The 133765-nt window shown below is 55.5% G+C and overlaps 9 protein-coding genes and 1 long non-coding RNA gene across 24 annotated transcripts; 6 read left to right on the forward strand and 4 right to left on the reverse strand.

The window, feature by feature from the left end:
* Positions 1-306: 306 nt before the first annotated feature.
* Positions 307-18661, reverse strand: NTRK1 (neurotrophic receptor tyrosine kinase 1). Its single transcript, XM_038542978.1, has 17 exons — positions 18450-18661; positions 15461-15535; positions 14958-15029; positions 13366-13434; positions 12485-12630; positions 12073-12215; positions 9698-9830; positions 7992-8318; positions 7600-7617; positions 7365-7420; positions 6989-7091; positions 6417-6563; positions 5999-6129; positions 5654-5826; positions 2454-2694; positions 1936-2094; positions 307-695 (listed from the first exon to the last, which is right to left on the reverse strand). Exons 1-17 carry the CDS (start codon positions 18659-18661, stop codon positions 510-512), a joined length of 2391 nt encoding a protein of 796 aa, XP_038398906.1. The 3' UTR covers positions 307-509.
* A 1732-nt stretch (positions 18662-20393) lies between these two features.
* On the forward strand, positions 20394-36078 carry INSRR (insulin receptor related receptor). 3 transcript variants are annotated; one of them, XM_038542977.1, is made up of 23 exons: positions 20394-20509; positions 20769-20909; positions 23899-24450; positions 25915-26218; positions 26311-26453; positions 26674-26818; positions 27646-27860; positions 28102-28228; positions 29590-29828; positions 30205-30372; positions 30466-30661; positions 30770-30811; positions 30887-31107; positions 31323-31459; positions 31545-31707; positions 31916-32021; positions 32623-32675; positions 32834-33063; positions 33562-33672; positions 33808-33967; positions 34460-34589; positions 34712-34846; positions 35441-36078. In XM_038542977.1, the coding sequence occupies exons 2-23, from the start codon at positions 20825-20827 to the stop codon at positions 35787-35789; spliced, it is 4011 nt and encodes a 1336-aa protein (XP_038398905.1). In that variant the 5' UTR covers positions 20394-20509; positions 20769-20824; the 3' UTR covers positions 35790-36078. The 3 variants fall into 3 exon arrangements, with proteins under 3 accessions (XP_038398905.1, XP_038398902.1, XP_038398904.1); XM_038542974.1 differs by lacking the exon at positions 20394-20509 and having other exon boundaries at positions 20546-20909; XM_038542976.1 differs by lacking the exon at positions 20394-20509 and having other exon boundaries at positions 20548-20909; positions 35066-35584.
* Positions 36079-38790: 2712 nt separating this feature from the next.
* On the reverse strand, positions 38791-46119 carry LOC111096728. The gene is made up of 3 exons (XR_005362349.1): positions 45989-46119; positions 40396-40500; positions 38791-39173 (listed from the first exon to the last, which is right to left on the reverse strand). It is a non-coding gene; the product is annotated as an uncharacterized LOC111096728 (long non-coding RNA).
* On the forward strand, positions 46078-55417 carry SH2D2A (SH2 domain containing 2A). 3 transcript variants are annotated; one of them, XM_038542979.1, is made up of 9 exons: positions 46078-46227; positions 46763-46977; positions 47844-48028; positions 48645-48734; positions 48895-49063; positions 52133-52282; positions 52444-52749; positions 54325-54496; positions 54943-55417. In XM_038542979.1, the coding sequence occupies exons 1-8, from the start codon at positions 46194-46196 to the stop codon at positions 54490-54492; spliced, it is 1317 nt and encodes a 438-aa protein (XP_038398907.1). In that variant the 5' UTR covers positions 46078-46193; the 3' UTR covers positions 54493-54496; positions 54943-55417. The 3 variants fall into 3 exon arrangements, with proteins under 3 accessions (XP_038398907.1, XP_038398908.1, XP_038398909.1); XM_038542980.1 differs by having other exon boundaries at positions 46763-46923; XM_038542981.1 differs by lacking the exon at positions 52444-52749.
* A 4384-nt stretch (positions 55418-59801) lies between these two features.
* On the reverse strand, positions 59802-85032 carry PRCC (proline rich mitotic checkpoint control factor). The gene is made up of 7 exons (XM_038542982.1): positions 84198-85032; positions 74138-74185; positions 70987-71553; positions 67128-67223; positions 64855-64998; positions 62867-62932; positions 59802-60268 (listed from the first exon to the last, which is right to left on the reverse strand). Exons 1-7 carry the CDS (start codon positions 84657-84659, stop codon positions 60182-60184), a joined length of 1470 nt encoding a protein of 489 aa, XP_038398910.1. The 5' UTR covers positions 84660-85032; the 3' UTR covers positions 59802-60181.
* LOC102154372 (ATP synthase F(0) complex subunit C2, mitochondrial-like) lies at positions 68367-68831 on the forward strand. The gene has a single exon (XM_038542983.1). The coding sequence runs from the start codon at positions 68404-68406 to the stop codon at positions 68827-68829; it is 426 nt and encodes a 141-aa protein (XP_038398911.1). The 5' UTR covers positions 68367-68403; the 3' UTR covers positions 68830-68831.
* Positions 85033-98537: 13505 nt separating the features above from the next.
* HDGF (heparin binding growth factor) lies at positions 98538-107534 on the forward strand. Of its 2 annotated transcripts, none has more exons than XM_038542993.1 (6): positions 98538-98870; positions 104351-104427; positions 104559-104697; positions 105300-105485; positions 105776-106005; positions 106223-107534. In XM_038542993.1, the coding sequence occupies exons 1-6, from the start codon at positions 98784-98786 to the stop codon at positions 106227-106229; spliced, it is 726 nt and encodes a 241-aa protein (XP_038398921.1). In that variant the 5' UTR covers positions 98538-98783; the 3' UTR covers positions 106230-107534. The 2 variants fall into 2 exon arrangements, with proteins under 2 accessions (XP_038398921.1, XP_038398922.1); XM_038542994.1 differs by lacking the exon at positions 98538-98870 and adding an exon at positions 99177-99252.
* An 804-nt stretch (positions 107535-108338) lies between these two features.
* MRPL24 (mitochondrial ribosomal protein L24) lies at positions 108339-112208 on the forward strand. Of its 3 annotated transcripts, none has more exons than XM_038542995.1 (6): positions 108339-108485; positions 110311-110657; positions 110738-110833; positions 111036-111139; positions 111412-111542; positions 111641-112208. In XM_038542995.1, the coding sequence occupies exons 2-6, from the start codon at positions 110475-110477 to the stop codon at positions 111775-111777; spliced, it is 651 nt and encodes a 216-aa protein (XP_038398923.1). In that variant the 5' UTR covers positions 108339-108485; positions 110311-110474; the 3' UTR covers positions 111778-112208. The 3 variants fall into 3 exon arrangements, with proteins under 3 accessions (XP_038398923.1, XP_038398925.1, XP_038398924.1); XM_038542997.1 differs by having other exon boundaries at positions 108354-108485; positions 110308-110657; XM_038542996.1 differs by having other exon boundaries at positions 108446-108594.
* Positions 112153-118576, reverse strand: RRNAD1 (ribosomal RNA adenine dimethylase domain containing 1). Of its 8 annotated transcripts, none has more exons than XM_038542988.1 (8): positions 118419-118576; positions 115576-115700; positions 115260-115367; positions 114771-114833; positions 114438-114581; positions 113290-113771; positions 112690-112874; positions 112153-112414 (listed from the first exon to the last, which is right to left on the reverse strand). In XM_038542988.1, exons 1-8 carry the CDS (start codon positions 118540-118542, stop codon positions 112293-112295), a joined length of 1353 nt encoding a protein of 450 aa, XP_038398916.1. In that variant the 5' UTR covers positions 118543-118576; the 3' UTR covers positions 112153-112292. The 8 variants fall into 8 exon arrangements, with proteins under 8 accessions (XP_038398916.1, XP_038398917.1, XP_038398912.1 ...); XM_038542989.1 differs by having other exon boundaries at positions 115260-115452; positions 118419-118492; XM_038542984.1 differs by lacking the exon at positions 118419-118576 and adding an exon at positions 117902-118259.
* Positions 118431-123935, forward strand: ISG20L2 (interferon stimulated exonuclease gene 20 like 2). Its single transcript, XM_038542992.1, has 4 exons — positions 118431-118584; positions 119057-119905; positions 121769-121969; positions 123018-123935. The coding sequence occupies exons 2-4, from the start codon at positions 119174-119176 to the stop codon at positions 123129-123131; spliced, it is 1047 nt and encodes a 348-aa protein (XP_038398920.1). The 5' UTR covers positions 118431-118584; positions 119057-119173; the 3' UTR covers positions 123132-123935.
* Positions 123936-133765: the final 9830 nt, after the last annotated feature.

Raw genomic sequence — 133765 nt, forward strand, 5'->3', positions numbered from 1 at the left:
CTACCACGTGTCTGCTCGGCTCTGTGGCCAGGAACACAAGGGACGCTCCCCACCAATGCTTCCATCCTGTCCACTGTGACAGCTGACTTCTGTTCCTCCCACTACAGCAACAGCCTTCCTGAGCATGAGGTGTAGAGACAGCCAATTGGGGTCTGAAATTCTGGGAAGCCTGCCAGAGGCCGCCCCTCCCCCAGGTGAACAGGGGCCACCAGCCCCGGAGACAGGGGAGGGTCATCCCCCTACCTGAGTCTCAACGCCCCTCTCCCACAGTGACATCATCCCAAAAATTGGCAAGAAACACACGGCCAAGGGATAATAAATATAATTGCTATGACAGGACCCCATCTAGCGAGGCAGGAACATCCTCCACTCCCAGACCCCACTTGTCCCCTCCGGCATGCTGAGGGTGAGTTAGATGCTTTGAGATCACCCTGGGGCTGCTGGGAGTTCCCGGGGTTATGCAGGGCAGGCCCCAGTGTTTGGGCGGCACAGCCCCCAGGGCTGGCCCCCTAGCCCAGGACATCCAAGTAGACCGGAGGTGCCTGGGCCAGGGCTTGCAGCCGGGCGTGCACATCCTTGATGCTGTGGCGTTGTTGGGGCTCCCGCTGCCAGCAGCCCCGCATAATGGCGTAGACCTCCGGTGGGCAGGCCCGGGGCCGCTCCAGCTCTCGGCCCTGCGTGATGCACTCAATCGCCTGGGGCCACCCGAGGGAGAGAGAAGAGGGCACATTGCGCTGGAGCAGGGGGGTGAGGCAGGCAGCAGCACCCCAGCCTCCCTGAGGCTCTCCAGGCAGGCCCCATGGATGTCTGGGGCTCTTAGTTACTAATAGTCTAAAAGGAAGCCGCAAACCCCAAGATTCCTTCCCACCTCAACATGGAGCAGTGGGAAACATCAGGGCCAGGTAGACTCTGGGAAGGCTGGGTTGGGGGGGATAGGATTGCTTCCAGAAAGGCTGGAATCAGACCCTCAGAAGACTTGCTAGGTGGTTTGAGGGAGGGGAAGGGCCCTGGCATTTGCCAAATCCATCAGCCAGTGCTGAGGGCTGAATGGGGGAAGGGAGGGGTCCTCCACCTCCTTGTTCCAGAGGGCAAAAGGAAGGTAGGATTGCAGCAAGGCCTTGAAAACCACTAGCTTGCCATCGTCTAAGGTAGAGGGCAACCCCCCTTCCCTTTGTCTTCTGCAGGTACCATTCTGTGGAGACCTAGCTCCTCTGAAAAGAAACTGCAGCAGGAAAGATCCAAGTTAGACTCCAGGAAGGGCTGTTAGAGCAGCCAAGGGATCCAAGGAAGGAGAGATGTGGCGGGGAGCTGGGTGAGGGGGCCTGGAGCCTCTCCCCCCTTCTTCCCTCCCTCCCCATTAGAGGACTTGGGTTATGGGTAGCACTAATTCCATTCCTTCTCTCAGTGCTTGAGAAAATTAAAATCTATAACCCTCTCCCCCACCCCAGCCGCCTCCAGGGAGCAAACTGCATTAGGAGGAGAAATGGAAACTGACAGCTGGGAGCCAAGGAGGGGGTGGGGGAGCTGCTGGGGAGCCAGAACACCTGGGGCCTGCTGTGGCGGCCAGCGCCATGCGGAGGGAGGGGCGGGCCTGTCCTTCCTGCAGTCTGACCTCCAACCTTCCTGCTGCAGTGTCAGGCCCTCCGGAGCAGCCCCTGTCCCCATGCCTGTCCCTCCACCCTGACGGTGCCTACTGCGCCTATACAATGCAGCTAAGGACGGAGTCTGGGCTCCATCCGGAAAGTGCTTTCTTTGAGTCTCCCCCAGGAGCCAGCTGGGCCTGGGCTGGGCGGGTGAGTGGAGGCGAGAATCCAAGAGGGAAGAGGGGAAGAGTGCAAGGAGCCGGGGTGGGGGGTGCGGAGGCAGGCCCCGCGGTCGGTCGCGGCACCGGCTGAGGCAGGGCCGGGGCAGGGCCGGGGCGGCGGGCGGGCTGACCTCGGTGTTGGACAGCTGGTACCAGGGCTGCTTGCCGTAGGTGAAGATCTCCCAGAGCACCACCCCGAAGCTCCACACGTCACTCTCCGTGGTGAACTTGCGGTAGAGGATGCTCTCGGGCGGCATCCAGCGGATGGGCAGCATCGTGCGGCCCCCCACCTGCGGGCGGGCGGGGCGCGTCACTGCGGGGGCGGGGGGTGGGGGAAAGGGGGACCGCGCACCTGGTCCCGCGCCCCCGCCCCGTCATTAAAGATGAATGGAAGGGGCTCTGGGGCCGGCGCTAAGAGGGAAAAACCGACGGTGCAGTCCCTGTGCGCCCCGAGAGCGGAGAAGGCGGGCCGGGAGGTAAGGGGCGGGGAGCCCAGAGCCAGACAGCCCGCGCCCCCACGCCGCCCAGGAAGAGGAGGGCGCGCAGGGGGTGGGGTCGGCAGTGCAGGGGGAGGGGCTGCGAGGCTGGGCGGGGGTGGGGGGCCTGCAGTGCCGGGAGGGGCCTCCGGGCTGGGCGCAAGGACCCTTACGCGGTAATAGTCCGTGCTGTAGATGTCCCTGCTCATGCCGAAGTCCCCGATCTTGACCACCAGTCCCTGGCCCACCAGACAGTTGCGCGTGGCCAGGTCCCGATGCACGAAGTGCAGACCTGCCAGGTACACCATCCCCGCAGCGACCTGGCTAGCAACGGCCAGCAGCTGCCCCAGGCCCAAGGGGCCTGGAGCCACGTCCTCCCCGCCAGCCAGCAACTTGGCGTCGGGCCCGTGGGACCTGCCAAAGAGTGAGGGAGAGAGGGTGGGCTGGGGAGGGAGCCCTCAAGAGGCTGAAGACCCAGATCCTGGGGAGCTGGGGTGGAAGGCAGTGGGGGACTCCAGAGAAGGGAGGAGGGAAGGAACAGAAAGACGAGTCTGCAGGGCCTGGGAGGGGGGCCGCCAGGTGGGCCACCTCAGGAGCCTCCCCCACTGCCCCCACTGCCCCCACTTCCCCCACTTCCCACATCCCCCCAGCCCCCCAGGTCACCTCCTTGAACTCTGAGCCCAGCATCAGGGTTCCCACTGGCCCCTGCCTCTCTTGCCCATGGATACCTCCCACTCTGTCCTCCAGATGCTTAGCTTCCCCTAAGTCTGCCCCTGCCTCCATGAAGGAAAGCTTCCCACCCAGGCTCCGAACCTGAAGCCTGGGGGTCCTCCTGTCTCTCTCCCCTTCACCCTCAATGTTCAGCCTCCCATGGGATCCTTCTTCTTTTCAAGTTTCCAGGATGCCTGCCACCTCCCACTGCCACCACTTCAGATCATTCCTTGATCACCCAGCTCCATTCCCCAGATATTCCGTCTTCTGACTCTAGCCCGAGCCAGTGGCTTTGTGGGTACTGCCCCTTCCCACAGGCCAACTTTCTCATCTCTTTATTTCTTCCTTTATGGCAGAGGCTTCCTAAACACCTCCGGTGTGCCAAGCACCGGAGCTACAGTAGAGAATGGGATACAGATAAACAGGGGCACCTGATGGGCACTCAGGCTAGGGATGAAAGAAGTCAGAGGAGACTTCCTGGAGGAAGAGACATTTAAACTGAGATTCAAGGGACGCCTGGGTGCCTCAGTGGTTGACTATCTGCCTTTGGCTCAGGGCCTGATCCCAGAGTTCCAGGATCCAGTGCTACATCGGGCTTCCTGCAGGGAGCCTGCTTCTCCTGCATATGTCTCTGCCTCTCTCTCTGTGTGTCTCTCATGAATAAATAAATAAAATATTAAAAAAGAAAAAGAAAAGAAAAAAAGGGGGCGCCTGGGTGGCTCAGTCTGTTAAGCATCTGTTTGCCTTCAGCTCAGGTCATCCTGAGGATCCAGGGTCCTGGGATCAAGCTCCACATCAGGCTCCCTGCTCCGTGGAGAGCCTGTTTCTCCCTCTCCCTCTGCTGCTCCCCCAACTTGTGCTCTCTCTCTCCCAAATAAATAAACAAAATCTTAAAAAAATAAACTGAGACTCAAACCCTGAAGAAAAGGGGTGAATAAGCCATTTAAAAGCATCAGAGATGGGCAGCCTGGGTGGCTCAGTGGTTTGGCGCCGCCTCCAGCCCAGGGCATGATCCTGGAGACCCGGGATTGAGTCCCACGTCAGGCTCCCTGCATGGAGCCTGCTTCTCGCCCCGCACCCCCATGAATAAATAAATAAAATCTTAAAAAAAAAATAAAAGCATCAGAGACAGAGAGGTAGGTGAAGTGGCTGGGAGAGAGACCTGATGTACCAGGCAGAGGGAACTGTAAGTGCAAAGGCCCTGGGGTGAGAAGGAACAGATAGGCTTCCTAGGGAATACCTTCCAGACTCATCCAGGAGCCTTCATGATTCCCTCCTTTGGGTCCCTGTATTCTATCCAGTATTGAGAGCCACTTCTCCCACATCCTGGGCCCCAGATGGTGGCATGTCCCTGGCCTGCATCCCAGGCACTCAGCACTGAGCCGATGCAGTGTCTGGTGAGCAAGGGAAGGGCCTCCTGTCTGGCTTCCTGTTGACTCCAGTCTACTGAGCCCAATGGCTCCACGCTCATCGTGGCGTCTCCCATCACCTGCCTCCTGCTCCCCACTGCCACTGGCTTCTCCTCCCCCTCCACAGACCTCTTAAGGTCTCCCCCAACTGAATTCTGCAGCCTGTGTGAGTGACCCTTCACTCCCAAAGGGGTGTTTGGAGACCACATCTGGACATGAACTGGACAGTCACACAGCACTTTCTCATCCAGAACCACAGTCCCCCGCTGAACCTCTTCTGGCAGGAAAACTGAGGCCAGAGAGATAGGCTACTTGGCTCAGCTAGGAGCTCACAGCTAAGTGTAAGCCTGGCCCTCCCCCTGCCTGCCTCACATCTCATACTGTCCCATCCTGGGGAAGGCGGGGATTCTCACCCAAGAAGGACTCAACAAAGGGAACCTGTGACGATTGCAGTCAGGGGTTGAGAGGAGACCATACTCCACCCTGGGCCATTTATTACCTGTGTGCCCCTGGGCAAGCCACTTAAGTCTCTTCTGTGAAACGGGCACATTTCTTGACACTATTAAAATTATCTGAACAGGGCCACCTGGGTGGCTCAGTGGTTGAGCATCTGTGTTTGGCTCAGGTCATGAGCCCAGGGTCCTGGGATTGAGTCCTGCATCGGGTTCCCCACAGGGAGCCTGCTTCTCCCTCTGCCTATGTCTCTGCATCTCTCATGAATAAATAAATACATAAAATATTTTAAAAATAAAATAAAATAATTGGCACAAACTAGTAAACACATCAGCATTGTTCTGTCCAAAGCAAAAGAAATGAATTTTTAGTGACTTTCTTCAAGTAAAAATTGCCAGACATGCTTGAAACTATGAAGAATACATATCTATTTACACTATTATACAGATAAATGTGTCCAAGCACAGGCTGACACAGGTAGAAGTGAGGGCATGAGAAGAGTGCCTGGAACACGTGTTACTGTTGCCACACCTCTCTAAGCTGTCAACCCCCACAGGCCTGGCTTCTGCGTGCCACCCGCAAACGCAAAGACACTCCCTGCAAAGCCACTGTCCCAGAGCACAGTTCCTGATTTCTGCTAGTGCCATCCCCTGACCACCGCCACTCTGTCCTTTGCACATTCACACCTCGGGGACAGGATGAAACCCCCTCTTGGTTTGACGGATGATCAGGGATATGCTTGCAGGGAAGAGGCAAGGGAGCTCAGAGCCAGAGGCCAATGCGGGGCCAGGCAGTCATACCGAAGGAAGCGGTTGAGGTCACCGTGTCGCATGTACTCAAAGACCATGAGCAGTGGGCGGCCCTCGGTGCAGACCCCAAAGAAGCGCACGATGTGCTGGTGCTGCAGCATGGTGAGCAGCTGGGCCTCCCGCTGGAAGTCCTGCCTGGCGCTCTCAGACACCTCCTTCAGCGCCTGGATGGCAGGGGGTGGGCAGGACAGACTGAGTTCGGCCCACCCCCTCCTCCCCACACCCAAGATGGCCAGACCCCACATTCCACCCCCAAGCCTGAGCACACAGTCCTGGAATGATGGCGCTCCGGGAGGTGGGACCCTGGCCAGCAGTACTTCATGGACCAGGTCTTACCTTGACAGCCACTAGCATCTTGTCCTGCTCGGGCAGCAGGTTGTGGCATTCAGCAAGGAAGACCTTCCCAAAGGCGCCTTCGCCCAGCTCCCATTTGAGCACAATGTCCTGGCGCTTGATGTGATGAACACCTGCCGAGAGGCATGCAGGATCGGACCAGAGCCCCCATCCTGGCTTGGGAAGGAGGGGGTGGGGCCAAGCCAGGACTAGCTAGTAGGCTTGGGTGCCAGCCAAGGGGGTGCCTGGGGACTGAAACTGAGCCTTCGTGCATCCCCAAGCCCCATGCTGTGGTGTAGACGGGTAAGGAGTGGGGAAGGGAGGGAAGGCTTTCTCAGGCCTGGGGTGGACAGAGATGATACAGGGGCTTCTACACACCCCCGGGGCTCACCCCCACCCTTGACCCAGGACAGCTCCTCACAGGCATCACTGAAGTATTGTGGGTTCTCGATGATGTGACCTTGGAGCCCAGAGCCTTTGCCCTCAGTGGGGGACAAGGAACTGCCACCTAATGTCATGAAATGCAGAGACATGGCCAGTCCGTCCTCTGGAGCCAGCACCACTGCGCCTGGGGGAGAGACACAGCCATTCAGAGTGATCACAACGCAGGGTCCCAGGGGAGGGGAGGAACAGAGGAGGCAGGCAGCCAGCAGGGGAAGGCAGGGCACTATGGCCCCTATGGCTCCTGTGCAGCCCCAGGCCCTGGGGGCCACCATGGACCCCCCCACCCCTGGAGAGCTCAGACCTCCCAGATCCACTTAGTGTTTGCCATCTAGCCACCAATGAGCAGCTGCTGCCTGACCCTCCCCCAGCCCGGGCCCCAACATACACGCTCATACCCACAAGCCGGGGGCCCGGCCCTCATAACCCAGCCGGGTGTAGGCACCCCCATGTGGAAGACAGAGCCGGGGAGAACCCACAGGAAACACAGGCAGCAGGACAGACTGATGGACAGACTGGCAGACAACCCGATGCAGCAGCACTCCTACTCACGGTTGCCCCCAAATTTGTTCCTCCGTCCACACTTATTGAGTGCAAGGAAGAGTGTAGAAAGGAAGAGGCAGGCAAAGACAGCCAGGCCCACAGCCACGGAGACCTGGCAGGGGTTGGGGGGTGGGGGGCAGACCTGGAGCTTCTCCTGCACCCTCCGAGCACCCCCACAGCAGCAACGACTCTCCATCTTGCATGCTCCCCACCCAAGACCTGCCTCCTCCTGCCCTGGCACCCCAGACCCTGGCTGTGGGGGTGGCTCAGGCCACATGGTCCGAATCGTCACGCTCTCACCAGAAACCACATGTGGGCAAGCCGCTAGCCCAGCCTCCCAATCCCAAGTCCAAGTCTGAGACCAGCTTCCCCTTCTCATGCTCACCCCAAAAGGGGTTTCGTCCTTCTTCTCCACTGGGTCTCCAGACGTGCTGTTAGTGTCTGTGGAGACACAGGGCATGGAGAGTGGGTCTTGGCACATGGGGTGTCTCCTGCGGCAGCTCCCCCCAACCCACCCCAGCTGAGCCCTCAAGGGTCAGGTCAGCTGGGCCCTCTGCCCAGCCTTGGCTTCAGGAACCACACAGACCCTGCCCCCCCCCCACCCCAGCCTGGGTACTCACCCACTGGCGAGAAGGAGACTGCAGGGGGAGGAGGGGAGAAAGCAGTCAGATGGGGGGGCAGATGGAAGTGAGTCCCCCCCACCCCACTCATCCCTTCCTGGGGCAGGAGGGCGGCTGGGCCTCATCAAGGAGAAGGCCTTGGACAACCTCGTGCCCAGCTGTCTCCTCAGCACCCCCAGTTGGTGGCCGAGCCCAGGGCTTCAGGGCTCCCAGGGCTTGGGGAAGGCAGGGCGGGGTCACAGCCCGACACAGGAACTCAGGGCCCCTCTCTGCCCAGGACTGGGCACTGAAGCCTGTAGGGTGAGGACCGCAGCAAGTGGACCAGGCCTCCCCCGACACCTGTGGCTGTGCCCAGGGGCCACCAGGCATGGGGGTCGGGGTGGCCCTCGCACCGGGGATGGGGTCCTCGGGGTTGAACTCGAAAGGGTTGTCCATGAAGGCGGCCATGACAAAGGCGGCAGCCCGGCCCGAGGGGTTGGCGGCCAACAGCGTGTAGTTGCCGTTGTTGACATGGGTGGGCTGGTTGAGGCGCAGGCAGCCGTGCCGCACCGTCTCGTTGGCCACCGGCTCCAGGAACTCAGTGAAGATGAAGCTGGTCTCGTTGAGCACAGAGCCGTTGAAGAGCCAGCGCAGAGAGGGCGCCGGCTGCCCATCCACCGAGAAGGGGATGCACCAGTGATGCAGCTCCACCGCCTCATGCAGCTGCACGCTGGCCGGGACTGCGGACCAGAGAGGGTGACAGCCAGGCGTCAGGGAGCAGCTGGCGGGGACCCAGAACGGACCTGACAAGTCTCGGGGTGGGGTGGGTAGAGCCAGAAATCAGGCGGTGGGCCTAAGAGGAACTGGCCAGCGGGCCTGAAGAAATGCACAAGGAGGGATCTTTTGAAGAAAGTTGACGGTAAATCTTAAATAAACCAGGCAGCAGGTGTATACAATTCAGAGGCTTCGAGAGCCCCCGGGGGAAGTGGAGTGCCGCCTTTTGGATAAGGGATCCAGAAAAATGAAGTGCAATTGAGCTTAAGAAGCTCAGGAGAAGGCCTAAACATCAAACAAGCAAACAGTATGTAGTTTAAAAGCTTCTGGAAAAAGAATACGGGTTTGAAATAGACCCAACCTGACTCAGCCAGGAAGGGAAGGAAGGGCAACTGCCCCCATCAACAGAGGTGAATCTCACAAATATAATGTTGCTCAAAAGAAACTAGACCCAAAGGGCAGCCCGGTGGCTCAGCGGTTTAGCGCCGCCTTCAGCCCAGGGTGTGATCCTGGAGACTCGGGATCAAGTCCCACGTCAGGCTCTTTGCATGGAGCCTGCTTCTCCCTCTGCCTGTGTCTCTGCCTCTCTCTCTCTTGTGTCTCTCATGAATAAATAAATAAAATCTTTAAAACACACACACACAAAGAACTAGACCCATAATAATACTTGCAGTAGGATTCCCTCTCTATGATGTACAAGAACCAGCGAAGCCATACTGATAGGGGAAGCTCACGTGTGTAAAATTCTTTTTAAAAGCAAGGAAACGATTATCACAAAGTCAGGATGGTGCGGAGAAGAGGGATGGGGAGAGGAAGGGAAGGTGTTCTGAAGAACCAGAGAACAATTACTGTTTGAAGTGTCTATGTCTTATGCACATATCTACATTATATTTCACAATTAAAGAAGAAAAATTGTGTGACGTATAGGATTCAAGGTAATTTTTTGGCAGACCTAGGGAAATTAAGCAGCGAGACTAAGGAAGAGCTCAGAAGAGGCATTTCTTCTTTCAAAATTTGGACCGACAACAAAAGTGCTCCAAAGGGGCAGGCATGCGCGTAACTCAGCAGAGAGCAGCGGGAGCAGCCAGGCAGCTGGTGCCGAGGGCCTCAGGTAGCAAGACTTGGGCAGGGGGCCAGAAAGAAATCCATCCCCGTCCCTCTGGCCTTGACGAGCCCCCAGGACTTCCCCACAGGATCAGGTTTTCATGGGAATCTGGAAACAGCTGGGTGGGAGCAGCTGTGCAGACACATATCCCAGCCCTTTCCTCCAGACCCCGACCCTCAGAGCCTCTTTCCAGGGAAGAAGGAAGGGGGTACAGGGTGGGGGGAGGTCACTGGGACTCACAGGAGACGTTGACCTGCACAGAGACTTCGGCCCGGCCCACATCATTCTCCGCCCAGCACGTCACATTCTTCCTATTGAGGTCACTGGTGACATTGGCCAGGGTCAGCCCCAGGGATGGCAGGTCCCCAGATTGCTGGGTCAGGAAAGAGAAGGGAAAATGAGGAAGAGTGACCGCAGGCTTGGGTATGGAGGCAAGGGGGTGGAGCTGATATGTTTGGGGTACTCCTATGGCTTCAGATGGAAAAGAGAGGAGGAGTGAGGGGAACGGGGTGGGGAGGGAGAGGGAAGGGGTAGAGGAGAGAATATAGCAGGGATTGCACCCCTATCCTTTAGGGCTCATTCACAGACTATCTCCCAGAACACGTATTTAATGATCTGAAAAATCTAGAACATGACCAGTAACCTCAAAACAAGCACAGAATACCCTGAACCAGAACCACTTCTGAGAAGCTAAGTAGATGTCAATAATCCCAGGTATCAAATAGACACAACTTGTTGGACAAATCAGCTAGGATCTCACCACCAGCTCATGCTTGTTTTACACGCAGTTCTATCAGTCTCAGCCCAAAGGATACCAGAAATATGGAGCTGCCCTGATAGCAGATGAGGCAGCAGCATCCTGACCCCCTTTGGCAGATAAACACGGAGGGTAAAGCTACAGGCAAACTGACTTGATTTTGAATCATCATTGGAAGACTGAATCAAGTTCAGATTCTCTTCTAAGAAACTGGCGGTGTGCCAGTTACGTGACCTTAGGACAATTCCCAATCTTGCTGAACCACAGTTTTCTTGTTTTGTAAGCTAAAGAGGTAGACAAATGATCCTTTGACACTTTAGGAAGCTATTTCCATAAAATGATGGAAGTCAATGGAGCACTGCACAAATATCATTTATCTGGAAATTTCAGAAATGTGGAAACCTTTGAACCAGGGCCAGAGGAGGTGAATCTTCCCTGGGCTTCCACTGGAAGTCGGAAGTTCCTCTCTCTAGGCTCTTGTGCAAACTCCAGCTTCCAGCCTCCTCCAGGGGAAGCCCTGCCCTGCCTCAAGCTTCTCTCTGCTGTTCTGTCCCCACCAAATCACTCTGGGTGCAGGGCAGCTCATCAACTCTAGGCTTTGAGCTGCTCCACCACCTTCCACTCTCCTGAGGGTGACCAGCCTCCCCTGCCCTCCACTGAACCCAGCTGAGCGTGACTTTTCTATAGGAAGTTTCTAGAAAACAGAAGTGGTAGCAAACACGGAAATCTCTCAAAGAGAAAAGCAAAACCCTGGAATTTCCCAAACCAGCTGAGCAGAGGTCTCTCCACAGACGGTCACTGCTGGCCTCTCGCCTCTGCATTGTTCCCTTTCCATCACTCACTCTCGGTGGCTTTGCGCTGTGGTAGGGAAGGAACCACTCAGTGGCTCATGGTCCTCCCACCGTGTCTCGGTCCCCTGCTCCAATGGTTCCTCCTCCTATGATATTGTTCCAGGGGCTTCCGGCAATTCTGGGGGTGGGCTCCTGCCCCAAGAGAGGGCCTCCAAACTGAGCACACTGGCCCTGCATGTCAACCCATGTGGGGCCAGCTTTTTGGGTGAGCACGGCCTCTTGTCTGCCTCTGCTAACCTTGTCGACAAGGCCTCAGCTGTGGCTACCCACGGCTGCCCATTGTCAGCCTGAGCACAAAGAGCAAGGCACAAGAAGATGCCCAAAGACACATCTGTGTGGCAGAGATAGCAGCCAGAGAGTGTTCAGGGGCAGCGGGACTTCAGAGGGCATCCTGTCCACCTCCTCAGTTGATAGGCAGGCGGGATATCAAAAGGTCATCACATCCACCTCCTCAGTTGACAGATAAGAAAACCAAAGTGCAGGCAGATTAAAGGATTTTTTCCAAAAGTCAGTCCAAAAATTAATTACTGAGAAAGCTGGACCCAGACCTGGACATTCTTTACTAATAAGCTCATTATACACCCAAGAGGATGCTGCTTCCAGAATCTCCAGAGAGAGATGGGAAGGACCCTGAGAAGGCAGCTGGATGCAGGACCACAAACACTGTGTGCTCTCCCTCTGGTCCTGTTCCCTTGTCTAGAAAGCTGGTGGGTGGGAGGGATGGCCTGTGGGTTCAGGGACTTTCTGTCTGGCAGCCAGCCCTGTGTTCCCAGGCAGGCTCCGGGGTCCCCGCTGGGCCGGCGCCCACCCTGAGGGCCTGTGTGTGCCTGCGGGACACAATGGGCCTGAGCCCATGGGTGGAAACTATATCTGCCCCTCCCCCCGAGCTCTCCGTGCTTCTTACACGCTGTGTCTCTTTTCCTATCTCTGCCCCCTGTGCCCTGTCCAAGCCTCTTCAGGGAGAGGTGAAGAGGGGGAACAGGGACAGGCGGTGAGGGGCTTCTTACCGTCACTGTGGCCAACTCCTCGACCTCTGGGAGGATCCAGCCGGCCCGCTCCAGGCCCCGCCCCTCCACCTGGCACTGCAGCAACACATCATCCCCCACCTCCACCGACGCATTGGGCATCTGGACCTTCAGCACAGGGACGCCTGGCCGCCCAGGGTGGCAGAGGGGTGTGAAAGCAGGAAGTGGTCTCAGAGCCCGAGCCCAGGGCAGGGCTTCCTCTCCAGCACCCCAGGGCCCTGGTGCCCCTACTGGCCACACCAAACGCCCTTCAGCCTTCAGGCCCCAGCTCTTGCCAATGCCTGTTTCCCAGTCCCTGGGCGGCTGGCTCCCCAGAGCCCTGCTCGGTGCTCTCTCAGAAAGCAGGCAGCTGCCCCCACCCCTCATGCCCACCTCCCTCCTCCCTGGCACCTACCGCAGCTGGCATTGGACAAGAGGGCCAGGGGCCCCTGCCCGGGACACTGCAGCCTCTGTCCACGCACTCCACCCAGTCCTTCCTCCTCCCAGCGCAGCAGCCAGTGGAGGGCACAAGAACAGTGTAGTGGGTTCCCCGACAGGACCCTGTGAGTGTGGGGGACACAAGAGAGTCAGAGACAGGGCAGGTGCTGGGCCTGAGAAGCCGCAGAGAGTGAAGCACCATGGAAGAGGGGCATGCAGCCAGGCTGCAGGGTGGAACATCTAGAAGTGAAGGGAGGGGGCCCAGGAACAAGGCGTTATGACAAGAATTAGAATCCAGGAAGTCTGGGAGCCAGCTGTGGGCTACTTGGATTCCCTTGCCCCAGTGTTCTCCTCAGGAAGCCAGGCCAGGTGAGGACTCTGAGCAGGATGGCAAAGACAGAAGGGCACATCTTTGGAGTGACCCAGAGGCCTTAGGGGCCAACTGCGCACACACAGACCACCACTGTCCCCATCGGCCCCATATGCAGGGGTGCTGGCAATGTGGGCAGATGTGCCCACATGGACAGGTGGGCCTGGGTCTGCTCCTGGCCCCCAGCTTTCTGAGCACATGAGGCATCAGCCACCAGCCAGCTGTCCTCCAACAGCCTGGCTGCCCCTAGGGCAGCCGTCCCCTCCAGCGGGCCTGCAGCCTCTTCGATGGGGGTCACGGGCATGTGCAGCGTCCCCATCTCAGCTCACAGCCAAACACACAGTCCCCAAAGAGCACCCCCACACACATAGCTCCACATGGACACAGTGACACACTTCCCCCAGAGGTACAAGTGCGTTCACACACGCGCACGCGTACACACACACACACACACACACACCACTGGCCCCTGGAAGCCCCTCACTTACAGCTCCTGCAGGGGGAGGCCCTGGACGGTTTTCCAGGACAGAGACTCCAAAGCATTGAAGGAGAGATTCCTGTGGTAGTTGAGATAGAGACAGCAGCCTTGAGCCACAGACATCGCTCTGACCCAGGGGAAGGGAGGGAGGAGGAGCTACAGCCCACTGACATCTGGCTTCCCCACCCCTACCCTGGCAACTAGAACCAGCCAAGGAGGCACCTGCTCTGGGACAGGTTAGGCTCCTGGGGTCCCCCTCTCCTCCCTGGGACAGCAAGGGTTAACCCCATGAGCCCCCTCCCCAGAGCCCAGGGAGGGGGTCTCAGGGAACAGCCTGCTCCCCTCTCCCCCACCCCTGGCCCCAGCTGGCAAAGTGCTGAGGCCCCAGCTGGGGGAAGGGGCTCCATCTGTGCTCCGCTAACAGAGCCCAGGATGGGCCAGAGGAAAGGGGGTGGTCACCAGGATCTCCAAGCACTTCCTCAGCTCACCCACCTGCTTCCTTCTCCCACTCCAGTTCCCCCAGCCCCTAGCTGCAGACAAGGAAAGAGCACCAGCTTCAGACCACACAGCGAGCCGGTTAGGCGCCCTGTGCTCCTCGCCCCACACCAGGCTGCCACTCCTGGGGGCTCTCCTTCAGGCGCCTGCCCTGGGCCTCTCTGTGCCCAGCTATCCTACAGTGTGGGGGGCTGAGCTGGAGCGGCATGACCACACAGGTATCAGAGAGTGCCCAGTCTCGCACCAGACAGAGCAGGACATGTCTTGCCACGTACATGTGTGACCTCAGTCCAGAAATGTCATTTCTGCGATTCTAGAATCCTCTATAAACAGGGCTGACACTCTCTCTCCCCATGTTGATTGTGAAGATGCATGGACATAAGTATTGTGAGTATGCATTTTTAAGTGAAGTCTCAGCGTGTAGTCAGTAACATAACTAACATCACCTTTCTTGTTGTTGCTAAGTCACTGGACACAGCAGAGACTTCAGAGCACCCCGCACAACAGCATGGATGGCAGGCCCCCACCACCCTTCTGTCTGTCTGCCTGCCGGGGTAAGAAGGAGGAGCTGACCTGGCCTTGGAAGGCCAGAAAAGGGAGCTGCCAGGGACCCCAAAAGTGTCTCCTTTGGAGGTCTCTCCTGTACACCATCTGTGGAGGGGCCGTGTGACTCCCAGGAGCGGGGAGGGTAGCTGGTGGCACATCTGATGCCCCAGCTCCCAGGCTATCCCGGGGGCCAGGGAGGGGGTGGGAGATGGAGTCCCAGCCAGAACCTGGAGCACACTCCTGCCCCTTGCTCCTTATGGTCTGGTGTATGTGTGGACTCCAGGAAGAACAACTGGGACAGGTGCCCATGAGACGTGTCCCTGTAGCATGAAGCATGGAGGCGAGGCAGCAAGGACCCTATCGCTGATGGGGGTGGGAGCCGAGAGCACCAGTGTCCCTGAAGGAGATGAGGGGAAGCCCCAGGAGAATGGGAGAGGCCATGTCCCTGACCAGGCTGGGGTCTTAAGACCCTACCCCTTCAGTTGGGGGTAGGGCCCAAGCCCAGCAGCCACCCATGTCTGGGTGTCCTCCCACTCCCTCTGCCCAGTCCCAGCCACTCACAGGCGACGGAGCCGAGGAGTGAAATGGAAGGCGTCAGGTGCCACAGAGCGGAGCCCACTCTTAACGATGGTGCTGGGGAGGGTGCAGCAGCAGGTCAGCCCACAGGGCTCCCCTTTCTGGACCCCACCTCTCTGCCCATCCAGACCCCGGCCCCCAGTGCTGAGCCCTGGACCCCCTCCATCCCCCACAACCCTGGACTCCCCATTCCCCCACAACCCTGGACCCCTCCTCTCTGCCCACACCAGACCCTGGCCCCCAGGCCTGAGCTCTGGACCCCCTACTCCCCTACAACCCCAGACCATGCCTCTATGCCCACACCAGACCCAAGCCCCCAGCCCTGAGCCCTGGACCCCCTCCATCCCCCACAGCCTCCCCAGCTACCTTGGGCCCCCAAAACCCCTGAGCTTTCTGCTTTCCTGCAGCCCCTCCATTCTCAACCTCCCTGAGTCGCTGATCCCCCAGGCCCTGTGCTGTCCCCACACACTGACAGTCAGCCCCCTCACAGGTCTCTCAGCATCCCCAGGCCCTTTAGGTGAACGGCATCCAGATGCTGCAGATGCTCTTGGTTGTCGATGTAGCTGCGGGGAAAGAGGGTGGGAGTCAGGGGCCCAGGCCCACATCCGCCCACCTGCCTCACGATACACATGCAGGTGCATGCACACATATGCACCCAGTCACACACACCCTGGTGCATACACATATACACAGTGACACACGTGCATGCAGGCATGCATCCTCACACCGTTAAATGGCCACACTCACACGTCTCATGTGTGCACACAGTCATGCACATGCACACACAGGCATAAACACACACGCAGAGATACACCTCTTCTTGCATGTTCACACATGCACTTGTGTGTGCACGGACCAAGGTGTGCACATCAGCATGCTTACACGTCACACATGGACATGGTGTACATATATCTCTCATGTGCACACACGGATTCACATTCATAAACACACAGAAGCCCATTCTCAGCTTGGGGTTCTGCTTTTCTACACAGGGCCTCCCCTATACATGCTCAGAGATGGGTGTCACACTGGAACGCTCACTGCCACAGAGAACCAAGGCTCACCAGAGCCACTGCCCCCCAGCACAGAGGGGACTCTGTGGTCATGCAAGGATGTGTGTACCCAAACACAGGGTCACTATCTGGGTTGCCCCCCACTGCGGCACATACACACACACACACACACACACACACACGCTCACTCACACACAACCTCAGAAAGACAGGCCCCTCCCTACTCTCAGGCAGCCATCCTTACCACCACCTTCCACCCTACAGCAGTACAGCGAGAGGCTCAGAGGCTGCCCCAGGAGGGACCCAAGAAGGGGAAGAGGGGCACTGGGAGGGGCACCCAGGGAAGGGGTTGGGGGTGAAGGGGCCCAGACAGGCTAGCTTACATGGCAAGGCAGTGATGGGAAGGCTCAGGGGAGGGGGGAGGCAGGGCAGGAAAACACAGACAAAGTGAAACAGAGACTCCGAGAAAGAGACGATGAGCAAGAAGAGACTGGCAGAGAGAGAGACTGGTGAGGGAACAGACAGATAAGGATAAGGACAGAGACACAGAGATAAGGATAGAGCTCCGGAGAAAGCCAGATAGGGAGCCGGACAGGAGGATGCACACGTGGGGATGGAGGCTGCTGACGCCCTGGGCCCTGCCCAGCTTCTGGATCTGGCACGCCATGGAGTTCCTGGGAACTCGGGTGTCCTGCAATGGCATGTCAGTGTACCCCTACACACGCACACACGCACACATCACACTCGCCAGGGGCCCCTGACTCACTGCCTGTTCTCAGAACTCTCCTCTCACTCTCCTTAGCTGGAACCAGGAACAGTCCCAGTGACCTCTCCCCCTCCCCCTTCCCAGCCTGGGCCCCAGCAGCAGAGCCAGGTAGGGGGTCCTCCACTGGGAGGCCTAGAGAGCAATCTCCAGTGACTGGGGCCGAGAGCAGGTCCCTGCTCACAGGGTTTAGAGCTATAGGGACCCAGGGAGGGGTGGCGGCTGTGTGCAAGCTGTCAGGCAGCACACTCAAAGCTGCCTCATTCGTTTGGATTCATCATCAATCTGTCTTTTGAGTCCATTATCTCCTCGTTAGCTCTGCGGGTGAGGGAGGAGGAGGGGATGGGCAGGCAGAGGCAGGGGGTCAGGCTGCTGCCCCACCCAGAGGAACCTCTCGGCTCCCCACCCTGCATGCCTCCTGGTCCCCAGCCCAGCAAGTCCACTCCCCCACCCCGCCCCCTCCCCCGCTGGGGTTGGACCCACTTGGGGAAGGGAATGGGAAAAGAGCTCTGATGAAGAACATTCAGGATTGGGGCCCTGGTATGAAGGCACAGGGAGGACTGGGCTGGGGGTAGCAGCCCCTCCCATCATGCAGAGTCCTAGGCCCAGACCCAGACAAGGCCATCTCCTCTCTTCCTGGTCTCCCTAGGGCCATTAAAGAGAGAGATTGAGGACCTTCCCGTTAATTACCACGAGATACCGGAGTAACTCACTGCCAATTATCTCAGGCTGCTCAAGTAACTTCCAGACAGTGATGGTTCCCACCTCGGATGCCTTCCAACCTGTCACCGTCACCGCATGAGGCCAGGGTTCCTTGCCCACCCTCTAAGTCCCAGGCGGCAGGAGGGGGATTTTTCTCCCCTCTTCTCAAAGTCTTGCTGGCCCCATCAGCTACATAGAATACTCAAGTATTTTCCAGGCATCACCATGTGATGCTCAAGTACCTCTAGGCCAATTATTACAGAACACTCCCATAGGTTTCACCAGCTGCTAAGAAGTACTCCAGTATTTTGTAACCAATTACTGCAGGATGTCAGAGTACTACAGAATGCTGGAGTTTTCTCTTAGTTTGGAGCCCTGAAAAGAGGAGAGTCTGTCAACAAGAGCCCTGGCTCTCTGCCTCAAATAGGGGGACAAGGTGGAAAAGGAGATGGGGTGAGGAAAGCTAGAAGTCTCATTTTCTACATCCAAATCAAAGCATAGTGGGGATGAGAAATGGTGGAAATGCAGAGGAGAGCGCAGGCACCAAGCTATGCCTCCTCACCACCTCCCACCTATTCCAATTAAATTCCCAGTTCCAGAGGCAAGAGTTGGTGTTGCCAGGTCATGGCATGGAACGGGGTAGGGACCAGCTTCCCCCTTAAGGGGCTAAGGCGGTAAGGGTGCCAAACAGTGGGGTTCTCGGCAGCTAACCAACCCCCCCTCCAGGAGGCAGAGCTTGGACTCCAGTCTGATCTCCCGAAGGCTGCTTCCAGATGGCTGGGCTGTCTCAGATCTGGTCCACGGACAGCCCCTTGCCCCAGCTGCACCGAGCACTAGGCACGGTCCAGAGGGTCATTGCGGTGGTGGCCGAGAGCCACGGCGGGCGGAGGTGGCCCAGGTGCAGCCTCTGGACCCCGCCAGCCTGACTAGAGTCCGCGCCCTCGGGGCAGGGCTCCGCCCGCCCGCGCCCGTCCGCCCACCCGCCCGCGGGACACTCACAGCTCCGTCAGGTTCTCAACGCCTGGCAGGCGGTGGAGGCTCTGCAGGGCCCCGGCCCGGGTGCAGCGCAGCCCCGAGGGGCCGTGGGGGCAGCAGACATCGGGGCAGGGCGCGGCGCCCGCGGACGCCAGCACCAGCCAGGCCAGCAGGCTGCCAGGCCCCGCCGCCCGGCCGTGCCCGCCCCGCTGCCCAAGCCGTCCGCCTCGCAGCATCGCGCCGGCGGGCAGCCGTCCGTGCGCTCCCAGCCGCGGCCGCCGGGCCTCCCCAGACACGTGCGCCCGCCGCGTTAAAGACCCGGCCGCCGGGAAAGGGCGGGGCCCGCGACCCGCCCCGCCCCGCCCTGCCCCCTCCAGCTCCACCTCCGCCACTCGGGTCCTGGCCCCCAGGCCGCCCCTACCCCTTTCTGGGGACCCCGAGCCCCTCCTCCCCCAAAACCCTCTGTCGCAGAAGGAACGCCTTGGAGGTCCTTGCTGGGGCGGGGGACTGCGGCTGAGAAGTTGATCCGTTATTTCTCCCAGCCTATGCTGCCCTTAGGGGGCGGGGAGATGACAGGGCAGGGGCAAGGTTACCGTCGGGGTCGTCCCAGCCAGCCCGGTCCCCCACCATCGTCCACCGCCCCCCATCCCCCACCCCCGCCCTCAGATCTCCCTCCTCACGGTGCGCGCCCCGGGGGCAGTGTACGATGTCACTTGGGGTAAATGAGGTGCAACACTCTCTAACCGTAGGAAGAAAGGGCAAGGGATCCCAAAAGGACCGAACGCAGGATCTGGGGAAAGAAGGCACAGCCGAGGTAATGTGTCGCCCCGAAACAGCCCGGGAAGGGAGCCTAGGGAGCCGGACGCCCGCTTTCGGGAGAGACCACAGGGTGGCGCTGGAGGCCCGCGCGCAGAGGTGCGAGCTCCAGGGCGGGGGGGCGCGGTCTGCAACCCCACCGAGAGGCGTCCCCGGCCCCAGCGACCCGCCCTGACCCCAGCCGGCCAGCGCCGGGCCCGGGCCGGGTGGGGTCCCGCCGGGCTGGGCTGGCATCGATCGCCGCCCTGACAAGAGCATCGATTTCTGCACGGAGAAATTAATAGATCTTCTCTTAGCTCCTCGGACCCGGGAGCCGCCCGCGGGTGGAGCTGGGGACCCGTCGGCCCTCGAGGGCCGCGCACCCGGAAAGCCCCGGGATCCCCAGCGCCTCCCGCCTCGCGGGCCTCGGTGGCCGAAGGAGCCCGCCGGTCTCAAGCGGGGAGGGCCGGTAAGGGCGAGCAAGAGGGTCCGGGAGGAGGGACTCGGGCAGGGAGAGCAGGGCCGCAGGGAGAGCGCGAAGCAAGCCCTCGGAGGGCGAGAGGCGCGGCTGGCCCTTCGCCAGGCTCCCAGCGCAGGCCGTCCTCCAGCTCCGAGACAGGGACGGACAGACCGACGGCAGCGGGCTTGGGAAGGCGACCGGACAGAAGCGGGCCCACAGGATCTCGGTTGTGGCGAGGGACTTGGCTGGGATGGAGCCTCGCGCGAAAGCGGAGTGGCAGCCTCGGGGGCTGCGAGGGGCTCCGGCAGGAGAACGGCTTGCATGCTCAGGACGCGGCTCGCGCTCCCGCCGGGTTTCCGCAGGCTCGCTCCGCCGGGTCCCGGCTGCCAGAGCCACCCAGCAGGTGTCAAGGCTCCGGGACTGCAGAACTCCCCCTCCACCCCGCCCCCCCCCTCCGCTGGCAGCGCGGCCCCACGTGAGTGAGTCCGCAGGGGCAATGGGAGAGCTCGGTCCCGGCCAACCATCCCCCTGTATTTTGGCCTTATTTCCCCAACAGACCTGTCCCCCCTCAGTTGTCAGGCTAAATATTTTGGCTTGGCGGGAAGGGCAGAGAGAGCCGGAGGTTCCAGCAAGCCAATCCGCTTGGCCCTGGGGCAGGGAGGGCGGGAGCTGGGCGCGGCTCCCATGCCCCGGAGATAGCCGGAGGAGGCCCCCCTGCCCCTCCCGACTCTGGGCCCCCGGCGGCTGCGGGTGTGGGTCGGGGACGCTCTCTCTCCCCGCCAGTCCTCGCAGCTCTCCAGGGCAGGCTTCTGTGCTGCGCTTGCTCCAGGTTGGTAGGCCTCCTGGACTGCCTTTTGCTGCGCACCCCTGCTGCCTTCCTCCCTCTGGAGGCCTCTCTGCGCCTCCTCTGCTGCCCTCAGCATCTCCATCTCCGTGCTAATCCCTCTGTCTCTGAGCTCAGACTGAGTCTCTATCTGCACCGCCTGTCACTGTCTTTGTGTCTCCTGCTGTATCTCTGTGTGGGATGCCCCCTCGGTGGGCCCCTACCCTTCCCTCCCTGCTGAAGCCCACATCTCTGTGGCCCTCAGGGCCTGCCAGACCCTGCTCCTCCCTGGAGCCATCTGCAGAAGTCAGAACCGGGACAATGGCAGTGCCCAGTCTGTGCCCATGGGTCGCATGCCTGCTGGTGATCCTCCTCTCCTTGGGATTTGGCCTGGACACACTAGAGGGTGAGTCCCCCCAACACTGTCTCCGGGAGCCCCATCTTCACCCTCCCACATCCCCCAGCCAGCTGCGAAGCCAAACAACTGAGTGTCTAGACAGAACACATGTGTTTACCTCCTTGTAACATAAAGACTGGGGTTAGCTCTTGGAAGGACTTCCCACCAGCAAGGTCAGTCAGCTCCCCAGATAAACATGGTTTCCTCTCAGTTCCCTGCAATGTGAGAGGGGCCTTTACACAGAGGGATGAACAGATGTCCTCCATTCCTGCTTGTGGAACCGTGATCCCAGTAAGCCTCAATGAGAATGGCACAAGGGGGAGCATCTTGGGAGTCATTTCTAGAGCGACTGAATTCAACGGGCACAGGGATGGGATGGGTAGCTGATAACTGGACATCATGAGGTAACTGAACCCATTATGCAGACAAGGAACTGAGGTCCAAAAGGTTGGGAGGGAAAGCTGGCCTGGGGTCCCTGGCGCTGGCCCCAGGGCCTTATCCCCTAGCCCTCATACATACCTAGGGCCCATCCACTGGGAATGGGGGCTGCTTTTCATTAGTGCTGTGGGCCAACACTTCCCAAGAGCAGAGTCTGGAAGGGGAGGACCATAAAGACCAAGTGGCCCTTGTAGGTGTTCGGAGAGCCTGGGTGGGGGCAGAAGCTGAGCATGTAGGTTTCAAAAGGAGAAGGATTAAAAGCATGCCTTTCCCCAATGCCACCATTCCCTGCCAGACTGAGGCCGCTCAGGGTTCCAGTGCTCTGTGCCCACCTGAGGGGTCCTGGGACCCCTCAGACTCAGGGCTTCCTGGAGCAAGTCTAAGTCTCCCCTTCCTACAGAGACAGAGGGAAGATGCAAATGGGTTGGGGTGGGGGTGGTGGGTCCCCTGAAGAGTCCCAGTCAGGACGGCATTGCATGCAAGGACCAGCCCCTCCTGTTCTCCCCTGCTCTTTTCCACTGCTGTGCCAAGGCAGATGCCAGCCAGGAGCACCGTTGTCAGGAGGGAAGCACATCCCTGGGATGGGGTAGGGGCTGGCGTGTGGTTGTTTGCTCAGGGAACCCAGATGTTCCGTTCCCAGTGCTATGCACAGGGCCATGTCCTGAGGGGAGGCAAGCAAGGGTTAATCTGTGAAGGTCGTGGATTTGTTTTTCCAAATGACTCCCATCAGGGGAGCCCTAGAGAGGCAGGGGCATGATGGGAAGTGGCATGTGGGCGCCTTGTAGAGCCTGATTGGCCTTTGCCTGGAGGGCTACAAGTGTTTTCTCATCCTGTCTTGCACTTTTTGTGTGTGTGCTTGCTCAGACACACACACACACACACACACACACACACTAACAGGGCAGAGCCAAGCACAGGGACCATTCACAACAGGGAGAAGATATGATGTAAGGCCCAGGGACTGGGCCTTGGTCTGTGGGAGATGCCGAGGGCCAGGCAGGAAGCAGGAGCTAGAGAGCCTAGAGGGCTTGAGTGGCCAGCTGAAGAATTCAGACTTGAGTCTTCTGCCATGGAAGGAAGGTATCGACGGGAGCAAAGTGAGAGTACATGGACCAGGTACCTAGCCCACTTAGGGGACTGGTCCTAGGGGCCTCAGGAAGAGAAGCCAGACACACCCTGGTCCCCAGGAGAGACGTGGACTTGGAAACCAAATGTCCATCAATTCAAACCACAGTCCCTAAAAAAAAAAAAAAACAAAACAAAACAAAAAAAACACACAAAACACAGTCCCTGAGTGCCTGGTGGGTCCAGCTCTGAACTGTGAGCACCACGCAGGGACAGTGCTGACCAGCAAAGGCCTAGCCCTCCAGAGATCCACTCCCTAGAGGATGACAAAAATGTAGATGGCGGTTGTGGGTGCTAGAGCAAATGCTGCCTACTCCAAAGGGGAAGTGATTAATTCAGGTCAGAGGATCAGGGAAGGTGGGCTTGACCTGCGGTTTTGGGACAAGAGCTGAGCCTTTGACCAGGCATCTAGCTCCCTCAGGCCGAGGAGGGAAGTGGGGTGTATGAAGCTCTGCTTTTCAGCTTCAGAACTCATTCATTTGTTCATGAAGTATGGACAGAGCACCAATTTTGTGCCAGGCACTATACCAGGCACCAAAGATATAGCAATGAGTTATACAAAGATACCTGCCCTTCTGGAGCTTCCAGTAAACAAAATAAGTCAATTATAAATTAGCCAGTGTTAAGATTTAAGCAGAAAAATTAAGTAGGGAGGGGGGTTGGAAGTGTTTAAAAGGAGGGGTCAGAGATGACCTCATTGAGGAGGGGACATCTGCGGAGACTTAAAGGAGGTGAGGGACCTTTAGAGGGAACAGTGTTCTGGCCAGAAGAAACAGAAGGTGCAAAGACCCCAGAGCAGAAGCTTGGCTGGCTTGTTTGAGGAACAGCAAAAAAGTCAGTGTGGCTGAAGAGAGGGAGGGGGCATGGGGTCAGAGAAGCTGTAGAGGCCTTGCCAGCTGAGGTAAGGACTTGAGCTTTCAGTTAGTCAGTCAGTGAGATGGGGGCCACCATGGGGTGGAGGACAAAGATCCATCCTGTTTTGAGAAGATCCCCTTGGCTCTACAGTGCAGAGCAGACGGGGGCGGGGGGACAAGGGTGGAAGTGGGGGGACCATCAAGGAAGCCACTGCTGTTTACCCAGGAGAAAGGGATGGTGCCAGCTGCAAAGGTAGTAACAAGTGGTTGGATATGCTGTCATTTAAAGGTTGAGCCCACAGGGTGGGGAGCAGAGGACGGGAGTCGAAGGAGACTCTGGATTCAGAGGAATGAAGTGGCAATGCCCTGAGGAGTGAGGCAGGCTGGGGAGGGAAGGGGAGCTCACGTTTGCCCACGTCCAACCTTCAAGCTGTCACAAGCCTCAAGCCTCGGAGACCCAGGGAGGAGGCCACAATAGAGCTCTGCTCCCAAGCAGGGTCCCCCTCCTCCAAAGCTGCCAGGGCAGGACCGGGTGCTCAGCCCACGGCGTGCTGATGGCTGCCTCTGACCTGTGCCCCCAGTGTGCCCCAGCCTGGACATCCGCTCAGAGGTGGCGGAGCTGCGCCGGCTGGAGAACTGCAGCGTGGTGGAGGGCCATCTGCAGATCCTGCTCATGTTCACGGCCACGGGCGAGGACTTCCGCGGCCTCAGCTTCCCGCGCCTCACTCAGGTCACTGACTACCTGCTGCTCTTCCGCGTGTATGGCCTGGAGAGCCTGCGGGACCTCTTCCCCAACCTCGCGGTCGTGCGTGGCGCCCGCCTCTTCCTGGGTTATGCGCTGGTGGTCTACGAGATGCCGCACCTGCGGGACGTGGGGCTGCCGGCGCTGGGGGCCGTGCTGCGTGGGGCCGTGCGGGTGGAGAAGAACCAGGAGCTCTGTCATCTCTCCACCATCGACTGGGGGCTGCTGCAGCCCTCGCCCAGCGCCAACCACATCGTGGGCAACAAGCTGCGTGAGGAGTGTGCCGACGTGTGCCCTGGTGTGCTGGGTGCCACCGGCCAGCCCTGCGCCAGGACCACCTTCAGTGGGCACACCGACTACAGATGCTGGACCTCCAGCCACTGCCAGAGAGGTAGGCACCAACCCAGAACACACGCGGGTGGCACCAGGAGCAGGGGGTGGGAGGGAGGGCTGGGCGGCCATAGGATGGCATGGGTCCCCACCACCCTGCAGCCCTTAATCCTCACTGGTCCTGTGAGACAGGTCCTCTCTCTGTTCCCATCTTGCACTTGAGGGAACAGAAGGTCAGAAAAGTTCAATAACTGAGTTAGCAGAAGGCTGTCAAGGGACTGGGCAGGACAGCATTTGGGAGTCAGGGAAAGGGGAAAGGACAGGTGCAGGGTGGGCAGGGCTGGCCCCAGGGCCAAGGCACAGGAACCCAATGGGGCAGCAGTTAAGTACAAAGCCAGACAGCCTGGGCCCCAGTGTCAGCTCTACTACTCTACTGGCTTTGTTCATGTAGTGTATCTGTGTCTGTTCCCTCAACCCAATCACAGGGTTGTTATGAGCAATGAGCTGTCCTGTAATCACCAGAGCAGTGCCTGGGCCCTGGTGGGGGTTCTAGGTTCCAGGTGACCCCAGGCAGGCTAGCAGTATTGTCATGGGGCAGGGGTGGGGCGGGGGGGACAGGAGCTGGGTAGGAAAGGAGAGGAGGAGTGACCCAGGAAGGACAGAACAGGTGGGATCTTCTTTAGGAAGCCAGGCACATGGAGAGAAAACAGAAGGAAGGAAGCAGAGCAAAGGAGGGAAGCAATGTAAGGAAGGAATAGCAAGAGGAGGAAGCAGAAGTTACGGAGAGAAAAGGAAGATCTTCCAGAGGCTAGGAGCAGATCTGGGGTCCCCAATCCAGGGCTCCTTTGCCCCAAAGCCTGGGCAGCAGGGCAAAGGGTAACCAGATCCCTGCTGTATCTGCTAGGCCCCATCTCCCCATGCCTACCTGTTGGCTGTAAACACAGTGGCTGCGCGTCCTTTCTCATGTACAGTGTCAACACGCCCTGGCTGACCTCTACCATATGCCCTACTCCCACAGATGTTGGGCTGCCACCGGCCCCAAACCCACGCACTGCTGCTTGGGGCCACCTCCTGCCCAGGGCACAGAGCTGAAGAGGGTAGAGGCATGGGCAGGGCATGGGTGAAATGACCAGTGGCGCCCCCTCACTGCACACACTCCCAGGCCCACTGGCCGCAGGCCTCACTGCCCAGGAGAAGCTGGCAGGTTCCCCCTGGCACCATGCCCAGGGAGGATCTGTGCACCAGGCCTAGACGAGACAGTAGGCTGGGTAGAGGCAGCCCTGCTGGACAAGGTCACTTCTCTGTCCTGAGCTCTGACAACCCTGACCAGGCGCTGTGGGAGAGGGGAAGCCACAGAGCGGAGCCATGGTCCTTGTCCTCAAGAGCTTCATCTGAGGAAAAGGGGGCCAGTAACCATTGTCATTTGAGTTGGAGGAATTTGGATGCAGACTAATAATGCTATCCCAGGGGGAGGGGGTGGCGCCAGAACCAGTGGGGGAGGCCTAACCAAGCACTCTGTCCACAGTGTGTCCCTGCCCCCATGGGCTGGCCTGCACAGCTGGGGGTGAGTGCTGCCACACTGAATGCCTGGGGGGCTGCAGCCGGCCGGAAGACCCCCGCGCCTGCGTCGCCTGTCGCCACCTCTACTTCCAGGGTGCCTGCCACCGGGCCTGCCCTCCAGGCACCTACCAGCACGAGTCCTGGCGCTGTGTCACGGCAGAGCGCTGTGCCAGCCTGCGCTCTGTGCCCGGCCGCACCTCCATCTTTGGCATCCACGAGGGCAGCTGCCTGGCCCAGTGCCCTCCGGGCTTCACCCGCAACGGCAGCAGGTGAGTGTCAGGGGATGGGGGCATTCTTGGATCAGTGAGGAGGTCCACACTGGTCCAGGGCTCATTCCACATCCTCCACTTGCCCCTGCTAGCATGTTCTGCCACAAGTGTGAGGGGCTGTGCCCCAAAGAGTGCAAGGTGGGTACCAAGACCATCGACTCCACGCAGGCGGCACAGGACCTGGCGGGCTGCACCCACGTGGAGGGGAGCCTCATCATCAACCTCCGCCAGGGCTGTCAGTACCTTCCTCGGGCCCACACCTCTCCTCCTGGTCATGCCCCCTACAGTGACCCAGCTAAAGCACTGCTTTCCATCACCCCGGGTCCCAGTCCTGAGGGTCCCCCTCCTGGCACCCCTAGTCAGCACCTTCCCCCTACCCCCTCACCCCTGGCGGCCATACATACAGTTCCATCACTTTCCCCACCCTGCTCCAGCCCTGTCTTCCCCATTTCCAGACAACCTAGAGCTGGAGCTGCAACAGAGCCTGGGGCTGATAGAGACCATCACTGGCTTCCTCAAGATCAAGCACTCCTTTGCCCTCGTGTCCCTGGGCTTTTTCAAGAACCTCAAACTCATCCGAGGGGACGCCATGGTGGATGGGTAAGGGGCAGAAACAGCCTCTGACCAGCTCCCTCTATCACATTTCCTTCCTAACACTCCCACAACAGGGGGAAAGAGCATGGGCTCTGGAATCAGCTCTGCTGTGTGCTATTTGTGTGACACTGGGTAGGTTAACTTAACTTCTCTTGTCCTCAATTTTCTCATCTGTGAAATGGGATTCACATAACAGTACTTATTTCTTAAGACTGTCGTGAATATTACTTACATTGTTATGTGTAAAGCACTTAAAACAGTGCCGGAACACAGTGTACACTATACAAGTTATGGTGACATCAAACTGCGCATGGGTTGGCTATGTTCTGTGATACTCTCAGCTGCAGAGCAAGATGGCCTGGGTCTGAAACCTATCCCTGCCACCTACCAGTCAAGACCTATCTGTACCAGCTAGGATTTTCAAAATACAGAGTTATTTATTTATTTGTTTATTTGAGTGTGGGGGAGGGAACAGAGGGAGAAAATCTTTAGCAGGCTTCACACTTGGAGCCTGAGGTGGGGCTTGATCTCAGGACCCGGAGATCATGACCTGAGCCAAAATCAAGAGGGTGCTCAATGGACTGAGCCACCCAGGTGCCCCCAGAGAATTTTCTTAATGACCAACCAGCCAAGTGGTTTCTCATGTCTCCCCCAAACTAACATGGACCCCTAGGGGTGCCCACACTCCAGCTGGAGAAGCACAGCCCCAGGCTGAGTGCCCTCCTCCTCTGTGCTCCCAGCACAGCCTCTCTAGGAGGGACCCATGGGGCACCCCTGTTCCCCACCCCTCGCCCCCACCTCCCTGCAGCACACGGCGCCTCGACCTTCCCCAGGAACTACACCCTGTATGTGCTGGACAACCAGAACCTACAGCAGCTGGGGGCCTGGGTGGCTGCGGGGCTCACCATTCCCGTGGGCAAGATATACTTCGCTTTCAACCCTCGCCTCTGCTTGGAGCACATCTACCGCCTGGAAGAGGTGACCGGCACGCGGGGACGGCAAAACAAGGCTGAGATCAACCCCCGCACCAACGGAGACCGCGCCGCCTGTAAGGCCCAATGCCCCAACCCCGGAGACGGGACGCCCAGAATCCCCAGGCGCGCACACTGAAAGACCTCCGACACGCACCAGGGCGGGAGGGGACATTTGACGGGGACAACGTGATAGGTTCTCTAACGAGGCCGCGTGGGGAGTGGCACCCGCGGGGTCAGAGTGGAGACGCGGGAGTAGGCGACTCAGGTGGAGACGAAGGCGGCTGACAGTAGGTGTTGGCCCCCCGCCCCGCCCAGGCCAAACTCGCACCCTGCGCTTCGTGTCCAACGTGACGCAAGCTGACAGCATCTTGCTGCGCTGGGAGCGCTACGAGCCGCTGGAGGCTCGGGACCTGCTCAGCTTCATCGTGTACTACAAGGAGTCGTGAGTGCCGGGGCGGGGCCAGGGCGGGCGGGGCGGGGCCAGAACCACGTGGGGCGAGGGCGGGGCCAGAGCCCCCTCGGAGCCGGGCCAGGACATGCTGGGGCGGGGTCGGAACCAACCAGGCCAGTCTGTTCCCAAAAGCGTTCGGGTGAGAGCAGGGTGCAGCGAGGCTGTAGAGAAGCAAGAAGCGGGGACCCCGAAGTCTCACTCCCTTGTAGGGCCCATGTCTGGCTCTCCCCTCACTTTATTCACCTCTCCGTGCCTCAGTTTCACCTCACCAGTGAAATGGAAGGTCAGAACTTCTGAGAGATCAAGAGAGGCGCCCTCCTGGGAAGGCTTGGATAATTAAACTTCAATTCACTATGCTAATGTTCCGTACTGACCACACGCTCCTGCCCCAGCAGCGGTTTGGGGAGTACCCACTAATTTGGCCGGTTTTATCCGTAGCTCTGCCAGCATTTCATTAAAGTCTGAGGAGGGGAGTCAGCAGCAACAGCCAAGGACAAAGGGCTGCTCTTTTCTTTGGAGAAAGCGTACTGACCATAGCAGGAGGGATAGTGGTTAGACCACAGGAAAGATTTCTCCAAAAGGATGGCTAGGAATCAAAACTAAAATTCTCAGAGGAGAGGTGGGCTTGGGATGGCAAGCTGGGAGTGCAGCAGTAAGGAGTACTCCCGTCCTGGTAGACAGAAGATGGGAGCCACCTGGCTTGGAAGCATTCCTGTGAACTAAAACTGAGAGGTATTAGTTTCCCACTAGCACAGGGGCCTGGCATGGGAGGAAAGGGAGAAGTCAATGGTGGGAGGCCGGCTCAATGGCCAAGGCTCTCCTGAGCTTCAATGGTAGGTGCAGGTCTCCAGCATGGGAAGCTAGAGGGTTTGCTAACTACAAATTCTTGGGTCCCACCCTCATAGATTCTGATTCAGTTAGTCCTGGAGAGCCTGTGAATCTGCATTTCTAACAAGCTCACAGGTAATCCTGAATCTTCTGGTCGATGGACCACACTTTGAGGAGCACTAACATGGGCTGGCAGTGTGCATCCCCTGCCTGGCTTGTGCAACTCACAATCCACACAACTATATCCACCTGCCTCTGGGCTCAAAAGATAGAGAATCTTAGGGGTCCTTCAGGAAGTTCCCCTAGCATCACTGCCTTGCAGCCTGGCTGTAGCTATGCTCACTCAGACATGCTGTGGGTCCTGTCTCAATCCCAGCTCTGAGCATACTCAGTGAGTGAGTGCTCCCCAAAAGCAGGATGCCTTCATGCATACTGGAAAAAGAATGATAATGACAGTCTCAGAGAGGAGGGGTTGCTAGAAACCGGGGTGGGGCTCCCCTCAGCTCCAGGGATATGGTTTGCAGCCCATTCCAGAATGCCACAGAGCACACAGGTCCAGATGCCTGTGGAACCCAGAGCTGGAACCTGCTGGATGTGGAGCTGCCCTTAAGCCGCACCCAAGAACCCGGGGTAACTCTAGCACCCCTCAAGCCCTGGACACAATATGCAGTGTTTGTACGGGCCATCACACTGACCACTGCTGAGGACAGCCCCCACCAAGGAGCCCAGAGCCCCATCGTCTACCTCCGAACCCTGCCTGCGGGTAGGCTGAAGACTCTGAAGGGGGTGGGAGCTAGATGCCCAAGTCCTAATGAGAATGAGGGAACCCAGCACCCAAAATAGAGAAGCTGGGTTGCTGAACACCTGGCCCCTGGAGATTGGGAAGCCAGATGCTTGAGTCCTAGAAAGAACAGGGGGCATTCGCCTAGGTCCTAGGGAAGCTGTGGCTGGGTTGTGCAGGGGGACTTGAGCCAATTCAAGGGCCTTGGAGGAACATGATAGGAGGGCCAGGATTCTGAGTTCCAGGAAGGGGAGGTTGAGGGTCAGGGATGCTTGGACCTCAAAGAGGAGCCCATTACTGGACAGGACTTGAAAGGGGGATCCACCTCCCCTCAGCCACACCCTACTTACTTCCCCAGCGCCCACTGTGCCCCAGGACGTCATCTCCACGTCCAATTCCTCGTCCCACCTGCTCGTGCGCTGGAAGCCACCGATTCAGCGCAACGGGAACATCACCTACTACCTGGTGCTGTGGCAGCGTCTGGCGGAGGACGGCGACCTCTATCTCAACGACTACTGCCACCGCGGTGCGCGGGGAGCAGCCCGGGCCTGAGGGTCGGGGGCGCTGGCCCGGGGCGCTGTACCAGCGTCTGACCGGGTCTCTCCCCGCGCCGCGCCAGGCCTGCGGCTGCCCACCAGCAACAACGACCCGCGCTTCGACCGCGAGGACGGTGAACTCGAAGCCGAGATGGAGCCGGGCTGCTGCCCTTGCCAGCACCCACCGCCTGGGCAGGTCCTGCCGCCGCTGGAGGCGCAAGAGGCCTCGTTCCAGAAGAAGTTCGAAAACTTCCTGCACAACGCCATCACCATCCCCAAGTGCGGCGGGATCCGGGGGCAGGGCGGGCTCGGGGGGAGGGGAGGGGCGGGTCTCGCTGGGCAGGGGGATGGGGCGGGGCCTGAGCCGGCCCTCCTCGGTCTCCCCAGGTCCCCCTGGAAGGTGACGTCCGTCAATAAGAGCCCTCAAAGGTGAGCCGGGCGGGACTGAGGGCGGGGGGAGGGGGGCCGGGGCGCGGCCGTGCGTCTGACTCGCGCACTCCCCAGACATGCGGGGAGGCACCGCCGGGCGGCCGGGGCGCTCCGGCTTGGGGGCAACAGCTCGGATTTCGAGATCCAGGAGGACAAAGTGCCCCGGGAGCGAGCAGTGTTGAGTGGTCTGCGCCACTTTACGGAATATCGTATCGACATCCACGCCTGCAACCACGCGGCTCACACCGTGGGCTGCAGCGCGGCCACGTTCGTCTTCGCGCGCACCATGCCGCACAGTAGGTGTCCCCGCTCGTGCCACCGGCTCAAGAACTCTACCCACTTAATGCTCCAACTAGCAAGTGGGACCTCTGGATCAGTCCACAGCCTGGCTCTCCTCCCAGTTCCCATAAGTCCCGAGCTTCCTGGACACCCCCTCCCCCGTTTAGCCCCCTTGCGTTTGATCCTGACTCTGAAACAGTGGGGTTGGGCTGGCTGATGCCCTCTCCCACAGGAGAAGCTGATGGCATCCCAGGGAAGGTGGCCTGGGAGGCAGCCAGCAAAAGCAGTGTCCTCCTGCGCTGGCTGGAGCCACCTGACCCCAACGGACTCATCCTCAAGTATGAAATCAAGTACCGCCGCTTGGGAGAGGTAGGTACCCCAGGAGGACCCCCAAACCTGGACCCAAGTAGTGCCTCCATCCTCTTCCCAGCCAGCTCTTCTGTATTGCCCCCAGGAGGCCACAGTGCTATGTGTGTCCCGCCTACGATATGCCAAATTTGGGGGTGTCCAGCTGGCCCTGCTGCCCCCTGGAAACTACTCCGCCAGAGTTCGGGCAACCTCGCTGGCTGGCAACGGCTCCTGGACAGAAAGTATCGCTTTCTACGTCCCAGGCCCAGGTAGACATGGCCTCTGTCCCAGACCTGCGCTCCCATAGTCCCAGCTGGGGCCCCAGCCACATTGCCTGTGGTGGAAACCACAGGAACCGGGTGGCCACTCCACCCCCATTCCTCCCCTGTTCTCACTTCCCCGGTGAAAACAGAATTGTCTTCTACCCTCTGACTTCTCCATCTTTGACTCTACCATCTGCTGCCCTCTGACCACCAGAGGAGGAAGACTCCGGGGGGCTGCACGTCCTTCTCACTGTCACCCCCGTGGGGCTCATGCTGTTCATCATTCTTGCCGCCCTCGGTTTCTTCTACGGCAGGAAGAGGTGACGATGCACAGGTTCCCACCCCCTTCTCCCCCAGCCCTCTCACAAGGTCAGTGCCACCTGCGGGTGGTATATGAGACAGCACAGAGGATGTTCCTTAGAAGCAATAACTCATCCCCTGGGGCAGCTTGGAGGAGACACACCTCTCAGTCTAGGTGACCGACTCCACCCATTTGCCGGGACTTTTCCCCTACCTTACCAGTGGAGGTCCCACCTCCTGAGACTCCCCAGTCTAGGCACACTGGGACTATTAGTCCTCATGTTCTCAGTCAATAAAGTGGGAGAAGAGACAGGAGACTCACTGTGTGCCCTGGGATAGTTGGTGCCAGATGCCCCTGCGGCTGAACACAAGAGGGAAAAGGAGGCAGGCTTCTAAGGACTACCTGAGGAGGCAGGAACTGCCCTCTTCCTGTGCTCCCTATTACCAGCCTGTCCAATCCCAGATCCCAGGACAAGGACCAAGACCAGCTTGGAAAGTCATCCTGATCAGGGATGGGAGGGAGTATGGTCAGTAACTTCCCTCCTCCTTGCAGTACCCTCTTTCTTGTCTTCTGACATTGCTCCTTCCTTCCTGAGGACAATTCCTCACCTCCCCTTGCAGAAACAGCACCCTCTATGCCTCAGTGAATCCGGAGTACTTCAGCGCCTCTGATAGTAGGTCTGGGAGTGGGTGGACAGGTGTGTGGACAGAAGGGGAGGAGATATTCTTAGAGAAGACAGCCTTGGGACCCAAGCCCTTCTGAAGAGGAGAGAGGTGGGTTGGGGCGTGGCAGAGAGCAGTGTTCTCTCCTGGTGACCCCACCTCCTCTTAGTGTACATCCCTGATGAGTGGGAGGTGCCTCGGGAGCAGATCTCCATAATCCGAGAGCTGGGCCAGGGCTCCTTTGGGATGGTATATGAAGGCCTGGCACAAGGACTAGAGGCTGGAGAGGAGTCCACACCCGTGGCCCTGAAGACAGTGAATGAGTTGGCCAGCCCACGAGAACGCATTGAGTTCCTCAAGGAAGCTTCTGTCATGAAGGCATTCAAGTGTCACCATGTGGTAAGGGATGCTAGGGGACATTGCCAAGGTAGGGTCATAACTAGGATGAAAGTCATATGATAAGAAGGAAAGGGCCAAGGATGAGATCAGGGTACCATCAAGGTCAGGGTTAGGAATATGGTTAAGGTCCTAATTGAGGTAAAATTCATGGTTAGGATTAGAGTCAAAACCAGGTCATGCTGGGGCCATGGTAGAATTATGGCTAGGGCTGAGATCAGTCATGGGTGGGGGTCAATATTGAGTGTTCAGATCATTATTAGGATCATGATAAGGCTCAAGGTCAGAATTGGAATCGTGAAGATTGGAATGATAGTTATGATCAAGGTCATGGGTTAGAGTTAGGGTCATTGTTAGATCAGGATTAGGGTTATGGCCATGGTTGGGTTTAGGGTCCGGGTTGGTGTCTGGCTCAGGTTGTGGTCACAGCAGGTCAACATTTTGGCCAGCTGGTCAAGGGGACCTGGGTAGACCTGCAACCAGACTCTTTGTCCATCCCAGGTACGTCTCCTGGGTGTTGTGTCTCAAGGCCAGCCAACTCTGGTCATCATGGAGTTAATGACTCGTGGGGACCTCAAGAGCCATCTTCGATCTCTGCGGCCTGAGGCAGAGGTAGAGACCAGGAGTACCCTGAGCAAAGGGGCTGAGGGAGTTGGAGAAGACTTGGGCACAGTTGGAAGGGGGGATCCCTGGGCAGGAGTCCAAGCTCTAGGTACCCTTGTCACCAGCCCCCTCTCTTGGCTCTAGAACAACCCTGGGCTCCCACGGCCAGCACTGGGAGATATGATCCAGATGGCTGGTGAGATTGCAGATGGCATGGCTTACCTCGCTGCCAACAAGTTTGTGCATCGAGACCTGGCAGCCAGAAACTGCATGGTGTCCCAGGACTTCACCGTCAAGATTGGGGGTACAGGGGGATCCCTGGGTGGCTCAGCGGTTTGGCGCCTGCCTTTGGCCCAGGGCGCGATCCTGGAGACCCAGAATCGAGTCCCACATCGGGCTCCCAGCATGGAGCCTGCTTCTCTCTCTGCCTCTCTCTCTCTCTCTCTCTGTCTATCATAAATAAATAAATTTTAAAAAAGGATTTAAAAAAAAAGATTGGGGGTACAAGGGTGCCAGGCGGGTGGGGGGCAGCCTGGGGAGTAGAGCAACTCTTCTTAAGCTAAGCTAGGAGACCCAGGCCTGGCCCACAGCTCTGTCCCTGACAGCCCCCACCCTGGATCTCAGCCTTCTTCCAAGGCCAGAGGGGTTGTAGTGGGGTGATCTCTGAGGTTCTTTGAGCCCTTACCTCTGGGATTCTTGGAGGCCAGGAAGGAGGAGAGGGCTGGGAGAAGTATCCCGGGGGCAGGGGCTGGTGTGTGGTCCTGCCGCCCCATACCTGCCCACCTTTGCTTTCCAGACTTCGGGATGACTCGAGACGTGTACGAGACAGACTATTACCGCAAGGGCGGGAAAGGGCTGCTGCCCGTGCGCTGGATGGCCCCCGAGTCCCTCAAAGATGGAATCTTCACCACACATTCGGATGTTTGGTGGGGCCTGGCTGGAGCGGAGGGCTCAGGGGATGTGGAGGCGGGGTCCGGGGAGAGGCCTGGGTGCACTGAGCAGCATGCAAGGTGCTGGCTGGGCTTAGGCCCTTCTGCGTGTCCTCCAGGTCCTTCGGGGTGGTGCTCTGGGAGATCGTGACCCTAGCTGAACAGCCCTACCAGGGTTTATCCAACGAGCAGGTGCTCAAGTTTGTCATGGATGGTGGGGTCCTGGAGGAGCTGGAGAGCTGTCCCCTTCAGCTGTAAGTCACTCTTGCCCCACCCCTCCCTCATCGCTGCTCTGTCTACCCTGCCCTGCCACCATGATTCTGGCCTGCCTCCTCTGTCCACTGGTCCCCAGCTCTGAGGCTTCCTCCTCTAAATCCCCACTATAACTATTTACCCCCTTTGGCCCTCCCAACGGAGTCCCCCATGGTCCCCCTTGTGCCAGCTGGCCTCTCATGCTGCCCCCACCCCACCAGGCAAGAACTGATGAGCCGCTGCTGGCAGCAGAACCCACGCCTGCGGCCCACCTTCACCCACATCCTGGACAGCATTCGGGGGGAACTGCGGCCCTCTTTCCGCCTCTTTTCCTTCTATTACAGCCCAGAGTGCCAGGGGAGCCAGGGGGCCCTGCTGCCTAATGCCAAACCCAACTCCCTACCAACCCCAGAAGGGGCTCCCTCAGACTGCATGCCCCAAAATGGGGGTCCAGGGCACTGAGGGGACCCTTTCCCAGGATGTCTGGCCTCCCCGGGGGGTGAACCAGATTGGGCCAGAGAGCAGGAGAGGAAAGATGGGGTGGGTGTGTGTGTGTGTGGGGGGTCAGAGCAGACTCACTGTAAGGATTTTCTCAGGAGTCTGAATTCTCTTCGAGAGAGTGAGCAAGGTCACAGCAGGAGGAGTGGACCAGAGGTCCAGGCCCTGAGTAGGAGCCCCTACTCAGACTGGAAAGAGGGGCTCACCTATCCAGAAGGCAGGGTCCAGAGAACCACATCCTCAGCTTTGGGTCTCCTGTGGACGTCTGAGGCCATCAACACACTTGAAACCAGAAGAGCAACCTGCATCAGGCCTAGAAGCCTCCCTGTCCATGTTTGGGATGCTGGGGATGAGGTGTCCACACCACTACCCTCGTCTTGGTGTCTCCCCTCCTCCCCCCTGCCTCATGCATCAGTTGGTGTGGGGAGAATCCAGAGGCCTGGGTGAGCACCGTCCCAAACTGGCCCCGAGGCCTGCCTCACTACTTCCTCTCCTTTGCTATACCCAGGGACCCCCCATGTTTGGTGCTCCTCCTCCCTTGTCCCCAGGGGCATCCCCTGGTGCAGATTCACCCCTTCTCCCAGGCCCTTCCTCTGGACCTCCCTCCTACCCTCGGATGATTGAGGCTTTAAGAGCCTTGTTTCCTCCCTGCCCTCTGCCCTGCCCCCCACCCCTGCCTCTCACGGGAGGGCTGGAGAAGACACAATAAATGCTGAGGTCTGTTTGTGCCCTGGTCCAGGGCAGCCCATTATCTCTCCATCTATATGGTGTTAACACTGGCTGAACTTCCTCCCTCCCTCTTTGGGGACTTGACACGGTGACCCTGAGACAGGGACAAGGATAAATACACTGCTGTCAAGCCCCACCTCTGTGAGGACCCAAACAGCCAGGGTCGCCATGACAGGGAAGCAGGACCGCCCCCCTTTTATCTGCAGCTGGGCTAGGGTGGTCAGAGGTGGTGGGGCCCAGCAGGGAAGCTTTGCATCTGGCCCCCAGCCTCACCCCAACCCGTTCCCCATGCGTCATCTTTGGGTACCCCGTTTCATTTCCTGGGGTCTCATAGGACAGATGAGGTGGGCAGAACAGGGGGTGGGGAGGGACCCAATGACCAGTTGGCGCTGGATGCCCCTGGCCAAGGCAGGAACACACATCAGAGCAGAGTCTGTGCGTCTGGCTCCCTTCGATTACCAGGAACAGAGATGCCCCAGAGGCATGCAGCAGAGCCCAGGGGAGTTCATTTCCAGGCTCTTATGCCCTCGCCATCAGGGCATTTCAGGAGAACTGTAGATAAAGGACATAAAATCCTGGTGAGGAGGATGGCAGCAGAAGGGGCTGGGCAGGGCTCAGCATTCTGTACCAGTGTCTCCTGTGTCCAGCCTTGGGGCCAAGCTCTCGTGCTCCACACACTCCACACGCTCCACACACCAGAGGCTGGGGAGATTTGCACTTCTGAACGTGCTTGCTCACTCCTGCCCTGCAAACCACGGTCCTGAAGGCGGGGCCTGAGCAGAGTGGGCTCGAGCCTGTGTGAGACTATCTCTGCGACAGTGATTACATCCCATGTACTACCGCCCTGGCAGGGTCAGGGTGGGCAGCAAGGGTCCCCGGCCCACCGACCACAGTCCTGCCCCTGCCTGCCATCAGTGGCTGAAGCAACAGTGACCCCTAATGGTTGCTGATGGAACCACAGCTTAGGGAAAAGGAATGGGGGAGGTTCTCTCCTTGACTGGCTAGTCCCTGAGGCCTCCAGCAGAGGAGAAGGAGGGATGATCCACAGAGGAGCCCCAGAGGGAGACCCACACCCAGCACAGCGCACGCAGGCACATCTGCACTCGCGTGGTGGGGTCAAGCCCTCTCCCGCCACCCACACCCCTACCTGCACAGTACTGGATATTGTGCCCCCAGAGGTGCTGGTCATCTAGATGTGAGATGCTGAAGGAAGGGATCAAAAGTTGAAGAAAAGAGGGCTTCAAAATGCTGTCTCTGCTCAATCTCTAAAGATGAGCAGGGGGAGCATCTTGTTGAGTACGGGGAGCACGGCCAGGGGGAGGCTCTCGGTGAAGCTCTGGGAGCATAGTCAGGAGCTTGAGAACAAATCTTCAGCTACCCCTGATGCCTGACAGAAGTAGGGTCTCAAAGGGGCTGCGTGGCAAAGAGTTCCACCATCTTTGCTGTGGCCAAGGGACAGGAGTTCAGAGTGGGTGTGGTGAGGAGCAAGGGGAGCACCCTGCCCTAACTCAGGGGTATCCACCCTTCTCCAAAGCCAGGAGATTAACCCCTGCTTGGAACCTTGGCCAGAGGCAGACACTGCAGCCCCAATATTGGATACTGAGCGTTTCCCATTCGGGTCCTGGGAAGGTAGGACATCTGGCCAGTTCGGCTTCTTGGGCGAGGCCCCCACCACATTCCTCACTCCCACCACAGCAGGGAAGAGAAGACAGGGGGCCAGGGGAGAAGAAAGTGCTGGGGGAGGGGCAGCAGGGAGGCGTTCCCAGCACAAAGGTGCTGACTGAGATCCTAGGAGAGAAGGGATGGGTGGTGGCTCTCAGGGCCACAAGATTTCCCTTCCGGCCTCCCTCCCCACCAACACCCTCCAGGAGGCTCAGACTCTGAGTCACTAGGGCCTTGTCAGATGTCAGGATGGGAAAGGAGGAGTGTGAGGAGGTGGTGAGGGGAGAGACTCAGGGGAGCCCAGACCGGGTCTGTGCATGCCAGAAAAGCTCAGGGCCTGCCCCACGAGCTCTTCCCTCCTCTGCCCACTTGTGAACAACAACAGGGAGACTTTCTGCTTGGTCCCTACCAGAGATGGAGAAATAGAGGGCCACCTGGGTCCCCCTGGGTCCCCACCTGTCCAGGTTGTGTCAAGCTGGTCCTTGTGCAGAACTGCCAGAGGGAAGGCAGAGGTGCAGGGAGAGAGGGCGGATGGAGGATCCACGGAAGACTTGGTGGCGGCGGGGAAGAAATCCTGAGACTATAAAGAAGGACTCTCAAGAAAACGAGACAGGCCTCTTCCCTCTGGGAGTCAGAGGAAGGAGAGACTTGGCACAAAATGTCGCACATCTTGGTGAGGCAAGAAGATAGAGGGGGGCAGGAGGGGGCAGCCGGCATCAACCCCCACACAGGAGGATGGAAGGTGATGTTGTGAAAGTCGGTGGGAGGGGCAGAGGAGGCAGGAGGCCTCTCTTGAAAACTGCCTTACCTAAGGGAGAGCCCCCCCCACCCCCCATGAAGGAAGGTCAAGAGCTGAAATAAAATCTTGAAGGCCAAGCACTCTGTGAGCCGCAGAGCACTACACAAATGCTCCTTGTTAAGCCGTTGTGGTATCATGTGAAAGATGCTGCAGGAGTGGGTTTAGTGCTGTGGAGCAGGGCGGGCACGGTGAGCTGCAGAGCGACAAGAACAGGCTACAAATGATACAAATCCTATTTTTTGCATTTACACGTACAAACTCAGAAAACTATATGGAAGTGTAACTCTACAGCCAAGGGGTGGGAACTTGGACGGCATGTCTCCTGTTTGCTTATCTTCTCAGTATGTTTGTTAAAGAACGTACCTTATTTATATGGTGAAAAACAAGCAGTCTCCTTTTAAGAGAAGCCTCCCGGTGTGGGTGGCTGAGGTCCAAGGCTTCGGATGGGCGAGGTCAGACCTGCAGGGCCCCGGTTCACCCTCTCTCTGCTTGTTTGGGTACCACAAAGTCTGATCCATGCATATTCTCCTCAAACATTGTTTCTTCCATGTTCTGGGCAGGGCCGAGGTCAGTTTTCATGAATGTAGGAACACAGCATGCTTCTGTAACCCCGTGATGTCTTCTACCTGGAAAGATGTGAACTGGGAGGGAGATGGAGAAAAGCAGATAGTTCTCGGAGATCCTGGGCAACTCCAGGCCTAGCCCAAGGGAAGCCAACAGCTCTCCACTTGTGGTGTCTTTGGGACCACATAAAGTGAGGGCGCCTCCCTCCCCAACCAAGACAGGATACTCTCCACCTGCTCTCCCATGCCCCTTTCCGGACAGGTGCACAGACCTTCCCTCTCCTTGGCTTCCCACACCCGTCTAACCCGTCCTCCCAGGCTGAGTGTGGGCCACCATATCCCCTGGGGCCAGCCGCACCTTCTTTCCCACCTTCCTTTCTTTCCCAGCCTGGAAATACCCATGGTGGGGGGGGAATACCCAAAGCTGCTCTTCCCCACTTACTCAGAACAGTATCTAATACCAATAAATCCTCATGCTGGCAAAGAACTTTCTATTTCCAAAGAGAAAGAGAGAGAGAGAGAGAGAGAGTGTGTGTGTGTGTGTGTGTGTGTGTGTGTGTGTGTGTGTGTGTGTTTAAAAATCTGCTTCAGGGGCACCTGGGTGGCTCAGCAGTTGAGCATCTGCCTTCAGCTTAGGTCGGGAACCTAGGGTCCTGGGATCAAGTCCTGCATCGGGCTCCCTGCAGGGAGCCTGCTTCTCCCTCTGCCTGTGTCTCTGCCTCTCTTACTGTGTCTCTCATGAATAAGCAAATAAATAAATAAAATGTTTTTTTAAAAAAATACTAAAAATATGCTTCAGAGGGGATGATATCCATGATCTGAGAGGCCAAATTACCTGCCCAACATCACACAGCCAGGTCCAGCCTCTCCCACCCCCACCCTGCCAAGGACAGAGAGCAATCATCCTCTCTGTCCCCATCTTTTTTTTTTTTTTAAGATTTTATGTATTTATTCATGAGAGACACAGAGAGAGAGGCAGAGACATAGGCAGAGGGAGAAGCAGGCTCCTCACCAGAAGCCCGATGTGGGGCTTGATCCTCAGACCAGGATCATGCCCTGAGCCAAAGGCAGATGCTCAGACACTGAGCCACCCAGGTGTCCCTCTCGGTCCCCATCTTTATCTCTAAACCTCATCTTCCCTGGCATGGCAGCCTTCCACTTCTGGCTGCAACCTGCCTTTCCAGCATCCTGATGTGCCCAGCCCAGTACAAGCTCCACCTTTCTGCCAGCATGCCGCCTGTCACCTGGCCCATGCTCCCCTGGGACCTGCATCCAACTGTGGCCCATCCCCTGTCCCAACCTGTGGGCTGAGGCTCCTCTTCATGCCCTACGTGGTCTTGGCACCGTCCACAGTGCACTCTGCACCTGCTGCTATACAACCGCAGTGCTGGTGTCAGGAGTCACCCTGGGAAAACAGAAAGCAGGCTGTGTACTTCCACAAACACCGCTGAAGATAAGGGGTTGACCTCCCAGGGATGGGGGGCCGGAAGCAAAAAGGGAACACACCAAGTAACCCTGATAACACAGGAAGAAGTTCCCACCTCTAGACTGAGAGAATGAGCAGGTGAGGTTAGGGTTGTCAGAGTCTAGAAGGGGGAGGGGGAACAGCGCTGCTCAGCTAGGGTGGGAGTGACATGGACAGGAAGCAGACCAGAAGTGCAAGGACTCACCGTCTGTCCCCCCCAACCCCCACCCCTGCCTGTCCCCCCCAGCAGACCTCCCTGCCAGCAGAACCTCCTAGAGACCTGCTAGCATCCGAGTCTGTGAAATGCTGTGAAATGCGGTTTGCAGTTGAAGGCCTGACAGCAGAGGCAGCAGTAAACAGGGAGAGGGTGGGGGCTGGGAGACAAGGCGTGAGGGGCTCCCGCCCCACCCCACCCCCGCCGTGGTCATTAGGTGATTATTTACTGATTATCGGTCCTAGAGTGCACGGGACACAACATGCGCTCTAACACAGGGGATGAGCTGCTGAGCTTCAATCTACTGCTGATGTTTGGCAGGTCGGGGAACTGAGGCCCAAGGGAGTGAAATTATTTGCCCAAAGTCCACAGCTAATAAATGGCAGAGCTGAGATCCAAAGTCAGAGCCTCCTCGAAGTTCGCCCAACACCCTGGGGGGTCCGGGGAGGGCTTCAAGGGAGGAGTCCATACAGGCAGGAGGGCGACTGGTACAATCACCCGGCCCTGGCACCAAACCACCCAACAGAAGGACACTGACCTCCTGAGGAGAGCTGGTCCCAATATGGGTAAAGGAGTCACAGCGACCAGTAAAAGCTGCCCCTACCCTTGGGGAGTGCACTGCACAAAAAATCACAGTGGCCCCAGGACAGGAGTCATGGGCGAACAAGGACCTGGTGCCATGTGAGCGCTAGCCCTGGGCCTCCCACCTCACCTCTTCCCTGCTGAAAGCTGCCGGTGGCTCCCCAGTGCCCAGGAGAGGACAAAGCTCCGCAGCTGGCACCCCTGGGCTTTGTCTCTTGGGCTCTCTGCCCTTCACACTCACTGGTGCCCAAAGGACCCGGCAGCTTTGAGCCCCACATCCTCAGCCACTTGTCTGCTCCTCTACCCTCCTCCACTTATCCCTGCTCATTTATCCTGACCATCAGCTTCTCAGCCCTTAAACTACCACCCCCTCTCTGAAGGCTTTCTTGGCCTCATGCCACCTGGCTCCAGGCCGAATGGCCCACTCCTCACCCTGGGCTCCTAGCTAATTCCTAGCATTCCCAATTACCTGGGTTGGTTCACCTGTATAGCTCCCCTACCCTTGGGTCTTACTTATCTCTGTAGCCCTTTAAACTCTCAGGCGCTCTAGCACTAACAGGTTTTCAATAGGTGCTGGGAGATTTCAGGACAGAGCAGCAAAGGGTGAGAGAGGACACCGTTTCAGGAGCCAGACCCGAACTGAATGTTAACTAAACACACTAGTCTGCTCCAGCAAGTTACTGATAACTTACTTGAGCCTCAGTAACTTGTCTGTCAAGTGGGAAGTCCACTGCCCAAGCATACCTGGAAGTGCTCCCCCTGATGCCTGGTGCAGGGTATAGAGCCACCCGCCCCCTCCTTGCCTGCTGAGAGTAGTTTTGATTTGCATTCCCTGAAGCTTAGTGAGGGGGAGCCCCCTGTCCTGTGCCCTTTGGCCAACTGTTTTCTTTGGGGAAATCTCTATCCAGATCCTCTGCCCATTTTTAAATCAGATTGGCGTTTTGCTATTAAGTTTTAGGAGTTCTTTATATATTGTGGATAGTAATCCCTTACCAGAGATACGGATTTTCAAATACGTTCTCACATTCGATAGGTTACCTTTTCATTTTGTTGGTGATTTCCTGCTGTACAGAAGCTTGTGAGTTTGATGGAATCCCACTTTTTCATTTTTGCTGTTGTTGCTGCTATTTTTGGTGTGAAATCCATTAAGTCGTCACCAAGACTGATGTCAAGGGGCTTATCACTTCTGTTTCTTCTAGGAGGTTTATGTTCTCAGGTCCTATGCTTTTCATCTTAAGTCTTAACCTCCTGAGCCACCCAGGGGGCCCCTCTTTAATCCATTTTGAGTTAATTTTTGTTTATGGCATGAGATCATGGTCTGATCTCATTCTTCTGCATGTGGCTGTCCAATTTTCCCAACACCATTTTTTTTTTTTATGATAGACATAGAGAGAGAGAGAGAGAGAGGCAGAGACACAGGCAGAGGGAGAAGCAGGCTCCATGCAGGGAGCCCAACGTGGGACTCGATCCTGGGACTCCAGGATCACTCCCTGGGCCAAAGGCAGGCTCCAAACCACTGAGCCACCCAGGGATCCCCTCCCAACACCATTTATTAAAGGGACTGCCCTTTCCCCATGTATATTCTTGACTCCTTTGTCATAAATTAATTGACCATAAGTGCTTGGGCTTATTTCTGGGTTCTCTCTTCTATTTCACTGATCTTTGTGTCTGTTTCATACCAATGCCATACTGTTTTGATTACTATAGTTTTGTGATGTAGTTTGAAATCAGGAAGCCTGATGCCCACAGCTTTATTCTTTCTCAAGATCATTTTGGCTATTCTGAGTCTTTGCGATTCCATACAAATTTTAAAATTGTTTGTTCTATTTCTGTGAAAAATGCAACTGGAATTTTGATAGAGATTGTATTGAATCTACAGATTGCTTTGGGTAGTACAGACATTCACCCATAACTTCTTATCATGGCCCAATCCAATGCCTCCTAAAACTAAAACTGCACTCCCTTCTTAGCCTCCACCCCCCACCCCCCATCACCCCAGTCAGAAGACGGCTCTCTCCCCTGAGATCCTCAAGGATGCACATGGCTCTGGGCAGGACTGCTTTGAATTGCCAAGTCTCTTCTGTGGTCCTACCTACCTTAGGATGTGAGCTCCTTGAGTGGAGAGGACGGCCTTTGACATCTAGTGTGTGGAACTTTCATATGTTGAAGCCCTAACCCCCAATGTTACTATATTGAGAGATAGGGCCTTTAAAGAAGTAATTAAGGTTACATGGGGTCATAAAGGTGGGGTCCTTGTTTGATAGGACGGGTGTCCTTGTAAGAAGAGGAAGAGACACCTGAGGTACTTGCCCAGCCCTGCCCAGCGCCAGCACAGAAAAAAGGCCATGTGAGGGCACAGCGAGAAAGCAGCCATCTGCAAGCCAGGAAGAGAGTTCTCACCAGAAACCAACCCTGCTGGCACCTTGACCTTGGAATTCCAGACTCCAGAACAGTGAGAAAATAAATTTCTGTTGTTTATGCCCTCCAGTCTGTGGTGTTTCATTATGACAGCTCAGACTAATAGATGTGGGGGCTCAGGGAAAGGGTGCTGGGGGGGCATGGGGGGCACCACACAAACCATCCAGCATGTGTGTTCTTAAGCCCCTCCTGACCCCTGCCCAGCTGTGTGCAGGGCAGAGGGGCTCCCAGACCCCGGCCTCCACGAGCCCAGCCAGAACAGGAGCCTGCGGTCTGGACTTTTGCCCTAGCCGTGAGGAGACAGTGGTTAACAGTGACCATCATGGTGCCAGGAACTGGGAGCAAAGAACCAGTACCTGAGCCACTCCTCTAAGTTGTACTCTCTGCTGGCTCAGCGCCCACTTACTGGTGGAATCCCACAGCCGCCCCTCCAGAGAGGAGCATCTGAAGCTGGGAGAGATGGAGGGACTGCTATTTTGACCCCACCACCGGGGTAGAGGGGGACAAGACACAGGCAAAGGGGAGAGACAGTCAGAGCCTCAGAGAAACTAATCCTCTCCCAACAACCTCCGTCCCAGGAGATGTTGAGGCCCATACAAGAGCCAAGAGCTGGGGTGCATTTGGACAGAGCTGCGGTGAATGGTCAGCTGTACCTGTGTCTGACATCCCTGCACCTGCTCAGGCTGCAGGCCTGCGCCCAGGCCTCCAGACAAAGAGCGTGGGAGTGATTCCATTTGGAAGGTGAAAAATGCTTCTGTTGCAATCATCACAAAGTGCACCAAAGTGGCGGGCAGGGTTTCCAGAATTGGGCTGTGCTGAGTGGACTCCCAGCCGCACAGCTGAGCACAGAGCAGAACCCTGGCGTCTGATGGGGCCATGGAGGGCACAGTCCCACCCCCGGCTCATTACAATACAGTGAAGGGCTTGGGGAACATGTTGAGAGCACCAGACTCATCACCAACCCCGGGGGGCTGGACCAGGGAAAGGCCACATGTTTCAGGAAGAGACAGCAGGCAGCTGGGGGGAGGTAAGGTCCTGCGGTGTGGGCAGCCGTGTAGGGCATTGACGGTGGGGAAAGCGCTCCCCTGCCTGGAGCTGATGGGGAAGTAACTTCGGGCTGTAAGCTGGGTGTCCAGACTCCTTCCTGGGCAGAGAGCAGCAGATAATCCAGCTGCAGACCCTAAGCCAGCCCCTGCCCCAGCCACTCAGTCCCCTAAGGCTGCCCACACGCACGTATGCATGCTCATTCCTTCTTATGGGTGTTTGTAATGCTGGTCCCTCTTCTAGAAACACCTTTGCCCACCTTCTTCCACTCACACCACTGTGTCCTCATGGGAAGTGTCTGTTGGCAGGCCTGGCTCCCCCACCTAACATCTTGAAGCAAGATCCTTTTTCTCTCTGTGTTCTTGGACCAACAACAGTGCCTGGCACCTAGTCCTGGACTGTTGGCTTAAATCATGGTGAAGTTAGTAAAGGAAGGTCTAGTTTCTAATCCCAACTTCTGAGACACTGAAACAACTGGCCATAGCACTTAACTTTCCTGAGCTTCAGTTTATTCCTCTGGAAATGGGGGTAATGTTCCCTGCCCATATATTTGTGAGGATCAAATGAGCGAGCAATGGGATTGGTCTCTGGTGTGGCAGCAAATATAGGCACAGGGAGAGTTTAAGATGTCAGCATTGATGTTATAATAACTGCTCACAATGTTGCTTCGGATCATGACCTCCATCCTCTGGATTCCCCTCCTTCCTCCAGATTGTCCCTCCACCCCCCAGGATTGCCGGATTTTGCCCTAACCCAGTCCTATTATCTGCTGGAAGGTGAAGCCAGCCCCCCTTCCTTCCCACCCACTTCATCTCAAAGATTTCGTATGACCTCAGAAAGTCCTTCCAGAAGTCTTCCCCACATTCTTCCTGTTGCAGCCCTGCCCGCGTCACTCCTCATATGTCCTAAAAGCACAATCCTGAGTAGGAATCTCCCAGGACCCCAAATATCCTTTTGAAGTTGACATCCCCATTGCTGCTGCTCAGAACAAGCTGAGGGGGAGACAGAGAGGGAGGCAGGGAGAGGAAAGGTGGTCCCAGATTGGAGCGAGGGAGTAGAGGGAGAAACAGGAGGGATGGAGGTCAGACAGCAGGAAGGACCTCCCAATACCCAACAGCCAAGGGCAGAATGACACAACTACCCACCACCACAGCATCACACCATCATCACCTTCAGGGGCCTGGCTTCCGGAGGAGGGACGAGTGTCTTACGGCTTTCCATGACGTGGGTCCTCTGCCAGGGTTAGGGCTGTGGGTAAGGCGACATTTCCTGCCCTCGGGGGCTGGGGTGAGAGAGATGAGTTGCTGAGTGTGCACATCTTTTGAGAGCACATACACACACCCTGCTCCAGGGGCTCAGTTCCTAGCCTGGCTCCATGGAGCTCCCCCTGGCCCAGATCTGTCCCCAAGGTAAGTGCGAAGCCTGGATGGCGGGTGGAAGGACATCCAGACCCTCAGATCCCCTGCTGTCTCCAGGCCTGAGTTCCCACTTCAGGGGTGAAGGGCCCACCCCAAGCCAGAACTGGCTGGGCAGATGGGCAGGGAGCCTACAACTACTTCTCCTGGCGCCAGTCGGCTCAGCCCTGGGGACATAGGTGGCAGGGTCTGCTGAGCGCTCCTTAGCAGAGGGAGGGCGATGAGCAGAGGATCTGGAACATAAAGAGCAGAGGTCTGCCCTGAAGAGACACACCACCCTACCCCCTCGCTGTGCCCCGCACCCCACACCTGCGCTGTGGGGCTCTCTGCTTCCCCATGCCCATCTCCCTGCCAGCTCGTGCCTCCTGGACTCCTTACTCCTCCCCCTTGAGAGACCCCCAGTTGGCACTGTCCCTGTCCTCTCATCAGAGGCACACAGAGCTCCTGGGAGCCCGGGGGAGAGGTAGCCTCTCACCCAGACATCCCCCCTCTTCCCCATCCCCCTACCCGGACCTCTTTGTGCTAACAGGAAGTGGCAAAGCCCCTGCCCCTACCTTCAGCACCTTCCAGCCCCTGGAGCTGCCCCGCAGGAGCTGCCAGGACCTGGGCTTGCTCCAGGGGCCCAGGATCCAGGCCCTGAAGGCTGAGGAGGCCCAGCCCAGCCCCAGGGTCCCAGCTGTCCACACTGCGGTAAGGGGGAACCCGGCTGGCACCACTTCCTCCTTGGCTCCCCTCCTCCCATCGGTGAGGACTTGAGGGTAGATAAAGGCCAATAGGGGAAAAGCAGGAATGATCTGGGGCTGCCTATAGGGCTAGGGCATGGAAGGAAGGAGGGAGGGAAGGGAGATGGGGAGGGAGGGAAGAAGGGAGGAAGGGAAGGAGAGAGGGAGGGAGGGAGGGAGGGAGAGAGAAGATGGGGAGGAGGGAGGGAGATAGGGAGGAGAGATGAGGAGGAGGGAGAGGAGATGGAGAGAAGGGAGAGGGAGGGGAGATGGGGGGGTAGGAGGGGAGATGGGGAGTACCTCCTTCATTCATTGCATTGTCCCCTTACCATCCCTGGGATGCACAGGCTGAGTCTGAGGGTAACCAGGGTACAGGGTACCAAGTCCCAGAAGCAGACCTCTGCATCTCTGTCCCTGACTTTCACCTGCCCAGTGCGTCTGGGCCTCCGTCCCTCTCACCCATGGGGCCATTAGAAAGTCCTCCCTATGATCCAGCTCAGCCCCTCCCACAGGAGGCTGAGTCCTCCCTCGTTCTGTCCTCTGGGGTGAGAGGTTGTAGCATCATCTCCCTGATCCTGCAGGCCAGGGAATGACTGCCTGTCCTTCCAGAAGCCTCACACTCAGGTTAAGAGCTAACTGCTACTGGGTAAAAGGCCTGCAGGCCCAGAGGGAAGTGGGCAGAAATTCCCTGGAAAAAAAAGCAAGTGCAGCTGAAGAAGGGGTTTTAAGCTGGACCCTGAAAGGCACCTCCTGGGTAGTTATAGCCTAGAATGGGCAACTGGGATGGGGAGCAGCGGTGAGGCTGCAGAGGCACAGCTGGCTGACGGTCAGGAGGAAGCCCATACATCATGGCTAACCCCCCCTCCTTGAACCTTCCCCCTGTTTCAGGCATCTCCTCAACCCCAAGAGGCTGCCTCTAGCCCAGAGGATGCCGAGAAGGCTGATGAGGTGTTTGGGGAAGGAGGCCAGTCCCTGCAGGCCGAGACCCGGGCTTGGTTCCAGAAGACCCAGGCCCACTGGCTCCTGCAGCACGGGGCAGCCCCAGCCTGGTTCCACGGCTTCATCACCCGGAGGTGAGTCACAGAGGTGGCGGAAACAGGCCCAGAGAGGGGCAGGGCAAGTCCTGGGGCCCAGGCCCAGCAGAGTGTGGAGGCTGCGAGTCCAACCATGAGTCCTGGAGGCTCCCAGGCCAGTGTCTGAGGCATCTGTCCTGGAGGAGGTCACCAGGGAGGCTACAGGCACCCCCTCCCCCCGCTCTGGATTTCAGCTTCGGCTCCTGTCTCTGGCCCTCCAGACCTCATGGTCCCCCCCAGCCCCGCCCCGACCCCCAGATCTCCTGACCTTTCTGCCTCACCAGCCTCTGCTCTTCCTTGTCTCTCTGGTAGGCCCTTCCTCCTGCATCCCTCAGCTTTGCCTCCTCTGCTCCAGTTCAGCCCATGACCTTGGAAATCTACAAGCCTCTTGTCACCCCAGGGTGTCCTCCAGGATGAGGCAGGGATGAAACCTCTCCTGGGTGGGACCTCTGGCCCCTGTGTTCTCCAGGCCCTGCACCTGGGAGCAGACCCCACTTCTCTCTGCTATCTTCTTCACCCTTCTACGTCACCTGAGTCTGCTTGGCTGGGGGTTGGGGTCTGCCTTGAGAGTCCAGGACAGGCAGGAGGCTGGAGAAGTCTTCTCCACCACCCACAGGGAGGCTGAGAGGCTGCTGGAGACCAAGCCTGAGGGATGCTACTTGGTACGGTTCAGTGAGAGCGCTGTGACCTTTGTGCTGACCTACAGGTGAGGGGGCAAGAGCAGGGGCAGTGCCCTGGCCACCCCAGCGGGGTGGGCTGGGTGCTCCTGATGCAGAAAGGGCAGGGGCCAGCTGGGAAGGAGAGAGACCCTGGCCTGGGTGGCTAGCCAGGCCTGAGGTGGCTCTGATCCCATGGGTGCCCTCCAGGAGCCGGACTCGCTGCCGCCACTTCCTGCTGGCCCAGCTTGGGGATGGGCGCCACGTGGTGCTAGGCGAGGACAGCGCTCACGTGAGGCTGCAGGACCTGCTGCAACACTACACAGCGTGCCCGCTCAGCCCCTATGGGGAGAAACTCACCGAGCCCCTGGCCCGCCAGGTACCCCCAGCCCCTGGCCCCAGGGACCCTGGCCACCACCTCATCCCCCCCTGCGATGCAGCCATAGGTCTCTTGTCCACCCTGTGCCCCTAGGATCCCCTCGAGTGCTGGGGAGGGGTCCTTCACGGATGAGCTCAGCCACACAAAGACAGCAGGCACGTGGGGTCATTTGTGTTTTCAAGTAAGGACTATTTACTGAGTAGGGGCTACAGGGCTACAGCACAATGCTCCTGCTGGCAGGCCCTGGAAATAGAACCATGAACAAGACAGGCCTCAGGCCCACAAAGCTCACTTACCAGCAGCAAAGACAGATGAATAGGAGCAATCAAGTATGAGAAGAGAGGAAATGCAGAGTGAGTGCCACCAGGGCCTGTGTGGCAGGGAGCACACCAGGGAGTGCCTCCCCCCAGAGTGGTCAGGCAGTCCGAGGACACAGGTGCCAGCCAGCGATCAGGGTCTGGCAATACAGCAGGAACAACTGATCAGAACAGCCCTGCCTTCTGGACCTTATATTCTAGTGTGGAGACGGTGCTCACATAAGACAGAGAAACAGATAATCTGTAGTATGTCCAGTAATGATAAATGCATGCTAATAAGACAGGGAGTGACAGGGTTGGGGTTGTTTTACACAGGGACACCAAGGAAAGCTACTCTGGTAAGGAGACATTTGAAGGGAGGCCTGGATGAAGTAAGGGAAGGAGCCATGCAGGCAACTAGAGGAAAAACCTTCTAGGCAGGAGGAACAGCAGGTACAAAGGTCCTGCGGTAGGAAGCTGCCCGAGGTGTTTGAGGAAGACTGACAGCAGTCAGGAAACTAGCATAGGTGGATGAATTGGACATGAGAGCAGCGATGAAAGAAGGGAACCCTGTATGTAGACTCTCACATGGATTTCGGATTTTATTCTAAGTGAGGGGGGATGGCACCACACCCCCTGATCATGATCAGGACTGACATGATCTGGCAAGTTTGGGGGTGGGGCAAGGAGGACAGATGGAGAAACTACAATACTTCAGGTGAGCTGGTGGTCGCCTGGGCTAGGGTGGCTGAGGTGGAGGCAGAATGCAGGATGTGGGGTTTTTGGTTTTGATTTTTTTTAAGTTTTTATTAAATAAAAGCTTTTAAGCTTTTATTTACTTATTTTATTTTTTTAAGCTTTTATTTAAGAGACACAGGCAAAGGGAGAAGCAGGCTCCACGCAGGGACCCCATGTTTATTGGGGGAATCGATCCCAGGACTCTAGGATCATGCCCTGGGCCAAAGGCAGGCACTAAACCACTGAGCCACCCAGGTATCCCCCTTTTTAATGGGATGTTCAGTAGGCAGTTAAATATGTGGGTCTGGAGCTTGGGACAGAGGTCTGGGCTGGAGATAAACACCTGGGAGTCATCAGCATATAGAAGGATTGATTGTCAAGCTTTCAGGAGGGCTGAAATCGAACTCGGGAGGGAGTGTCAATGGACAAGAAGGGAATACTAAGTCTCCAGCATTTAGAGTTTGCAGAAGGGAGAGCAAACCTATAAAGAAAATTGAGGGCAGCCCGGGTGGCTCAGCGGTTTAGCGCTGCCTTCAGCCCAGGGCCTGATCCTGGAGATCCAGGATCGAGTCCCACGTCGGGCTCCCTGCTTGGAGCCTGCTTCTCCCTCTGCCTGTGTCTCTGCGCCCCCCTTCTCTCTGTGTCTCTCATTAATAAATAAATAAAATATTTTAAAAAAAGAAAAAGAAAATTGAGAAGGATCAGCCAGGGAGAGAAGAGAAAAACCAGGAGCATGTGATGCTCTAGAAGCCAAGCAAAGAAAATGCCCCAAGGAAGGGCATGCCAGTGGGTCCCGAACTGACCACTGGCCTTGGCCAGGAGGAGCTCACTGATGGTACTGGCAGGAACGGTTTCTCAGGCTTGACTGAAGTCAGTTCAAGGAAGTGTGCCTGTGGGCAAGTCTTATGTGGACCTTCACCAGGAATGGTGGACATGAAGATCCCCAGCAGTGGGCACAGGGTGCAGGGAAGTCTGGAGGTGAGGGGAGCCGATGCACTGGAGAGCTGAAGGCAGAGCTGTCAGGTGCCTGCTCTACAACCAGGTCTCAAAGGGTCTTGTCCCAACACTCCTCTGGAGTTTGGACTTTCCCCTGGAGGACCGGCAGCTGCTGAAGACTGCCAGGGGAATTTGTTCAGCTCACCCTGGCCGCCAGTGAACAATGGGTTGCAGACCAAGATGAGGCAGGGGAGGACTTAAGAGGCCTGAGCTGGGGTAATGGTTATGGCACAAAGAGAGGGGAGCAGGTGTCAAGTTGTTGAGGCAGCGGAAGGAGCAGGGCTGGTGCCCCATAAGATGAGTTGGGGGGTGGCTCCCGAGAAGCTGTCTCAGCAGCAGGGTGAGGGTGCTGCTTTTTTAGTCACAAAAGGAATGCAGAGAGAGGAGGTGGTAAGGGCAGGGAAAGAGAATTCTGACGTGGATCCAGAAAGCCCGCAGTACTCGCACATCTCCAGATGCGGACACGCACTTGGTGGACACGAGAAGCATGAGGAAAGCCTTGTGGCCTGAGTCTACCAGAAGCCCTGGGCATGTGCACAGCTAGGCTGCTGAGCTAAAGCCCAGCTATCATGGAAAGGGACCTTCCCACCGTCAGGGTCATCTTCCTGGAGGCTGTCTCTCTGCCCCTCAAATGTCTAGCTTAAACCTCCAAGGAGTACTCCCCCGCTCCTGCAGAAATAAACAGATGGGACAGTCTTGGAGATCTGTCCCCATGCTGAAAATATTTAGGCTCAAGACTTCTGAAGTCTTGTTGCATTTTTACAACCACAGGCACAAATGCAGACTGGCTGTGTTCCCGGTGGAACTGAGGTCAATGCTAGATACAGCCTGTGAGCTGAGGGGCTTTCCACGCTGCCGTGGGGCCCCCTTACTATCTCCAACCCTGCTCCTCACCCAGGGAACCCAAGGGGTCCGAATCTCTGTGCCCCTCCCCCCACACACCCTGCACCAGCACCAGCTGATTGTCTCCCAGATGACCTGGCCACCTCCACCCACCATCCCTCCTGCACCAAATCCCTGAGGCTTCCTTTCCCTGCAGACTCCCGAGCCCGTCGGACTTTCCCTGAGCACTGAAATGCCGGACTCTGGAAACAAAAGCCAGGACTCACACCCTCAGTATGGCTTGATCCTCAAAAAGTTGCAGAACGTAACCCCCACGCAGAAGGAGGGGGCCGGGGAGCCCAAGGAGGTATTGGGCTCGGAGGGGCTGAGGGAGGGCAGAGGGCGGGCCCAGCGCGGGGCGGGGCCTCGAGGACCCGGGGGCGGGGCCTCCAGGACACCGGCTGCAGCCTCAGCCCCGCCCGGGTCGCTCTGACGCCCCCTCCCCTCCGGCCTGGCCTTCTCTCCCAGGCTCCCCAGCAGCCCAGGCCCAAGCCTCCCTTGCCTGCGAAGCCCCAGCTGCCCCCCGAAGTCTACACAAGCCCGGCTCCGAAGCCCCGCCCGGCCCCCCCCCCCAAGCCCTCCCATCCCATCTACCAGGAGCCCGACGAGCCCATCGCCTTCTACGCCATGGGGCGGGGCAGCCCCGGGGAAGCCCCGTGCAACGTCTATGCGGAGGTGGAGGTGGAGGTCCCGCCTGGGGCCGGGGGGCCCCCCTGCGTCCTCGGGCACCGGGCCCTGCGGAAATGCCGGTCCAGGCCTGTCCCGGGAAGCCAGGTAAAGCAGTGCCCAGAGAAGGAGGACCGCGGGGAGGACGTCCTGAAAGCCAGACTGGGGAGGATAGCGAAGGAGTTCGAGTGGATGCCGGGGCCAGGGTGAAGGTCCGAGATCGCCGGGCAAAGAGAGCCTCCGGGCTGCCAGGAGCCCAGAAGCGGCTCCCTGTCTTCGCCCTGGGGTCACTGGAACAAGCCTCCCCTCTGTCATCCCTCTCCACTTCTCAGAAGAAATAGTGGTCCGCCCCTCTCGCCCAGGCCCCCCCCCCCCCCCCCAATACCAGGAATCTTGGCTCCAGCCATCGTTGGAACTTGGGCCTCTCCCACTCTGGCTCCCTCCCCTCCCCCTTCACAGCCTGAGAGCTGGGAGCACTGGGAGTCCCTCCTGTTGTCTCTGATGAGCTCAGGGGAGGAGGCACCTGCTCTCCTGCTCCTCCACACACTCCCTTTGCCAACCCTCACCCCCACCCCGCACCTCTTCAGTCCTCTGATGAGTGCAAGCCAGTGTCCCAGTCCAGGGCAGCGGCGTGACACCTCCTGGCCACTTCCACCCTTTCCCTAGGCCTCTGCCCCCTCTACAGGCCGTTCCCCACCCTCCCTGCGATGCCCCAGACCTGCCTCAGCCCCTAAGCCTGTCTCCCCACCCTCACCCCCAGCTTGGGCACTAGAGATGAACCAGCAGCCCACGTCTCCCACTCAGCCCCCAGTACCCCACAGCCTCCTGAAATTGGCACAGCAGCCCACTCTCACGCTCTCACCTTTCTGCCCAGACTGCCCCTCCTCTGTTTCCCAGCCAGAAGAATGACTCTCCAGCCACCTGACTATCCCAGCCAGAACCCCAGGGCTCCCTAGACATTCCCTCTACCCTGACTCCTCATAGGCCTCAGATTCCTGCTGGGTCCCTCCCCCGCCCCGAAGCTGCAGCCTCAGCATCCATCATCAGGATTTTCCAAGCTTCCTAACTGGTCTAACCACCAATCTTGCCATTTCTGATTTACTCTGCCCCAAGGAAGTCAGAATGGTCTTTCTAAAACAGCTAGCTCAGGGCGCCTGGACGGCTCAGTTGATTAAAACAGCTAGCTGGCCCATGCGGCCATGCATACTGGTGCAGGCAGAGGACCTCCTCGTCAGCCCCCCACCAGCTGCTGCCATCTTCACTAAGCTCTTTACGTCTCTCTAAGCACACCTCCCACTGCCCTAGCCATCCTTCAAGACAGTGTGTCCTTCTGTTCCCTGCAGATTTCCCAAACACAACCACAGTGGCCATCCCCCTGTGCTACATACACACCTGCCACACATACCACTGATCACCTGGGACACCCAACTCCACTCGTTCCCAGGAGAGTGCAAGCCCCCTGAGCAGGGGCTGGGACTTAGTCATCTGTTTCCAGAGCACCCAGCACAGTGCCTGCCACAGAGCTGGTCCTCAGGAAATGGTTGCTGAATGAATGAGAGCAGTTTAGGCCTCCTCTATGCAAGCCGACATGCATTAAGACCAGAGGACAGCCCTTGAGGCTGCAGGTAGGCCTGAGAGGTGAAGGATAGAGGGCGTGACCTAGGATCATCCTTCTCTCCGCAGAATCCAGGAGCCTGGCGACCACAGTCTGAGAACTCTGTGACTGGACAAGGCCCTTCTGTGCCCCACCAGCCTCTGCCCTGCTGGGGGCACACCCTCCCTCACAATCTTTCTAGACAGAGGACAGAAGACAAAGGACAGGTGTGGCTTCCCTTGGGGCCTCCCCAGTAGCACGGTGAGTCTGAGCTGGGGGAGGATAACCTAGAGCCCCAGGTGCCCTTCTCAGGAAATGTGCATGGAACAAACCGTAGGCAATCAGACTAGAAAGGACCTCAGCCATCATCTATTGCAAAGATGCACAGAGGTGTCATCTCACATGCCAACTGCCATCCATTGGTCGCGGCTGCCTAGAGCACTGCGCTGTGAAGGATGTTCAGGTCATCTCCACACTCAGCAGAACAGAGCACTGTTATTGATTAGTGATGTCTGCTGTGGGCAGAGAGGGAGGCAATATAGCAGCGTCTCTTTTGCCATCACTGATCCAGGCCAAGTCCCTGGAGGTGCAGATGTGGAGACAAGCCAGAGAGGGATAGTGACTGGGCCAGGGCCAAGGACTAGAACCCAGGCTTCCTAGGTCCCTTGCCTGGCACCCTTTCTTACCCCATGTCCTCCTCTCCACAGGAAATGTCAGAGATTTCCTGACAGGAAATCTGGCTGCTCTCCAGAGTTCCACAGCATGGAGGCCTGGGTGCTGGTGGAACTCCAGATCCCAGTTTAGCCCTGTTCCCTGGACAGATCAGGGCCCCCACAAGGAAGCCTGGAGTTCAGAGGAGCGGATGCAGACTCAGCTCCCTTTCAGGGACCCAGGCACGGGCTCCCTCCCCAAAGTCCCAGAGAACCGGGTGGGTGGTGGTGGTGGTGGCTCGGTGATGCGCAGTCCTCCAAGGAAGAGTGCAAGGGTGCCCCTGCTGCCTCCCACTGCCCTAGCTTCTCCTCCTGGAGTCTGATTTCCTTGGCCCTCTGAGCCTTAGAGTCTGGGCCCTGGTCCAATGCTGCTGTTGTCTGAGGAATGGTTTGGCGAGAACAGATGTTAGAACTTGTTTGTTGATTCTTGCCTGGCTAATAAATCATCGCCAACAACCTCTTCCCACAGGGATCCAAGTACTCCGGGCTCCTTCTGTCTCAGACTCTCTCTCTCTCATTCTCTCTCTCTCATCATGGAGGGTAAGGGCTTGAATCGCCACTGCAGTGGGGGGAGCGGGTCTGGGGGTTCAGAGACACCGGGCAGGGGTCACAGATCTGGGCATTGTGGGGTAAGGGTAATTACACCTGGGCTGCAGGGTAAGGGGCCGCAGATTCTTCCCTGGCAGGGCTAGGCAGGCAGCTGGAGGCAGAGGAGTGGCTGTATCACCTGGGGGTCAGGCAGGAGCGGTTGGGGCCTGCACCTCATTCTCCACAGTCCTGGGGGCCCCCAGCGGTGGTCCAGGGTCCCTCTGTGTCACCCCAGCCTCTTGGGCATTGGCCTTGCCTCTGTCAGGACCTTACTTCCTCCCCTGACTCACCCCTGACCCTCTCGTGAGGCTTCTTCACTCTCTGCTCAGACCCACCTCAGCACCTGCCTGTGGTCCTGTGCAAAGCTCCCCACTCTGGGCTCCCACCCCCTGGAGGAGTCAGCCTGGGGTCTTCTTTTCCCTCAGACCGTGAGCTGCTGGAGGCAAGGCGGCATCTGCACCCCCCCCCCAACCTGAGGCGCAAGGCTCTGGGTGCTCCTAGAGTCCCATGTGTGCAGCCGTCCTTATGCTGTTTCCTAGGAGAGCTTGGGCAGGACAGTCTGTGCCTGTTGGGATCCCCTCCTCCTGCCAAGGAGGCCCCCGCACCTGCCTGAGTCTGTCCGCAGACCCCTCCCTGAAGCGGTGCCGGCCACGGACACACACACCCCCCACCCCACCCCCTGCGCTGGGGCACCACCACCAGTCGGCCCAGCGCGGGCACCAGCCCCAGTGACTAGTGATTCCCCTCCTTTCCAGCTGTGGAATCAGCCTGAGCACTTGCTGCTGAGTCAACAGTTGGGTTCCATTCCCTTCTGTCTGCAGGTCTCCTAAGCAAGAGGAGAGATGGGGGGAGGGGAGGGGAGCAGATGGCTTTGCTAAGATCAGGGAGGCTGAAAGGACAAGAAACGTCTCATAGTAGACTGGGGCGGGGGTCCTGGCTGATTCTTGGCAGAGGGGGGTGCACAGAACAAGGAGAGGCTTTCTGCAGAGCAAGAGCTAGAAATCAGTCAGAACAGCATTTCCTTACACTTGGGAGTATAACGGGATGGCAGGTGCAGGGAGGGGGCAGAAATGCCTAGTGACCCCCCTGGTGTTTCTGGAGGAGCAAAGCCTGTGAGGGGGGAGGGGGGGCAGGGGTCCTCCTCCCTCTGCAGCTCAGGCTAGAGGTCAACTCACCCAAGGGGGCATTAGCAAGAAGCCTGGGTGGTGGTGTGGAGCTGTGCTAGCTGGTGGCATGGCAGTGGCCCCTGCACCACAGGTCCACGGGTCCCCATAGGATGCCTCCATGTTTGCACACGGGGTGCCATACAGGTCAGAGGGGACATAGTGGCCAAGGGCTCAGGGAGGGAGGGCTGCTGGGGCTCCAGGGGACACTAAATCCTTTGTGGCTGCTCCTCCCCGCCCCTTCAACCAAACAGGAGACTGAAGTCTAGAGAGGGGAGGGGACGGGGAGCTGGAGGCAGGCCCTGCTGCAAGCCCCACCCCAAAGCCCCAGGTGGGGGTTTCTCCTGCTCACCACAACCACCAGCGCCCATGCACTAACTACCCTCCCACTCCACTCCTAAGCTGTGAGCTGCAGGGGGTGCCGCGTCCCCTGGATGAGAAGCTGAGGAACTGGTACAGACAAGGAGGGAGCAGTTTGTGCAGCAGGTGCTCCTCCTAGCCAGAGAGCAGGGCGCCACAGAGGAAGGGCATTTCCCCACCGCCTCCAAGGCCCATGGTCCTTCCAGCCTGCCCCCCCCCCCCCCCCCCCCCCCCCCCCCCCGCGCTCCACACAGGGGCTTCTGGAGCCAGAACAGCCTCTCACCCCAGCTGGGGCCTCCCTCCAGCACTGGGCAGCCCTGGCGGCTCTCTGCACTTTCCCCGGGCTCCTCTCCCCCCTGAACTGTCCCTTCATCCTGCATGCTCCCTCAGCCAACGCAGCACATGCTCCATGACATGCCCTGTAAGTCTGGCTCCAGGGCAGGGGGTGAGTGGCAGTTAACACATGACCACATGACCTCATTTGTCCTGGTGCACAGGGCGTTGGCCCCCCACCCCCACCCCTGACCCGCTCCTGGAGGACCAGGAGCCAATCACTGCTGAGGCCCCACCCTCCACCACTCTACCAGCTGGAAGACATCTGTCCCTACCCAAAACACAGCTGGGCGAGAGGAGGCCAACAAGGCTAGGTGCAGGCCCTGTGGCGCACTCCAGCGTCCTCGCAGCTTCCCCAGGTCCCACAGACCTTGAGCCATCCCCCCAAGGGCCTGCGGCTTCTTGCACAGCAAACAGCATACAGCCACAGTGAAGACCTTGAGGAGGCCCCTCTCCAGGGACCAGGGCCTTGAGGGTGGCGGCTTATGAGACTTGCATCTCTGTGCAATTCCAAAGTCTGATTTTTAGGGACCTCAACCTCTGGGCTCTGCTCCTAGACCGTGCCACCCTGCACGCTCGGGCCCAGGCTAGGCCTCTGGGGCCCCCGGGCTATCTGGATCCACTGACCACAGCCTCTGCCGTTCCTCCGTCTGCACCTTGGCTGGTGCTGCCACTCCAGTTTAGCCAAGTATCACTCCTTGTTCCTTTTCTCTCCACCATCCTTTGTCTTCCCTTTGCTGTTTATCAGAACGTGAGGCTACCATCTCCAGGAAGCCTTCCAAAGAACTGTTCATTTCTAATTTGTATTTCTCTTGGTGACCAGGAAATTCCAACCACCAAATAAAATGTCCCTTTTGGTAGAACTAAAAAGTGGCTTTTCAAAAAATGGCAAAGGCTGTTTGCAGAGCACAGATGTGGGGGGCCAGAGCCTCAGACAACTGGCCTGAGTCGTCCATGTCCACAAGACGCTGGGTCCCTCCATGCCCACCATGTCCTGGCTCCCAGCCCAGAGCCCTGCTGGCTCCATCAGGATGCAGGCCCTCAAGTGACACTGGGGGCACAGCATGCCAAGAGGGCAGGGCTGCATCTGCAGCATCTGGGGCAGGAAACAAAGCTTGTGACTCCTCTGGATCTGACCTGGGGCTCTATTGAGCCTACCCCCCCACACACACACCACCCCAGGGGAGGTGACCTCAGCCCCTGCTCCCAGTGCCTCTGTGGACAGGGAAGCAGTGGTGGGTTGCTGCTCCTTCCTGAACACTAGCTGGATGCACGGATTTGGACAGCCCCAGTGTCCCTGTGGGATGCAGAAGCCCTGTCTGGCTCGAACCCGAAGTAGGTCAGATTTCAGATAAGTGGGTGGTTTTCCTGTAAGTGACAAAAGCCTCCCGTGTACTTAATAAGAAACAGACTCCTCAACTTACCTGGCACACAAGACTGGGGGCACAGTGAGACCCTCTCTCCTGCCGCCTCCCCCTCAGCCCCAGGTCCCCACACCACACCTTCCGATGGCCCCAGGGCCAGAACCTCCAGTCTTTCCCCCCAGTGCTACACCCGAGAGAAGCCTGCAGTGACTGGAGGCGAGCTACTGTGTCTAGTCAGGGCTTCTCTCTCAACACCAAGCTTCTCTCTGCAGGGCTCCACCAGCACCCTTGTCCCAGAAGCAGTAAGCCACTGCGGCCGAGCTGTCCAGGAGCCCCAGTGTCCTCGGCAACACACTGCAGTGGTGGTGTGCACAAGCACTGGCTGGTCTAGAACCGCAGGGGTGGCTCTCCCACCCCTACTGGAACCTCGGGCAAAGAGGGAGGGGCCCTGCCACCTGCCGCACTGCTGGTGGGCATCCCAGTGCTAAGCTGAGAACCGAAGCCCATGACTCTGCCACCTGCCTCCCCTGGCCACCTGCTCAACCCTCCCCTCCCTCTCTAGCATAAAGCTGCAGGCCCAGAAGTCTCCGATGAGACTGGTCTAGCCCCCCAAGCCCTACGCAAAAGTTTCCAGACAGTGAAGACCAATGGCAATCAGTGTGAACACGCATCCTCTTCAGGGGCAGATTCGCCACTCCTCCTGCTGGACTGAATTTGCTAAGGACTCTTGTGTCACAGAAAGCACCTCCTTGACTTCCTCTCGTCTTCAAACATACCTGAGATCAGCAATATTCCAGATTTGGGACCCCTGCCCCACACAAAGTTGTACATGGAATTCTTAGGGTCTTCAATGATAAGTGGGTGGTTATCACTTCAATGGCTGTGAGCCCAGTTTAGAAGGTAGGCACAGAGGATAAGGCAAAGCTATCACTGAGGCAGCTCATGACGTTTTGGAGGGTGCTCTGCACAAGGTTAACATCAGATCCATGAACAGGAAAACAAGTGAGAAAGCTCCACAATGGAAAAATGAGACCATGCTAAGACGGAGGAAGGGGTTAGGGCAAGCAGTGTCTGTCAGACTGAATGTTTTATTTCAACAGACATCCCTGGTTTAAAAAAAAAAAAAAAAAAAAAAAAAAAAGGTGGAGGGAAGGGCTCCCCATTTCATCACACCCACCAGGGAGCAACAGTCCTGTTCAGGAACTCAGAGCCCCGTCCGAAGCATCACTCGAGTCTTTGCTAGCTCCCAGACAGAGGAGCTGAATTTTCTAATTTCTGTTAAGAAAAATCTATCAAATGTGTTCATTCTCGCAGAGGCGAGGGCTGGCTCCTCAGGGACGGAGACCCTGGGCCTGGAGCAGCTGGGGTCCCAGAGGCAAAGCCAGGTGCCAGGCCACAGGAGGTGCCGGAGCGGTGGGGCCCAGAGCCCTAGAATCCATATTTGGCTTGGGTCTGCCGACGGCTGAGCCTATTCTCCGACCAGGTGTTCTTCAGTTCCAGCTCTCGCTCCTTAGCCTGTGGCAGGGGGACAGGCAGGGATGAGCCGACTGGGGTGCCGAGGGGCCCCTCTCTCTGGCCCCTGCGAGCTTCCCAGTCTAACCTCTTTATTCCCCGGAGCAGTTAAGGGGGAATACCAAATCCCTTCAAAGACTTCATTTTCTCTTATTCAAGTAGAAGGGGAAGACCCTGGGAAAGCAGAGAAGAAACATCTCTTTGGGGAACTAACAGCATCTCTCTGAGGCTAACAGGGTTTAAGCAGAAACAAAAACTGAAGAATCCTGGTCCTGAGGCGCCTGGCTGTCTCAGTCAGAGGAACATGCCACTCTTGATCTCAGGCTCCTAAGTTTGAGCCCCATGTGGGGTGCAGAGATTACTTAAAATTAAAAACAAAACAAAACAAAAGGTTCCTGGTCCCTTACCTGTTGGGTTTAAAACTGAATCGCTCAAGTGGAAGAAGGACAAAGAAGAGCTAGAGTGTGTGCATCTGAAAGGAAGGCAAATCAGATGCTTGAACCACAGAATGGGAAAGGACATGAGAAAGGACGGAGGAGGGAGATGACAGGGGAGGATGGAAGAGGATAGAAGGGGATGGGGAGGATGAGGGAGGAAAAGGGGGACTGGAGAGGAAAAGTGGACAGAGGAGATCCCTGGGTGGCTCAGCGGTTTAGCGCCTGCCTTCAGCTCAGGGCGTGATCCTGGAGTTCCAGGATCAAGTCCCACATCGGGCTCCCTGCATGGAGCCTGCTTCTCCCTCTGCGTGTGTCTCTGCCTCTCTCTCTCTCTCTCTCTCTCTGTGTGTGTGTCTCTCATGAATAAATAAAAAAATCTTAAAAAAAAAAAGTGGACAGAGCCACACAGGACCCCACCCCACAAAAGCTACACCTAAAGATGCAGTTTTGTGTTGTGCTGAATATGTGGTGGACGTGGTACCTGAGAAATTGACACCACTTTCTGGCACAAATGGAAGCCATGGCAAAAGGACTGGAAGGTACCAGAACTGAGACTCCTCTGCTGACCATGATGTAGCACTCGGGGAGTAGAGGAACACCCCCACGAGAGTTAGAGGATGCCTGCTCATCTCCCCTGGATGAGGGGTTAGGGTGAAGAGTTTGGGTTTAGAAGTCCCTACCCTCAAATCCTTTCCCTACAAAAAACAAGATAGGGTAAGGACACAAGGGGATCCCTGAAAAGGAAGGCAAGACTATGACCAGAACAATGGAAGCAGATTTCCCACTTAAGTCACCACATAGCATATACGCCCCCAGGGAAAGGGCCTAGACAGCGCTCAGTACAGTGGGTCTCAGAAAGATTTCTGTTTTGGGCACCTGGGTGGCTCAGCAGTTGAGCGTCTGCCTTCAGTTCAGGTCATGATTCCAGGGTCCTGGGATCGAGTCCTGCATCGGCTCCCCATGGGGAGCCTATTTCTCCCTCTGCTGGTGTCTCTGCCTCTGTCTCTCTCATGAATAAATAAAATCTTTTAAAAAAAGTCTGTTTTATGATTAAATGAGTATTTAAAAGTTGTCGGGTCCTAGCATATAAATAACATTCTAATTCCAAAAGACATTTTTGGATTATGTGATTTTTAATTATTTGTGTTGATATCTCCTGCCACAGAAGTGGAGAATATAAAACCAACCTCCTGGGGTGCCTGGGTGGCATAATCAGTTGAGTGACTATTGGTTTCAGCTCAGGTCATAATCTCAGGGTGTGGGATCGAGCCCCATGTCAGGCTCTGTGCTCAGCAGGAAGTCTGGGATTCTCTCCCTCTGCCCCTGCCCCCTGCTTCTCCTCACTGAGTGCTCGCTCACACACACTCACTCTCAAGTAAATAAATAAAATATTTTTTTAAGATTATTTATTTATCCATGTGAGAGAGAGGCAGAGAAGAGACATAGGCAGAGGGAGAGGGAGAGAAGCAGGCTCCACGCAGGGAGTGTGATGCAGGACTTGATCCCAGGACCCCAGGATCACATCCTGAGCCAAAGGCAGACACTCAACCACTGAGCCATCCAGGCTTCCTAATAAATAAATCTTAAAGAAGAAAAAAAAACCTTCCTTATCAGGTAGATGTTTTGCTAAAAGCTGGTGGACCATTTTTCTTTAGAATAGTTTCTTAGGGGATCCCTGGGTGGCTCAGCGGTTTAGCGCCTGCCTTCGGCCCACGGCGTGATCCTGGAGTCCTGGGATCAAGCCCCACATCGGGCTCCCTGCATGGAGCCTGCTTCTCCCTCTGCCTGTGTCTCTGCCTCTCTTTCTCTATGTCTCTCATGAATAAATGAATAAAATCTTAAAAAAAAAAAAAGAAAAAGAATAGTTTCTTAAATCCCTAAACAATAAACTTGCTGTTTATCTATTTTTGGTAAATGGGCTCTTTAAAAGAACCATATGAGAAACCACTTCACTGCCCTCTGTGTTTGTTTCAATGTCTAAATGTCTCTGCAGTGGGTGATTCAGAAGGACACATCCCCCTCTAGTGGCCACGTGGAGGAGCCGCCAGGGGTGAGGCGGGAAGGGCTGGGGAGGCCGGTACCAGGGACTGGAAACTGGGCCTCAGCCAGCACTTGCCCAGGTGTTCAGGGCCCAGCAGGCAGGCGGGGGCCCCAGCTCTCTCACCTGATGGATCAGGTACGTGATCTGGTGCTTCCGCCGCTGCTGGCCTGTGGGCTGCTCGCCTTTCTTCTGCAAGGGGAGAAAACACAATAATTAAGCCACTGGAAGAAAAGTACAAGTATCTCACGTGCCCAGATGGTGCAAGGCTGGAGACTGAGAAACCGACCACATAGCCCAGATCCTGGGGGAGAAGAGTCAGCATGGAGCTGTTTCTATGTCTATACACTTACAAACAGTTATTTTTATTAAAGCTATTTTCCAAAAAACCCAGACTCAGAAGATCTGCCTGAAATAGCCTGCTAATATCCCCACTGGCCTCGAAATACTTTGAGGTCAGTACGGTGTCTTCTGTTTCTCTGGTAACCCCACCCCACCCCACCCCCAGCAACAAGCACAAGGCTCTGCCCACAGTGGACGCTAGACACTAACTGTAGTGCCCGCAGGGAGCTTAACACAGCGTCCCTGCAGACTGGCTCACAACCCTGCCCATCTCCCGCGTTGACCCTCTCAATCTCTACCTCCTTCTCCTGTCAGCCCGCCACCCAGCCCACTCCTACCTACTGCTTCCCAAGCTCTCCTATCAATGGCCAGCAGCTGCAAGCCCGCCTCCCCCATTCTAGCCAGTGCCTATGGGACCCTGCAATTCGAAATTCCACGATCACCCCACCTGTCTCCAATCTTTCAGTATCCACCCCTAGCTGGCTGAAGCCCTAACCAAGCTCTGATGCAAATGCCTTACTGTCCAAGCCTATATGGGTCTGGGTTTCATCCTGTGGTGTTCTGTCCTCCACCAGTGCTGTCTCAGACCAGAAGCTTCCTAATCTGCCCCACCCAGCTCCCAGCACTCTTCTCTGGAGTGTCCTCAGCACACCCGTCATTCTGTCAACACTCCAGCGTCCTCTCTCCCAGTTATGCTGTAAATGCCTCAAGGACAGGAACCGTATCTTTTTCTTCTTTTTAAAAACTCTAGCTTTAATACAATGAGATGGTGGCAAGAGAAGCCAGACCTGGGAAAACTGTGAACTTCAATTCCTTGCTGCTGTGTGACATCATTTAATGTGACCCTCAAAGATGGCAAACACTAACCACCCCCAGCCCTCGGTGAGCGCAAACAACAGTAGCTGTTACTATGTGATGATGCTTCTCGACCCATAGTCAGGAAAGCATGCTCTCCTAAGTGGTTTTTCCAGGAAACAGTGATGGATCTACGCCGATCTAACCACAATCCTTTGCTCTGTCCTGTATGACCGCCAGCATTCAGTTAAAACAAACGGCTGGGGCTCAGATGGCCATCTGTGGCCACAGAACAAAGCAGAGAAAGTCAGGGGGAGGAGAAGGGAATAAGATGCCCGACCTTGGCCTTGCTGGTGCTGGGCTCGAATCCAGGGCTCCCCCACATTTTCCCCCCTGTGGCAGGTTCATAAATGTCCACATTTGCTGTACTCAGCTACTAGGTGGAGAGGGGTTCATCACGCTGAAGAAAATGAGCACAGAAAGGCAGGAGCTCGGTGTGGGAAGCGTGAGGAATAAAGCATCTGAAAAGCCCACAGCTGGCTACAATAAATAACAAAAAAGGAGAGAGGAGGGGTTGCACACGCAGAACCTAAGCCCCCAGGACTTTGCTGTTATGCCCACACCTCAAAAGGTGCTGAGCCAGGCCCCAGCGCGACGGGACAGAGGAAGGATCTGACTGCGGGCAGAGGGCAGAGCAGCTGCAGGCTCCATCCAGCCGGGGAAGCAGCCACAACATATCAAAGTTCTTCCCAAGTGCAGGATGGGAAACTGCTCCAACTGCTCAATCTCAGCAACCATACCCCACCATCCAGATGGGAAGCAAAGTGCTGCAAAGTTCTGGAAGGCAGAGGCTGCATCCATGAGGCTGGGGGCATGCCCCAGTACCGTGGGCAGCAGGCATGTGTGAACTGGTGCTGGGGCAGTAATGATTGGGTGTGGGCTCAGGATGGGGACACACAGCAGATCTTCCCACTTACTTTGCTGAATGACTTCATGGTTTTCTCTTCTGTCAGTGACTTGGTCATCCACTGCTGGGCCCCACTGAGCTGGTCATCCCCTTTAATCTCCACAAAGTTGACCTCCTCCCTCCCTCGGTTCCTCTTGCCCTGCAGCCGCTTAAACTGAAAAAGGAAAAAGAAGGCAGGATGGGGGGATCTGGGTGGGGGATCAGGGGAGGTCACTAGGGGTCCAGACCGTATGGAACAGCTTTGTGACTCCCTGGCCCCCCATGCCCTTTCACCCCACCACCTACCAAGCTCCCCTGAGGCCAAAGGAAAGGCTGCTGCTCAGAACTTCTGTACTCAGAGAAAGGATGCCTCGGCAATGCAATACCCCAGTCACTACTTGGAACTGGTCACTGCTTGGAACTTGTACTCGTTATATATACACTGTATCTGCCTCAAAGGAATATACACTGTATCTACCTCAAAGGACTGTACAATTTTCAAATTAAGAATTCAGGGTAAGGGGCAGCCTGGGTGGCTCAGCGGTTTAGCGCCACCTTCAGCCAAGGGCGTGATCCTGGAGACCTGGGATTGAGTCCCACGTTAGGCTCCCTGCATGGAACCTGCTTCTCCCTCTGCCTATGTCTCTGCCTCTCTCATGAATAATTAAATAAAATCTTTTAAAAAAAGAATTCAGGGTAAAAAAAAAAAAATCTAGGATTTCTCTCTAAAACTTGGTTTTTACACATCTGCTCCTTCCTCTTGGTTTTCTATCACAAAATCAGCAGACCCCACACCAGACTGGACACAGAGAGGGAGCCTCATAAGAAAGGCCTGGCAGATCTTCTAGGAGACTGCTACTCTCTCCTTCCCCTCCTCACCAAAGTCACCCAAGATGTGCCTGGAAGGTAGTGTGGGTGGACTCCAAAAGCACTCAGGGGGAAAAAAAAAAAGCACTCAGGGGCACCTGGGGGGCTCAGTCGGTAAGTGTCCAACACATGATCGGCTCAACTCATGATCACAGGGTCCTGGGATTGAGCCCCATGTTGGGCTCCCTGCTCAGTGGGGTGTCTGCTTCTCCTGCTCCCTCTGCCCCTTCCTGTTTGTATGTGCATGCTCTCTCTCTCTCAAATAAATAAATAAAAACATTTAGGGAGGAAAAAAAAACACTGAGAGACTTGAGTGGAACCCAGGTCCTGGTCTGAGCATTATTAGCGAGGCTCTGAGGGGCATTCCACCCACAAGAAACTAACTTTTGCCACAGGATGAGCTCAATGCTGCCTCCTGGGCTGAGGACCTAACCCTGAAACTTGCCAAGGAAATACCCACAGGGGAGTGGGTGAACAGTAACTAGGAACAAGTATGCAGGGCAGCTTTGGCGCCGCCTGTGGCCCAGGGTGTGATCCTGGAGACCCAGGATCGAGTCCCATGTCGGGCTCCCTGCATGGAGCCTGCTTCTCCCTCTGCCTGTGTCTCTGCCTCTCTCTGTATATCTCTCATGAATAAATGAATAAAATCTTTTTAAAAAAAAAAGTATGCAGAAGAATGGACACTCCTCTGTGAAAAGGTGAGCAGATGATTATTTTTCATAAGAACCTGTATATAAAGAGGTAGCACCCTGGATTCCTCCAGCCCCTCCTACCAGGTCATGACCTCCCTACGAAGAGAACAATACTTTCCATCCTGCACACAGGCTGATGGCACAGGACGTGGGGTTTCCATCTCTCCCTGGGCAGAGATGATGGAGCTCAGCGCAGGGACCCATGGGTGTAGAACACGAGTTATTCACCGTGGCTGTTATTCCCTCACCAAATCCATTCTCCCCTTCTTTTATGCAAGTGAGCCCGACATTCTAGCGAGGCATGTGACCACCCAACTAAATAAAGTCTACACCCCTGGGCACCCCTGCAACCACATGTGGCCATATGACCAGACTCTAGGCAATGTGGGAGAAGTGGGAGTGTTTGTAGGAACTTTTAGGAGGTCTCCTAGGAGAGGCTGCAGAGGGGTGGCTGGAACACAGGCCTGAGAGCTGCAGCCTCACCTGCCACTGCTGGGCAGAAGAATAAAGGCCACATGACCCAGGGACAGCAAACTAATGATCAGGAGGGGACTGGACCCCTGGGCCTACCTACCTTTCATCTTCTTTTATGAGAAGTTAGCTTCCCTGATATAAGCCATTATGCTTTAAAGTTTCTCAGTTACATGCTGCTGCAGTAAATCCTGACTGAATATAGTTATAAAAACTTTTTAGTTTCAGATTGAAACCTGGTGTCCGTAGGTCAGTCACCCGTGCTTTAACTTACTGCTTCGTCATCGATGAAGGAGGCATCTGGGGCAATTTCCTGGGGGGGGACCAGAGCCGGGTCCTGTGCAGGATAGTAGCCACCACTGTAATAATCCTGCAGCCAAGAGGGAAAAAAACATACCAACTGAGGGGCACGGTGGGCAGGGGACACGGCCTGCCCAGGAGCAGAGAGAGCCCTTGTCAAACAGCAGCAGTAGTGCCAGTACCACAAACACTTCCATTGGACAGGTAAAAGTGCCAATCCCAAGGACCCAGCAGCGATCCAAGAACAGTCTGCAGCTTTTCTGATGTGCACCATTCAGACAGGTGGGTATTTTTTAGGGAAAGGTGAGAAGAAATAAAGACATTCTCTCCTGCTTCAATTTCCACCCTGATCCCTCAACCCGGCTCCCCCTTAGCCCTGCTCTAGAGGCAAAAGAGACACACTCGCATTGAGCAGGGGGAGAGGTGTGAAGGCATATCACTCCTGTTCTTTGTCATATTTAGGGCCTCTGGACCCAAGGACACTGCCTGAACCAGGAGAGGGTGCACCTGAACTAATTTAACGTTGTGCATCCACTTCCACAAAAACATGAGATAAAATAACTGGCTATAAGGGTGGTATGGAATTAAAGCTGAGACCATGGCAGGTGTGTGTTACCGGACACTTAGCAATCTGAGGACCAGCCTGAGGTGAGCTGTTACATGCTGCCATGGGTCCCAGAGGAAGAGGGTTGCAGGCAGGATGAGCCCCCAGGAGGCCAGTGGCCCTTCAGCTGAGAAACAGGTTTCTTCCCTGTGCACATTTTCTCCCAATTCTTCCACTTTTGCCCCAAGCTCCAATAAATGGCCCTCTAAGAACATCCACTTTTTGGTGAGCTAAATGGAAAATAAGGTTTAATACTGACGAAGGGGCACCTGGGTGGCTCAGTGATTGAGCGTCTGCCTTTGGCTTGGGGTGTGATCCCGGGATCAAGTCCCACATCGGGCTCCTTGCATGGAGCCTTATTCTCCTCCCTCTGTCTGTGTCTCTGCCTCTCTCTGTGTGTCTCTCATGAATAAATAAATAAAATTTAAAAAATATATACTGATAAAATACATGAAAATCCAGAGTGATTGGAGCACGATTTTCTATGAAAGTATTCACGTAAGATACATGCAATTGCAGGGTCCCCGAGTATATGTCAAGTGTTTCATGTGCACAGACCTCGGTGCAGTTTATAAATGGATACAGAGCTCTCGGTCATCTCTGCTCTGGGAGCAGCTCTCCTGCTACAGCCCCTCATCCCCTGAAAATGTACACCTGTGCAAATTTCGTCTCCACCCCCTTCTTGGTCCGGAGAACCTCTCAGCTGTTGAGCCGATCACTGTCTGCAGTGGTGCTAAAACCACGGGAGACACTGACAGATAAGAGCCTCAGCAGCTTGGCAGCCCCACATCCCCTGACCTCACTTATTCCTAGCCGCAGCTTCCAAACCAGCGCCATTTCAAGGGACATTGACACGGCAGCCAAGTTCATTGGGGCTGGGGCTGCCACTGTAGGGGTGGCTGACTCTGGGGCTGGAATTGGGACTGTGTTTGGGAGCCTCATCATTGGTTATGCCAGGAATCCCTCTCTGAAGCAACAGCTCTTCTCCTACGCCATTCTGGGCTTTGCCCTCTTGGAGGCCATGGGGCTCTTTTGCCTGATGATGGCCTTTCTCATCCTCTTCACCATGTGAAGGAGTCGTCTCCTCCCATAGGTCTTTCTCCCATGTCTTGTCTGCCCTGTATGCCTGTATGTTCCTTTTCCTATACCTCCCCAGGCAGCCTGGGGAAAGTGGCTGGCTCAGGGTTTGACAGAGGAAAGACAAATAAATACTGTATTAATAAGAGAAAAAAAAAAAGGATACAGAACGCCGGTTACTCATTTAACTGGCTTTTTTTTCTTTTGAGCTAAAGAGGTCAAAACACTCTTATCTTCCTTCTAACTATGTTGAAAGGAGACATATTGTTCCTGATCTGCCTACAGGGTACATCGAGGCTCAACAGCAAATATTCAGGAAATACAAATACTTAGAGGGATCCCTGGGTGGCGCAGCGGTTTAGCGCCTGCCTTTGGCCCAGGGCGTGATCCTGGAGACCCGGGATTGAATCCCACGTAGGGCTCCCGGTGCATGGAGCCTTCTTCTCCCTCTGCCTATGTCTCTGCCTCTCTCTCTCTCTCACTGTGTGCCTATCATAAATAAATAAAATTAAAAAAAAAACAAAAAAAAACAAATACTTAGAAATTGTTCTTAAAGTCTTTGATCAGAACAGGGTCCCCCCAGGGCACCTGGATGGCTCAGTTGGTTAAGGACCTGCTTAACTTGTGCTCTCTCTCTCAAATAAATAAAATCCTAAAAAAAATAATAATAATAAATAATAAAAAAAAAAGAACAGGGTCTCCCAAAGCCCACCCTATGGTTCCCTAGCCATGCCCAGGATGAAGGTTAAAGCTGGCCATTTTAGAGAATCACAGTGGTTGCAGGGGACATAAGTCTTGCCAATGTCCCGAGCTGGCAGGAAAACTGCCGCCAGCTGCCCCTGCTCAACCAGCAGCCTGCTAAGAGTCCCCGGGCCCCCGGAGTCCTCTCCACCTAGGACATGCTGGCTGCTGGGAAAGTCTTTCCTTTTTTTTTTTTTTTTTTTTTTTTAATTTTATTTATTTATGATAGTCACACAGAGAGAGATGAGAGAGAGGCAGAGACACAGGCAGAGGGAGAAGCAGGCTCCATGCACCGGGAGCCCGATGTGGGATTCGATCCCGGGTCTCCAGGATCACACCCTGGGCCAAAGGCAGGCGCTAAACTGCTGCGCCACCCAGGGATCCCATGGGAAAGTCTTTCCTAAACCCACTCACAACCTGGCATGCTATACTCATTCTCACGCCACCCACAACAAAGCTAAGAAGCTCCTCCAAATGGCACTTGGATAAAAAATCATCACAACCAGGCAGCCCGGTGGCCCAGAGGTTTAGCGCTGCCTTCAGCCCAGGGCATGATCCTTGAGACCCAGGATCGAGTCCCACGTCAGGTTCCCTGCATGAAGCCTGCTTCTCTCTCTGCCTGTGTCTCTGCATCTCTCTCTCATGAATAAATAAATAAAAGCTTAAAAAAAACAATCACAACCATTTACTGGGCACTTGCTCTGTCCCAGGCACCACACACTAAGCTAGCTGATGGGATAGCCTAGCAACACCACGAGGCTGCCCCTGTTAGGCCCCCTTGCACAGCTGAGGAAGCAGCTCAGACTCACACAGCTTGCAATTCAAAGCCCAAACTGCCCTCAGACCTCATTCTGTCCCACTGTACAAACTGCAGTCCCCTGCCTCCCCACAGTAGGCATCTCCACCCTCCCAATTTCCCAGGGCTCGGTCTCCCGTGTTCTCTGTTCTCCCTTTTCCCTCTTCCCTGCTGTGTCAACTCTCCAGATCCCCCCAGCTCTCAGCATCTCCTCTCCTTCCGTCCTGCTCTCGTGCACCCCCCCTCCACCTCACTCATCACCACCATCCACACCCACGAGGCCATCCTGGATCTCCCAGACTAGAGGCCCTTCTTCTTCCACTTTCTCCCTCCACCTCTCACCAGCTCTTCCAACAATGAGGGCTGGTTTTCAGAACAAAGTTACCAGTTATGTGCTTCTACTTGTCAGACTTTGAGACTTAGGCAATTTTAGACCAGTATGGTTTAGAACAAAAGTAGTATGTATCGAGGCTCAATAGGTACAAGAAAATCAAGACACGAGAAGACACGAACTCAGCCAAAGTGATGCCACAGAAGCTGTATCACTGGCTCAAAGCTCTCCCTGGCCATCACACCCCAGCATGCCTTGGTCTACCCTCCATGCCTCCTACCCACCTGATAATAAGCACCAGCGGCATTGGCATCGCCATATGTGGAAAACTGATTGTAGCTGTAGTCATCCCCAGGCTTAGGCATCCAAGGGGCCCCACTGGAGCCTGCTGCCATCTTGAATTCAAGAGGGGCATTGGCTGCATCGTCCTGGAAGGCTGGCTCTGGTTCCGTGCCTGGAGGCAGCTCTTCAGGGACAGTGGGGATAGGGTAAGGGTATGGCTCAACTCCAGGTGGCTCAGCCTTGTCAGGGAGGGAGAAAAAGTTCTCGGGGGCAACTTCCTCATCACTGTCGTCCTCCTCCTGCGTGATCTGCTTTGTCACCTGCAGGGCAGCACTCTTGGCGGCAGCCTTGATGGCAGACGGTGACGGAGTGGTGGTTGTGGTGCCCACGATAGAAGCAAGGGAAGAGGGCTTGGTCTTAGAAGCCTGTCTGGAGGGCTTAGTGTCAGAGGAGCCATCCGAGGGTCTCCGGGAGAAGGCATGGGGCAGGAGCAACCTGTTAGTCTCTTTCACGGTCAGGTTTTTAGGTTGGGGAAGCAGAGCGGACAGACCAGTCCCCTCACCGGATCCCTGGTGAGCGCAGGTTTGGGGAAGGAGGGAAGAAAAGGGACAAGTGAGATCTTGTGATACATATTACTAACATCAAGAACACGAATCACGGACAGGTGCTGCAGCCTAAAATCTTACCAGCCCTTGCTTCCTGTTTACCTCTGCCCACTTGGCTCATCCAACGGGGTTGCAGTCCTCCCACCCCAGGCCCTTCTGCTGGCTGCTGCTCCCAAGGTTAAGATACCATGGCTGTTCTCCTTGGTTCCATACCAAACCAGCTCCACTGTCCTCTGCCACAGACCCTTCCCTGATTCTGGGTTTTTGGCAAATACGATGCTTTTTTAAATATATTTTTATTTAAATTAAATTTAATTAACATATACCATATTACTAGTTTTAAAGGTAGAATTTAGTGATTCATCAGTTGCATACAACACCCAGTGCTCATTACTTCAAGTGCCCTCCTTAATTAAGCCCATCACCCAGCTACCCCATCCCCTACCCATTCCCCTCCAGCAACCCTCAGTTTGTTTCCTAGAGTTCAGCATCTCAGTTACAATGCTCTTAGTCCCACATCATCCTCCTTCCCAAAAAGCCCAGGGCTCTCTCCAGCCAATCACTCTACCTCTCTCCATATCTTGAAAGTTCCTCTTAACATAGGAACCCTCTGCTTCCTTTGGATTGCTACTCAAAGTAAAAAACAAGGCTCTGTCCAAAAGACATCCATTCTTGTTGCCCAAAGTCCTCTCCTCTGCCCAAGGAAAGGCCTACAGATGTAGTATATTCAGCTTATGGCTGAGTCAAGCATTTAACTTCTCAATTTGCAAGCGAGTTGGCTCACCCCATTCAGAGTTCCCAGGACACGTAAAAATCTCTCCGATTCTGTTTTCTGTATGCTTTAGGGCCAGCCTAGCCTAACTGTAGGGTCGAGGGAGGTATCAGTTTGAAAAAGGAGAACAGAATAAGATCATTTCCAGAGGACCAGTATACTTCAGCCCCTTGATCAAGCAATGCCTGGAGCCTGGGCTTGGGAGTCAGGCAGGCAGAAGAGTTCATCTGGCAGGCAGGCTCCTCTCCAGGCTGTGTATCCTGGTAGACTGCAGAGACCCAAGTGTGCAGGGACCCAGCCAAGGGGCCATGTGGAGCACCTGCTCAAGCTACCTTGAGGTGTCCAACTTCTTGGATGACATCTGGGGTCACAGCCACACCCCCTGCAGCACCAAGGCCCCACTCTGCCCTCAGCTGAGCTCCCTCTCCACCTAGCCCCTCCTGCCAGCTGGGGAAACTGTTCTTTCCTCCTGAGGCCTTCTGCACTCCCATGACCAGAGCTGCCCATCCACCTCCTCCAGTCAGTCATTCTGATAACGGGCTTCAGCTGCCAGTGGGTGCCGTGTCTCCTCCTCCATCACCCCCTATAAACAGGGCCACAACATCACTCCCCAGTCATGTCTCTCACTCCCACAGGACTGTGTCGTAAAACCTCCCAGCAGGGGAGGTGACACCTCCACAGAGTCATGCAAGGGGGCAGCTTTGGCAGCATACACCCGAGTCACCAAAGAACAAGTGTACAGAGGAAGGACCACTTTTGCTTTTGTTTTTCTGGAGACATATGATCCATGAGATCAGAGAGCACAGAAGTCCTGAAGTGCAGAGTAAAAGGGAAGACACTCCCAGGGGCCAGAATCAAGGCTCTGGGACAGGGAGAACAGGGCAAAGGGCAGGGAGGTCATCTCCTGGCACTGTCTAGTTGAGGGCTTTAGGCTTCATTCTGAAGCAGGAGCCAAGCGCAGCAGGGATGAGCTTGGACTCCACCGTCAGACACCAAAGTGGACTCCCCACCCTGCCCCACTAGCCACTTGGCCCTGGGCGAGCTCCTTCAGCTCCTGGGTCCCTCAGGTAGGATGCGGGCATGATGCGGACACTAGGCCTTCAGCACCACTTTGAGGATTAAATCAAGAAAATGCTGATAAAGCACTCAGAACAGGGATCCCTGGGTGGTGCAGCGGTTTGGCGCCTGCCTTTGGCCCAGGGCGCGATCCTGGAGACCCGGGATCGAATCCCACATCGGGCTCCCGGTGCATGGAGCCTGCTTCTCCCTCTGCCTGTGTCTCTGCCTCTCTCTCTCTCTGTAACTATCATAAAAAAAAAAAAAAGCAAAAAAAAAAAAAAAACCACTCAGAACAGCGCCTGTTACACAGCAAGTGCTATTTAAGTGTTAATTTTCCAGGTTAAAAATGAGATGGGGAAAAAATGGAGAATTTTAAAATACAGACGTTCCCCATGAGGTTTTCGCCCATCGCTTCTTCTACTCTACCCTTCCTGCATAATCTCTGGAGCAGAAATGTACCGATTCCAGTGGTTTCCATGCCCCCTGCCCTCTGCCTTCTAGGTGAGGGAATGCCACCTCACCAGCACCTGGGCGCAGTGAGGGGAGGTCAGTGAGCAAAGGGCTGGTGTCACCCAGGGACACAAACCATCTGGTAACAGTGGGTCCCCCAGTACTGGCATCTGCTCTAAGTGTGGTGGAAAGTACTGGGTGTTGTAAATCGCTTTCCGGAAGCTGCATGGAACGAGAAAAGGGGCTTTGCTGCGTCCCGGAGCTTACCTGAAGGACAGTTTTCTTCTTTGACGGCTCATCTTCCTCGGAATCTGACTAAGAGAAAAAGAAACAAAATAAGGCCATCCCATTCAATGGCAGCGGAGGAAGAACCCAGAGCAGATGAGGAGCAGGAGAGACCGCCTGACTGTGGGATCCTATCCCTGCCCCACAGAGGCAACCACAGAAAGCAGAGCTCTCCTCCTGCTGGAGACGTGCGTCAAAAGAAGGGGCCGTGCCCACCTCCCCAGGCCATTCATCCCCCACCCCCCGCCCAGACTTGTTGCACAGCCTTCCAGCCATCAATTTCTATTCCATCAAAGTAGAACTATTTTCTCTCGCTTAGACTTGGTGGAAAGAAAAGGCTATATGCCCATTCTCCTTATAAATCTGTCCACAAGAAGATGAATGGGATTTGGCCCACAATCGCCCCCCATCTCAGCTTCACTTCTGAAACCACTCATCCAGACTACATAACCACACAGCTGGGGAACTCCAGTGGGAGTAAGTGGTGTGTTAACTACTCTTCTGTACAGCATTAAAGGTCAAAGCCATTGGAGAAATCCATTCTCTCTCCAAGTATGATCTACTGTCTGCCAGAGAGTTGTCTGTGTCCAAGAAGAAGGCGAGCCAATGGGGACAGTGAGCACTTGGGGCACAGGAGACCACTTTGTCACCCCTGACTCACCAGGACTGTTCTTAATACAAGCTCTCACACTGAAAACTATCTGAACTTGCAGCTCAGTACCAGTTCCTGAGCATCTTCAACTATCAGCAAGGTGCGAGGCATATGAACAGCAAGCTTCACCACTACTCGACTTCTAAACATTAATCCCCAAGCCAAGAATCCTGAAAGCTTTCCATTTGTTCTTGGGGCCTTGGTTTGAGCATCTGCACATAAAGGGCCTCCAAGGCCCGTTCATCTCCCAACACTCTGCAAGAACTCAAACCCTCTGCCTGACTTTCACAGCTGACACCCCCCACAAACAAGTTCCTTCTTGGGCTCATGGGTGACAAGGATCTCACAGTAACAGAGGGCCTCCTCCCTGCAAGACACAGTGGGAGGTGCATAGACAGACTTCCAGGTTGCTGCCCCAGAGGCATTACAGGTAAGATGATGTGGATCCCATATGCCCTCGGGCACAAGATAGGGCCCAGTGCAGGTAGAGTCCTAGCCCACTGGTCTCCAGACCATTCACCTCAGGGTGCTTCCAAGAGCTTGTGTGTGTGCTGTGACACAAAAGAAATCTCTGCCCTCAAGGAACTTACAGTCCAGTAAGATGACGAGCACCCCAGTAATGGTAATAAAGGCATTAAACATAAGGAATTGAGGGGCGCCTGCGTGGCTCAGTTGGTTACGCTTCTGACTCTTGATTTTGGTTCAGGTCACGATCTCAGGGTGGTGAGATGGGCCAGCCACAAGTTGGGCCCCGTGCTCAGCATGGAACCTGCTTGAGGTTCTCTCTCTGCCCCTCCCTCCCTTGCTCTGTTGTAATAAACAAACACAAGGACACCAAGCAACCCCTCAAAGAACCTGCTGGTCCTACATTTCTTCCTTTCATGGGTGGCCTGGCTTTAGTACCTCATCCCTGCACCTGTATCTCAGCTGCCGGGCACTCTCCTATGTCTGTACTCTGTACTCCTGACTCCAAACTCCCAGGAACCTTCCTGGTGACTCTCAGCTTGCTCTTTTCCACTGTGTCCTAGCATCATTCGTTTGGGGTGGCGTCATGCTAACCCTGGTCCACATATGCCTGCTTTGCTCATTTTTCTTTTCTTTTTCAAAAAAAATTTTTTAAAGATGTATTTATTTATTCAAAAGAGAGAGAGACAGAATATGTGAGCAGGGGGAGCGGGAGAGAGAATCCCAAGCAGACTCCATACTCAGCGTGGAGCCCAACACAAGGCTTGATCTTTCGACCCAGAACTCATGACCTGAGCTGAAACTGAGTCGGACTCTCAACTGACTGAGCCACCTAGGTGCCCCTGAATATGACATTTTTCTTATTTGTATTCTCACCTTTTCTGCCATATAGTTCAAGACCGCCTCACAGGATTCTGTGTGAAACGATCTCCATTACTAACTGCTGCCAAATACATATGCATGATGAAATCCTTAAGGGCAGTCTGTCTCGGTACTTAAACGTAGAGAATAAATAAGGGGGAGGCGGTAAAGGGAATCATCTAGGTGGCAGTCAACTCACTTGCGATGCTTCACTTAGTCCTTCTGGTAACGCTTCCCAGCAGGTGTTATCACCTCAATTTTGCGAGTAAGGGAGGTGAGGCTCGCCAAGGCTAAACAGCAGCTAGAACACAGCAGAACCAGGCCCCGGCCCTGCTGTGAGCCCACATCTCTGCAGAGACACCATGCCCAGCTGTCCGAGCCTGCCCACAGCCTGCCCAGGCCTGAAAGCCACATGGTCAGGCCCCTCAAGAACCCCCACATGATGCAGACGAGAGCACAAGGCACAAACTCAGAAACACAAGTCTGAGTCTCCGCTTTGTTACTTATCTGCCACTCCCAAGCCTACTGGAAATAACACATATGGCACAACCAAGAATGCACAAGCTACTGGCCATGAAAATATACATAATTTAAAAAATAAAAAGAAAAAAGAAAAAAAAGAAAAAAGAAAAAGAAAATATACATAATTAACATTGTGGGCCGACTTCAGAGATTATCACCCTCCCTGGCCTATGAGATGTCAAACTCAACCAAACAGCCTCAGGCCCCACATGCCTCATGTTTTGACCTCTTCTCTCTATTCCCTCTCCCCCCACCCCACTGCCTTCAGAGACTCCTGACCACTCCCTGCCTTCTGGCCACAAAGCCCCGTCTCCCCCCCCTCCGTCTTCCCCCCTCCCTCCCCACCCGACTGCAGGGAACTGCCTCAACTGCCTCAAGGTTGGAAGGCTCTCACAGCGGGAACCACCTCATTGTGGGCCTGGCTACAGAGCATCCTTGAGCGTCCTTGAAGCCTGGAGGTACAACTCCACCTCAGCAACATGTGCAACAAGTCTCACTGCAACAACCTGAAAACAAGCAAATCTTAGCCTAGTTTAAGATGATGACATCTATAAAACTGTACAAGCATCTTCTTATTCTCCAGATCTTATGATGACCAGAACAAGGCTGCAGAATGCCTAACTGTCCCTGCAGCCAACAGAGGTGGACGCCAGGCGTGCCGAAGAAATGCCATTTGTCTCTCAAACAGTACACACTGTCTCCGTTATACCGACATTCCAACATTAAGGTCTGAAAGCACAAAACCACATCTGTACAGACCCTAGGAGCCACTTACTGTTCCTGGATTCAGGGAGCTGCGCAGGGCCCTCACGATCACCCTCTCTCTGGAATGCCTGGTCCTTACCCCCGAACCATCTTATACACTACTTCGTGAAACACATGAGCTACAGCAGATCCCCCAAAACACGGCAAGAACCTCCCCAAGTCAGAATCTCCCAAGTGTGCTAGGCCCACAATCTCATGAAGTCCTGCCTTTCTACCTCTGGGGAGGGACAGAGCAAAATCTCTCCCTCTGAAGGCTGACAAGAGGGACTCGGGGACATTTGGAACTGCTTTTGGGCCACAGGACAGGTCTAGGGGACTGTGGGGCTTTGACAGAGTAAAACCATCCCTGCCGCTCACACAAACTCACGCCAATTCTGCCCTAGAAGCTGGTGGCCACATGGAGCTCCCGGGCTCAGAGGAAGCTCAGAGGCCACTCAAAGATCATGTGGCCATGGGGGGTCCCGACTAAACACTCACAGGAAACAGAAGGAGAACTTACAAAGAAAACCTATTTCAGCACAGAGCACCAGAGAGCATGGAGGGGGCCAATGCCCAGGCTGAGAGACAAGCCATCATGCATGCCCCAGTTGCCCAGGACAGGGGAGTTGGCACCCCTTGGAACTCCGCAGAGAAACATCAGTTTGGCTTCCCTGGAGACCCTGCTGGAGGTGACAGGCTCAGCCTCAGCATTTAACTTAGACCCAAGGAGAACTTCCTGGACAGGGACAGAAGCACATTGGGGTTTTCTCCTTTATCACAGCAAAACATATGGGATACAAAATGTGCCATTTTATCAATTTTAAGTTTACAACTCAGTGGCATATGGGATCCCTGGGTGGCTCAGCGGTTTGGCGCTTGCCTTCAGCCCCGGGGTGTGATTCTGGAGTCCCGGGATCGAGTTCCGCATCAGGCTCCCTGCATGGAGTTTGCTTCTCCATCTGCCTGTCTGTCTATCTCTCTCTCTCTCTGTCTCTCATGAATAAATAAATAAAATCTTAAAAAAAAAAACCTCAGTGGCGCAAGTGCACTCACCGTGCTATACCACATTCATCGCCAACCATTTCTAGAACTTTCATCACTCAAACCAAGTCTGTACCTCCTGAATGACAACCACCCAGGAGCTACTCCCTGACCCCCAACCCCGGGGCATGGCGCTTTTCCTCTCCAGGTCTGCGATTACGCACACTGTGGGTACCGCACACATCAGGGCCACCCGGCGCACACTAGTTAGTCTGTGGCCGGTTTGCTTCACTTAGCACCCATGCTGTCCACATGCCAGCATTTCCTTCCTTCCCAATGCTGAAGGATACGCCACCGCACAGCACCCACGCTCTGCTCATACACTCCTGTGCGGACACCTGGGCTACTGCCACCTCCTGGCTAGAGTGAACGGCAACGCTGGGAAGACAGGTGTGCAGGCATGTGAGTCCTGTTCTGGGCTCTTTTCACCTAGGAATCAAACTACTAGATTATAGGGGAGGCCAGCTGCTCAGGAGGAAGAGGATGCAACTCCTATCTCAGGGTCATGAGTTCGACCCCCACGTTGGGTGTGGAGCTTACTTAAAAAAAAATTGGGGGGATCCCTGGGTGGCTCAGCGGTTTAGCACCGCCTTCAGCCCAGGGTGTGATCCTGGAGTCCCAGGATCGAGTCCCACATCAGGCTCCCTGCATTGAGCCTGCTTCTCCGTGTCTCTGCTTCTCTCATATCAATAAACAAACAAACCTTTAAAAAAATAAACAAATAAAAAATAAATTTTTTTAAAGAAAATTTTAAGGGATGCCTGGATGGCTCAGCGGTTACGCTCTGCTTTCAGCTTAGGGTGTGATCCTGCAGTTCAGAATCGCATCGGGCTCCCTGGGGGGAACCTGCTTCTCCCTCTGCCTATGTCTCTACCTCTCTCTCTGTCTCTCATGAATAAATAAAATCTTAAAAAAAAAAAAAAGCAAAATTTTAAATAAGAAACTGCTGGATTACAGAGTAATTCTAAGTAACTTTTTGAGGAACTGCCAAATTTTTCCACAGGAGGCTGTCCTGTGAAGGCCCTGGAATCCACTTCTAGAGAGGCCAGATCCCAGCCAACGGTGTAGGGCAGTGCCATCAGACTCGAGACAGGGGCGAGGCCTGCGACACCAGAGCACCAAGGCCTGGCCAGGATGAGCCCTCCAGGGTTTTGGAGGCACAAACTGGTTGTCTTAAAAAGAACGTAATGAAAAAAAAAAAAAAAAAAAAAACGTAATGAATTTCTTCTTGACCTCACAAGAGCCCGAGCCTCAGTGGCCACCACTGTCCTCCCTGCTCCAGCTGCCAAGAGTGACAAGACACACACACCGGACACTGCTGAGCAAAACGGAAACAGACATGTTCCATTAAGCCAGCCTGGTGGGATCTGCTAATCTATCAGAGCCTCGCTCCTGGTGGCAGCCTCTTGCTTATCTTCTCAAGACTCTGGTTCTGACAGACTCCCTCTCCAAAAACCAATCGCTAGCTGCCAGGGCCAGGAGCCAAGGAGGAAATAAGGGCCCAGGCACAAGCCCCCAGGGTCCAAACTCGAATCACTACTATACTCCTCACTGCTGTTATCCCAATTAGCCAGATTCATCAACTTGTTTCCCTCTTTGGTCTCCAGGCCCTTCAGTTAGAGCTGGGCCTCCTCTCCAGCTCCTGCGCCTCGCCCCTGCGTCCCCCACCCCCACCTCTACTCCTATGTCCCACACTGTGCTGCCTGCACACCAGCGGCTGCCCCAGGGCACTCTCTCCCACAGGCAAACACCTCTGCAAGTCAAAGAGAGGCCAAACCTTGATCTTGGATCCATCACCTCTGTTCTCTACACTCCTCTTTCATCTGTAAACCAGGGACCATGATGAGCTGGCAGAGGCAGGGTCGTGCCTCAGGCAGGGTCACAGCCATTGGGCAGATGCCCCACAGATGTCTGCGCTCCTTCCCTCGCAGTTGAGGGCGGAGACTGTGCTCAATCTGCTGCAGTCAACTCTTATTTGGTCAACAGAAATAACCAAAATAAGTGAAACCTCCCATCTCACCACTGCCAGTTTTCCAGTATCTGGGTAAATGATCTGAAAACGTGGGTATTACCAATCCAGATAAACCTGAAACGTGTGGGCTCTGGAATGCACATCCAGAGACCAAAAACTCTTAGAGCAGACTGATTTTCTTTTTTTAAAGATTTTATTTATTTATGAGAGACACAGAGAAAGAGAGAGAGAGGCAGAGACACAGGCAGAGGGAGAAGCAGGTTCCATGTAGGGAGCCTGACATAGGACTCAATCCCAGGTCCCCAGGAACACGCCCTGGGCTAAAGGCGGCACTAAAGCCACCCGGGCTGCCCCAGACTGACTTTCCTACTTCTGACTTTCTGTATCCTGATTTTAGAAGTCTGCATCCCCTGAGCCCACAAAATCAACACTCAACCTGCCCAAGGAGACAGCTGAGACAGTAAGAAAAGGAGGTGGTGATCCAGCATGTTGTGGGTCACTCTCAATTCCTCACAGTGGAAAGATGACCTGGACACGGAACTGGGCCCTGCCCATCCCCTGGCTGCAGCTGCCTGCGGAGCTGACTACAAGCAGCCCCACCATATTCTCGCTCGTGGAAAACCAGAATTGGGACTAATAATGTGGTTCCATTTGGGACTTAAAGGAATAAGGGAACAAGGTGTGGGGGTGAGGGTGCCCATCAGTTCTCTGCAGCAAACGTTGTGGAGCAGAGAAAGCCGCTCTGCAGACAAAGAATGGATCAAACTTGCAGAGCTGTGTGGGTCCCCAACAGACCTCCAATTCCTGACTCCCGGCCCTTTCCAAAGTACCATGCTACGCTTATGATGTATTACCATTCAAGCCAGCTAGAGGTGCTGTCTGATAACTGCAACCAATTAAATCCACCTAACCCCCAACCTGCCCTGTTTCCTGTACTCCCTCATAAATGGCACCACTACCCTGCCCGCTCCCTGCACTAAAAGGCAGGGGTCAACCTCGAACCCTGGCCTTTATTCAAGCCATCCCATCAACCACCTAGACTGGCCAGCCACTTCTGCCTCCTGACAGATCCGCAGCCTGCGGATCTCACTGAGCTGGCGCCCCTGTCCAGGCCAGTGCCCTCTCTCATGCTGCCCCCTGCCCACCCCCACCCCACCCCACTCCACCCCACCCATTGCCACTCATGCTCCCTGCCAAGTCCTCGCCACTCTGTGATCTGAGAGTCCTTGCTTGGCCTTTAGGGGCACTTACCTAGCACTACCCAAGGGTCACATCAGAGGCCTTCCGGTGGTGCTCCAGGCCCAAACCTCTGGCCTCGGCACCTCCCTCCCCATACTCCTGTGAGTTACTCACTTCAGGTGCCTCTGGAGCACTGTCACTCTCTCACCACTGGGCTTTGTGCCACATCCTTCCTGTCTTCTCCCCGCAGCACCCCTTCCCTGGCTCCCTCCTCCTCGCTTTTATCATCTCCTTCCTCTGGAAGTCTCCCCAACTTCTAGACTGGATCAGTGCCTACTAGGTGTGCTCCCACAACCCCAGCTCTCTCCTGGTTCTTCTTCTTCTTTTCTTTTTTTAAAGATTCTATTTATTTATTCATGAGAGAGACAGAGAGAAGGCAGAGACATAGGCAGAGGGAGAAGCAGGCTCCTCTCAGGGAGCCTGATGTGGGACTTGATCCCAGAACTCTGGGATCACGCCCTGGGCCAAAGGCAGGCGCTCAACTGCTGAGCCACACAGGCGTCCCTCCTGGTTCTTCTCTGACTTGACCTAAAATCTACCTCCTTGTCAGTCTTCTCCATAGACCGTGGCGTCCTCATGGGCAGAGCGATCATGTTCACCCCTGTACTCTCGGCTCCCGGCACAGACAAGCAGCTTTGTTCCAAATGAATGAGTGAACGAATAAATGCACAAGAGTTCAGAGTTGGTTACTTCTACTTCAACACCAAACTCTGAAGGGAAGTCACTTAAGGAAACCTAATACATTTCTCCAAACACATACTGAGAGCCTACTAAGTGCAGGACACAGAGCAGAAGTGCTCTGAACCCTCACCTGGCTACCGCGAAATCTCTCAGGCCACCTTTCCACAGGAATTGTGCTTTCAGAGACCACCACCAGTTCAGGCGGGACGAAAATAGGAAACTGGAGAAGCTAAGGTCTCGGATCTGGTTTCTCTGACGCTTGTGTCACTGTTCACTTCAGAATTTCATGAATTCCACTGATGGAGGAGAGCAGACTGCATATCATCAGAGTGACCCACCACCTGAGCCAGCCTGAATGGATGGTTCTACGACCCCTACCAGCTGCATTTCTAAGGCTGCCTTCGCAGACCTGGAAATAAGCTTCTCCACTGCCACAGGGCAGGGGCCCCGCTGGCCCCAGACATCATGCCTGCTCCCAGACGAACAGGAAGGAGAAAAAAGAGAATGCCGAAGTAATGAACCTAGTTTTCTCTGTCTTATCCAGAGACTTTTCTCTGCGTGAGATTAAATCAAGGCCCGAGTAAGTTTCAGCAGAGTGACAGAGCCTGCCTTGGATCCTAGATGTAGACGCCACGGTCTCAAGTGAGCAAGAAGGGGGACAGCTAGAGAGATTCTGGAAACTCCTTTCCATGAACAGGCCACCTTCACCTGAGCTCATTCACTTCGAAAACGTTCAGGTGGCACTCAGCAGGGATACAGTAGTGTTTAGAGTAACAGCCAGCCCTGCCTTCACGGGGCTTGTGCATGCCTGCAGGGAGATGGGCAGTAAGACGTGTTGCGTGTTTGACGGTGGCAAGCACACAGAGACAGGAGCGACAGGAGTAACAGGAGACTGTATTGCAAGCCGGCAGGCCAGGATGTCCTCGCTGAGCTCCTGTCTTCTAAAGGAGATGAGAGAGAGGATGGTGGGCTCTCTGGGGAAGCAGCTGAGGGACCAACCAGAGCAAACATGGACACGGCCCCAAGCCAGAGCTGGAAGCCTGCAGAAAAGCAAGAGCAAACACAAGCTTCTCTCCGAGGGTCACCAAAGGGGAGCGATGGGCTGACCAACTAACTTTTCGGAAGAGAGAAAGGAAAGAACTCAGGAAAATCCTGAAACACCACCTGCGCACAGGCCTAGGTCTCCTTGGTTCCCACCGTGCTCACCCCAGAAAAGGACTTGTTTTCTGCTCCAACATACAGAAGACAACGTTGCCGTGGCTGCCTCTTGTAGAACAGGATCCCAGGGTCCTAACTCACCTGGCGAGGCAACACCTAAATGGGAACACCAAGGCACAGGCCTGGAGGCGACCCAGCCAGCTCTTCACAGCCACCACGTCCCATCCAGGTAAGATCCTACGTGCTAGTCGCCTGCTTCTGCTCTGTAAAATCTGCCATGTTATCTCCCAGAGTTCTGTCCATCCGAGGGCAGGGCTGATGCCTCAGCGGCGCTGTCCTCCACCGAGAACTTCTTCCTAACTCCCTGGAACACTGAACCTGGGATCCCTATTCCTTTCCCCAGCCCCTGACGGCTTTAAGTTCAGGTGGAGGGATGCAGGAGCGCAGGAACCCTGTGTCCCGTCACTTCCCCAGGCACACCTTTCACGGGCCGAGGAGCAGGTGCGACAGGGGAGCGGCGCCCCGACCTGGGATGGCGGGCGGCTGACCGTGTGGCCCTCCCGCAGGGCGGTGCAGCCCCCGGGAGCCCGCATGGGCACGTCCCAAAGCCCACGAACTCGCTCCTCTGACGGCAGGGGCCCAGGTCCGCGACCACCGGCCGCGGGTCCCCGCGCACTACCCGGCGCAGCCCCCCACCCCATACTCACATCCCCCTGATGCAGCTCCGGCGCCGCGATCTTCACGGGCTCCGTCCTCTTCTTTGGCTTGGGAAGGCCCAGGGGGGGCCCGGCACCGCCCATGGAGGGGGGCAGGCCGAGGCCGGGGCCCCGGGGCGAGGGCAGCCCCAGCCCCTCCCCAACTCCCGCCGCCTCCGCCGGGCTGACGCCCGGAGGGGGAGGGAAGCCTCCCAGGCCGAATGGCAAGGGCGGCGGGGGCTGGAGCCGGGGGTCCCCGGCGGGCGGGGGCAGCAACAGTGGCGGGGGGAAGGCGGGGGCCAGCATCTGGGGGGGCGGAGGCAGCAAGGCCGGGCCCTTGGGTGCGGGGAGAGAAGCGAACAAGCCCCCTAAGGTGGGCCCGGATGGCGGGGCCGCCGCCTCCTCCTCCTCCGGCTCCGGCTCGGCCTCATCCGGCTCACTCTCATCGCTGCTGGCGTAAGCAACCAGCGACATGGCGCCTCCCGCCTTTGGGGCGCCCTTGCCGGCAGACCAGGCCTACTTGAGACCGGGGATGCCCGGAGGCCTGGTGGACCCCGCCACGGGGCGGGGCGGGGCACCGAAAAGCCCGCCTTCTCCGTATCCCCGGGCTAGCCCCGGCAGGAGCCCATGGCCACAGTTGATTTCCAAGAGTAAGGCTTCCTTCTTCACTTAAGCTCCCAGTCCCAGGCAACTACACACAGCTAATGGCCGCCGAGTCACTCCGCCTCCTCCTCGCCTCACCAACACGAGAACTACAATCCCCAGAAGGCACTTTGGCCACAGCCCCATGCTCCGCTGCCGGGAACTCAGCGCAAGGCACGGCGGGAGTTAGAGTCCGAGGAAGGATTAAGGGTCGCGCAGAGAGCCAGGAGGGAAACCCGCCTCTGACGCGAGGACGCCTGGGATGAGTAGTTTTTGGGGGCTACTGGCAATTCCGAGGGGACTACAAGCCCCATCGGTCTCGGCGGTCGTCACGGAGACGGGTAGAAGAAGCACTTCGGTACTTGAAGTTCCCTAGGGTAGCCGCTTGAGGGCTAAGGTTGATGGGAAATGTAGTGCTCTTAGAAACTGCAAGCGGTGTCGGGAAGGAGAGGGAGTCCGCGAAGGTGGCGGATGGGGAAAAGCGCTTAAAGGGGAAGTGACCTCTGAATGAACAGACGGAGTTCCCGAGTCGCCCGAAACCGGGAGTTGGAATAAAACACCCCAGTAAGAGCCAGGGCCCGAGAAACGCGTACGAAAGTGGAGGGGGGGGAGGAGGGGAAGGGGGAGTGAGAAATAAGCGAGACTTGAAGTCTGAGAGCCGAGATGAATATGACCCCAGAGTGAGGAGGTGACTCCCTCGCCCTGACCGAGGTGCACGTCCAGGAGGACCCAGCCCTTCCAGACTGGCGCCTGGCCTCTCTCTGCAGCAGCCAGTGAGGAGAAAGATGGGCAGGGCCTGGAAGGCAGCCGGGTGTTTGAGCTTAGTCCGTTTCCGCTGCACCCCCTCGGGCGGAGTGGGGAGAGGAGTCCGAGGCATCACCCGAGCCCGTCCTTGTCCTGCCCGAGCCTCCGTACGTCTGCGGACGTCCTCTGCATCCTCCGCATCTTCTGCATCCTCCGCATCCTCTGCATCCTCCGCGTCCTCTGCATCCTCCGCATCTTCTGCATCCTCCGCATCCTCTGCATCCTCCGCATCCTCTGCATCCTCTGCATCCTCCGCATCCGCCGCGTCTTCTGCATCCTCCGCATCTTCTGCATCCACTCCATCGGTCTCTCTCTCCCCGCGCCCGCTGTTTCCTGCTGTGCCTTTGTGGGTGACCTTCATATCCATCCGTGTGTGTGTCCCTTCCCAGCTCTGGAATGTCTGCCCACAACTGCTACCTGTCTACCTGTGGTTTTCTTCCCTTTCTTCTTTATGCATCTTCACACTTTCTTGCCTGCTTGTGTCTGGATATTCTCTGTTGTCAGTTCTGTGTGTGTCCTTCACATGCTAATCCAGCTCGGTGGGCGCCACCTCCGTGCTCCTGGACAGCAGAAGATTCCACGGAGCTCAGCCCCTGAAGACTGTTGACGTTCTGTGAGGAGGCCAAAGAGGAATTCGGAAAGGACGCTGGGGGGGCGGGGGGGGTAGGACGATGATGATGGCAATAAGAGGGTCAGTGAATCTTCCGTTGGACAAGCTTGCATGGCCCCTCCTGCCACCCTGTCCATGTGTCTAAGGTCTCGTCCTGCCTTCATAGACAAACTGATACTCCACCTTCTCCATGAAGCCTCCCAAATCTGTTTGCTTCGTGCTCTGGATGCAGAGAGCAGTTTTCCAGCATTCCAATTCTTAAATTTTAATGTGCCTAAGATCACTGGGAAAGCTTAAAAATGCAGATTTCTGAATTCCAGCCTAAGAGATTCCTATTCTGTAGGTGTGGAGGTGGGGCCCAGAAGTCTGGATTTTGAAGAAACTCCTCACTTGATTGCAAAGCAGTTGTGGCAAGGACTACAGTGAGAAGCTACACCTCCCAGTCAGACCTCAGCTAGTATGCTTTGCACAATGCTGACTTGGACCTAGGACTAGCTGCTTTTTTTTTTTTTTTTTTTTAAGATTTTATTTATTTATTTATTCATTCATTCACGAGAGACACATAGAGAGAGAGGCAGAGACACAGGCAGAGGGAGAAGCAGACTCCATGCAGTGAGCTCAAGGTGGGACTGGATCCCAGGTCTCCAGGGCCCCACCCTGGGCTGAAGGCGGCACTAAACCGCTGAACCACCGGGGCTGCCTGGACTATCTGCTTTTCAAATCTAGGTTACTGAGCCTGCTTTCTGGTGACTTTGGCCAGTCACTTTTCTGAGTCTCAATTTTTTTCTTTGAAAAATGGGTAGAGTACTAAGGACTCCTGTCTTGGGATCCCTGGGTGGCTCAGCGGTTTGGCACCTGCCTTCGGTCCAGGCATGATCCTGGAGTCCTGGGATTGAGTCCCATGTCAGGCTCCCTGCGTGGAGCCTGCTTCTGTCTCTGCCACTCTCACTGTGTCTATCATGAATAAATAAATAAAATCTTTAAAAAAAAAAAAAAGGACTCCTGTCTTAGTCCTGTAAGAAACACTTGATATTAACACACAGTGAAATGACTTAGAATGTAAGTCATTCAACAACACATTTTGCTAACCTGCAGAGAAGAGAAGCCCCAAATATGGTCTAAGCTGGATTCTCTCACTGTAAAGATTAACGATTTGTCTCATGAGGTATATACCTGCTCTTAAAAGTTGTTTTCATGTAAGAAATTGATCATAAAACTCCACAACAGGGATGGGAAGAGGATTTATTTCTCACTGTGTACTCTTATACCTTCAGAAATTTATAACCCAAACGTATATTACCTATCCTAAAATAATAATTACAATAATAAAGTCTTCCAGGAAAAGATAGTGAATTGAACTGTCATCTAATCTGGTTCCCCCTGAAATACCACTAAAACTTCAATGAAGGCATGTTTAGGGAAGAGGCATTAAAGATCATTTTGAAAAGATTTCAACCCACAAAGATGGGAGATGGGCAGACCATGGTAGCAGCACTTGGGCAGGTGAAAACTGACTCAGCATGCCCTAGAGAGCTGAGAGTCACGCTGGCCTTGGGGAGTGGTGAGAATCAATCTCATCTATAGTGGAAGCCTCCAGAGGCTGAGGTGTGATGGCAGCAAGTACTTCTGGAAGTGAATGAGAAGAGAAGGGGACAACGTGAAGACTGGTTAAAAACTGTTTAAGAAAAAAAATAAAAGTAAAAATAAAAAATAAAAACTGTTTAAGAAACAGATGCAAGGGGATCCCTGGGTGGCGCCGCGGTTTGGCGCCTGCCTTTGGCCCAGGGCGTGATCCTGGAGACCCCGGATCGAATCCCATGTCGGGCTCTCGGTGCATGGAGCCTGCTTCTCCCTCTGCCTGTGTCTCTGCCTCTCTCTCTCTCTCCCTCTGTTACTATCATAAATAAATAAAAATTAAAAAAAAAAAAAAAAAAAAAGAAACAGATGCAGGGGACAGCCAGGGTGGCTCAGCGGTTTAGTGCCACCTTCAGCCCAGGGCATGATCCTGGAGACCCGAGATCGAGTCCCACATTGGGCTCCCTGCATGGAGGCTGCTTCTCCCTCTGCCTGTGTCTCTGCCTCTCTCTTTCTCTATCTCTCATGAATAAATAAATAAAATCTTAAAAGAAAAGAAAGAAAGAAACAGATCCAAGGGCTCCTGGCTGGCTCAGTCCATGGAGCATGAGGCTCTAGACCTTGGGGTTGTGAGCTTGAGCCCCATACTCAGTGTAGAGATTCCTTAAAATGAGATCTTAGAAAAAGGAAATGGATCCCTATATCCCCTCCTTCACTTTATGCTGGTGGGAGACTGCCTCTCTGCAACCCCAGAAAAAAAATCAAAAGTTTTTTGTTTTTGTTTTCTTTCTCTCAGGAGGGACTAAAACAGGGTTTCTGCCACTGGGAAAACCAGCCACAGAGATAGAGACACTGCTTTGAGAACAGGGGAAATAAAGCAATATGCACATTAAATACTAAGACCCCAGCCCTATTTCTTCCAGGACACTGGCCACTGGGCCTTTGTCCTCCTGGCTAGATATTGGGAAAATCTCCACTGAATATCTTCAGCCCAGAGAGGAAAGACCTATGGAGTGTGATATCGGATTCCTGCCACCAACTCTCCGAACAGACAGGCCCGACTATGACGTCCTCAGGTGTCAAGAGGCAAGCACCTGTTCAGAGAGAGAACAGGCCTTTTGTCCCTCACTCTTAAAAATGAGCAGCACCAAGGGTTATATGCTGAGGAAAGCCTCCAACAGGAGCATGGAAACCAAGCAAACAACCGGAAATAGAGAAAGTGCAGGGAGAAGAAGACTTAAAAAAAAAACTATCAATAATTTTCCCAGATAAACAAGAAAAATACCTGTATCCACGAAACAAAACAGAATGCCATAAAAGGTAATATGCTAGGGTGCCTGGGTGGCTCAGTCGGTGAAGTGTCCGACTTGATTTCAACTCAGGTCATGATCTCAAGGTCATGAGACCTTGTTGGGCTCCATACTGGGGGTGGAACCTGCTTGAGATTCTCTCTTGAGATTTCCTGTGCCCCTTCCTCCCCCAAAAAAGTAATATGCAGAAAATAAAATAGAGCTCCTGAGAAATAAAAATGTAAAAGCATAAATAAAATTCCCACTAGCAGAGTTGGATGACACAAGAAAGTCCAACATTGAGTAATAAAGAGTTCCAGAAAAAGAGAACAGAAAACAGGGGGAAAAAAAAAAAAAAAACATAAGGGAGGAAATAATTAAAAGAATTTTCTTTTTAAGGACGCTCTCTGCCCAATGTGGTGGGACTTGAACTCATGACTGCGAGTCACACTCTCCAGTGACTGAGCTGGGCAGGCTTCCCACACCTGAAGGACAGGGGTTTTCAGACTGAGAAGCCTTCCAGCTGCTCGGCCTAATGGATAAAAATAGATTCGCACCATCGGGAAATTTCAAAAGGCTGGAGACACAGAGATCCTACGAGCTTCTTCCTCCAAAGACAAAACACAGACAGTCAGGAAAGAATGGCTGCAAACTTCATAACGGACACACTGGAAGCTCAATTACGGTGCAGTGAGGCCTTCAAAACTCTGAAGGAAAAATACTTCCAACCTGGAATTTGACACCCCATTTACCAAGTGGGCGAGGAGAATGAAGACCTTTTCGGCCGTGGGGGTTCTCAAGACATTTCTGTTATGAGCACCTTTGCACAGGAAGCTACTAGAGACAGATGCCTGGGTGGCTCAGTGGTTGAGCGTCTGCCTTTGGCTCAGGGCATGATCCCAGAGTCCTGGGGTTGAGTCCCACATCGGGCTCCCTGCATGGGAGCCTGCTTCTCCCACTGCCTGTGTCTCTGCCTCTCTGTGTGTCTCTCGTGAATAAACAAATAAAATCTTAAAAAAAAAAAAAAAAAAAGGAAGCTACTAGAGAGGGGGTGTTCCATCAAAAAACAGATTAAATGGTGCAAGAGAAACACCTGCAGAACACACAGCCTACAGCAGGAGGGTGGGCCAGGCCCTGGGTGGGGAATTCCAGGTGGGCGGTGGGGCCCTCCCCTCAGCTGCTCCCCCTCCCCAGTTCCCCCCAAGCCCCTCCCCCAGGGTCTGGTTCAGAACTAGAGGCCTTTAGGAGGTACATCAGCAAGAATTTGAAATCCATGGTGTATCTGATGTGTCCAGACTTTTTTTTTTTTTTTAAGGATTTTATTTATTTATTCATTAGAGACACAGAGAGAGAGGCAGAGACACAGGCAGAGGGAGAAGCAGGTTCCATGCAGGGAGCCTGATGTGGGACTTGATCCCAGGACTCCAGGATCACGCCCTGAGCCAAAGGCAGATGCTCAACTGCTGAGCCACCCAGGCGTCCCTATGTGTCCAGACTTTTGAGAAGAGATGGAAATAGTAGGAAATTGCGGCTGATTTAGTGAGAACGTAGAAAACCAATCAAACAAAAAAAACTCAAAAGTAGTTAACAACTCAGGGAAAACAGAATGTTATGCGTAAGAGAAAAAAATACTCGTGGCTCAGATGTAACCGATATGTGAACACCGAATATGAATACAACAGAAATGATCATGCAACACTACTGGGGTGATGGGAATTTGGGGGACAGTGCAGCTGAGATGGACAGAGGAAGAGCAAAATGTATATATACTCCAGAAGGTTCTGTCAATGGATAATGTCCACAACGAAGAAATCAAGACGCAGCCATAAAAGTATGTTGCTTAGAAATATGGAATTAAATCACTAAAATTTACTTAAAATACTCTGCATGTTGAATGTTGTCTCTGGAGAGGCAAGAGAAGAGGGCCGGGACCATCGTCTTGGATGAAAACTCATAGAACTCTGTTTCTCTGAACCATGTGCATTGGTGACTTGACAGCAGCGACAAAACTTGGTGCACAAAGTGGAGTGTCTGCAACTCCTGGTCGATTCTTCATTGGCTTTGAATGTGGGTCTGTTAAGGACCCTCTTTGATTTACCTGTTGAAAAATGTGTATGTATGTAATCAACGCCCAGAAACTGGCCACCAACCTTTCCCACTGACCCGTTATGCTCCCTGCCTTGCCCAACACTAACTAGGTATCCACGGTCCTGAAAACTGTTCTGTGTATATATGGTTTTTTCACATCTGTATGTACTCCTTTAAAAAAAAAAAAGATTTATTTATTTATTTATGATAAACAGAGAGAGAAAGAGGCAGAGACACAGGAGGAGGGAGAAGCAGGCTCCATGCCGGGAGCCCGACATGGGACTCGATCCCGGGACTCCAGGATTGCGCCTGGGCCAAAGGCAGGCACTAAACCGCTGAGCCACCCAGGGATCCCCCCTGTATGTACTCCTGAAAATATACTGGTCATTCTTAGCTGTTCCTTTTTTTAACGATATTTATTTATTCATTTATTTATTCATGAGAGACACAGAGCACGAGAGAGAGGCAGAGACACAGACAGAGGGAGAAGCAGGCTCCATGCACGGAGCCTGATGTAGGACTCGATCCTGGGTTTCCAGGATCACAACCCAGGCCGAAGGCGGCGCTAAACCACTAAGCCACCTGGGCTGCCCCTCAGCTGTTTCTAACTTTATCAAAGGGTATCGAGCTCAATGCCATTTTTTTTTAAGATTTTATTTATTGATTCATGAGAGACAGAGAGAGAGAGAGAGAGAGAGAGGCAGAGACACAGGCAGAGGGAGAAGCAGGCTCCATGCAGGGAGCCTGACATGGCACTTGATCCTGGGTCTCCAGGATCACACCCTGGGCTGCAGGTGGCACTAAACCGCTGAGCCACCTGGGCTGCCCTCAATGCCATTTTTTTTCCCACTCAGTGGTATATTCCTTAGATTTATCCACACTGAACGTTGTCTGTTATTTTTTTCTATTTTGAAATTCCTTTGGACGAATCTACTACAGTTTATCTGTCCATTCTTCTGCAGATGAGCATCTGAACTGCTCGATTTTTGCAGCTATGCACAAGGCTGAGGTGTTCTTTCTCCACGTCTTTAAGCACGCACACACAATGGCTTCTCTTGTGTGCGCATTCGGGAGTGGAAATAATGGGTCACAGAATATGGGGAAGACAGGCCTGACAACATGCTGCGAAACAGATTTCCAAAGTAGCAGAAGTGACCACAACCTTCCAGCATCTGGTGCTGCTGTTGGGCTTCTTAATTTTGCCTGTTGGACGAGTATGCGTAGTCTCTCACTGTGGTCTCAATTTGAGTTTTGCTGATCACTAATGAGATTGAGTATCTTTTCACGTGTGTTGGCCGTGTTTTCTTTTTCTTATGTGAAACTCTTGTTCATGGATTTTGCCCATTTTTCAATTGGGTTGTTTGTCCTTTACTGATTTGTAAGTGTTCTTTGTATATATAGTCTTGATGTATTAGGTTGGTTTTCATGAATAATTTGAAAAAACAAATAAACATACCAAAAAATAAAGGTTAAGTGAATTTGGAGTGAGAAAACTGGAAGCTTCCAAATTGGAACATAAAGTCAGGGTGGGACCAGGGTGTGTTGGGGTGACAAAAGCATGCCAGGCTGGAGCCTAGACTATTCACAGCTGGCTACCTATCTTATGTCTCCAGACTGACCCTTTTCCCTACAAATTCACAGGGGGCCTGGCTCAGCTCCCCACAATGCCCAAGGAAATGTGTGGGGGTGAAGGAATGAATGACTAGGTGAATGAATGAAGCCCCAAGCCATAGGTAATGTGGTGACAGCAATGCCTTTGCATCCCCACAGAAGCCACCATCAGCCTCCTCCTGTAGGGCCATTCTGCTGCCCCACTTGGGGGGATGCTATCTCTCCTGGGAGGGAGTGAACCCACTAGGGCTCTATCTTATCAGACCAGGAAAGAGCCCTGACCCCAGAACAAGATGAAATGTGGACAGTCGCATTCACTACAGCACTGCTGGTGTCATCGAGAATGAGGAGACCTAAGGACCCACCAGGAGTGGACTGGTCCAGGAACTTATGGCCCAGAAGTATGGCAAGCTGGTGTGCTGGCATCACAGAGTGCAACAGATCTTTGTGCCCAATGTAAAAGGGATCCCCAGGTGCTCCATTTTGTAAGGTACAAAATGGCACACAGGGGATGGTGTGATTTGTGTGCCGGGAACAGCTCTGCATTGTGCTTGAAAGTTATACAGAGAGAATACCACTGGAAGAATATGTACACAATTGGTCATATTTTTTGTCTCTAAGAAGAAAATTGGGAGGGACGCCTGGGTAGCTCAGCGGTTGAGCGCCTGCCTTCGACTCAGGAAGTGATCCTTCAGTCCCAGGATTGAGTCCCACATCGGGCTCCCTGCAGGGAGCCTGCTTCTCCTTCTGCCCCTGTCTCTGCCTCTTTCTGTGTCTCTCATGAATAAATAAAATCTTTAAAAAAAAGAAGAAGAAGAAGAAGGAGAAGGAGAAGGAGAAGGAGGAGAAGGAGGAGAAGGAGAAGGAGAAGAAGGAGAAAATTGGGGCAGCTAGGAGAGAGAGGTGCCATGGAGACCAATTTTCTCAAAATCACCTTTATCTCTTAAATCTTGTATCATATGCATATACTAATTACTTATCTGAAAAATTGAACTGAGTTGTTAAATTGGCGATGTGGGCCTACAGGGATCTTGAGGGGCTCTGGCCCTTCCTGGTCTGAAAGGGACAGGGTCTCTCCCCTGAGAGCTGAGGAGCTGTGGCCACACAGAACGTGCAGAGCAGAGAGAAGAATCCCAGGGCCTCCAGGGCTATCCCACATGGGGCACACCCACAGCAGGGGCCACACTGTGCCATCTCCCCTGACCTGGCAATCCCAGGCCTCTCCATTTCCATGTAGCCGCCTGGTGACGCTTCCAGAAGTTCACCTCTGCTCACATTTCCTTCCTGTCCAAACCCTTTAATTTTTTTTTCATTTATTTATGATAGTCACACAGAGAGAGAGAGAGGCAGAGACATAGGCAGAGGGAGAAGCAGGCTCCATGCACTGGGAGCCTGACGTGGGATTCGATCCCGGGTCTCCAGGATCGCGCCCTGGGCCAAAGGCAGGCGCTAAACCGCTGCGCCACCCAGGGATCCCATCCAAAACCTTTAATGGCTCCCACAGTCAACCAACTAAATATAAGTTCTGGGGACTTGGGCTCATGCATTAGCTTTTTTTTTTTTTTTCCTTAAGTAAGTTCTCCACCCAACATGGGGCTTGAACTCACGACCATAGGATCCAGAGTCACATGCTCTATGGACTGAGCCAGCCATACTAAATACTTCTTATTTTTTTAATTTTTCACTTCTTATTTTTTAAATTTTTCAACTGACTCTAATATAGAGTTCAAGTGGAAAGTCATTGCCTTGGAGCCATGCTGTCCAAGAAACCCTCTGTGATAACAGAAATGTTCCACATCTGTGATGTCTGATACAGGGGCCACTAGCCACGTGAGGCAACCAGGCTCTTGAAGTGTGGCCTGAATGAACGAGGAACTGATTATTTAATTGTGCTTAATATTTAAGTTTCAATACTCAATTTAAGTATTAAGTATTCAATAGTCAATTTAAGTTTCAATACTCACACATATTGGACAGTATAATCTTAGAATATGAATCCACTGATTGTCACTTTTTTTTTTTTTTTTTTTTTAAAGATTTTATTTATTTATTCATGAGAGACAGAGAGAGAGAGAGAGGCAGAGACACAGGCAGAGGGAGAAGCAGGCTCCATGCACCGGGAGCCCGACGTGGGATTCGATCCCGGGTCTCCAGGATCGCGCCCTGGGCCAAAGGCAGGCGCTAAACCGCTGCGCCACCCAGGGATCCCTGATTGTCACTTTTTATAAAACAGAGCCCTCTTTTATTTTTTTTTCAGAGCCCCCTTTTTTATTTTTTTTAAAGATTTATTTATTTATGATAGACATAGAGAGAGAGAGAGAGAGAGAGAAAGAGAGAGAGGCAGAGACACAGGAGGAGGGAGAAGCAGGCTCCATGCCGGGAGCCCGACGTGGGACTTGATCCCGGGACTCTAGGATCGCGCCCTGGGCCAAAGGCATGCGCTAAACCACTGAGCCACCCAGGGATCCCCCAGAGCCCTCTTTTTAAAAACTATTTCTGTAGGGGTACCTGGGTTGTTGGCTCAATGATTGAACGTCTGCCTTTGGTTCAGGTTGTGATCCCTCGGTCCTGGGATCAAGTCCGCACATCTGTCTCCCCACAGGAGCCTGCTTCTCCCTCTGCCTATGTCTCTGCCTTTCTCTCTGTGTCTCTCATGAATGAATAAATAAAGTATTTTTTTAAAAAAGAAAAATTCTATCTACATCATTTGCCAAAAGCAAGATTCAAACCAGCTTCCTTGATATGCAAACCCAGGTGGTTTCCACTAGACCACACTGCCCCTTCCCCAGCATCCTGAGCACCAGCCCTCCTGCTGTGCTATTACTCCTCCTTCCCCGTCCTCTTGACCTTGCTCCTCTGGGAGACAAGCTTCAGGACCCTAGAGCCAGGTCTGCCCCCCAAACTCCCTGACTTCTGTCCTGATCTCCCTCCCACACAGAAGTTGAACCAAACACCAGGATCAATGGAATTCTTTCACGGAGACATTTGTGAATTGGAATCTGGGGGCCTGTGACCTGACCTGTGTGATTGATTTATTTATTTATTTATTTATTTATTTATTTATTTATTTATTTATTTATGAGAGACACACACAGAGAGAGGCAGAGACACAGGCAGAGGGAGAAGCAGGCTCCCTGGGGTCTCCAGGATCACGCCCTGGGCTGAAGGCAGGCGCTAAACCTCTGAGCCACCCGGGCTGCCCTGACCTGTGTGTTTTAGATCTTACTACTCAAATGGTGGTCCAAGGTAGAAGCAGCACCTTGGGGGTTGTTAGAAATGCATCCATCCCATGTCTATTGAGTTTTTTTTTTTTTTTAAGATTTTATTTATTCATGAGAGACACAGAGAGGCAGAGACATAGGCAGAGGGAGAAGCAGGCTCCATGCAGGGAGCCTGATGTGGGACTTGATCCTGGGACCCCAGGTTCACACCCTGGGCAGAAGGCAGGTGCTCAACTGCTGAGCCACCCAGGAGTCCCCTACCGAGTTTTTTTTTAAGAGGATTCCCAGATGATTTGTTTGCACACTCAAATCTGCAGAGCATATAAGTTAGGTCTGACTCCCAGGGGAAGTAGGCTTATGCCTGGCCACCCGTGTAACTGACCCTCTGCACCTGGCTTGGTTGTTAGGGCCAGCTGTGAGGTGGCTGAGGATGTTATTGTAAGGAGAACTTGGATATTAAATTGCAACCAAGGCCCAGGAGATTATTGCAACAAAGGGAACCCTGCTCCTTTTATTGCAACCAGCATCTGCATGATGGACTAAGTGACAGGCCCAAGAGATTTGTTGAAGAATTGTGAAGCCTTTCTGTGGCCTCCCAACAGGCTGTTATGATGCAACAGAGTGGAGAAATGGATAGGGCTCTGGGTTTTAACTGGACCAGGGTGCACTAAATTGGGAAAACACTTTAAAACATGTTTGTCGCATGGGACACCTGGGTGGCTCAGTGGATGAGCATCTGCCTTCTGCTTAGGGAGTGGGATCGAGTCCCAATTGGGCTTCCTGCATGGAGCCTACTTCTCCCTCTGCCTAGGTCTCTGCCTCTCTGTCTTTCATGAATAAATAAAATATTTTTAAAAAAAAGAAAAACGTTTGTTGGATATTTATAACACTGGCCTGGACACTTGAAGGAAACTTATCGTGGCACCAGATTTACTGAAACACATTTAGGAATTTGTGACAAGATCCTTTGCTAACAATAATCATAACTAAGGAAAGTAGTAGCCTGAGAGAAACCAGAGGATCACACTGACAACATTTCAAACTGGAATGCCTCGCAGAGTAAACACCAACTGGAATCTAGCAGCTCTGTTGCAACAAGTTTAGATTCCTATTGAAACCAATTGACAAGTCTGTGGCTGAGGCCATGCACGGTTCTTTTATTGCAACAGGAGTGCCCCTCTGTGCCAGCAGCGCCTGTGCACAGGCCAGAGAGACTCCAATCATAGGGGGAATTACGTGGAGAGGCCACACTGTTATAAAGGCAAAAGTTGTGAAATGCATTGCCATAAGGACATAATGTATAAGGACAGCCAACTGCTATGGAGGGAGGAGGGCCTGGAACAGCTGCAGGCTCAGCTAACAAATAACCATCTCTCGTCTCAGACCTGGCAGGGCGGGCAGGTTATCCCCTTACCACTTAGGAAACTGACTCAGGAAAGCTCAAGGGGTCCGAATTGTCAGAAGGTGGACCTGGGCCTTTGGGCTGCATCCCATCTCTGCTTCCTTGCAGGGGGACTTTGCATACGCTTTGAAATCAGGAAACCAGTGGGAAGAAAAGCATGTGTATTTTACCTATTCAAATCCAGAACACCCATTGCAAAATATTAAGGATCTGGAAGTGCTGCAAGAGATCCAAGTATCTTATTTCTAAGAGACCGTTGGTCTCTGGATTTGAGCAAATCCAAGATGAGCAGTGACGGCAAAACAAAGAAATAATTACGGTAAATGTTTGGCTTCGTGGGAAGAGACCCGAGTTCCAGCTCTGACTCCAAACACTTGCCAACACAGAACAGCAGCTAAAAGGTGGTCCGTGGAACCCAGCGCGAGCGCTCGGTTCTCTCGGGCCCAGCTCTAGGCACCACCTCTGTGAAGCCCTCCCGGATTCCGCCCCAGTTCCATCCAACCCCCGCTCCCAGGAACTGTAGTGCGGGTTCCCAGGCTTCGCGGCTCTGTGCACGGGCGGCCTGGGGTTTACTGGCTTTGTGCGGTGCACCGCTCATCCTTGAGGGCTTAGCGCGTGGCGAGCCCGGGAGCAGCCCCAGGACGCGACCGCTTCGTGCCTCGAGCCCTCGGACACCCGGCGGCTCCCCGACTCGAGCGTCTCCCTCCCGGCCGAGGCCGTCCGCACGTCGGGCCCCGCAGGGCGGGGAGCGCCCGCGTCCACACCAACCCCGGGGCCGCGGCCACCCCGCGTGCGGGCACCCCCCGGGCCAGGGGAGGGGCGCCAGGCCGCTCCGTCCAGCCCGGCGCCGGCTCCTCCCGCCGGGCGTGCGGGCGGGCGCCCCCCGACAGCAGCACACAAAGCCCGCTCGGCGCGCTCGGCGCTCGACTCCTCGCGCCTGTGCCGCCGCGCGCCGCCGGGAGGCCCCGGGTTGGGCGTCGGGCCGCGGCAGGCCCGGGGCGTCGAGCGCCGCGCGCATCGAACCGGCGCGGGAGGGGGAGGGGAGCGGGGGAGGAGGGGGAGGGGGAGGGGGCCGGCGGGGGAGGAGGAAGAGGCCTCGCGCCGAGGAGGGAGCAATTGAATTTCAAACACAAACAACCGTACGAGCTCGCAGCACCGCGCCGCCGCCTCCGCGCCCGCCCCGTCCGAGCGGCGGGGGCGCACACCGTGGCCGCGCCGGAGCTGGGGCCGGGGGCCGCCATCGAGGCGGGGGCCGCGCGAGGGCCGGAGCGCAGCGGCGCCGCCACCGCCGCGCGCGCAAACTTGGGCTCACGCTCGCCGGCGCGGCGCGGAGCCCGGGGCGCCCGGAGCCCCGCCATGTCGCGCTCCAACCGGCAGAAGGAGTACAAGTGCGGGGACCTGGTGTTCGCCAAGATGAAGGGCTACCCGCACTGGCCGGCCCGGGTGAGCAGCGCGGCCCGCCGCCCGGGCCCGGGCTGGGTTGCGTAACACCCGGGAGGGCGCAGAGGGGGCGCGGGCGAGGGGCGGCCGGGTCCCAGTCCCGACCCGCCGCGAGCCCCGGCGCCCCCCGCCTGTTACATAATGGTGGGGGCGGGGGCCCGGCGAGCGCGGCGTCCGCCCCTGCCCCCACCCCGAGCGCGGCGGCCTGGGGCGCGCGCGGGGCCTGGCCGGGGACCCCCTGGAGAGCGCCGCTGTCGCCTCTGGCCGCCGCCCCCGCTCAGACCTTCCGCGGACCGCGCGGTGGCGGGAGGGTCCTGGGCCGGGGAGGGCTGCGTGGAGGCGGAGTTCGCTCCTGTAAAACTTTGGTGTGGGGCGGCCGCAAGAGGTCTGAAGTTGGGAGGGTCGCCGAGCGCTCGGGGCGGCGGGGGAAGGGGGCTGGCTGCCTGGCTCGGGACTTGCCGCCAGGACCTCGGGCTCTGCGGCCCCGCGCAAACATCCCTCCATATGCTGGCGATTCAGATTGGGGGCTGCGGGGTGCGGGACTCCCGGGAGGCCGGGAAGACTGCCCAGGCCGCCTCTTCCTGGTGTGTGGGGGGGTGGGCTCCTTCCCCTCCCTCCACCGTGGCCCAGCCTGCCATGTGGTGGAGTTAGCCCGCCAATATCAGCGCCCCCCCACCCCAGCACCTGGCCAGGTGGGAGGGTGGAGCCCAGGGCCCGGCCTGCTGTGTTCATCAGGTCTCCCTAAGGACTGGGTCGGCTCCTGGAAGGACGGAGGGGGGAGGGAGGCTGCTGGAGGAGGTTGGGGGTGTCACAGGGGGCCGTGTTTTTGGCAACTTACTGCAAAGTTGTTCTGGAGAGGCCTTTGAAATTGGGTGCGGGTATGACTCTGTCCCCTAGAGGTAGGACTCAGGGGAACCAAATAGGGCTGAGAGCGGTTTACCGAGTTGAGGGGCCGTGCAGAACTGCCTCTAGACTGTAGGTCGCTCTCCACGCGAGTCCCAGCGTCTTTATCTGGTCCAGACGTTGCGCTGGGCCTGGTTCAGGCTGCCAGGCCAACTTTTGGGGCTACTTAGGCCACTTGGTCACTCGATACCCTCTCCTGAAGAGTGTGATTAATTCCCTATCTCTTAAGCTCCTTCCCTGAAACTTCTACATGTCCAGCCTCTCTGAGTGGGAACAGGTACAGAGAGAAGTGCGGCTCTCCCAGCATCCAGGGCTTCCTAAGGGCCTGGGCCGCGTGCTGGGGGGAGCAGTGTGAGGACACAGGCACTTTGCCATGTGTGTGCATGCTATATGTGGTCTGTGAACACTCGTGTACTTTACCCTGCACCTTTGATCCATCTGGCTTCTCAGCCCAGATGCCCAGGCCTGCCGGGCAGGGCAAGAACTGAACCCAGGTCTCTACCACTCCTATCTCCTGGGCGTGGGACAAAGTTCGAGGCTGGCCCAGTGGCCCAGGACCCCGGGAGGGGGTGTAGCTGGAATGTAGGTTGCAGGGAAGAGAGAAGAGGGAGGGGGCGCAGACCTTCAGGGAGAGGCAGCACATGGGACTGGGGATGCCCAAATGTCTTGTCTTCACTGTCACCCTCAGCCTCCAGGACAGAAGAGTGGGACAGGGAGGCAGTGTCTTCCTTTCAAGGCCTGGACCTTTTAGATAGAAGTAGGCTTGGCAGGGGAGTCCGACTGGATCTCAAGGAGGATCTCACCCTTTGCTTGTGCTCCAGCTTTTGTGACATCTGGGGAATGGGACCCCAAGGCTCCTATCTCCCAGGTAGAATCCCCCCTGAATGCTGAAAGTACCGACAAATGCGAGCCTCCTCACCATGCCTGGGTGCTGTCTCAACCCCTAGAGTGGCAGAATCTGAAGGGGCCCGGCCCCTCCTGAGACAGCTCCTTGACTGCCCCTCTGATCAAATAGAATCCTCAGCTATGGTGAGGGCCACTGTGTGGACTTTGCCTCCCCAGCCCCACTTCTGGGGAGGATGGCTGACTGAGAGACTGGAGAGCTCAGTGCCTGGAGAGCCCAGCCAGAGAGGCCACGTGGTAGGCAAGACCTGCCTGGGGAGAGCATGACTCCATCTTAACCTCCTCCTTCCCCTCTTCCTCCTGCTTGACTTCTTGGGGGATCTCCAAGCACTTAACAGTTCACCTTCAAGACTCAGGGCTGTTTTCCTCCCAGGTTCCTTCCTCCTCTCTGCTTCCTGTTTCACAATCCCAGAAAACCTGAGCAGTCAGAGGGCCTCACCCAGCTTTACTCCCTCTGCCCCCCCACCCCCCATGTCCCGGCACCACCTTCTCCTTTCTGCCACTTAGGCTTGCCACACTTTCCCGGCCCCAACTGTCTCCTGCCCCAGATTTTCCGGTTCCTGGGTCAGGTTGGGCCTGGCTCTGGGTGTGGTGGTCAGAACCCTGGCTGGCAGTCTGAGCAGGCTTAGCCTTCCCTGCTGCCTTCCTATTGTGTGGGCAGGCGGCCCTGGGCTCCGCTTTGGTTTGAGGCTGGGGAAAGGTGTTCAGTCCTCCCCTGTTCTTCACCTGGGAGCTTCAGTTCCCTCATCAGACCTCTGGCGGGGGGTGGTGGCTGTGGGCTCAGGGATTTTAGTTTCGTTAGCTGGGGTCGGAATGATGGAGCCAGGCAGATGCAGAGGGTTCGGCGTGGAGTATGGACTGGCCCTGTCCTGGGAGAGTTGGCCTTCCTAGATTCCTGGAGTGGCTGAGAAGTAGAGCCCCCTCCCCCGTTGGCCATTAGGGGGGGTGGTGTACAGTGGGGTCCCTAGCACTCCTCTGGCCCCACCCTGACCCACTTAGCTTTGACTCACTTGTTCTGAGTCACAGCCTGGATATAAAGGCACCGCCTGGGAGACATATGTCTGTATTGGGGGTACAGGCCTCCCCTGAGACCTCATGTCCTCTATGTGGAAGAAGAACCGCCCTTCACTTCAAAATGCAAGAAATGACATTTCCTTTGTAGCTTGAAGGATGGAAGGGATTTCTCCCATTTTGAGATGAGAGGCTGGGACTTGAATTAAGTGAAGAGTGTATTCTCCTGGCACTTCCCCCACAGGTACCTGCAGTCCAGGTGAGGCAGGAGCAGGACTGACTCTCTCCCGGTAGATGCCCATCTACCCAGGCCCCTGGCTTCCCTCTTCCTCCAGACCCACCCTTTATTTGGCGAGAAGTCAGCAGGGCGGGTATATCTGGCGTGTGGTTCTATTTTTAATTCTCATCCATTCTTTTGTTTCTCTTCCACCCCTGAGGCTGGGCAGCTGGTGGCCTCCTGGGTCCCTGTCACACCATTCAGCTGCCTCTGACCGCCTTCCACAGTTCCCCATGGCCTTGTGGTTGGAGCAGCCCTGGCCATGGCAGTGCTCCTGGAGAGACCTTCTCACCCTTCCTTTTGACCCTCACCTGCCCCACCCCCCTTCTCCTGAGCCTCAGTTTTCTGATTTTCACCCCTTGAGCATGTTAATGTCCTGTCGGGGGTTTGGGCTCAGGTGCGCGCCAAGAATGCAGAGCTCAAGGTTCCCTGCTGTGCTCCCAGCAAGACCCTTGGCTCCCCACCCCTGTGGCTGGTTCGTGGGGCCGAAATCCACAGAGAAGAGGCCTCAGGAAGGGCATCTGCTATTGTTGTACCGAGCCTGTCTTCTGGGACCTCTAAACCCTGGAGGCTCTCATTTTGTTTTTTGCTTGCCCCCCCCTGAGAGGTCTCACAAGACCCAGGTGTCCTGGCCGAGGCCTGACTCCTCCAGCTGCACCCTAGGTTTGGCTTCCCAGAGAAAGGCCTGGGCCCTCCAGCCCTAGCTGTGGTTTCAAGCACAGCCTGGGTCCCAGGTGCCAGACTCCGGGCTCAGGGGTGGGGTGTGTTAGTGTCCCCTCCTCCCCAATCTGGAGAGAGGGCCTGGGGGGAGGGGTGGTCACATTCCTGATTGCTGAGTGGCCCCGGGGGCGGGGTGGGTTGTCATGGCGATGGGGATCCTGTTTGTGGGGGGAACTGCGTGCCTTTCCACCCCCTGCTAACACACCCCAACCTCCTGGTCATGGGGAGGGCCCAGTTGGTGCTGGGCCTTCCTGGGGGGAGGGGCCGAACTTCTGTCCCCAGAGGCCACAGGGCAAGGGGGGAGGTGCCCAGGAACCTGCAGATTCCATGCCTGGAGCAAGATGCCCCTCAGATTCCTGCCCAGGGCCCCGCCCCGCCTCCTGGGCGTGCCTCAGCTCTGGCCCATCCACCCAGGCTCTCAGGTCAGGCTCCGTGTTCCAGTCCCTGCTCCTCACGGCCATGGTCTGCTGTGTCCTATCTGCGCCTGGGGCCCCAGTCAACATGGCCACCTGGCCCGTGTCCGGCGAGAAGCCAGGCTGCTAGGCTGCTGGGCTGCTGCAAGTGTTGCTGGGACTTGTAGTCCTTTCCACTCCCCCAGCTCTGCTGGGCCTCTCCAGGGCTCTGGGGAGGCTGTGGGGGCCCCTGCCTGTCCATGAGCACACACCTCTGCACCTTCCCCACCATGGCTCTCCTTGTGCCCCCAGGACGTGGCAGGCAGGGAGTCAAGTCAGGAGACCAGCTCAGAGACCCTTGCTGACTTCCCCTGTCATTTGGGGGGCCTGTTTCCTTATCTGTGAAACGAGAGCGTCTGACTACATCAAGAGGCTTTCAAAGCTTTCCCCAGAGACCTTTGGCGTTGCTTTGGAGGGGGGTGTTGGATAGGCAGCACCTTGGCCGTACCTGCCAGAGAGTCCACCTAGGCAGTGCTTGGTGCTGATGTGGGTGACTGTAAAACGCACTCTGCTGGAGAGGTGCACTCTGCTGGAGAGGTGCGGAGACTTCTGAGGGGGTGGGGTGGGGGAGGTCACGGGAGTGAATGAGCGTGGGAGACCGGAGACCAGTGTGGTCGAGGTGGACAGCTGGCACTGTGGGTGGTACAGCAGGCCAGGTGATGGCCATTTACTCTCTACCCTGTGGTTTCAGTACCATGACACTCTCCATCTTACAAATGAGGTCACTGAGGTAGAGGATGGTTGAGTAAGTAGCCCAAGGTCATCCAGATATTGGTGGCGGTGTGGGCATTCAGGCCTTGATGCTTGAGAGGAGACGTGAGTGGGTGGGCCCTCTAGTCATGAGCCGAAGCCGCAAGGTTTCAAGCAGGGAGCACGGAAGGCAGCGCTGAGGGCACAGTGGCTTGTAGGCGGGCTGTAGTCCAGCGGGAGTGGAGGGAAAAGGTGACTGGTTGGGCTAGGGTGAGGGCTAGGACCTGGGTGTGTGGGCAGGCAGAATGGGTGCTATCTAGCACCTAGAGGAGAGATGCTGACGCTGGTTTCCAGTGGGCTTCATGTCTGACTTCCAACAAAGTTTTCCTGCTTAGAAGGGTTTAAAAACTATCATGGTGATCTGGGACTCTCCCAGTCTGGTTTTACAAGTATCTTGGAGGCCAGCCTTGGCCCCAGTTTGGTGACTTCAGGACTCCACTCACTCCTGTCCCTACTCTTGCTCCCAGATTGATGAGATGCCGGAGGCCGCCGTGAAGTCCACAGCCAACAAGTACCAAGTCTTTTTTTTCGGGACCCATGAGACGTGAGTGAGGGGCTGGAGGTGGGGAGGGCCAGAGGTGGTGCCGGCACGCCTTCCCCTCGGCACCCCTTCCCCTCGGGTCACGCAGCTCAGGCAGTGAGGGCTCCAGAGCACAGTCTCCCATCTCTCACCAGGGCATTCCTGGGCCCCAAAGACCTCTTCCCTTACGAGGAGTCCAAGGAGAAGTTTGGCAAGCCCAACAAGAGGAAAGGGTTCAGCGAGGGGCTGTGGGAGATCGAGAACAACCCTACCGTCAAGGCCTCGGGCTATCAGGTGAGCAGCCACGACCCCAGAGAGCCCCTGGAGAGCAGGTGTGGCCACTGGCTCCGGAGCAGGCGTGCACCCACTGGGGATGCTGAGCCGGCAGGAGCTCCTGGGGTGGGGGTGGAGGGGCCTGCAGGAAGGGCTGGGAGGGTGGGGGGTGGAGGGGGGCAAGGACAGGAGGACGGAGGCGGTAAGTGGAGACAGCCCTTTCCCCTTTTCTGAGGCCCCGGGTGAGCGTAGGACTTGGCCTTAACTCTTTCCACAAAGGCTTCCAGGAGGAGGTGCTCGTGAGCCGGGCAGGATGAGGCGGGAGGGTGGGGGGCGGGGGTTGGCGGGGAAGGGTCCCAGCTCCCTCTGGGAGAAGTTGACCCGAGGTTTTGCCTCCTGCTCCAGCCCTCCCCCCTCCTGCACAGAGCCCTGCCTGCCTGGCCAGTGGGTTTAGCCCGGGGCTAATCCGACAGAGGTGGGTCTCAATCACTCGTGAGACTGGGCACCTGGGTGGGGGCGGGGGCGAGGTGGGAGAAGGAAGGAGTGAGTGGCCGTGGGCGGGTCAGGGAGGGGCCCCACGGGCCACGCTGGTGCCACTCAGCCTCCACCGTCTCTGCACGCAGTCCACCCCGAAGAAGAGCTCTGGAGATGAGCCCGAGCCGGAGCCTGAAGCTGCGGAGGGCGATGGTGACAAGAAGGGGAACGCCGAGGGTAGCAGTGACGAAGAAGGGAAACTGGTCATTGACGAGCCAGCCAAGGAGAAGAATGAGAAGGGGGCACTGAAGAGGAGAGCAGGGGAGCTGCTAGAGGTAAGTGACTACCGCCTGGGCCCTGGGTGGGGGTGGGGGGCAGTAGTGGCTCCTGTTGCTGCTGTGCTGCTGCTGCTGCTGCAGGGACATTCTAATCTGGGGGAGACCACCTCCCAGTGTGGGGTCCCCTGCTGAGAAGATGGGGCACAGACCCTTCAGCTGGCAGAGAGCTGGGGACAAGGACTGTGGGCATGGTCTGGAAGGAACCTCTGGGTGTGGTGGGGACTAGTTGGTGGCTGATGGCCTCCCTCCCCAGCCTCAGTGGCCTTGTCTTTGCCAATACCACCTAGGACTCTCCTAAACGTCCCAAGGAGGCAGAAGACCCTGAAGAGGAGGAGAAGGAAGTAGCCTCCTTGGAGGGTGAGAGGCCCCTCCCCGTGGAGGTGGAGAAAAACAGCACCCCTTCTGAGCCCAGCTCTGGCCGGGGGCCTCCTCAGGAGGAAGAAGAGGAGGAGGAGGAAGAGGAGGAAGAGGCTGCCAAGGAAGATGCTGAGGCCCCAGGCATCAGAGATCATGAGAGGTGAGGGAGCCCCCTGCCCTGAGGCAGCTGGACTGGGGCAGGGGGGGTAGGGGGGTGGGGGGTGGGCAGCCACCTGCGGAGAGGTGGCAGCAGAGGAGGAGGAGGAGGGCCTGCAGTGAGGCAGGGTGGGCTCTCCCAGGACACTGGTGCTGGCTGGGGTGTGGCCAGCCCTGGGGCCACATGGATAACCCTTCTCCCCTCCGCCCCTCCCCTGCAGCCTGTAGCCACCAATGTCTCAAGAGGAGCCCCTGCCCCGTTCCTGCTGCTGTCTGGGTGCTACTGGGGAAACTGGCCATGGCCTGCAAACTGGGAACCCCTCCCCCACTCCATCCTGTTCTCCTCTTCCACCTACTCTCCCCACTCCAAGCCCAGCTCCTGGAGATTGACCTGGATGGGGCAGGCCACCTGGTCCTCACCTCCATGTCGCCAGCACCCCTGTGATCTGAGTCAGGGCCATGTCTTCTGCTTCATGGGCTGAGATAAGGCCACTGGTGTCCTTCCCTGCCTGGAGTTAATTTCAGGGTATCCGAAGGGGCCTTGGACTGGCTGTTTCCATCTCCTAACGCCTCCTCCCTGCTCCCCAGCATTCTGGACCTCTGGGTTAGCTGGGATCAGACGTAGGAGTGGAAAGGATGGAGAATTCAACAGTGGGGTAGGCTTCTGGGCCTGAGAGAGGCCATCTCCAAATTGTAGAGGGGGGGTCTCAGGCAGGAGGACGTGTCTTCCTGCACTTCTGTCCCTTCCTCCCTTGCCTGTTATCCCAGCTGCCTAGATTCAGGGAAAGTGGGACAGCTTGTGGGGAGGGCTCCCTCTGTACATCCTCGATGATGATTGACAGCACCCTTTCTTCCTTTTGCTGACCCCAAGCGTTCTGGGAGCTGTAATTGGTCATCAGAAGATCCAGGGCTCTGCAGGTGTTGGGGTGGAGGACCTGGGATGGGAGGGTTGGCTTCCCCCAGCGAGGCTGGGAGTGCCGAGGAGTAACCGTCCCCTCTGATCTCTGGCCAGAGATTGGATGCCCTGTGCCTCCTCCCCACCTGCTCAAGGCCAGCCTGCACTCACACGTCACCCAGACATAAAGGAAAAGACACATTTTTTAGGAAATGTTTTTAATAAAAGAAAATTACAAAAAAAAATTTTAAAGAACCCCATCCCTTTGTGTCCTCCCCCCCCTCATTCCCCACTGCTGCCTCCATTTCTGAGGTGCCCTAGGAGGCTTCCCTCCATTTGGGGTCTGAGGACTTTTCTTTTTGTAGCTGGGGCTTTGGTGTTCCTTGTTGTGTCATTTCCCACTCACCTCCCCACCTGGTCTCCTGGGTGTTGTCACCAGACCTGAACCCGCGAGAGGACAGGGAACCAAGTGCCCTTCCCGCCGGCCTCTCGTGGCCTCTCTGCCTCCCTGTCTCCTGTCTCCCCTCTCCCTTGGGCTCTGATGAAAAATTGCTGACTGTAGGTTTGGGAGTTTAGTTCTTAGAACCGTAGACGATTTCAGTTCTAGGAAAATAAAACCCGTTGATTACTAGATGGAATCTTGACTGCTTCTTGGGGGGGGTGGTGGTGGTGGTGTCTGGGGGGTGTGAGGGGGCAGGAGATGCGGGGGTCTCCAGTCCCTTGTCGGCCTGAGGTGGGCCAGTGGGCAAAGTGCATGAAGCGTCTCCTTGTACTCATGCCAGCCGCTGGGGAGCAGTGCATACCCCCCAGTCACCTGGGGGCTTGCCCCCAGCAGTGGGGGTGAGCGGTGCCGGAGCCTGACCCCCACCCCCGACCCCAGGACACAATGGGACGGGAGGTGCAGGGGCTGGTTTGGGGGAGCCTTGCTGCTGCCTCGAGTCAAAGCTACAAAGCTACGGATGCCTGCCAGTAAGTGGCAGGAAGGGCCGGGGAGCTGGCGACACCCCGAAGTGCGCGGAGTGGCCGGAGCAGGTCAGCATCTTCCACGCCTCCCAGAGCTGACATTTTGTGACAAGCTTATGGACTGGCCTTTGAAGTGCCCACGTTTCATCCCTTCCTGCAGAAGCCCTAGGGCAGTTTCTTAACCTGCCCTGCCCCCTGCAGCAGACTGGGGGGCGCGGGGAGAGGACCGTCCGCAGCCCAGCCTGGAAAGGGAAGCCCTGTGTTTCCAATAGGAAGCCACAATCCTCTAGAAAATGGAGACTTCCTCTCTGGAAACTACAATTTCCAGCGGCCCTCGGCAGAGCGCGTGCTGGGACTTGCCCCGCGCCGCAGCCTAGCCTTCCCGGCCTTCAACTCCCGACGTGCCTCTCGGTGTTCTTACGCTGCCTGATTTCCTACCCGACCAAATTTCCTGTTTCCAGCTCGCCTAATAGTGACGGACGGACTACAACTCCCAGCTTGCAGAGCGAGGTTGATTTGCACGTCTGCTCCGCATTTGGACTCCCATTTCCCATAAAGCCGAGGGACAGGGGCGGCGGGCTCAGGGCGCATGCGCGGGCGGCGCGGCGGCGCGGCGGGAAGCGGAGGTGAGCGTCCGGGGCCCGCGGTCCTGACCTCGTCGGGCTCGCCCGGGAACTGGGGGCCGGAAAGATCTTGGTTTGCCCGGGCCGTGGCTCGGTCAGCTGCTTGGAGCGGGTGGGTGCTGAGGACTGCTGGGGCCGGGGGCGGGCGGGACGGGCTTCCCGAGGACAGCCCCTCCGGGGTGTGTGGGCGCGGAGGGCCGGATCCTGGGGGTCCCCCCGCCCCCCCCGGGGCTGCACCGCGCGCTGCCGAGCAGCGACCCCGCGGGCGTCCTGGCCGGGACGCTGGTGAACTAGCTCCCGGGGCTCCGTCGTCCACGGGCTGGCCTGGTGCTCGCACCTGCCGCTTCCCCCCTGCGTCGGGGTCGGCCGATCTGCGCTCCGAAGCGGGTACCCGGTGCGCATGGGAACCCCGAGGCCGCCGTTGGTCGGCAGGACGTTGGCAACTTTTTTTCCACGTGAAGAAATAGAAAAATGGGGATCCCTGGGTGGCGCAGCGGTTTGGCGCCTGCCTTTGGCCCAGGGCGCGATCCTGGAGACCCGGGATCGAATCCCACGTCGGGCTCCCTGCATGGAGCCTGCTTCTCCCTCTGCCTGTGTCTCTGCCTCTCTCTCTCTCTCTGTTTGTGACTATCATAAAAAAAAAAAATTAAAAAAAAATTAAAAAATTAAAAAAAAAAGAAAAATGATCCGACGGTTCAGATAAACCACTTGGTTTCTTTTCTTTTTATCCCAGTGTGCATACTTGGAACCTGTAAACAAATGTGAAAGGAACCGCGCCCCCAAACAGTTCCTTTGCTCCGAACAAGTCCTGGGGCTCTTTCCTTTTTTTTTTTTTTTTTTTTGGGGGGGGGGGGCTCTTTCCTAAGCATAAATGTTTAAAGCCTGTGCCAGAATATGTATGGTTTTTTTTTTAATTTGCCTAAATGGCACAATACTATTCGCATTATTCTGTACTTTGTTAAAATATTAGAAGTAGTTTGAAGGACACCAACAACCCCGTAAAGTTTCAAGGATGACAAAACTAGCCCAGGCGTTAAGTTGCCCTGGATCCCAGAGGAAGATGCTGAGCAGGTGGGCACCCAGGTCTCCATGGCTCCGTGTGCTCCTTGTGCCACAGGAGTGCACTTTATTTGCACTTTTAAGTGAGACTCTGTGCTTAGCTGTAAAATAACATTAACGATCCCTGCTCTATCCCCCCCCCCCCATTTTTTCCTTTTTTTCTTTTTTAAGATTTTATTCATTCATGAGAGACACAGAGAGAGGCAGAGACACAGGCAGAGGGAGAAGCAGGCTCCATGCAGGGAGCTCGACGTGGGACTGGATCCCGGGTCTCCAGGATCACACCCCGGGCCGAAGGCAGTGCTAAACTGCTGGGCCACCGGGGCTGCCCCATTTTTTCCCTTTTTAAAAAAAGATTTATGTATTTCTTAGAGTGCCCGGGGGAAGGGTGTGGGCAGGAATCTCTCTCCGCTAAACTTGAAGTCCAAAGCAGGGCTGATCTCACAACCCTAAGATCAGGACCTGAATGGAAATCCAGATTCAGCGGCACCTGGGTGGCTCAGCGGTTGAGCGTCTGCCTTTGGTTCAGGGCAGGTCTCAGTTCAGGGCTGGAACTAGATGGCATGGCATGGTCTCTGGCCTCAGGGAACATTTTGGACCTTGAAGTCAGATATGTGTGGGTTTGAACGTCAGTTCTCATATAGTAGCTTTATGAGCACAGACAAGTCACTGAACTTCTGTTAAGTCTTTCCTTGCATCTTTGCCCACACATGTCTCTATCCGTCTATTCTGGGGGTTTGTTTTTTAATCTTATTATTTTTTTCAGCAGGCTCCACACTCAATGTGTGGGGCTTGAACTCAGGACCCTGAGATTAAGACTCACATGCTCTCCCGACTGAGCTGGCCAGGTGCCCCTCTGTCCGTCTTCTTGAAAGCTGACTAGGAAGGTTTCTGGATCTCCCCTGGCCAGGGGATTCCTCACGGCCTCCAGCCATGCGTCTCTCTGCCCTGCTGGCCTTGGCATCCAAGGTCACTCTGCCCCGAGACTACCGCTATGGGATGAGCCGCCCAGGCTCTCTCGCAGACAGGAGGAAGAATCCTCCAGGGACCAGGCGGCGCCGGGTGGCTGTGGAACCCATCTCTGATGAAGACTGGCATCTGTTCTGTGGGGACACAGTGAGAACCTTGGATTGGGCAGAGTGGTGGGGGTCTCCCGGGGCAGAGGTCCCCTCCCTGACCCACATGTCTTCCCGCAGGTGGAGATCCTAGAAGGCAAAGATGCTGGGAAGCAAGGCAAAGTGGTGCAGGTCATCCGGCAGCGCAACTGGGTGGTCCTGGAGGGCCTGAATACAGTGAGTGGAGAGAGGATGGGGTGCTCAGGAAGCCCGTTCCGTGTCACTCTGCGTGAAGAGCAGCCAGGGAAGGAGGGAGGGAGACTAGCTGCAGGGGTGGTGGACAGCCCACTGTGCTGCTGTTCACTGGGGCCGAGTGCTAGCTGTGGGAGGCAGGCCCTGTCACAGTCCTTGGTTTTCATGTCCCCTCTCTTTCGGACAGCACTACCGCTATGTTGGCAAGACCGCCGAGTCCCGGGGAACCATGATCCCTAGTGAAGCTCCCTTGCTTCACCACCAGGTCAAATTGGTGGATCCCGTGGACAGGTAAACACAGGGGCTCTGGCCAGAGGGCTCCCCTCTGCGAGTCTGCGTAGGTGTTGGTCACGCATACCAACGCATTCCAAAAGGAATGGTGGATGTTCCTGAAGTTGAGAGGGGCCATCTGTCTCATGGATGTGATCCCTACAGGTCACCCGGGTTAGAGATGGAACAGCAACAAGATGGTGACCTTCATGTTTTCAGCCATTGACTTTTTGGGGTGAAATGCAGTAGGAAGACCGGGTTCTCAGGCTGGATTTCTCTTTTACATCCACCAGGAAGCCCACTGAGGTGGAATGGAGGTTCACGGAGGCGGGCGAGCGGGTACGTGTCTCCTCAAGATCGGGAAGAATTATCCCCAAACCTGATTTTCCCAGAGCTGACGGCATCGTCCCTGAAACGTGGACTGGTAAGGCTGGGGGAGGGGCAGGAAGGTGGGCTGGGGGGAGGAGTGGGAGGGAGGGTGAACAAGCCCTCCCACCCATCTCCTTTCCTCTGGCTCGACAGATGGCCCCAAAGACACATCAGTGGAAGATGCTCTCGAAAGAACCTATGTGCCCCGTTTAAAGACACTGGAGGAAGAGGTGATGGAGGCCATGGGGATCCAGGAGACGCGAAGACACAAGAAAGTCTACTGGTATTGAGCCTGGGAGAGCACTCCTCCCTCTGCTTCTAGCCCTGAAGGACAGGCCACTCCTGCTGCAGACACCAGCAAAGAGCCAGGAGTCCTCCCCTGGGTGCAGCCTCCCCATCCTCTGGTAGCCTGGCACCCCTAACCACAGTGCACTGGCTTCTGGGACTGACGCAAGAGGTGTTGGTCCTCACACAATGATAGAGCCTGGATGGAAGTTAGCCAGCTTCCAGGGGGGCCAGGCCTGCAGGTTGTGGGAGAGAGACTGTCCGTGTCTATGTCTATGTCCGTCCGTGGATGTGGGTGGTCCAGCTGTGGCAACTCTACGACTCAGTAGGGGTTGGTGCACGTCTGTGTTTTCTTACACTGACTAGAAATGGCAGGGAAATGAAGATTTCACTTGTTTAATAAATTAAAAATAAATTTTTACATAGCATGATGTTATCACAGAGAAACCAGAGTTCCAGGAACATAGAATGCTGGTTCTTTGGGCAAGTGTGGTGGCTAGGTGGTTTCAGAGAGGGTTTGTCAGCTGTCTTCCATCTCCAGAAGAGAGAAGGCTTCACCCAGGGGCCTCTTGGTAGCCACCAGAACCAGGTTTCTGGGTGAGAGTGCAGGACTGAAGATCGGCAGGAGCTCAGCATAGAAGCCTAGGAGAAAGGCAGGGCCGCTCTCAGACTCCACTCAGATGCTCCTTGCCTAGCTTATGCATAGTCCTTCCCCTTGTCTCCCAGGGGAGGCCTCAGGCTATCTAGGGAGACCTAGTTCTCTACCAGGAATGTGGGGGTTCTGGCTTAACATGCAGCTCACGGATGTGGGCCTGATGAATGGGAATGTGCACTGACCAGCCCTCTTCGCCACCACCCCCCGACCAGGGAGGAACCCAGGCTACCCAGCAGGTGTGGGAGCTGGTAGCCACCCTTACCCTGCTCCTGAACATAGAGCAGCCGGTCCAGCAGAATCAGTGTCTCTACCAGTGGGGCCAGAAGCAAGGCCAGGCTGAAGAAGGCCACCACTCGGTTCTCCTGGGCCTGGTGGGCCTGAAGGGCAGCCAGATTCAGTGGCAGCTGAGGATCCAGCCCCACCCGCCGGAGTCCCTGCCGCACGTATCTGTGGGGTCAGCCACAGACAGCAATCAGTTTGCTTTTAGGAACCTCCGCCTCCCACTCAAAACTGCTTCCCTAACCCAGCTGGAACTTTGCTCCGTGTGCTACCTACTGCGCATTTTCAGATGTTTCCCTGGCTGTGAGCTGTCTATCCGATAGCAAATTAATCACAAAATTTACTTTCAGCTAGATCTGTCCGACTATTCAGCCATTTTTTAGCATTTAAGAAATTTGATAGAGTTGTCTGATAAAAAACTGCCTTCCTAAAGAAATGTTGAGGAGCTGCCCCCCGAGACTTCAAAATCAACCCCCTGGGCACATCTGGATAGTCCTTCAGGATAAACTGACAAGTGAAGATGGGAGGGGCATCAGACCTGCAGTTGGTGATGTCCCCTCGTCACCCCCCCCCTCAGCCTCACTCTTCAATCTTCAGCTCGTGGACCCTGGGGATCCCCTGCACGCCTGGCCGACGCAGCTCGGGCTGGGCACCCCGGATGACGGTCTCCAGTGCTGCCCGGTAGCAGTGGGTTCGGAGGCCAGGGCCTGATTTCTGCAGCCGCTCTGCATACTCCTCCAGGGCGTGGCAGGCTCCTTCCCGCAGCCTGTAAGGCAGCTCGTGGCCGGGCAGCCCAGCCACCCATTGACTCAGTGGGTAGCCACCAGGGTCACTCAACTTCATGTAGCAGCAGCCCACTGAAGCCAGGGCCACCACTTGAGGACAGGAGAAGTGCCTCAGCAAGGTAACGCTCAGATCCCCGCAGGCATGCAGGCCTGTCAGCAGCAAACGGGCCCTGCTCTGAGGTGAGGTGTCCAAGGGAAGCAGAAGCTCTTCACACAGAGCCGTAGGCTCTACCCACCTAACCACATGGTGTGGGGAGTATCGAGGGCTGGCTCGGACCACCTGTGAGGCAGGAAAGAACACAGGCAGGTGGGAAGTCTGTCTGCTGTCCCTGGGCCATGTCAGGTCATAGGAAGGGACATGTCCCCTGCATTCCTTCGCCAGGAGAGAAGCTGGAGAATGGGAGAGCTGAGCCTTGAATCAGGAGACAGGCTGAACTCTGGGCTTATCACAAACCCCAAACCTCTCTGTGTTCTGGCTCCCTCCTCTGTCAGAAGCCTGGTACCTTACCGGCTACCTCGCACGTGGCTGGAAGGACACACCAGTGTGCAAAGTACTTGGTAACTAGAAAGTGCCTTCAAGATGTGAGGAGGCGGGGAAACCTGGGTGGCTCAGCAGTTTAGCGCTGCCTTCAGCCCAGGGCCTGATCCTGGAGACCTGGGATCGAGTCCCACATCAGGCTCCACGCAGGGAGCCTGTGCCTGTGTCCCTCTGCCTGTGTCTCTGCCTCTCTCTCTCTGTGTTTCTCATGAATAAATAAATAAAATCTTAAAAAAAAAAAAAATGTGAGGAGGCTCTGGTGAAAGGGAGCCCATGGGCAAGGGGCAGCAGAGTTAGGTTAGAGACCACCACCTCAACCTCAGAAACTGAAGAGTGAGTCCAGCCTTGGTGCCTGATTCCAGCCAACCAGACCCTCCCCTACAGCCCCGGCTGCAGAAGCTGGCCTACCTGTGGGTGCCTCTTCTCTTCCTTCTCCAGAGCCTGCAGGAGCTCCTGGTCCAGGCGCTGGGCTCTCTGCACCAGCCTCTGGTCCCCCTCAATGCTCTTCACCAGCAGCCCCAGCCCCAGGGACATGAACCGGGAGAGATGGCCCTGCAGTCACAAGAGGGAGGGTGAAGACAGCCCCACTCAGTGTTCCCTCCACTGGCAGCCTCCCTAGCCTCCCTGGACACCTGAGGCTCTGGCCCCCAAAAGGCTCATCTATCCTGACTTCCACAACTCCTCAGCATCTTCCTCCAGCTTTCTATCCCCACAACTCAAACTATCGGGGGTCTGACTCACCTGGCCTGAACCTATATCCACAACCTGGGTGCAGCCCGTGAGGTCACTCAGCTTCTTCACCAGCTACAAGAGGAGGGAACAAAGTTCTCCTGGCCACTGGTTGCTGGCTCCCAGAGCAAACACCCATAATGAGGGTGGAGGAGCTGCAGAGGGTAGAGGAAGATGGACAGAGGGCCACAGAAGAGACAGTAGATATGGAAACCAAGAGGAAGGGTGCTGCCCCCAGGCTCAGGTGGTTCTTACTACTCAGCATCAAGAAGAGCTACGTGTTGAAGCCCTGAGCACGCTATGGAGAGGCAAGACAGGAAGATACAGCCACCAACCAACCCATCAAAGGATGAACAAACATATAAAACAAACACAGAATGAATAAATAAATAAATAAATAAATAAATAAATAAATAAATAAATAAAACAAACAAACAAACAAACAAACAAACAAACAAACACAGCATTGAGGGGGTGGCCCCTCAGTGCCAGTCGTCTCACCTCCCCCAGCCTCCGGATCTCATGCTGCTTCTTGGCCCTGACGTGTTTCCGGAAGGGAGCTGTCAGCCGGGAGCTCTGGCTGGGGTTCTCCAGGAACTCCGAAGGAGTCTGAAACCCAGGTGTCCGGGTAAAGGCCAGGGCACAGGCTGTAGACTTCAGGGCCAGCAGGGAAAGTGGCCACACCGACCTGTACCTGAGATAGGCCAGCCCCAGTGAATAGCTCTATTACATCCTAACTGTGCCAGTTTACAATTCAGGAAGCCCCAGGGGGACCCTGAGTCTGAGTCCCCCAGCACGGGGCCCCTCTTGCCCATACCTGACCACTTCCCCTTCCCCAGGCATCCCCAGCAGCTGCATGGCCAGCTGTGGTGGGTTCAGTCCATCCAGCGCTTCCTGCCATGAGCAAGGGAGTGTGCCCCACAAGTTGTCTGTAAAGAATTCCTGCAGGAGAAGGGGAGAAGCAGTCAATTTCTTTAAAAAAAAAGATTTATTTATTTATTTATTTATTTATTTATTTATTTATTCATTCATTCATGATAGACATAGAGAGAGGCAGAGACACAGGCAGAGGAAGAAGCAGGCTCCATGCAGGGAGCCTGACGTGGGACTCGATCCCACAGCTCCAGGATCACGCCCTGGGCTAAAGGCCGCGCTAAACCGCTGAGCCACTGGGGCTGCCCAATAAATAAAATCTTAAAAAAAAAAAGAAAGTTCAGCTAAATAACAAATACTTAGAAAATATTTTAATATGCTGTGCACTGTCCAAAACATTTTCCATGTGTCAATGCATTTAATCCTCCAACAACCCTATTAGATAAGTACTATCTTCTCTCCCATTTTACAAATAAGGAGACCGACACACAGCAACTAACTCTTTCAACTCAAAAAGCTAGTAAGCAGCAAAGCTGGGATCTGAAACCAACTGGACTCTAGTTCTTGCTCCTAACCACTCTGCTCTACTGCCTTCCTGTGGAAGAAAACCGTCCAGGCACACAAGTAACTGCAAAGACCCAGGTACCCGCCATGTTTGTAGCACAAAAATCAGGCCAGTGTAGGAGCAGCAGAATGAACATGGGAGAAGCTCGTGTCAGACTTCACGAGGCAGCAGGGGGGACACCTGCCTGGCTCAGTGGTTGAGCATCTGCCTTCAGCTTAGGTCATGATCCTGGGGTCCTGGGATCGAGTCCCTCCGTCTATGTCTCTTATAAATACATAAAATCTTAGGAAAAAAAAAAAAGAGGCAGCAGGGGATGGGGATGGGTCATGCAGCGCTTTCTAGGTAACGGTAAGGAATTAAGATTTGATCAAAGCACCTAGAAAGCAAGGCACTATCTTGATCAGATTTACTTTTTTTTAAGTAAACTTTACACCCAACATGAGGCTCAAACTTACTACTCTGCCACTGACCGACCCAGCCAGGCGCCTCTGATCAGATTTACATTTTTATTTATTCATTTACTTTTAATTTAAATTCAGTTTGCCAACATATAATACAGCACCCAGTGCTTATTCCACCACAGTGCCCTCAGTGCCCCTCACCCAGTTACCCCATTCCCCCCCACCTCCCCTTCTGCCACCCTTGGTTTGTTTCTCAGAGTCAGGAGTCTCTCATGGTTTGTCTTCCTCTCTAATTTCTCCCCACACAGTTCCCCCGCTTCCCTTATAGTCTCTTTCACTATTTCTTATGTTCCACATGAGTGAGACTATATGATAACTATTTTTCTCCGACTGACTTATTTCACTCCAGATTTACATTTGAAAGAGCTCAATCAGGCTGCTTTGTGAAGAAATGTCATGGAGAAGAAGTGGACACAGAGGTTAGTTAGGAAATGGTCCAGGAGCAGAGGATGGTGGCTTAGTCCCTGGTGGCATCAATGGAGATGGAAACACAGGAGTGAATCTGGTATCTATTCTGGAGACAGAGCCCCAGGAAGGGCCGGCACGTACATCAATGAAGGAGAGAGCTGGACCAAGGATGCTTCTGGGTCTGGGGGCTGACAGTCAGTGGACGCTGGTGCCACTCATACATCAGTGCATTTACTCTTCAGGTGAGCCCTCCGACGGGGATTACTGCGGCAGCTGAGAAACCCGGGCTAGGCGGAGTTTCTTCAGACGCCTAAGGCTGGCCCAGTAAAGGAGGCAGCTGGTCTGTCGGCCTCCAGAGCTCTCACTGTCCCTACACTGATGAGCCAAGGATTGACTCAAAGCTCGGGTGAAGAAGCACCTCGCACGTTCCCGGCAGGGCTCTGTGGTCCACACTTTGACCGTGGACTTGGGACGGTAAGAAAAACTACCTGTGTACTAGGAATGTTAACAGGTACGGGGCGGGGGGAGACGGGAGACGGTTCTAACCCTCTCTCGCACAGACACTAGGCTGAGACGCATAGAAAGCCGGAAGCCGGGGATCCCTGGGTGGCGCAGCGGTTTGGCGCCTGCCTTTGGCCCAGGGCGCGATTCTGGAGACCCGGGATCGAATCCCACATCGGGCTCCCGGTGCATGGAGCCTGCTTCTCCCTCTGCCTAGGTCTCTGCCTCTCTCTCTCTGTGACTATCATAAAAAAAAAAAAAAAAAGAAAGTCGGAAGCCTGCGCCCCAGATTCTCCGCCCGCCGGGCGCACCCGCCCACACCCCCCGGGCCTCACGATGATGTAGGCGTCCACGATGGAGCGGTAGCGCGCCAGCACGCGGGTGAGGTTCACAGCCAGCTGCCTCCTCTGCTCCAGAGAGAGGCCGCGCGCCGAGACGCCGGGCATCCCGGGGGCAGGCGGCGGCGTCGGGAGCGGGGCGCGCTGAGCGGAGAGAGCGCCGGAGCCAGTCCCCACGCGGGGACCCTTCCCTAGCAGTCGGCAGGCGCGGAAGACGGGACGCGCCCCTGACGTCACAGGTCGCGACGCCGCGCGGAGGGGGCGCCCCCGGGGGGCGGAGCACCGCGCAGCACGTCACAGAGGCGAGACGCGGCGTCCCGGCTCGCCCCTCCCCGCGCATTTCCCTCCTTCCCCGGAAGTGAGGCTGGCCCCGCGTGCGGCGTTTCCCGCGGGGCGCGGCCGTCCCACCTTCGAGTTGTACCTCCACGGGGCCAGAGGGGCCGGGGAGCGCATCCCGCCCCCGCCGCCCCCCACGCCGCCCCCGCCGCCGCCGCCCCTGCCGCTGCTCACGCACTCAGACTCCCTGGCCTCCCTCCCGGAGGCGGGGGCGCTGCGGGCGCGCGCACGCCGGCCCCCGACGCGGTCCAATCCGCGCGCCTGCCGGCCCGGGCCTCGCCGCCGGGCGCCCACTTCCGCATCCGGCGCCGGGCGCTTCCGCTCGTAGCGGCGTCTGCCGGGAGGTAGGTGTGAGCGTCGGGGGCGCTCTCCTGGGCGGGGACCCCCGCGGCCTGGGTTCCCTGGGCGGCTACATGTGGTCAGGGGGCCTGTCTCGGGAGCAGGGCTGGGGCGCGGCGCCGGCGGAGGGTGACCGGCGGCCCCGGGGGCCGGCCCCGATTGCCGGCATGCGCGCTCAGCCGCTCTCCCCGGGCGGGCGATGCAGCCCCCGCTCCGGCTTTCCAGCTCCGCTTCCGAATGGGACTAGCTCTGGAGAGTGCCAGTGACCCTTCCCAGGCCCTACAGCTGGTGCATTATGGGGCCGCGCCACAACCGAGGCCCTCCTGGCTCACACGGTGCCCCTGACATCTCTCCACGTTACAGATTCGTTCCCACTCTGGGCAGTCGCTCGGATGCCTTTCCAACCTGCAGCCCACGCAGACGGGTCTTGTTTCCCAGGCCTGAAGGCTCTGTGATCAGGCTCCCTTTCTTTCCCAGGGTGTGCTACAGACCTCCAGATGTGGGCCCGTGGGATTCAGCAGAGGATGAGTCCTCTGTCGTGCTGTCATCAGTAAGCCACTCTTCCCAACTGCTTTCCCGCCATCCACTGTCCTCATGTCTACCCTGCTTCTCAATCTGGATTTTGGGGAACCTCCCCCTAAAAAAGCCTTAGAGGGGAATGCCAAGCATCGAAAATTCGTCAAGAAGCGGCGGCTCTTGGAACGGAGGGGCTTTCTGAATAAGAAGAACCAGCCCCCGAGCAAGACACCAAAGCAACATTCAGAACCTATGAAGAAAGGGGAGACTCCTAAGGTGGATGGCACTTGGAAGGTTTCTCCCCTTCCAAAAAAGAAGGCCGTTGCCTCCAGCAGTGGACCAGAGCAGTCCCTGGACAAGAAGACTGCAGTGCCGTGGCTGACACCTGCCCCTTCACAGAAGGCTGGCTCTGCTTTGGCTAAAGTAGATTTGCTGGGGGAGTTCCAGAGTGCCCTTCCAAAGATTAGGAGCCACCCAACTCGCCCCCACAAGAAGGGCCCCCAGAAGAATCCTACTCAGAAGAATGCCCCACAGAATTCCATCCAGTCTCATTCAGACAATAAGTGCTCCGGAACAACCCAGAAAACACCGAAGAAGATGGTGGCCATTGACTGTGAAATGGTGGGCACGGGACCCAAGGGGCATGTCAGTTCCCTGGCTCGATGTAGCATTGTCAACTACCATGGAGATGTGCTCTATGACGAATACATCCTTCCGCCCTGCCACATCGTGGACTACCGGACTAGGTGGAGTGGCATCCGGAAGCAGCACATGGTGAATGCTACACCCTTCAAGGTTGCACGGGGCCAGGTGAGAGGCATGGGGTACGACAGGAGCAGCAAGGTGGCTGCGCTGAGGTGCAGATCCCTTTTCAGCAGAGGATATCGCCCTAGAAGGCGCCAAAGAAGTTTGGAGGAGGGAAGTGGGAGTGGACTGCCAGATGAAGGGTGCAGGCATGGTGAAGGCCCAGAAAGTTACACAGCTAACGGCTGTGCTGAAGCGAGTTAGCAGAGACCGACCTGAACTCCCCAAAGGAATCATCACCTGGGAAACTAGGAACCTAGAGGACTAGGAGCACCACAGGGCAGAGTAGCAGGTGTGAATGGCGAGGGAATGGGCTCGATTTGGGAGTGCCTTGTAGAGATGTAGTTTGGGGTTGAGAACAGAGAGGTGGAGAGGGTAGTTTGGGGTTGAGAACAGAGAGGTGGAGAGGGTTCCCAAGCAAGTGTGGGAAGTGTTGGTGGCAGGAGCTAGGTGGTTTGTATTCTTGGGACAGGTAGCCTGAAGCGGAGGGGTTGCGTGTCGGGCTCTCACCTCAGTCATGAGCAAACTTCTTTGTGGTAGCCCCATGCTGGACCCTGGGAGCATCACAGGACAGGAAAAGGAAGGCGAACCTGGGAGGCAAAGGGAGGAGGTGGAGGGGAAACCAGCTGGTCTTCGGAGGCCTCCAGAGGGCGCCCATGGTCCGTATTTTTGTCTTTTCAACTTCACATTCTTAGTCTTTTTGGGACATGCTTTGTTCCACTAATTCTTTTCACTCCCTGTTAGTTGGAGGCGCTTCATCAGAGGCAAAGGTGCTGAGTTTTAGATAAAAGTACTTGAGAGGTGTGCCACAGGCCACCAGTGAGCAGGGCTGGGAGAGGCAGAAGGTGGGATGGGTCTGAGATCTCGAATCTGCGCAGCTTGAATGAGGGCTGGATGTGAATTAATGTACAGTAGAGGTGTTGGTGGACAGTAAACTGAAGGTGCGGTTAGGAGCAAGCAGGAACCTCATCAGTTGGGCTCCCATTGAGTTTTCGTCATAAATGGATTCCACAGTGCCCATGCCAGGGTGTGAGATGGGTACGTTCAGATGGTCTGGCCCCTTCCAGGGGGTTCCTGCTGGCTCTGCATGGATTGTAGGACTGTGGCTTTTGTTCACAACCTGTTTGGAGCCCTCTTGGGGAATGGCCTTGAGAGCTTGTGCCTTATTCTTGGTTGTCTTTTTGGTTGCATGCCCTCATGCTTTGAGATCCTGAAATGGTGAGGTGACCTGGTCCTGAGACTAGTGTGAATGAGGTTCCTGAGCAGCTGCTGAGTGAGTGGGAGGAGCTGTAGAGCTGATTTTCTGGGTTGCTTGACCGATTCCCTCTGCAGCCTGAGTCTACAGGTGATTCTTAAGCTTTTATAACTTATAGGTCCTTCCAGAGTCTGATGAAAATCAGAGACACTCCTCCCCAAGCACCATATATGTAAATATTGGCATATGATTTGGGGTTTCTTTTATCTCCCTGGAGCCCATCTTTGACTCCATTGGTTCAACACTTATGTCTAAGGCCAGAATATGGTAATGGTTAGAGAACTTCTCATAGCAAGCCAGAACTGAACTGGTTAGCAAACATCTGACACATGAGTGTGATTTGGGACTGGAGCAAATTAATGAGAAGATAAGGAGCCATTGGTGATAGGAGTCCAAACCAGGTTCCACCACAGGTTACCTGATGAGCAGGTAACAGCTGCTCATCACCTGGAAGTGAATCTCAGATGGAAGAAACGTTGTGGGAGAGGTCGAGGTAGGTGAGCACATGGTGCAAAGAGCTTGACAGGATCTATGACCACATTGGGCTTTCAGGATAGAGGGGCTCTTCTACCTTTGCTGCCTCCTCACCACCGCCTTTTCCGCTCCTATTTCAGATCTTGAAGATACTCACAGGGAAGATAGTGGTGGGCCATGCCATCCACAACGACTTCAAAGCCCTTCAGTACTTCCACCCCAAGTCCCTCACCCGTGACACCTCCCACATTCCCCCCCTCAACCGGAAGGCTGACTGCCCAGAGAATGCCACTATGTCTCTGAAGAGTCTCACCAAGAAGCTTCTAAACCGGGACATCCAGGTAGTGTCTCCCCAGATGCTGTCAGGCCCCCGGCTTGGATGCTGGGGGGCCCTTCTTGCTGCAGGCCCTGGCCCCGAAATTGCTCTGGTTGTAGATGCAGGTGGGCTGCTCTGATGGGAAGAGCTTTAGCAAAAGGGCCCAGTGTGTAGGGTAACAGTTCCTGCTTTCTACCTCACAGAATGTCCCAGAGGGTACTTGGAAGAGGGGGAAGTCTTCAAGTGCTGGCAAAACCCTAACTGAGGGATCCCTGGGTGGCGTAGCGGTTTAGCGTCTGCCTTTGGCCCAGGGCGCGATCCTGGAGACCCAGGATCGAATCCCACGTCAGGCTCCCGGTGCCGGGAGCCTGCTTCTCCCTCTGCCTATGTCTCTGCCTCTCTCTCTCTCTGTGTGTGACTATCATAAATAAATAAAACATTAAAAAAAAAAAAAAAAACCCTAACTGAGAAAAGAAAGCTTCTTTTAACAAAAAAAAAAAAAAAAAAAAGAATGTATGTATGTATTTATTTATTTATGAGAGACAGAGAGAGAGAGGCAGAGACACGGGAAGAGGGAGAAGCAGGCTCCATGCAGGGAGCCTGATGTCCACTCAATCCCTGGACTCCAGGATCACACCCTGAGCCAAAGGCAGATGCTCAACCGCTGAGCCATCCAGGCATCCCACACATAGTGCTTCTGAAAGTCTGCAAAGTGGATGACAGGATCTCTTGTGTGGGCGACAGGTTTGCACTCAGAGAAAGGTGTCCTGCCTGGCAGGAGGGTGGGCACACGTGTGTAGAGAGTGGTTGAGGTTGTGGGGAAGGTGCGAGACTCACAAGGCCTGTCTGTGATCTGGTTGTTGTGTTTGCAGGGTGCAGAACAGCGTGGTGTGTATGGTCCACAGAAAGGTCTGAGGCAGACAGTGTCATAGGAGTTGAACCCTCAGAGGTCTCCAGAGTGGCCCACTAACTCTGCAGCAGCAACAGCATTTGGGGGGGCTGGGGAGAGCCAGTTGGGAAGGAAAGAAATAGTCTCTTGTGGCTTCATGCTACTCTCTTTCTGCTGTATTCAGGTTGGGAAAAGTGGACATTCCTCCGTGGAAGATGCTCAGGCCACCATGGAGCTGTACAAGTTGGTTGAAGTCGAGTGGGAACAGCACCTGGCCCAGAATCCCCCAAAGGACTAATGGCAGTGGGGGCGCTGTAATGTGGGCATACAGAGGCGGCACCACACCCAGGAGAAACCGGGCCATGGACCAGTGGACAGCTCTACCAGCTCCACCTCTTCGCAAGCTCAAGCTGTGAGGGAGAGAGAGGCTCCACCCCAGGCTTAATATTCATTGAAATTTCCCCTCAGGTGTTGTGTTGTGTGTCTGGCTAAGTGTTCCGCGGAAGGAGGAAGCCTCCATGTCAGAAGCAGCCGTATACTGTTTACCTCTTCAATGGTGCTAACCATGGGTCCCAGGGTGCTGGCTCCAGCAGGCCTTCTGACCTTCAAGGGGCAGGGCATACTGGGAAGTGTAGTTTCCCAAACTGCCTTATCGCCAGGGTGTCCCATTTTATGCCTTTTGTTCTCAAGTAATTAGCAGCACCTTGTTTCACTCTGAGAAGGACCCTGGTTGGATGATCGTGCTGCGAATCACAGACTCAGCTTTTGTCTCAGTCTCTACCTAGTTTGTGGGGGCATACTGCTTGTCCTTGCCACTCTGACCTCCCGAGGAGCCATTCCTGGTGAGAGGTTCAGTTCTCCTCTGGGTTACACAGTAGAGGTAAGAGAGCGTGACTTGGAAATCAACTTTTCTGATTTAGGAAAGTGGTGTCTTTCCTAAAGTCATAGAGGATTAATTTAATTTAGATCTCACTTGGTAGGTTTAAAAGAACTTAAAGTGTTTTCATGGGTTTTAGTATTTTACTTTATTAAGCCAAATCTCTAAAGACTCAAATTATTGAGTATTATCAAACATTGATAAATTTTTATAATGGAAAAACAATTGTGTGCTGTTTGTTGTTGTTTAACGGTACGCTAAAAAGTGTTTACGAGGAGGAGCGCCTGGCTGGCTCAAGTAGAGCACACAGTTCTTGATCTCTGGAGTTGTGAGTTCAAGCCCCACATTGGGCATAGAGCTTACTTGGGGAAAAACAAAATCTTGGGCAGCGCTGGTGGTGCAGCGGTTTAGCGCTGCCTGCGTCCCGGGGTGTGATCCTGGAGGTCTGGGATCGGGTCCCGCGTCGGGCTTCCTCCATGGCGCCTGCTTGTTCCTCTGCCTGTGTCTCTGCCCCTCTCTCTCTCTGAATAAATAAATAAATCTTAAAAAAAAAAAAAATCTTGTCATAAGGCCTAATGGGGCTATGATGCTGTGAGGGGTTCCCGGATCTCTGTGGATAGCACTAACTGGGCTCTCTTGCTGGAAGTCCTCAAGAAGCACTGACCAAGCCTTTGCATGTAGCCCAAGTACTCTGCTGCCTTGTCCTCATCCCTACCACAAGCTGAGCAAACCAAAAATGATGGCCCAAACCACACAAACATATTCACACAGTGGGTGTGTGACCAGCAGAATGATTCAGAGTGGGCATGTGGGAGGGATGGGTCGAGGGAAGGAAGGGTGCTCGGTGACACCAGCCTGGTTCAACCTGCCAGCTCTTCCTTGGTGGCACACGCCCTTGTCTTGGGAAGGTGAGTCACAGGTCTGACCTTGTGTCTGGGATCACCATGTGCACTGTGGCTTGGGAAAATGCAGCTTCCACATATGCACCAGGACTATGCCGTCTTGAGGGGCTGGTTTGGCTCCAGGGGCAGAGTTACAGTCATGGCAGGTGGGAGAAGGGAGTTTCCTACAGCCAAACCGACCTCGGTCTTGCTGTCCTGTCCTGCGCTGCAGGATCTGCTTGCACAGGCAGCTGCTGAGCTGTGAGCAAGTTGGTTCCTGCTGAGCATGACATAAGGAATGTCCATGACACTTCAGAGGTGCCAAGTGCCCTCACACACCTCTAGGTGGGAATAATGGAAGAAGGCCACACCCAAAACTGGGAATACTTGCGAAAGAAAGCAAGTCTGAGTTACATCATAATTAGTAAACTGGGAGATACCCAGGAAAATCTTCGAGGTCAGCTTTGAGGGTACGTGTCAGCTGCAAGAGATGGCTTTGTGTGCATCTTGGTAGATAGCAGGCGGCTCTGGTGCCCCACTCGCTGCCTATGTCCTGAAGGGCACCTGGTCTCGATGCGGGGCCTGAAGGAGAGGTCTTCTACTCTGGGAAGAACCTGGCCAGAGGACCTTGCAACCATTTCCTTACTGTTTATTCTCATCACTCTTCCTGGTCAGAGCCCAGCTCACCCCACAAGGCTGCCTGGGGCCCCCTCTACTCCAGTTCCCTTCCTTCTCTGCCCCTCTGCCCCTCTGTCCTGGCTTCCTCCAAGGGTGGCCGCCTGAATCCCAAACAAGTCTTTTGCCTGAATGCGGGCCCTTCGGATGGAGCAGGCGCACAATGAAACGCATGCTTCTCTTCACAGTAGAAGGATGTGTTGTGATTCAGAGACCCCTCTGCAGGTGAACTCAGGAAGGAGCAAGGCGCATGAAAAATGTATACTGCCAGATGTCATCTAGACAGTGTGAAATGTCATTTAACCAAGTGATTCTCAACGGGAAGGGGAGTGGCTGTAGGAGTTCCAAGGGATGGCGCTGCTCGCCCTCTACTGGTGGCCATAGCATGGCTGCAAGGAGGAGTCATTTGATTCCTAGGTTAACAAATGATTGTAGCAGACAAAGGAAAGCTCAACAGTGCTGTAATGAGGAACTTGTCCCGAGGCACAGGAGCGAGAGTCCAAGTACAGAGACAAATACCTAGGTACGAAGTATGCCAGGTGCGTCCACGAGCATCCACCATCTGCAGTGGGAGCGTTGCTCACAAAGCGCTTCTGTTTGCCCTGTGGTGCCATGAGAGCAGGTCACCTTGTCCTGATAACCATGCTTCAAGTTTAATTCTGCCATATACTAAATCTCTAGCACTTTCCTTCTTGTGGCAGCAAGGATTCCAGCATTAAAACATTGGGATTGGGGGATCCCTGGGTGGCGCAGAGGTTTAGCGCCTGCCTTTGGCCCAGGGCGCGATCCTGGAGACCCGGGATCGAATCCCACGTCAGGCTCCCGGTGCATGGAGCCTGCTTCTCCCTCTGCCTGTGTTTCTGCCTCTCTCTCTCTCTCTCTGTGACTATCATAAATAAAATAAAAAAAAAATTAAAAAAAAAAAAAAAAACATTGGGATTGGGACACCTGGGTGGCTCAGGGCCTGATCCCAGATTCCCGGGATTGAGTCCTGCATTGGGCTTCTTGCATGGAGCCTGCTTCTCCTCACTCTGCCTGTGTCTCTGCCTCTTTGTCTCTCATGGATAAATAAATCTTAAAAAAAAATAATAAAACATTGGGATTTCTTTCCACTCTTGATGTTAATGGTGGCTGTCAATAATGACCATCACAACCGTTTACTGATTGCTTCTGTGTCAGACACTGTGCAGGGTCCCCTGGTGTGTGTGGTGTCATTCTCACTGAGGTAGGTGGTGGTGGTCTCACATAACAGTTGGAACAGGTGAGGTTGACAAGAACTCTCACCCGGGCCCAACAGCTGCCAGTGGGCCATGCGAACCTGCCAATCTGCCAGGCTGTGGCCTCCACTCTGTACTGCTGCTATACTCTGCTGCTGACAGAGCCACGCCATGTCTGATGACCCTTGGAATCATCAGACACTGATTAAGCACCTGCTGTGTGCCTGGCGCTGTGCGATGCTGGAGGTGGCTTGCCCTTCGTCCACTAGTTGTTACAGTCTGGAAAAGGGAAGCCAGCTCACTAATTTCAGTTTGCTGTGGCAAGGGCCGGCCAGGACCACTGTGCAATTTCAAGCAGGGGAGTGACATGATCACCTTTGTGTTTTAGGACCATAATGTTGGCAGCCAGATGGAAGCTGGATTGGAGAAGAGCCAGGAGACGAGTTCTGTCTGAGTAACCCGGGTAAGTAATGATGGAGGGAGGCCTGGATCACGGAGGTGAGAGGATGCACATGAACACCCCGAGGAGGTAGGAGCTACTGAAGACCTAGAGGTCAGAGCAGGATGATTAAAGACAGTCTTGATACTTCTGACCTGCGGAGGATAAGCAGCAGTGATGTCGTTCACCAGGACAGAGAGCGATGGGCAGAAGAGTGGTTTCCCAGGAAGCTGACTCTGGGGTGCCTTGGAGCTGCCTGAAGATACTGAGTGAGAGACCTGGGACTGACGGCTCAGAGACCGCCAGGCAGCAGCGGGGAACCTTGGACGGGGAGGAGGCCTTTCCATATGAAGGTGCATGCAGGAGAGCGCAAGGCCAAGATGAGAGGCTTGGGATCCACCCTGGAGGGCAGCCTGAGGGAGGCTACTAGGTGGGCCAGAGGGCAACCCGAGAGGCTCTCCAGGGGGGAGGGACAGTATCAGACACCACGGAGAGGGCCAGCAGCATGAGAGCCAAGGAAAGGCTCTGTTTTTGTATGAATTTGGTGCCTTTCATCTGAGCAGTGTCTGCGGTGGGGGCAGAGGGCAGCAGAAGCTCACCCGAGGTGGGTTGCAGAATATATTGGAGGTGAGGAGGGAGAGAGGTGGTGTGCACCGGTCTCCAGGGGCTCCGAAGAGGGGCCCATGAGGACCACATGGGAATGAGGGGTCTGAGGAGGCTGCTGGCAAAGCCCTCAACCACGTGGCAGAGGAGGTGGCCGCTATAGTGGGTCCCAAGAGATTGGGGGAATGAGCTTGACCTTGGCCAGCAATGGGGACCCTTGTCTTCTAGGTCCAAGGAGAAGGAGGAAGGGATGGGGCAGACGGGTATGTTTCTGGGCAGCACCCGGATTGTTCATTAAATCTAAGTAGAGGGACGCCTGGGTGGCTCAGTGGTTGAGAGTCTGCCTTTGGCTCAGGTCTTGATCCCAGGTCCTGGGTCCTTGCATGGAGCCTGCTTCTCCCTCTGCCTGGGTCTCTGCCTCTCCCTGTCTCTCATGAATAAGTAAATAGAATCTTTATTTTTTTTTAAGATTATTTACTTATTTATTCATAGAGACAGAGACACAGGCAGAGGGAGAAGCAGGCTCCATGCAGAGAGCCTGACGTGGGACTTGATCCAGGGTCTCCAGGATCACGCCCTAGGCTGCAGGCGGAGCTAAACCGCTGCGCCACCGGAGCTGCCCTAAATAGAATCTTTAAAAAAAAAAATCTGAGCAGAGTAAGAGCCAGAAGTCAGGGGGACAGAAGTTAGGAGCAGCCACGGAGAAGGGAGAATGAGCTGATGGAGTACGCCAGGGGTCCTGAGTGAGATCGGACTTGAGTTTGCGGTGGTGCTGCAAGCTGGCTGTCGGGTCTTTCACCTGGCAGCGCAAATCTAGAAGGGGAGAGCTTCCACGGTTGGGAGGATGAGGTGTGCTGGAGTCCTTGGACTTGCAGCCTTGAGAGGCTGAGCTGTTGAGTGAGGGTCAGAGGACCCTCCTCCCAGTGGCCAGCCTGACCTTGGAGACCTGGAAGGGGGAGCCTGGGCCAGATCTGCAGTGCCCTGGGCAGGCGCAGCAATGAACACATTGCCTTTCTGAGGAGGAGGCTGAGTGCTACTGAGAAGCATGAAGAGTCCTGGCCTCTCCCAGCTGGGGCAGGGCCGCCCTTGTTTGCAGACTTGATTTTTGTCAGAGCGCCTCTTTTATGAGCCTATCAAGGACAATAAATAGACGATTAAATCAAGAACAGAAGTACTGGGGTGCCTGGGTGGCTCAGTCGGTTGGGCATTTGCCTTCAGCTCAGGGCATGATCTCAAGAGTCCTGGGATCAAGTTCCACATGGGGCTCCCTGCTCAGCAGGCAGTCTGCTTCTCCCTCGGCACCCCCTCCTCCACCAGAGTGTGTGCACATGCACTTTCACCCTCCTTCAAATAAATAAGTAATCTTAAAAAAAAAACAAAAAAAAAAAACCAGGTCCGTCCAAGTGGCTCAGTGGTTTAGCACTGCCTTCGCCCAGGGCGTGATCCTGGAGACCCAGAATCGAGTCCCACGTCAGGCTCCCTGCATGGAGCCTGCTTCTCCCTCTGCCTGTGTCTCTGCCTCTTTCTCTCTGTGTCTCTCATGAATAAATAAATAAAATCTTTAAGAATATGGGCAGCCCGGGGGGCTAAGCGGTTTAACGCCGCCTTCAGCCCAGGGCGTGATCCTGGAGACCTGAGATCGAGTCCCACATCAGGCTCCCTGCATGGAGCCTCCTTCTCCCTCTGCCTGTGCCTCAGCCTCTCTGTGTGTGTGTCTTTCATGAATGAATAGGTAAAATCTTAAAAAAAAAAAAAAACCAACTTTAAAAATAAATAAATAATAAATAAAAAGAATCAGTACTAATGAAAAGCACAACCAATTATTTCTTTCAGCCTCATAGTCACTGATTTGAGCTGATATCATTTGCTTACCTACCTTTCATTCATCTGTTCCAGAAACGGTTATCAAGTACCAACCATTGCCAGACACTGTTGTAAGCCTGCAAAACCTACTTGGGCTTCCCTTGCCATGGGGGCTGATGAGTGCTATGAAGGACAATGAGGAGGTAGGCAGGTAGATGTGGACATGAGACTAGACGGTCTATTTAAAGAAGACCTCTCTGAGGACAGGACATGTGAGCAGAGGCCTGAAAACAGTGAGGAAATCTGTCATGTAAGTATCTGGGGAAGAACATTCCAGAGAAAGCGTGAAGTGCAAAGGCACTGAGGCCAGAGTACACTTGGTATATTCAGGAGCAGCAAGGCCAGTGTCTCAAGTGGAGTGAGCCAAGGGAAAAGTGGTAGGAATGGGATCAGTGAGCAGGGGAGGTGTAAGCAGGAAATACGGAGCCTTTAGAGCAGTAAAGTCTTGGCTTCTATCTGCACAAAATGCCAGGCATTGCAGGGTTTTGAGCAAAGGAGTGGTTTGAACTGACTTAAGGTGTAAAGGATCCCCCCTCCCCCAACCCTTGGGCTGCTGAGAAAGGAGAGAAGGAGGACAGAGAGAACCATGGAGCTCTGGCTCTGTCTATGCAAGAGGTGACAGGAGCCCTGGCAGCGGAGGTGGTAAGTGGCCTAATTTGGGACAGATTACCTTCCCACACAAGCATGATCTTTAGTGTGGTTGATCCCAAGCAAATGTTTATTATTTTCTTTAGTAGCTCTACATCCAACATGGGGCTCAAACTCACGACCCCAAGATCAGGAGTCTCACACTCTTCCAATTGAGATGGCCAGGCATCCCAGAGCAAACGTTTAAAGCAAGGTTGATGTTTCGACCTTTGAATTTTCATCTGAGCTCTGTACACATGGCCCACCCATAAGAGAACGCTCAGGGAGCGCTTGCACCCTCGAAGGTCAGGACCTAGTGTGGTCAGGGGTGGGGATTGGCTGTAGCGTCTGGGCAGTCACATGGAGAGATCTCTTTCTGGCAGTGATAAAATGGGTAAGGGACATTTGGTGGCTTGGTGAGCCAGGCTTCCCCCCAAGGCCCCGGGCTGCCCCTGGCTGCCCCACCTGGCTGCCCCTGCCTTCAGAGCCCCTGCTCGGGTCTCATCCCTCCTCTTTGTCCCCACCACTTGGCTGGGCTGACCTGCAGGCTTGCTTGCTTTCTTTAGTATGTGTGCTTCCTACCCTCACTCAGGGACACCACCAACTCTGTGCTTTCTTTGAAAGGGTATATATGGGGCAGCCTGGGTGGCTCGGCAGTTTAGCACTGCCTTCAGCCCAGGGTGTGATCCTAGAGTCCCAAGATCAAGTACCACATCAGGCTCCCTGCATGGAGCCTGCTTCTCTCTCTGCCTGTGTCTGTGCCCCTCTCTCTCTGTGTCTCTCATGAATAAATAAATAAAATCTTAAAAAAAAAAGGGGAGGGTATATATGTGAGGAATCGGATTTTGAGAGAGGTGGGGGTAAGGGGAGAGGAAGAGAGAAAGGAGGTATTTTTAAAAATTTGGCATGGAAAGACAAACACTTTAGTCATCTTCCAGGCTCAACCAAATTCGATTCTGAAGTGCTTAAGAACAAAGCTTTGCAATCAGCTGTATTCAAGGCAGCACAGGGGCCACTGTCACAAAGCACTGGGCTGAGTCCTGCAACTCCTTTCGGGGCGGGGCCTGCCACCCTGGCCCCTCTGTCATGGCTCGGCTCTGAGCAGCACCCAGAGGCAGCTTCCCCAAAGGAAGGGTCAGTCTCATCATTCCCTTCAACCCTATGGAATCCTGTTTGGTCGCTTCTTTGGAAAGATTCCATGAGAGGGATCCAACCATAACCACAGGAAGAAGGGGGACTGCCCCTGCCCTGGGACCCAGAGAGGGAGCAGAGGCAGATAATCCAGCCTGGCAGCTTGCTCAGGCTGGGGCTGGGGCTCTGGGCTGGGCCAGGAGAGTGAGTAGATCTGGGAAACTTTCCTGGAGGGCGAGCGGGTGGAGCTTCAGGAGGAGCCTTTGGAGAAAGGGCTGAGTGTTCTGGTGGCCTCCTCCCAGGCTAGGACCCACTCCATGCACACCCTCTCACCAAGGCAGGGAGCACCTCCTCTCAGCTTTGGCACCAGTTCCCTGGGCAAACTCAGAGCTCAAAAGAGGGGATTTGGTTCACAGAGGCCACAATACTCAAAAGCAGCAGAGAAAGGCCTGCGAGTGTCCTGGACCCAGGCCGACTCCCTCTCTGGGCCAGTTGCTGCAAGCTCGGAGGGAAGACAGGCCCAGCAAAAGTCCAGATCATTTGGATACCTGAAATCCTGAGGCTGACCACCCCAGAGCTCTGGGGTTTAGGAGGCGGGAGACTACAAAATCCAGGAGACACAGGCTGGCTCCTTTGATCTCCCAGGGACGTGTCCCTGCGGATCCCCAAGTGCCAAACTCCCCCTTGGATGTCTTCCAGGGTCGGTGGAGGAGACACAGGCAAGGGAGGTGGGGTTTTGTCAAGGCAGCCTGATGGAAACTCACTGGCAGTAGCCCAGTGCCCTCTGTAATCCTGGCAGGCTGGGGGGCCCTCGTGGGACTGGGGGTAGTGGGCAGAGGGAGGCCGGAGACTGTTGAGTCTCTCTTTCTTTGACAGCTAACATTTTCCAGAGCTAGCGCCCGCAGGAGAAAGGAAATCAGAGCTTCCCACCTCACACATCTTTTTCCCATTTTGTTCGTGCTGCCCAGGGAAAGCCATTAGGGCTAGGTCAGTCTGGGGCCTCCCCCACCGCCCATCTCTCCAGCCGGCTACAAGGAGGGGCAGGGATGGGGGGGTCATTGGGAGGACAAGGCCCTAGCCTGCTAAGGGGCCAGACTCTGAACTCTTGCACCCCCTCTTCATTCCCTGCCCTCTCAGGATGGGAGTTGGGGGCGGGGGCCCGGCATCTGGTTGCTGGGGCCCTCCCTCACTTTGCCCCTGCACCTCTGCTTCTGTCTCCGGGGAGTCTGGCCTGCTGGCCCTAAGAAAGGCTGGCTTGCTTGGCCTGAGTCTGCAGCAAGAAGCGCCTTGGGGTTGGGGACTCTGACCTCCTCCCTGGAGCCAGGCAGGGGGTGGCACATGGCTGGGTACTCTGGTCTGGAAGTGTGATGCACTGGGAACATCGAGGAGCCTAGAAGGGGAGTCCTCCCCAAGCTGACTGACCTCCTCCTTGAGGCCAAGCCATCAGCCTGTCATCCTGCCCCTGCTCCCAGGGACAGTGAGTCCACTGCCCTCTTTCGAGCTCTATCCATTACCGCACCCCCCCCCCCCCCCTGTCTTGTCTCTGGGACCTTGCCTGGCTCCCTCCCTCTCACTCCTTCTTCAATCCTGGAGTTGGCTTCTCTGGCCCAGGGCCACTCTCTGCAGTTCAGGTCAGAGAAGGAGCATATCCCCCAGCCAGTCTGCAGCCCTGCTGATTTCTTTCTTCTGCCAGAAAGTCCAGGTCATCTCAATGGGGAGAGGGATTCCCTGGAACCCCAAAGCTCCTCCAATTTCCCACCCTCAGAGAGCAGGAGAGGAGGCATCTGGGAGATGGCCTGAACTCCCCAGAACAAGTCTGGGGCCAGGCTGCAAGCTGCTCATCTTTTCCAGGCCAGGCCACTGTCCCCAGGTACCTGGCAAACCCAGGTGTTCAGCCCACCAAACTTGTCATGGCCCAGGCCTTCCCCGCCCTGCCCTGGGCTGCCAGGGGTTAAGGGACTGGTACAGGGCAAGGGGTGGGAGTGGCAGAGGGGTCTGGCCCTAGTCTCTGACTCATAAAAGCCAAGAGGAGTTTAACTGCAGGTCACAGGGCTGCCTGACTTCTCCATCCAGCAGTGCAGCCAGGAGGGGGTGGGGGTCGTTCAGGAGGGGAAATGGGGGCCACAGCTGGCCAGGCTCAGGCCCAGGCCCATCCAGCTTCAGATGCTGGCAGCTACCATCAACAGTGCCGGCGATATTGGTTCCCCACTTCACCCTTGGAGGTTCCCTCAAAAGCAGGAAGACTCCAGAGTAAGGGGAGTGGGACGTTGGTGCCTGTCAGTGCAGCAGGCTAGAAACATGGGCAGTGGCCTGGATGGGGAAAGAGGTGATGCCCTCTGCCAGACCAGCAGGAAGCACTAGTCTGGGTGCTGCCACAAAAGCACAGTGACCGAGAAGCAAGCATCCCAGGGTCAGAGAGCAAGAAGAGTGTGACGGCTGCCCTCACCTCCGCGCTGCCCCCTGCAGAGGCCAGCAGAGGCCAGCAGAGCCAGGGGCCTCTCTCAGGGGACAGGACTCGGTCTGGACACGTCCTCAGCCAGTGCATCCTCACCTCCTCCCGCTCGCCTTCCTGGCTCAGCGCGCCCAGCCCAGCCCTGAGAACAGCGTTGGCAGCTGGGA

This window comes from Canis lupus, chromosome 7 (genome assembly GCF_011100685.1).
Source record: "Canis lupus familiaris isolate Mischka breed German Shepherd chromosome 7, alternate assembly UU_Cfam_GSD_1.0, whole genome shotgun sequence".
In the NCBI taxonomy this organism is placed as follows: Eukaryota; Metazoa; Chordata; class Mammalia; order Carnivora; family Canidae; genus Canis; species Canis lupus.

Bases quoted from the DNA above. Each gene is read 5' to 3' on its own strand.
- NTRK1 (XM_038542978.1), bottom strand. From the start codon at position 18,661: ATGCTGCGAGGCGGACGGCTTGGGCAGCGGGGCGGGCACGGCCGGGCG. The intron at 12,216-12,484 runs GTAGGTGCCAGG...CTGGGCGGCCAG, and splicing joins CTTGTCCAATGCCAGCTGCG to GCGTCCCTGTGCTGAAGGTC. The intron at 2,695-5,653 runs GTATGACTGCCT...ACTCTTTGGCAG, and splicing joins GACCTCAACCGCTTCCTTCG to GTCCCACGGGCCCGACGCCA.
- INSRR (XM_038542974.1), top strand. From the start codon at position 20,705: ATGCCCCCTCGGTGGGCCCCTACCCTTCCCTCCCTGCTGAAGCCCACA. The intron at 26,819-27,645 runs GTAAGGGGCAGA...GACCTTCCCCAG, and splicing joins GGGGACGCCATGGTGGATGG to GAACTACACCCTGTATGTGC. The intron at 30,662-30,769 runs GTGCGGCGGGAT...CGGTCTCCCCAG, and splicing joins AACGCCATCACCATCCCCAA to GTCCCCCTGGAAGGTGACGT.
- SH2D2A (XM_038542979.1), top strand. From the start codon at position 46,194: ATGGAGCTCCCCCTGGCCCAGATCTGTCCCCAAG. The intron at 48,735-48,894 runs GTGAGGGGGCAA...GGTGCCCTCCAG, and splicing joins ACCTTTGTGCTGACCTACAG to GAGCCGGACTCGCTGCCGCC. The intron at 49,064-52,132 runs GTACCCCCAGCC...CTTTCCCTGCAG, and splicing joins CCGAGCCCCTGGCCCGCCAG to ACTCCCGAGCCCGTCGGACT.
- LOC102154372 (XM_038542983.1), top strand. From the start codon at position 68,404: ATGTACACCTGTGCAAATTTCGTCTCCACCCCCTTCTTGGTCCGGAGA.
- PRCC (XM_038542982.1), bottom strand. From the start codon at position 84,659: ATGTCGCTGGTTGCTTACGCCAGCAGCGATGAGAGTGAGCCGGATGAG. The intron at 71,554-74,137 runs GTAAGCTCCGGG...TGCGCTCACCAG, and splicing joins AGAAGAAAACTGTCCTTCAG to GGATCCGGTGAGGGGACTGG. The intron at 64,999-67,127 runs GTAAGTTAAAGC...TTCCTTTTTCAG, and splicing joins CCTTCATCGATGACGAAGCA to TTTAAGCGGCTGCAGGGCAA.
- HDGF (XM_038542993.1), top strand. From the start codon at position 98,784: ATGTCGCGCTCCAACCGGCAGAAGGAGTACAAGTGCGGGGACCTGGTG. The intron at 98,871-104,350 runs GTGAGCAGCGCG...TCTTGCTCCCAG, and splicing joins ACCCGCACTGGCCGGCCCGG to ATTGATGAGATGCCGGAGGC. The intron at 105,486-105,775 runs GTAAGTGACTAC...AATACCACCTAG, and splicing joins GAGCAGGGGAGCTGCTAGAG to GACTCTCCTAAACGTCCCAA.
- MRPL24 (XM_038542995.1), top strand. From the start codon at position 110,475: ATGCGTCTCTCTGCCCTGCTGGCCTTGGCATCCAAGGTCACTCTGCCC. The intron at 110,834-111,035 runs GTGAGTGGAGAG...TCTTTCGGACAG, and splicing joins TCCTGGAGGGCCTGAATACA to CACTACCGCTATGTTGGCAA. The intron at 111,543-111,640 runs GTAAGGCTGGGG...CTGGCTCGACAG, and splicing joins CGTCCCTGAAACGTGGACTG to ATGGCCCCAAAGACACATCA.
- RRNAD1 (XM_038542984.1), bottom strand. From the start codon at position 118,244: ATGCGCGGGGAGGGGCGAGCCGGGACGCCGCGTCTCGCCTCTGTGACG. The intron at 115,368-115,575 runs GTATGGGCAAGA...CCTGGGTTTCAG, and splicing joins GGGGAAGGGGAAGTGGTCAG to ACTCCTTCGGAGTTCCTGGA. The intron at 114,834-115,259 runs GTGAGACGACTG...CTCCTCTTGTAG, and splicing joins AGATCCGGAGGCTGGGGGAG to CTGGTGAAGAAGCTGAGTGA.
- ISG20L2 (XM_038542992.1), top strand. From the start codon at position 119,174: ATGTCTACCCTGCTTCTCAATCTGGATTTTGGGGAACCTCCCCCTAAA. The intron at 119,906-121,768 runs GTGAGAGGCATG...CTCCTATTTCAG, and splicing joins TCAAGGTTGCACGGGGCCAG to ATCTTGAAGATACTCACAGG. The intron at 121,970-123,017 runs GTAGTGTCTCCC...TGCTGTATTCAG, and splicing joins TTCTAAACCGGGACATCCAG to GTTGGGAAAAGTGGACATTC.